The 115,711-nt window shown below is 44.5% G+C and overlaps 6 protein-coding genes across 10 annotated transcripts; 1 reads left to right on the top strand and 5 right to left on the bottom strand.

Moving 5' to 3' along the window:
• Window positions 1-403: 403 nt before the first annotated feature.
• Window positions 404-29,489, bottom strand: LOC308467077 (angiopoietin-related protein 2-like). Of its 2 annotated transcripts, none has more exons than XM_080988480.1 (6): window positions 29,007-29,489; window positions 15,997-16,593; window positions 13,601-13,766; window positions 11,016-11,206; window positions 9,382-9,652; window positions 404-4,213 (listed from the first exon to the last, which is right to left on the bottom strand). In XM_080988480.1, the coding sequence occupies exons 2-6, from the start codon at window positions 16,561-16,563 to the stop codon at window positions 4,020-4,022; spliced, it is 1,389 nt and encodes a 462-aa protein (XP_080844606.1). In that variant the 5' UTR covers window positions 16,564-16,593; window positions 29,007-29,489; the 3' UTR covers window positions 404-4,019. The 2 variants fall into 2 exon arrangements, with proteins under 2 accessions (XP_080844606.1, XP_080844605.1); XM_080988479.1 differs by having other exon boundaries at window positions 15,997-16,564; window positions 29,007-29,488.
• A 5,811-nt stretch (window positions 29,490-35,300) lies between these two features.
• Window positions 35,301-44,788, bottom strand: LOC308467118 (olfactory receptor 12D3-like; the record flags this gene model as incomplete). Its single annotated transcript, XM_080988539.1, has 3 exons — window positions 35,301-35,674; window positions 35,805-36,134; window positions 44,602-44,788. 3 exons carry the CDS (start codon window positions 44,786-44,788, stop codon window positions 35,301-35,303), a joined length of 891 nt encoding a protein of 296 aa, XP_080844665.1.
• A 2,584-nt stretch (window positions 44,789-47,372) lies between these two features.
• Window positions 47,373-48,308, bottom strand: LOC308467117 (olfactory receptor 5C1-like; the record flags this gene model as incomplete). Its single annotated transcript, XM_080988538.1, has 1 exon — window positions 47,373-48,308. The coding sequence occupies one exon, from the start codon at window positions 48,306-48,308 to the stop codon at window positions 47,373-47,375; it is 936 nt and encodes a 311-aa protein (XP_080844664.1).
• A 10,225-nt stretch (window positions 48,309-58,533) lies between these two features.
• On the bottom strand, window positions 58,534-61,429 carry LOC308466104 (olfactory receptor 1f45-like). 2 transcript variants are annotated; one of them, XM_080986638.1, is made up of 2 exons: window positions 60,419-61,429; window positions 58,534-58,790 (listed from the first exon to the last, which is right to left on the bottom strand). In XM_080986638.1, exon 1 carries the CDS (start codon window positions 61,365-61,367, stop codon window positions 60,432-60,434), a length of 936 nt encoding a protein of 311 aa, XP_080842764.1. In that variant the 5' UTR covers window positions 61,368-61,429; the 3' UTR covers window positions 58,534-58,790; window positions 60,419-60,431. The 2 variants fall into 2 exon arrangements, with proteins under 2 accessions (XP_080842764.1, XP_080842763.1); XM_080986637.1 differs by having other exon boundaries at window positions 58,534-58,768.
• Window positions 61,430-92,735: 31,306 nt separating this feature from the next.
• LOC308466540 (olfactory receptor 1K1-like) lies at window positions 92,736-93,674 on the top strand (the record flags this gene model as incomplete). The annotated part of the gene is made up of 1 exon (XM_080987365.1): window positions 92,736-93,674. One exon carries the CDS (start codon window positions 92,736-92,738, stop codon window positions 93,672-93,674), a length of 939 nt encoding a protein of 312 aa, XP_080843491.1.
• Window positions 93,675-102,319: 8,645 nt separating this feature from the next.
• Window positions 102,320-114,810, bottom strand: LOC308467087 (olfactory receptor 1B1-like). Of its 3 annotated transcripts, none has more exons than XM_080988507.1 (2): window positions 114,651-114,810; window positions 102,320-103,904 (listed from the first exon to the last, which is right to left on the bottom strand). In XM_080988507.1, exon 2 carries the CDS (start codon window positions 103,897-103,899, stop codon window positions 102,955-102,957), a length of 945 nt encoding a protein of 314 aa, XP_080844633.1. In that variant the 5' UTR covers window positions 103,900-103,904; window positions 114,651-114,810; the 3' UTR covers window positions 102,320-102,954. The 3 variants fall into 3 exon arrangements, with proteins under 3 accessions (XP_080844633.1, XP_080844634.1, XP_080844635.1); XM_080988508.1 differs by lacking the exon at window positions 114,651-114,810 and adding an exon at window positions 110,149-110,237; XM_080988509.1 differs by lacking the exon at window positions 114,651-114,810 and adding an exon at window positions 104,112-104,295.
• Window positions 114,811-115,711: the final 901 nt, after the last annotated feature.

The following is a 115,711-nucleotide window of genomic DNA, read 5'->3' as shown; positions in this document are numbered from 1 at the left end:
CATTTCCTCCAAACCCCTTTCTGAAAATGTGGTTGACATTTTAACCATATTTTACATGCATATGTGTGCTGCAGCTGAGGTTATCTGGTGGCAGCAGGGGTATGTATGTGCAGCCCCAGCAACTAGCTCAGGAGGGAGCTGCATCTGTAGCAGCTGCTTGTGCACATCATCCAGTTAGGAATAAGCTGCAGAAGCGAGGAGTCACACACAGATGGCTCATCCCTTGATGGAGTGAAGATCTACAAGTGGTTAAGAGTACAGTGGTACCTTGGTTCTCAAACTTAATCTGTTCCGGAAGTCAGTTCCAACACCAAAGCGTTCCAAAACCAAGGTGCGCTTTCCCATAGAAAGTAATGCAAAATGGATTAATCAATTCCAGACTTTTAAAAACAACCCCTAGAAGAGCAATTTAACGTGAATTTTACTATATAATGAGACCATTGATCCATCAAATGAAAGCAATAAACAATGTACTGCAGTCACACAATCAGTAGCTGAACTGGGTTCCACACAGTCACAAAAACAAAACAAAAAGCCACAAAAACGCATAGTAAGTACCAAAAACAGACAGACCTCAGCGTAGCACTCTGTAAGGAGACAATGAGACCACTTCAGAGCAATTATGGAATAACTGCATTCAGAAGAACTAAAGTCTCAGGTTGTTTGGAGTCTTAAATTCTTGTTTTTCATGTAGGGATACAACACACTGATAAAGGAAGCAGCATTGCAAAGGGGGTTGCTGTTGTTGTATTTAAAAAAATACACCACAAGAATCATTCAGACGCCTTGAAAAGGCAGCCTTAGTCTTCTGAAGGATCTATGGTATGCTTTACACTAAACAGCAAGCTCTACATTAAATTTAACATCAACGAAAGGCAAAATATACACGGAAAACAAAGCAACACAAACCCTTAAACCTCCTGCAGAATAAAACGACCCCTTTGTCTGGTAAGAAAAGGCTTTGGTGAAAGAGTCTCATTCTGTGCAAGGGGGAGGGGGAAGCAAAAAAAACGAGGGTGAGGAAGAGGAGAAAGTACGCAAACATTTTCAAGAGGGGAGGGAATCCATACATCGATCCACGGTCCCAGGGCCTTGGATGGGCAGGAGGCTGTGAAGATCTGGCTGGGGGTGGAGGGGAATCAGGCTGGGAGATTGGACAAGGAGATCAAGTGCGGGCGGAGACGCCAACAAAGAATCTGCCAGCGTGTTTGGGAGTTTGCAGGATGGATGGATGGATGGATGGATAAAAGCGGGTTACTGAACTCAATTGGAAGTCGTGCCAGACATTCGGCTTCCAAAAATCTTCAAAAACCGGAACATTCACTTCCGGTTTTCAATCGTTCAAGGGCCTGAACGTTCGAGTTTCAAGGCGTTCGGCTTCCAAGGTTCCACTGTGTCCAGGAGGCGGGGTTTGTGTGCCTTGTCAAAGGACATTCACAATCTGGAAGAACTCTGCTAGTAGTCAAAAAAAGTATACTCAACCAATCTGAAAGAACTAATAGACTTGCATACTTTATTTTTAGGGCAGATTGTGGACTTCCTTGCCAGAGAATTTTAAATTTAAGTCAACAAAATAGGTTTATGCAAAATAAATACATTTGGCTTCATTTATGGGATTTGTATAATATGAAAAAGGTAAAGGTAAAGGTACCTCTGCCCGTACGGGCCAGTCGTGTCCGACTCTGGGGTTGCGCGCCCATCTCGCTTAAGAGGCCGGGGGCCAGCGCTGTCCGAAGACACTTCCGGGTCACGTGGCCAGCGTGACAAGCTGCATCTGGCGAGCCAGCGCAGCACACGGAAACACTGTTTACCTTCCCACTAGTAAGCGGTCCCTATTTATCTACTTGCACCTGGGGGTGCTTTCGAACTGCTAGGTTGGCAGGCGCTGGGACCGAGCAGCGGGAGCGCACCCCGCCGCGGGGATTCGAACCGCTGACCTGATGATCGGCAAGTCCTAGGCGCTGAGGTTTTACCCACAGCACCACCCGCGTCTATATTGTATAATATAGTGTGAGTTCTAATTAATGCCTAATTATTGTTATGTTTTGCTGTTTCCTTTACATTGAAATGAATGTAAGTTATGTAGCTTACATAAACAGTTGTCAGTTACACAAGTTATGCACCTTAAGCTGAATAATGGACAGTAAGATAAATAACATAATATTTGGCAGAAACAGAACTGTAGTGGAACAGAAACAGTGCTGGTTGTGTCAAATCCAGATTGGAGTGGAAATCATGGCTTTCTTTCACCGCTAGCTCTACTGTGCCTCAGGTTTCCATCTCTGAAAAAAGGATGCGGAGGCCCTTTCCTTAAGCCTTTTCCAATCAGAATAGATCACCAGGAACTGTGTTAACTCTAGAGTTTATAGCATGAATGGGGAGCCTCTTGCCAGGACTTTACCATCAGGCCCAGCTCCTCACTTTCTCGCTCTGCCACCTTCACATAGCAATTGGGCATATAGTGGTACCTCAGGTTACATACGCTTCAGGTTATAGAGTCCGCTAACCCAGAAATAGTACCTTGGTTAAGAACTTTGCTTCAGGATGAGAACAGAAATCACGTAGCAGTGGCGCAGCGGCAGCAGGAGGCCCCATTAGTTAAAGTGGTGCTTCAGGTTAAGAACAGTTTCAGGCTAAGAACGGACCTCCAGAACAAATTAAGTTCTTAACCAGAGGTACCACTGTATACAAATGTCCGTTTTTTAACGCTGAATCAGAACAAATGGCAATTTGGGTTTTTTGGTGATTTCCGTTTGCACAGACTCTGCAGCAGAGCGTGGGTTTTTGCAGGGAAAGCATTAGGGCAACCAAAAACGAAAAAGTGCTTGGACACAGAGCTTTAAAGTACACACTTGTGCCAAGAAACACGGCACAGAAGTCTGGATGAGCCCAGAGTCTGCTACAGCAGTGCTAAGGACGCTTCTGTTAGGATTATGAAAGTGGCGATCCTTAAATCGCTGCAGTGTTGTTTTCTGCCACGGGTGTTTCAGCCTCTGCAAGAGTAACCAGTTCCACAATGTGGGGAGGGAGGAGTATACAGCAGCATGTAACAAACCACAGAATCCTGGATAGTTAAGAAACCATAGTTTGAACACACTGTAATTTGCAAAGTTTGCACACAGCAACAAACTCTGCTTCTAATTAGGGGAACTGAAGTTTTTTATTTCCTTTTTTGGCATGTGATGGGGAGAATGCAACCCCCAAGGCTTCACATGTCACAACAAACTGGGTTGTTACACCTGGATTGTAGAGAGTGAAGATGATGCAGTCCTATACACCTCCACTCATTGACTCATGTGTGGCTTACTCCCAGGTACGTAAGTATAAAGCTGCAGATTTAAAACATGTGTCGTCAGTAACCTGTGTTTCTAGACGAGTACTTGCAGGCCATTCAGGTACCAAAGGTTTCTGGCAACAAGCTGTTTTGTTTACAGTATTTGTTTGTTTTTAACTTCACTGGATTTCCTCCAAAATTGACAAATCCAAATTTAATGAGGTGGAAAGTTCAGGCTAGCATTTTGATGCCACTTATGTGGACACTGTGAAAAACTTGTAGGTGTAAGGAGGCCCCACCTAGAAGCACCCACTGAAAAGAACAAACACCTCCCCCCATATGCTAATTCTCTCTTCAATTTTGCTGAACATCCCCTTCATTTTAGGAATTTGATTTCCAAATTTTTTAAAGGTGCTGACTGTTAATTGTTTAAGGTGCTGCGTGTACATTTAAAACATCATTTCGCACCTTCATTAATTATTTTCAGTTATTTTTTAAAGGGAAAAATGTTCTTTTAAAATCTGGACAACTGCTCAGGGAATGCCACAAGCCTCCGCCCCCCCGTTAGCATAGTGCACCCACAGTTTCTACAGATCACTGGCACTAGAAGGAGCTTGCTTTGAGAAGGAGGCTGTACGTCTGACTGAGAACATGGCAAGTGAGCTTTCAGAGCTCAGTGACTCCTGTTTTTAAATATCTAGACCTGCCCTTGGTATGCGTCCTTTCTTACTCCCAGGTACAGAAATCATGTGCCTTGTGGAGACCGGATCATCATGACCACCTTGCGGAGCGAGTAGGCACCGCCACGAAACTCTGCCCAGTAGACCCCGTCCTGATAACGGCTTCGGTAGTGCCCTCCTTTGTACCAGACACCATTAAGGTTGGAGTGGGCACACATATTGTACCACCAACCACCTTTCTGGAAGTGGGCACAGTTGCCTGTGGAAAAAGAAGAGGGGTGGGGAATAGATAATTTATCATCAAACCATGGGCATGGCCAGGATTTTTTTTGGGGGGGAGGGCAGAACCTCAGCTATGTATTTCTATTGATTTTGGGGGGGGGGGCAGCTGTGCCCATGAATCAAATCCTGAAATCAGATGCTGTTAGAATAGAGATGGGGAATTTCCAGCTTCTGTCAGCTCCAGGCAGCATGGCTAGTGGAGAGGGAGGATGAGAGAGGTCACCCAGCAACATAGGGACGGCCACACGTTCCCCACCCCTGCAGAATTTGGCAACCAGGTTGCTCACTGGGACAAGATGGTTTGAGCATATTACACCAATCCTGTCCTGATTGCACTGTCTGCTAATTAGTTTCCAGGTCGAATTCAAAGTGCTGCTTTTGAACTAGAAAGTCTTAAATGGCTCAGAACCACAATACTTCCAGGACCACATCTCTCCATATGAACTGACTCAAACCATGCAATCATCATCTGAGGCTCTTCTTAGTGTGCCTCCGTGAGAGGTCTGGACTTCATAGATGGATTTCATACAGTGCTATTAAGGGGTCTGCCCTTTGTTAGCCAGGTGTCTGCTTAATACAGGAGCTAGCATAAGCAGACAAAGTTCTCTTGATGGCTGGGAATCTCTCTCCAGCCTTAGAATGCAGCATCCATCAGTCTAGAAAGGTGGCACCCTCCAGCTGGTGGGATCAGAAGAGAAACAGTTTATCAGCAGCATTCTGCTGGTTGAAAGAATGGCTGCTTCTTGAGAACACGGACATTTTGGATTTAGAAGGTTTTAATAATGTTTTTGGGTGGCATGCATATTTGTGGTATGACAAGGTTAAAGCACATAAAGCATTTAAAAACCACATTGTCAGGAAAGCATTGTTAAATGTCTGGATAAGATATAAGGACTTACTTGAAAATAAAACCCCAAGGTGGTTGTCACCGATGGAAGCAAAGGCTCAGAAAAAGCTCAATATGGAGGCCAAATGGCCGAAATATTGGGAAATTTTGGAACAAGAAGGAGACAAATTGTCCTGGAGGTTTTGCTAAATATGATTAGAAGGGACCGTCTAATTAAAGGTATACAGGTCGGAGCTAAACAGTACAAATTGAAAGCTTTTGCAGATGATTTGGTATTGACGTTACAGGAGCCAGAATCTAGTACTAAAAGAGTATTAGAATTGATTCAGGAATTTGGTCATGTGGCAGGATTTAAGTTGAACAAGTTAAAAACTAAGGTCCTTGAGAAAAATCTAACACCGATTGAGAAAAAGAGGTTTCAGAAGGAGACAGGTTTAGCAGTGGTTAAGAAAGTAAAATACTTGGGGGTCAATATGACTGCTAAGAATTTAAACCTATTTGTGATGGGACGATGAGCTGCTTGTGTGTAAAATCCTAGTCCCTCAGAGTTTGGTCAAGTTTGCAAACCTCTGTCTGTAACGGAGCCCCTTAAACATGGCTCCGTCAGTCGCTGGCAGATTCCGACAGTGGTTGCTTTCGGAATCGCTTCCAACATAAAAGCTCCTTAACGGAAACACGTCTTCTGGACTCTCTGCGTGACAGTTTCCGGCGAGGAGTGGGTGTCCCTACAGGAGGTCCTGAAACCTCCCCACTGTTTTCGCTGGAAGTGTCTCTGAGCCATCCCTCCAGCTCACTTTCCCTCAGCTCAGCTCCTCTCCCCCTACTGGTTCCCTCTTCAGCTGCTGAGTCTCTCCCAACCTGTGTGAGCCCTTTCACTTCCCTTCCTTCCGATGGCAGTTCCCTGACACTATTTAAAGACAATTATGAGAAATGTTGGCTAGAAGTGAAAAAAGATTTAGAGATATGGTCAAACTTGAAGCTTTCCTTGTTAGGCCGAATTGCTGTTATTAAGATGAATGTATTGCCAAGAATGTTATTTCTCTTTCAATCATTGCAAATTGTGGACAAAATGGATTGTTTCAAGAAGTGGCAGAGAGATATATCAAAATTTGTCTGGCAGGGCAAAAAGCCTAGAATAAAATTTAAAATACTAACTGACGCAAAGGATAGAGGTGGATTTGCCCTGCCAGACCTTAGACTCTATTATGAATCAGCAGCCTTCTGCTGGTTGAAAGAATGGCTGCTCCTTGAAAACACTGACATTTTGGATTTAGAAGGTTTCAACAACGTTTTTGGGTGGCATGCATATTTGTGGTATGACAAGGTTAAAGCACATAAAGCATTTAAAAACCATATTGTCAGAAAAACATTGTTAAATGTCTGGATAAGATACAAGGAGCTATTGGAAAACAAAACCCCTAGGTGGTTGTCACCGATGGAAGCAAAGGCCCAGAAAAGGCTCAATATGGAGGCCAAATGGCCGAAATATTGGGAAATTTTGGAACAGGAAGGAGACAAATTGAAATTGCAGAGTTTTGAGAAATTAAAAAACAAAGTGCGAGATTGGCTTCATTACTATCAGATAATGGAGGCATATAATTTGGATAAGAAAATTGGCTTCCAGGTGGAGAAATCAAAATTGGAAACAGAACTGTTAGAACCCACTACTAAGACTTTGTCGAGAATGTATAACTTGTTGCTGAAATGGAATACTCAGGATGAAACTGTGAAATCTGCTATGATTAAATGGGCACAAGATTTAGGACACAATATCATGTTTGCTGACTGGGAACAGTTGTGGACCACAGGTATGAAATTTATGGCATGTAATGCCTTAAGAGAGAATATTATGAAAATGATATACAGGTGGTACATGACCCCAGTCAAGCTTACAAAAATCTATCATTTGCCCGATAATAAATGCTGGAAATGTAAAGAAACTGAAGGTACATTCTTTCACCTTTGGTGGACATGCCCAAAGATCAAGGCTTTCTGGGAAATGATATATAATGAATTGAAAAAGGTATTTAAATATACCTTCTTGAAGAAACCAGAGGCCTTCCTCTTGGGCATAGTCGGCCAATTGGTGTTAAAGAGGGACAGAACTTTCTTTATGTATGCCACAACAGCAGCAAGAATTCTTATTGCAAAGTATTGGAAGACACAAGATCTACCCACCTTGGAAGAATGGCAGATGAAGCTGATGGACTATATGGAACTGGCGGAAATGACTGGCAGAATCCGAGACCAGGGAGAAGAGTCGATGGAAGAAGATTGGAAGAAATTCAAAGATTATTTGCAGAAGTATTGTAAAATTAATGAATGTTAGAATGATGTTCGATAAAAACTAAGTGGTTTTTAGCTGAAAAGTTATAAGGGAAGATGAAAAAAGGGCTTATTATGTAATATGTTAAATTCTAAAACTATAATATTCTTATGATTAATGATTAGGATATTAAAAGAGGGGAGGGAACTGCTGAACAAAATATTTGAACTGGAATACAAAAAAGGGAGGTGTGAAGAGGTCGGGAAAACAAGTAAATGAAAGATAAGACATTGAAAGACTAATCGGTTCTTTTTTTAACTATTTTTATTTTGTATTTTTATATTTTTTTTCTTTTATTTTATATATATCTGTTTTCCTTTTTCTTTTTTCGCTTATTTTTGTAACATGTTGAAACGCTAATAAATATCTTTTTTAAAAAAACAAATTGAAATTGCAGAGTTTTGAGAAATTAAAAGACAAAGTGCGAGACTGGCTTCACTATTATCAAATAAGGGAGGCTTATAATTTGGACAAAAAAATTGGCTTTCAGGTGGAAAAATCAAAATTGGAAACAGAACTGTTAGATCCCAAAACAAAGATACTTTCAAGAATGTATAACTTGCTGTTGAAATGGAATACTCAGGATGAAACGGTTAAATCGGCTATGATCAAATGGGCACAAGATGTTGGACATAACATTATGTTTGCTGACTGGGAACAGTTGTGAACTACAGGTATGAAATTTACGGCATGTAATGCCCTAAGAGAGAATATTATGAAAATGATATACAGGTGGTACATGACCCCAGTCAAGCTTGCAAAAATCTATCATTTGCCCGATAATAAATGTTGGAAATGTAAAGAAACCGAAAGTACATTCTTTCACCTTTGGTGGACGTGCCCAAAAATTAAGGCTTTCTGGGAGATGATCTATAATGAAATGAAAAAGGTATTTAAATATACCTTTCTAAAGAAACCAGAGGCCTTCCTGCTGGGCATTGTCGGCCAATTGGTGCTAAAGAAGGATAGAACTTTCTTTATGTATGCCACAACAGCAGCAAGAATACTTATTGCAAAGTATTGGAAGACACAAGATCTACCCACCTTGGAAGAATGGCAGATGAAGGTGATGGACTATATGGAATTGGCGGAAATGACTGGCAGAATCCGAGACCAGGGAGAAGAGTCGGTGGAAGAAGATTGGAAAAAGTTTAAAGACTATTTACAGAAATATTGCAAAATTAATGAATGTTAGAATGACGTTGGATAGAAACTAAGTGGTTTTTAGCTGTAATGTTATAAGGGAATATGAAAAAATGGATTATTAATAGGTAAAAATCTAATGTTACAATATTTTAAGATTAAAGACTAGGATAAACAAAGAGGGGAGGGATTTGCTGAACTAACAAACTGAATTGGAATACAAAAAAGGGAGGCGTGAGGAGGTCCGGGAAATAAGCAAATGAAAGATAAGTAATGGAAAGATTGAATTGTTTTTAACTATTTTTATTTTGTATTTTTCTTTTTTCTTTTTTTCTTTTGTAATATTTTGAAAATCTTAATAAATATCTTTTTTAAAAAAACAACAGAAGAGAAACAGTTTAGAGCCAGTTTTGCAGTTCTGAATACTGTGGGCGAATGAGACAGAGTTTGGAGCTGTGAGCTGTGAGGTAAAGCTCCTTGGAGTGCAGAATATCGTGCTCTCGGAATCTGATACAAGAGAAACAGGTCTAATAGCTACTATAGGAATAATGATTTGCTTCCACAACCGCTTTGCTTGGATACTATATTTTTTGTCTACCTCTTCTCTATACTTTCAGACACAGCGGCTGAGTGCCCAGGCGGGCACGTCTGGGGGTCGGGGCATGGAGGGTGACATGAGGAGGTTGCAGCAGGGCAGGCAGGCACCCTTCCAATCAGTCCAGATCGATGATAAAACAGGATAAAAATGATAAAAAGATAAGGAACAAACAACACCTTCCTCCCCAGCTCTTGGTGTCCTCTTTTAGCCATCTCCCTTCTCCATCCTTACCTGAGTAAGCATCATGGTCACGGTCGAGGGTGCTGAACTGTCGGCCATTATGCCAGGAGAGGGAATCACCAGCGTTGCCTTGATAGCGCCCCAGCTGCAACCGGTAGAAATCATTCTCAGGTTCTAGGGCAAAGGTGCTGTATTCTGCGTATGCCTGTCGCCCACTCCAGTCTTCCATGGTAACCCTCAGCACGTACGAGCCCTGGCGAGTCAGCCAGTGAATGAACTCGAGACCCAGCCAGTGTTCTCCTTCCAAGTTCCCAAAACCATTCTGAAGGTGGAGCAGGGCAGGGGGAAACACAGCAAGTAAGATGTTAGCAGGTGGGCCCTGGCTGTAGGGGAACAGTTGGTGCTAGCCATAGGGTAGAAGAGTGAGCTAATACTCCTACTTCCTTCCCAGGCCACTTTGGGGCCTGTGGAACACTTAGCTCTCTTGCAGAGATATGTGGGATCCTTTTGCAGCAGGAAATCAGCAAAGCACACATACACCATGCTAGCTCAATGCCCAAAGTCAGCTGCCATGTGTGGTGATGACCCGAGTCCAGCAGCAAGACGTGAGAGTCAGAGGCTGCAGAGTCTCCCGCTAAGGAATGAGATCCCGTGCAGGGCTCTGACTCTGCTACTGGAGACCAGGAGACAACTGAGGCTCCATGTTGGAGCCAGATTCAACCCATACCTCTGGAGTAATGGAAAAAGAGAGAAGGAAACCTGAGAAAAATCTAGGAAGCTTTCATCCCTTAATACAGAGGTCTCCTGATAAGAGCATTCTATGGTCCACTTTGCCAGCAGGTCCCCGAAAGATCACATATTTTTATCTTAAGACTAGACACACACACACTGCAAGAATGGGATTGCCATGTGACTGAACAAACATGGCTGCCCTCATTATCACATCTATTTGGGCCTTAGCTCGTGTTTTCAGTCCATTACTTAATGTGTTTTTGTCTCCATCTGACTAAGTAGGCATAGCACAGCAGGTGGCAGAGTAACCCTTGCTTTGTGTCAAGACCAGATTCATAGGTGTGCTGCTGCAAACCTTTTGCATATCAGGAATTCCTATCCCCAAGTATTTCCTACAAATTCAACGGGGCAACTAAACTGAAGGCTGAATACCCATGAAAGAGCAGTACAGTGGTGCCTCGCAAGACGAAATTAATCCGTTCCGCGAGTCTCTTCGTCTTGCGGTTTTTTCGTCTTGCGAAGCACGGCTATTAACGGCTTAGCGGCTTAGCGGCTATTAACGGCTTAGCGGCTTTAAGAAAAAGGAAACAAACTCGCAAGAACTCGTAAGACGTTTCGTCTTGCGAAGCAAGCCCATAGGGAAATTCGTCTTGCGGAACGACTCAAAAAACGCAAAACCCTTTCGTCTAGCGAGTTTTTCATCTTGCGAGGCATTCGTCTTGCGGGGCACCACTGTATATCTGAACCTGGCCTCTGGTATCACCTATCACCTGTGACTCTGATTTCAGCCTGTAAGTCCCAGATCCACCATGAGCCTCCAGATCTCTGACTCTAACCCCAAGTGACCCTCTGCATCCCATAGGTCCACCTTTTTCCCCTGCCCAGCTTTCCTCACAAGCTTGGACCCCTTCATCTCCTTTCATGTGGCACCTGGAGCCACATCCTCAACACACCTTGTAGTGCTGCCAGGTGATAAAGAAGTTGACCGATCCATCCTGCCGCCGCTGGATGACGGTCCAACCACCCCCATCATACTCCTGGTCACACCAGGTCTGGATGATTCCCCGGGCACCAGTTGGTTGTAGCATGGTGATGCCGCTGGTCTGCCCATTCTGCTGAGCTGCTTGACAGTCACGCCATGGCCCTGTGCCAGGAAGAGAAAAACTAATGAACAGGGGCCGAATAACACTGTGTGATGAACAAGGTAAAGGTAAAGGGACCGCTGACCATTAGGTCCAGTCGCAAATGACTCGGGGGTTGCGGCGCTCATCTCGCTTTATTGGCCAAGGGAGCCGGTGTACAGCTTCCAGGTCATGTGGCCAGCATGACTAAGCCGCTTCTGGCGAACCAGGGCAGTGCACAGAAACACCGTTTACCTTCCCGCCGGAGCGGCACCTATTTATTTACTTGCACTTTGATGTGCTTTTGAACTACTAGGTTGGCAGGAGCAGGGACCGAGCAACGGGAGCTCATCCCATTGCAGGGATTCGAACCGCCGTCCTTCTGATCGGCAAGCCCTAGGCTCAGTGGTTTAGACCACAGCACCACCTGCATGTTCACCCGTGATGAACAAAGTAGGGGCAGCTAATTACAGGGACTAGTTTGGAGGTTATCATTGAGTTCTGTAGCACAGATAGGGTGATGCCCTGTCTCACTTGGATGGCCTTTTTGGGTATTTCCAGATGGGATCTGTGCTTCTCATGCATCCAAGTTTTTTTTCCAGTGTCCACACAACAGTGTTGGCATAAAAATGCCACCCCATATGTAAAAAGGTAAAGGAAAAACCTATTGCCAGAAATCCATTTGTGATATCACAACATTGAGCTCCTATTTAGAAGCACTTTCTGTCAGAGCTAATCTACCTCACATGTTTATTGTAACATAAAACATTTCATAAAGGATAAGAGAAACAAAGCAGGGGAAATGCACATTTTATTGGCCAAATTTGGGTTGGTGAAGGGCTGTGCAAGCTTTTGAGTTTCATAGAATTCTTCATCAGGCAAATGCCTCAGGGGTCTTCCAAACACCAGTGGGAAAATAAAAGCTTTCTTCATGAGCTTACCTGAGGTATATTATTATATATTAGTAGAAGATATATTAGTAGAATCTCAGGCGCTTCATTTAGTAAGTGTACATGAGAGCATTGCAGGGCTCCTATGCAGGTCCCAGTTATTTAAAGGCACTCCACAAGTCCCAACAGATTTGTGCCTCCAGCATTAGTTGGCCACAGGCCATAGGAAGGTCAGACCTAGGGGCAGGCATACTGTGATATACATACCTTTTGTTTTTGCCCACCAGTAAGAGATACAACTGCCTCTATCTATCTGGCTTGCAGTAGCTAATGGTATGTGTAGGAATAACGGATGATGACAAGAGGCTGGATGCAGGTGACCTGTGCACAGGCAAGCTGCCAGCTAGCTCTGCCGAAGCTCCTTTTATTGGCACAATATGCAAAACCAGACAGATACATTTTGGACTGTGACCTTTACACAACTTCCAGTCCTGAGATCGAAGGGTGGTACAGGTAATTCTGGCACCTGTTTCCACCGCGCCACTTTCCCCTTGCACAATGTTTAATCAAAAGAGACAAAGGTCACAGACAGGGCATGGCAGACTACTAAGAGAGCAAAAGATTAGATAGAGGGCATGATGTTCAGACAGCTGTGGTTTGACTGCAGGCGGAAATGTGCTCCACACCCAGCGATCATTCCTTCAGTATGCAAATTTATGACAATAAATCAGTGGCCCTCCACTAGCAATTGCTCTTTGAAGTTCACTCAAATGTCAGTACTAGGCCAGGGGACTGGAGGATCCAAAATTAAGAAGGCGGTGGTTTTGCTTGTGTATGCCACACCAGTCCTTCTTGGCTCTTGGCTGCGGATGCCTCAGGGAAGGAGCAGGAGGTCCCCATGACATAAATAGGAGGAAAGCGGAGAAATGAGATACCATTCACAGGCTACCCTATCATGGAGTGTATAGCTTGTCACATTTCCCAAAGGAAAATAGGTACTTTGGATTTGTTTCAGATGTTAGACCATCCGAATAACCATCAACTGAGTAATTGTTAGGTTGATGGTTTGCTAAGAGCCCAGGATGATCCGTTAAATGTTTTATCAGGGACAGCAGATAGCAATGGAATAATCACAGTGGTAGCTGGTAGTCGCTTGCCTATTTTAAAAAGGTAATGCCAGCAAAATTTGGGATGCTAACACTCCAAAGATATTTGGGGGTCAGATAAACAGAAGCACTTGCCATTTGAGTTTTGGGGAGACATTAGAGCTATAGCCCCCGCAGGTACAAAAGTAGCATAATAGAGAGAAAGCTAGCAAAAACGTGTCTGCCTGACATGTTGGGTTCTCTGTGCAGGGAGCTCTTATAGAGAGGAACGTTAATCCACTATCCACAGGAGTGGTTTTACCATCTCATTGGTTCTTTGTGTGAACTAGGCTTCATGTTGGCAGAGGCTGGTGCTGATGGCATTTGCCCTGCACAGCCTCTGCGCTGCTGCTTCCTAATAGACTTGATCTCTCTTTCTGACCTGTGGATTTGGTGGGCACGACAGCAGGTGGCTGAAGAGTGCCGCCCTGTGGCACTGCCGCCTTGTGTGGCCGGTCTCTCTGGATGTCATTGACGGCATCAAAATGGACCCTGCTCTCATTGGCGATGCTTGCAGCGTTGTGAGGCACCACTGGCACCAGGGGGGGCTGTGGAGAGAAAGGAGAAATAACTCACCCTAAAAACATAGGAGAACTAAAAGAGTATAGTTCGAGTGCAGCATCATTGAGTTCAAGGGCAGCAGGGGATTTAGAGCACGTTCAAGTGGCTCTTAAAGGCACAGGAGCACAACCAGAAAATAAGGTGGCAGTTCTAGATCAAGGGAAGTAATAGTGCCACTGTATTCTGCTCTGGTCAGACCTCACCTGGAGTACTGTGTCCAGTTCTGGGCACCACAGTTCAAGAAGGACACTGACAAACTGGAACGTGTCCAGAGGAGGGCAACCAAAATGGTCAAAGGCCTGGAAACGATGCCTTATGAGGAACGGCTAAGGGAGCTGGGCATGTTTAGCCTGGAGAAGAGGAGGTTAAGGGGTGATATGATAGTCATGTTCAAATATATAAAAGGATGTCACATAGAGGAGGGAGAAAGGTTGTTTTCTGCTGCCCCAGAGAAGCCGACATGGAGCAATGGATCCAAACTACAAGAAAGAAGATTCCACCTAAACATTAGGAAGAACTTCCTGACAGTAAGAGCTGTTTGACAGTGGAATTTGCTGCCAAGGAGTGTGGTGGAGTCTCCTTCTTTGGAGGTCTTTAAGCAGAGGCTTGACAACCATATGTCAGGAGTGCTCTGATGGTGTTTCCTGCTTGGCAGGGGGTTGGACTCGATGGCCCTTGTGGTCTCTTCCAACTCTATGATTCTATGATTCTAAGTGTGATAAATATGCTTCCAGGAAACCCAAAAGCTAGACTAGGACCGACTGTTTTTGTCCTAACTCCACTGGAGCCATTTTTTAAAATTAACAACATTTATAGACCACTTAATCCTATTTTTTAATCAAGAAAATTTTGACAGCTGAGGTTAACTAAAATATTTATCAAAAATGCTGATGAAATCAGCAAACTTTAAAAACAAGTAGATATAACAAAATTATAAAAATACAGACGAAATCTAAAGAATTTTTAAAAACATACATAATAAAAGTACATAATAGAAGTGTTGGTAGGCCTACCAAAAGGAAAGGCATTTCTATCAGGCATTCAGAAGCATTGCAGTGGAGGTGCCTGCTTGTTGTTAACAGGCAGGGAGTTTTGCAGCAGGAGCAATGCTGCCACGTTAAAAGACGGATTCCTTGTAAGGGCAGAATGAAGATTCCATAGACTGAAGTGGTCGTGGGCAAGCGAAGGGGGAGATGGGCAAATAGCAGCGACACAAAAAGGGTTCTCCCAGTGCTCATTGCCCACGTTGGAAAAGATTGTAAAGAGGGAATTAGTAAAAAGGATTAACGTCCTTTTTCTATCCGGGCTCTTGTGCTGTCAACAGTTGCTGGACATGTAGAAATGGAGCAACCATTTGCAGACATAGAAAGAACCATTTGTTGAAAATCAGGTTGTGTGGGAGGATCACCATAGTGCTTTTCTATGCAGGGTTTAATTTGACCCAGGGCTCAGGCTCAGAAACCTTTTTGAACAGGGAGCAGTCATGGGGCAAAAAGAGATTGGCTCTGAGCATCAATCAAATACTTCCATTTTTCAGTAATTAGGGATGGGAACTTGTAGTACTGCAGGTGTTGGACTATAACTCCCATGACCACTGGCCATTCTGAGGTTCATGGGAGTTGGAGTCCAGCAACAACTGGAGAGTCAAAGGTTGCTTAGCGCTCTTTGCCTTCAGGCTGCAGATGGGGCTCACATGCCGGAATACTCCTCCATTCAAAAACAAACATGGAAAATTAGCATGTACGGGAAGAAGCTATGCTGGAAATCTTTTCCCTAACATGCTTGTTTTGTACACTGATTTGTTATTTTTTATTATTATTATTATTATTATTATTATTATTATTATGGCTACAGCAGCATTCTGCCATGTGAGTTTGAACATACAATTTGAAGCGGTACACTCAGCAAAAGTACTAGACCATGTACACCTGGGATTAGAGGACACAGCATTCCGGAGGGAGAGTGTAGCTTGGGGCCTAGCTATGGTTTAGAAAACATCAGCTCCTGTCTTCCTGGCATTGCTGTTGTCACATCCCTTCCCTTTTCCCAGGGTCAGCATCAGCACCAGGTATCAGGACTCCACCATCGCTGAAGTCTGCCCTAGCCCTTCCTTATTCATGTTTTCAGGCACAGCAGGCCAAGTAGCACTGGATGATTGGCTCTAGCGACCCTTTTAATTTCTCCCATTTCTGTCTCCCAGTTCAGTTTGAGCAGTACCTGTGGGCTCCCCCGGCCACTGGCTCCTTGCTGGCAGTCTCTCTCCAGTTGGCTGATGAGGGCACTCTGGTTGTTGACCAGGGCAGCCAGGGCATGGTACTTCCCTTCCAGCTGGCGATAACTGGCCGCCACGCGCAAGGCCTCGGCAGAGGCGTTGGCCACCCTCCCTTCAAGCTGTGAGGTCTGCACTGGCCGCTCTCGTCGCTGGAGGATCTCATGAAGCAGCTGAGTGTACAGCTGGGTGACACGAGCATTGATGTTGCGGCTTTCCTTGCGCAGGGCCTTGACTTCACTCACCACTGCCCCGTCCACCTCCACTAGTCGGCGCAGCTCCTCCATCTGGGCCTGCTGATGGTGCAGCTGATCACGCAGCGCGGCCACCTCAGAGCGATTGAGGCCCGGAGGCTCCGGGGGAAGGCGCACGCTGCTCCAGCACACGGCCCCCGTGAACTTCTGCTGCGGCAAGATGAAGGTGTAGGTGCACTTCGGCCCCGTCAGTGGTTCGACACCTGACAGGCCTGGCCTGGCCAGACTCAGCACCACCACCAGCAGGTACTGAGGCTCCATGCTGTTAGAAGAAAGGTGCTTGTAAGAATTCTAAGGTGTCATAAATAAAAGAAATGTTCAGAAGTGCACAAGGTAAACAGACCCATAAGTACATAAACCGCATGACTGAAATAGTACAGGGGAGCAATCCTGATCTTGACTCTTAATGATCCCAAATATTTTCTGTACAGAAGGAAATATTTGGGAAAAACCTACCCCAATAGTTATTTTCACTTGTGAGTCAAAAGGGCAGAGTTTGTTTATGAATAGGGGAGGTCTGGGACCATGGTTTCAGAAACTAGGGTAGCAACAATATGTTATTTAGCAGCAGCAACAACAACTTGTGCTTTTGGTGGTAGGGCAATATCCATTTCCATTTTTAAAATTATTTTTAATGGTCTTGTGAAAGAGGGATACTTAGCTATATCAATCTGGTCTTTGATTTGATGAGTGTGGGTGACCCTGGAGGTTTCTATAACTGCTGTGACAACCACACATTTCCCTGGCCAAAAAACCCCCACAGCAACAATGAAATACTGAGATTATGATAAAGTGCTCTTGTGCAAGACCTCTACATTGTTGTTTTAAATCAGATGAACATGTACACTCTGATTACAGACCTTGAGGTAATTTGTCTCATTTACTGAAATAATAGCTTCTTCAAATATGGTTATTGAAATTCAGTTATTCCCTCTGAGGTGTAGGTGGGTTCAGGCATGACCCAAGACCAAGATTCAGCTCAAAAAGGATTTATTGGAACATCAGGAACAAGAACAAGAATGACAAAAGGGGCACTTGGCAAAACACAAACACCACCTGTGATAGGTCGCCTTAATGCTGCAATTAGCAAATCACAACACTGGCTCCATCTCAGCAGCAGCCTGCCAGCTACTAACAATGTCATTGGAGGGTTTTAGAATCCTCTCCCTCTTTTGTTATGCAGATGAAGCTCCTGAGCTCCAGGAGGCCGGAAGGCCTAGGCCTGCATTGCATGCATACATAACACCCTCAGCATGTGACAGCTGGTGGAAAGAGGAATCTTTGGTTTGTCATTGGGACCCACCAGAAACAAAATGGTTGTGCTCAGGTGAGGAGAAGATGGTGTGTCATGTTGCAAGTTATGGGACTGTCTATTGTAAGGGCATTATGGTGCCATAGTACCACACTTTCCTTTCACGAAAGCACTTTAGCAATAATTAAAATATCAGCATAAATAAAGAGTGTCATAAAGTGGTAGGCATCCAGGAGTGTTCCCTGGGGAGTGAAGTCAAACTGTTGGAGAGTCACAGTGTCTGCTGTGGCTGTAGAGACATGGTTTACTGCAGTGGGTGCAGATGAAGGCATCCGGTCGTGCTGCTGCAGATGCACCTCTGTGTTTCTTTTCTCTGTGCTCCTCCCAGTGTTCATTCCTCCTCTGATCACTGCTATGGATGCATGACCAGACTGTCTCCAGGCACTGCAGTCCAGTCGTCTGCAAGGGATTCGCACACAGCAGGGTTGATGTTGCCAGCTGGGAATGTGGACTTGGAAGAGCACATCTTCTGCCATGTGATACCTGAAATCCTCCTGACACAACTCATGTGGGAGGAATTGAGGCATCTCTCCTGGGGAGTGTAAGTTGCCCACAACTCACTTTCATAAGGCAGCGTACTCAACATACAAGCCTGGTAGACCTTTGATATGGATTGGCATAAATGGCACCACATTCCCCCAAACCCTTTTGGATAGGTGAGCCATTGTCATAGCTGCCTTACCAATAGGCTTGTCCAGCTCAGCATCATTGCTGGCTATGGTTGAACCCAGGCAGAAAAAATTGTCCACCACTTCAAGTGTGTGGGCACCAATGCATGGAGTGCCAGCGATATCCTGACCAAAGATGTTGGTCTTTGTCAGGCTGATGGTAAGCTGAACTCCCTGCAGACTTGAGCAAAAGAGTTGATGAGTTTCTGCAGAGCTTCCTTTGAGTGTACTGTCAAGACTGAGTTATCTGCAAACAGCATTTCTCAGACCCAGCACACTTTTGTCTTGGCATGGAGACATGCCAGGTTGAACAGACCCCAGTTACACACCATCTTCAGATGCACTGAAGGCATAGGACAGCAACAGGAAGAAGGTGTCTGAGAATGAACTGTCATACTGGATATTCTTGTGCAAGAACATGATCAGATTGTGGAGATTATCTAGTTGAGCAGTGTGACCTCCTTTCCAGCTGACAATGTCAAAGGCCTTCATCAGGTCTATTAAGGCAATATACAAGGGTGTCTCATTTCTCCTGCAGCCAGCACAGTGAAAAAATCACATTGACTGTCGACCTCTAAGCTCTAAAGCCGCATTGTAACTCAAGATGGACCCAGTGAGCAAGTAACTGTAATCTGTTGAGAACTATGTGAGCAAAGACATTTCCCACAGTACTCAGCAACACGATTCCATGTTGTTACAGTCATGCCGGTCACCTTTGTTCATGTAGAGCAGGGGTCAGCAACCTTTTTCAGCCCTGGGCCGGTCCACCGTCCCTCAGACCATGTGGTGGGCCGGACTATATTTTGAAAAAAATATGAACAAATTCCTATGCCCCACAAATAACCCAGAGATGCATTTTAAATAAAAGGACACATTCTACTCATGTAAAAGCGCACTGATTCCCGGACCGTCCACGGGCCGGATTGAGAAGGCTATTGGGCTGCATCCGGCCCCCAGGCCTTAGATTGCCTACCCCTGCTGTAGAGTGTCATGATGCATGTTTTGTGGCAGGGAATCTTGTTCCCAACGCTGCAGGAGGAGCCTGTGGAGGTGTGTCATGAGGTGGAATTGAAACCGGCTCCCAGCACTTCTCTTTGGATTCCATCCTGTCCTGGGCCTGAGCATCAATGGCATTTTTCAGCTCATTGGGGGGAGAGACCTCTATTTCTTCCAAGACAGAGTCTGGATACTGTGGACTGCTGTGTCAGTTACCATGTTTCCCTGCAAGTACCATTCTTGATAGTGCTCTGCACATTGCTTCATCTTCTTGCTGAGGTCTGTGATGAAAAGTTTTTCAGCAGTGCAATTTTACCAACTGTTGGTCCAAAGGCTTTCTTCGTGCCTTCATACATTTTGTTTTGCTGGTGTCAGCAGCGAGTTGGGTGCTCTGACACAGCTTTAGTCAGTAGTCATGGGCACATTGTCTGGCAATCCACTGAGCATCACTCTTTGCCTTTCTGAGTGCAGCAAGTGTCTTCTTGCAGGGTGCAAACTTGTAGTTCACAGGAACCCACCACAAATATTACAATTAATGTATGCTAAGCTGTGATAGGTCCACTTTCCCAATATGTCAGGGCCCATCTAAAATGTTGGAACAGTAATACTAAAAGCATCTATGTCACTGGAGATTAAACTATTCTCCCACTATTAAAAAATAAAAAGCCTTTCTGCATGAGAAAAGACAGAACCAGCATAAGGAAAATACAGGATGCAATGGCTGGATGATACTCCGTAAAAGATGAACACCCCATTACTACTATTCCCCATCATTCATCCCTATTTGGTCTATCTGTGTCACCAGCTCAATTGCCTATCAGACACCACTCTTTGCCTTATTTGTTCTTTGTGTTTATTTCAATGGAGCCTAGTCATGTCAAATGGTCCTTGCAGCTTCCATTATTTTGGACAGGGACCCTGTTTTTGGATGGTTCCATTGTTTCAAAAGGGAATATATTGCAGTAGATGACAGCTTCATACACTGAAATGAATATTCCCACTGAAATGAAGAGAATCAGTCTACTTTCCTTCCCCAAAGCAAGTGAATATTGTCACTGTGGGTCTGGATCAGCCTTTCTCAACCTTGGGTTCCCAGATGGTGATGGACTACAGTTCCCATTATGTACAGCCATACAGCCAACAAGGGCAGCAATCAGGGATGATGGGAGTGGTAGTCCAACAACATATGGGATCTCAAGGTTGAGAAAGGCTGGTCTAGAGAGTAGCTTTTTCAAGTTTTGTTTTATTTCCATAATAGCATTCTTTCTTGGAAAAAGCTTCATCAGCTGACTTATCCCCCCCACTGGCGGAGGATGGCGGGTGCAGGGGGTGCGGTGCTCACTGGGTGTCAGCCATGAGCGCGGGTGACATCGCCGCACAGGTGGTGCCCCCAGATGCTCACGTGGGCAGTGGGCTGCTAGGGATGATGCTGCGGTGGGAGACTAGCACCCCCCCATGCTCACCGTGTGGGTGGCAGATGCCTAGGGAAGCTCACCACGCGGGCGGTTAGCAGTGCCTCCCCCCCATGCTCACCACGTGGGTGGCGGGCGGCTAGGGACTCTTGCTGTGCGGGCGGGTAGCCCCACTTCTGTGGGCTGGCTAACCCCGCCTCTCTGCTGCTCCAGGTGCCATGGCAGGTAGCTCTGCCCCTGATTCCCCCTCAGAGTGGGGCAAGCCAAATAGCAAAATGGGAGATTGAGAAGAACTTTCAGCTGTTGAAGAACCAGGTTTCCTTCCGGTCCTCCCTTTCCCCTCCTTTGTCTACAAACAAAGTAAAGAAAGTAGATAGAGATTTTAATGGGGGGGGGGGTGTGCTGCGTTGTTGCTCTGAATTTACAGGACTGGGTCTAAAGGCCTTGTGCTTCAATGCCAACAGCTGTTGCCAATATGCACTGGGAAATGGATCCAGTTTGGCTCAGGAAAGGCCATTAAAGTCACCACCACTGAGACAGGCAGTTATATACTTCCTCCTTCTTGGCTGCTGCCTTGCAGTTCCCATTAATGGATCTGGAATTCCACAGTAGGGATGGGATGTAGCACAAGACAGTTCAGTTGGAGGCACATGAAAGTTCTTTTTAAAGAGAGTTGAAAGTGGTTTGGAACAAGTTTTACTTCATACAGGGAACACACGCACTCCTTTCCCCCCCAAGCATGATGCAGCCACTAGTCAAACCTGCAAAATCTGTTTATTGGAGATGAAAGTTGGGCATGCAAAGCATCACAAGCAATGATCCCTCCATCAAACTGCCTTCAGCTCAGTGGAAACACTTGTGCCCAACCTTCCAGGAAAATGAGAGAATGGAGAAGAGCCTGCATCCTCAGAAACAGGCAAGTCTTGCCTCAGGAACCAAACTAACCCATGTCTGCTCCATAGGGCATGATTCTGAGAGGCTCCTCATCTTTCTTATAATCCACCCATCACCCAGACTGCTTTTGGTTCAAGTTCACCATCTTCCTTGTTAGGGTAGCTGGCTGAAAATAATCCTGAAAAGGATTATTTAAAAGTAGTATAGAAGGCAATGCCAGCAAATCTTCTATACAACAGCCAAAGGTTCACGAGCCTCCAGCCTCTTCTTTCTCCTGTCCACCCTATATCCTGTATATACCCAAAGCACTTCCACTCAGACCCTCCTCCTCCTTACTCCATAGCCTAGTCTATACTCCATAGGACAGAATTCTCCATCAAGCCTGAATGCCTACGGGTCAAGTCACATTCATCAGGGAACATTCAAGAAATCTAGCCAATTAGGTGAAATAAATTATTCAGAGGACAGTTGTTCAGTTCTGGAAGAGAAACAGGGAGTAGCTTGTGTCTTCCTTCACAACTGTCCCCCTTAGAATCATGGGCGTAGCCAGGACTTTTGTGAGGGAGGGCAGGACTTTGGTTTGGGGCAGGGGCAGAACCAACACGGTCAGTTAGTTAAGTATTTCTATTGTTTTACTTGATCTTAGGGAGGCAGCTGCTCCCCCCCCCCGCTATGCCCATGCTTGGAATGCACTAGATTCACAGGAAAGGAAGTCTGGATTCTCCACAACAACCAAAGGTGAAGGCCAAGATTGTTACACCTCCTCATGTTGCACCTCCCCATGTGTTTCAGAAAGCTCATCAACCTATTTACCGGTAAATAAATATTAAAGGGGCACATATAAATTTTGATGTGTGTATATGTGTGTGTGCGCATGCTCACACATGCATGCACACACTCCTTAATTAAAAAAAACTCCACAAAGAGGAAGAAAAGTATGTTGGGAGATCTTTTGGGGAGTCAGTAAGTGTCTTCTATGGCTGGCTTTCTCCTGGTTCAGAATTAAGCATGCTGATAACCTGACAGAACCAGTTTCTCATCCATTGCATTGAATGCATTCAAGGCTCTTAAACCAGGCCCACAGCTCTTAGACAGATATATCTGTCTCTGAAACTGAGTAGCTGAGCATTCCACAGAGACAATAAAAATACTGCATGTGAAGGTTCATGTTTTTACAAATACCAATGATTAAAAGATGCATTTCCTTGTGCTTTTGCACAATTCCCATGCATGGGTGCTATTAATCTGTAAGAGAATTCAGAAGGAAAATCAAACACATGCTACATGGCTCGGTCAACATTTGTGTTTGTAGCTGACAGCAAAGCTGACATAAACCTCATGTGTGATGATGCTACACTTTGCTAAAATGGTTTGCTGCCTGCCAGTGCTGTGAAATGCTCTGTGAACAAGCAAGGACAAACACAGAGTGAGGCTTCACTCTAACCAACTCCAGGCAGGGTCTAGGGAGGAATCAAGAGCACAGATTTAGTTAGAGCAGTGTCTCCCTGAGGCTTGAGGGGAGGGATGTTGAAGAGAACAAGCGCCTGCCTGCCTCGTTACAGATGGCGCCTCTTTCCTGTGTAAACACAGGGTCCATTCCCAGGCTCCCTGGGCAGCACCATATGGGGCTTATCACTGCTCTTTAACCTCCTCATCACCCCTGACCCTGTTCTCATGTCAGACGTCAAGAGAAGAAAGGGAGATTCAAATAGTAAAATACAAATGGTACCAATGGATGGTTCTCTGCAGAGGGGAAATTCCATTCTCTAGACGTGGCCTCCTTCAGGCAACTTGACTGAGGGGGATTACTTGCCATCTTGCCTTTGACCACATTTCTATATGCCACCACCTTTCTATGCCAGAAGAGTATCTGGCCGGCATAGAAATGTGATCAAAGGCAAGAAGGCAATCCCCAGCCAAGTTGCCTGAAAGAGGCTGCGTCTACACATAAGGGCTATTTCAGACTTCTGTTTGTGCTGCAATTTCTAGGCACCGGTTTGGGACTTTCAGGCAGGGGTCCAAGTAGTTTCCCTTTGTCCTGCCACTTTCCCTGGGAAACACTGTTTGTTCCGATCCAGCTGTAAAGAACAGGTTTTCCTGGAGAAAACAGAGGACAAAGGGGAAGCTTCTCGTTCCCATGCTGGGAAGTCCCAAACCCTTGCGTAGAAACTGTAGCACAAATGGAAGTCTCGAAGTTACTTCAACATAGGAATGGTGGGAAAATTCCATTTTGGTCACATTTAAGGTGGAACCTTTTAAATTTGTGCATTCTGAAACAACATGAGAACACAAACACAGCCATCCTTCAAAATTCCAATTTTTCTTGATTGTATAATGCAGTTCTCCAGCCATGTAATGTGTACAAAAATGCACACACTGGCTAGTGGGAATGTGATGCACGGTGGTCACACAACCGAGGAGGAGGAGGAGGAGGAGGAGGAGGTGGCCGACAAGTGCAGGAGGTGGATCCAGCTACCCAGAGTCTGACACCCTGAGGCAACTGCCTCACCTACCCTCGTCTGGTCTGAAGGGGCCCAAAATAGTTAGACTCTAAGAAGAAAGAGAACCCTAAAGTATGACCTTTTATAGTTGCTGCTTTCAGGTTTTCAAACTTAGTCACAAGAAACTTGAAAGCTGATATTCTCAGCCAGGGGTCAGCAACCTTTTTCAGCCGTTTGGTGGGCCGGACTATATTTTTTTTGGGGGGGGGGAATGAATGAACTCCTATGCCTGACAAATAACCCAGAGATGCATTTTAAATAAAAGCACACATTCTACTCATGTCAAAACACGCTGATTCCTGGACCATCCGCAGGCCGGATTGAGAAGGCGATTGGGCCGCATCTGGCCCCAGGGCCTTAGGTTGCCTACCCCTGTTCTCAGCAATCTGAATTCCAACAGTGACTTCAAAAGAAGAAAAGAGCATCTCCTCCAGCCCATTTACAATTTTAAAATTGTAAATGCAGAAATAAAAACAATTCCATAAAGCATGTGTTTCATGATCATGATTTACATATTAATAGAATTGCCTAGCATGTGATAGAAATCAAGGGATTACTGCTCCAAGGCTTTTCTGATTTGTTAAGGAGAACCTCCCAAGTCACCTTCTCTGCTCCACAAATAGTTCTCTGGACCCTGACCAGAGTGCTCCTGAGCATCTAGATTTTTTTAAATAAATATTTTTAAAGTCATATTATAGTGCAGGCTTCCTCAACCTTGGCCCTCCAGATGTTTTGAGACTACAGTTCCCATTATCCATGACCACTGGTCCTGCTAGCTAGGGATCATGGGAGTTGTAGGCCAAAAACATCTGGAGGGCCGAGGTTGAGGAAGCCTGTTATAGTGCTACTGAACATGCACATTGTGCTTTCCCAAGTGAAGTGAACCTGCTTCTTGATTGTTTTTAATGAAAATATGCAAAGTAGGAAAATATGTAATGCAAAGCACACTTCTCCCTTTGATGCAACTGTAACATTAAACTTTCTGGGTGGAAACTGTAGACATAATCCAGGACAGCAGGCTCTCTGAATTTTGGATTACTCATTTAAATATCTCCCATTTCAGTCCCCTTAAATATTTTATCCCCATAACGTGATCTTGGCCTTTGGAGTTGGCTCCTGTGTTCCATTTGTGGCATGAAGGATCTTTCAGATCTACTATATTCCCATTTCTAAACAGAGATTTCACCTTAGACATCAGTATGGCCTGACTCAGGGATGTATAACATAGTTGGGATACTGTCTTCATTATTCACAAGTATCACTCCTCTCCCTGCCTCCCCACACTCCAAAAAAAATTCAAGCCTTATTGAGATTGTGCTTACCAAACTGGGAGGGGTGGCTAACACCCCAGAGGACAGGATCACACTTCAAAATGACCTTGACAGATTAGAGAACTGGGCCAAAACAAACAAGATGAATTTTAACAGGGAGAAATGTAAAGTATTGCACTTGGGCAAAAAAAATGAGAGGCACAAATACAAGATGGGTGACACCTGGCTTGAGAGCAGTACATGTGAAAAGGATCTAGGAGTCTTGGTTGACCACAAACTTGACATGAGCCAACAGTGTGACGCGGCAGCTAAAAAAGCCAATGCAATTCTGGGCTGCATCAATAGGAGTATAGCATCTAGATCAAGGGAAGTAATAGTGCAACTGTATTCTGCTCTGGTCAGACCTCACCTGGAGTACTGTGTCCAGTTCTGGGCACCACAGTTCAAGAAGGACACTGACAAACTGGAACGTGTCCAGAGGAGGGCAACCAAAATGGTCAAAGGCCTGGAAAGGATGCCTTATGAGGAACGGCTAAGGGAGCTGGGCATGTTTAGCCTGGAGAAGAGGAGGTTAAGGGGTGATATGATAGCCATGTTCAAATATATAAAAGGATGTCACATAGAGGAGGGAGAAAGGTTGTTTTCTGCTGCTCCAGGGAAGCGGACACAGAGCAATGGATCCAAACTACAAGAAAGAAGATTCCACCTAAACATTAGGAAGAACTTCCTGACAGTAAGAGCTGTTTGACAGTGGAATTTGCTGCCAAGGAGTGTGGTGGAGTCTCCTTCTTTGGAGGTCTTTAAGCAGAGGCTTGACACCCATATGTCAGGAGTGCTCTGATGGTGTTTCCTGCTTGGCAGGGGGTTGGACTCGATGGCCCTTGTGGTCTCTTCCAACTCTATGATTCTATGATTCTATGAACAGAATCCAGGAATCCTAAAATACACATTTGCTCTCTTGCTCTCAGACACAGAACTGAGCTGAAGGGAAAGAAATAAAAATACATCCATTAATAAGTAACTTTGTTCTAAATATAGATGAGAACTGGAAACTTTTCTGGATTGCTTGGCTTCTGTGTAACTTGGAACTGTGCATTCTCCCAGTCCAATCAAATATATTATTGGCTTTACCTGGCTGCTTATTGCGTCTGGCTGCTTCAGACAGAACTCAAAGAGTCCAGTACCTTCTTTCAAATCAACCAATTTCGACTCACATTCTTTCCAGAGCCAGGAACTCCCAAAGTCCTGGCTCTCTGTCTTCCTTGCTCGCCCGGCCCTCATCCTGCCTTGCAAATCAGACATCATCCCAGTGCCAGAAAAAAGTGTTAAATTCTCTGAGCTGCACACTCCAGCCCATCAGAATATGACATCCAACTTCCTCTTTATGGCAGTTTTAGTTGTGTACTACTATTAATAAAGAATTAAATGCACGAGGTGTGATCTCCTCCATCCACCCCTTTGCCCTCTCATGGTACTACAATGATCCAGCAGGATGGCGAAGCACGGGCAGGGTGCAGCTTGCTGCATGACAGCACATGTGACAGCCTTGATGAGGGTGTGGGTGCTACTTCATAATGCATGGACAGCTCCTGCAGGGCAGCCACTTGGTTCACACCTTCCTCCTACATGAGACACTATAAATCAGTGGTGTAGTGGGTGGGGCACAGAGGCAGTTGCCCTAGGTGCAAAATTGTTAGGGGTGCAAAATGTCAACACTCGGTACAGCTGCGAGCTTCCATCACTGGGCTCAATTGAAAACAGCTTCTCCACAAAAACCTGAAAGTGACCTCTCCAAACAACGGAAAGACTCTTTTCTTATCTCTGCGGCTCCAATCTCCTAGGTGACAGAGACACTGTTAGGCAGTTGAATGCTGGGCATGGCCCCGGGCGCTGGAAACCCAAGCTACACCATTGCTACAAGCTAGGCACTTATGCACCAGTGGAGGCCTTCTTCTGGAGAAGAATGCTCCTGACCTGGCCTAAAACTGCAGCCTGCAGCCCAGGTATAGGGGACCCCCCTTGATGTTGAGTCCATCAATCCCAGGCACCACAACCACATCGTCAAGGACGATGGAGCAACAACATCTGTAGGGTCTTCAGAAGGTACTGTCCAAAGCATAAAAGGTGTGCAATGCTATCTAAAAAGTGTTAACTGCAGCATCAGGAAACTGAACATGCTGGAATGGGTAACTACTGACACACTTACACCCAGTGAATTGTCTATGTATGTGACTTCTGCAGTGAGTCTTACTGACTGCAGTTTTGTTCCTTCCACACAATTTGGAAGCATTTCCTGCTAACAGTATCATTGAACTGGCTTCTCCTGAGCTTATTTACTTGGGCAGTGGGAGCTTTCCCATGATCCAAGAAGCTTTTTCTTACTGGCTACTTGATGTTTGTACTGGCTGAGCAGAACAGCTAACACTTCTCCTACCAAAGGGGCCTCAGCAACAGAGGAGCTATCAAAGCTATCTTCATCACAAGTTGGTGGGTATATTAAAGCAAAAAGGAGAGAGCAGTTTAGTTCCCATTGCTTGCACAATAGACCCTCTCTCCTCCCGTTGAAATCTCTAAATAATTGTACTGTGTATAGCCATAATAATGTCAAAGAAGAGAGAATTTTGGTACCCTTTGCATACTAGAATTCATTCTTCCATGACAAAAGTAAAAGTTCTGTCTTCTCTGCTATCTGGTCACCCTAGCAAATTAAGACAAATTAAAACATGGCAGCAAGCTGTGGGAGCTGTTGTGGGACCTTGAGTGAACCCCAATATTTTTCTTCTGTTAACCATACGCTATACCAGGTTTAAAAACACAACACAACTTTGCTGTTTCTGTTTGTGTGCACCCAAGGGTTGTTTAAATACATCTCCATCAGCAGCAGTGGAGCAAGCCAATCCGGCGCCTGGGGCAGGACACTTCGCCTGCCTCCTCCCACTCAGCCACCCTACAGCTAAGGGGGAGGTGGCGGGCGGACCGTTTGGGGCAGCATGGAGCTTGAGGGCGCCTAAGCCACTGTGTCACTCCCAAGAGAGACGTGTGGCTCGGGCACGCTGCAGGCCCCGCAGTGAGTGCTGCTCTGCATTTTGTCACCCCCCTCAGTGTTGACACTCAGGGTAGACCGCCCCCCTGCCCCCTTCCTACGCCCGGTCCATCGTATCAACGCCTCTGTGTGTTCACACCTTGGCTGGAGAGGTGGCTAGAGAAGAATTAGGACTCCAGTTGGAATAAAGCTGCTTTGAGAAACAACACATCTAACAGTAGTTTCCTACAACAAAGTACAAGAAGGCATTCTGGGTAGGGGAACATGTGGATTCCAGCAACAGCTGCAGATTCTACTCCCATCAGTCCCAGCTAGCAGAACAAAGTGGTCAAGGGTTTGTAGTCCAGTATCATGTGGAAGGCCACAGGTTCCCCACTGCTGTTTTAAGGGTATAAAGACTACCAGGAAAGCAAACTGCATCTTGCCCACAGTGAATTGTGAGAACAGTTTCTGTATCTAGACACTTGGACATCTCATGCATGATTTTCCCCCACTTCAGATCTTACACCAGAATCACATAAAATGTTTCCCCCCTTTCTGGTGAACACTGAAAGCCACTTTCAAGAGCCAGACTAAACATTAGGGAAAAAATTGAGATTGTGCTTACCTGTAATTCATAGGGCTTCAGGTTTCCAAAGTTGAGCTTTTCTGTGAACCTCCTTAAGGGTGTGGAGGGTCTCTGTTAAGCTTGTCAGTTATCTAGCAGCAGATTACAAAAAGGGTGGGAATGCAGATCTCCTTTAAGAAGAAGAAAAGAGCAAATGGGGAAATCCCAGCCGCTCCATCTACTCAAATCAGCACATCCTTCCCACACTAGGCAGTGCCGAGCAAACCAAGTCTTTCCCTCCCCAGGAGGCTAAGCAGCCTCCTGGGATGGGAATATCATTCTTGACCTTATAATCAAGAGCTGTAAATATTTACTTCTTGCTCCTTCCAGATGCTTGTTCAGGCCCTGTCCCTGCTGAGAGGAGCTGCACGCATGCTCTTTCGCTGGCTCTCTGTGTACACATCTGTCTCTCTCTTTCACTCCGCTTCTTCAGTTGAGAAATTGGAGTTTGGCAGCCACAACTTTCCAGGTCTCGTGAGCAGCTTCCTCTCCCAGCTCCTGCCTGCGCAATGGAATAGTCCCTTCAAAAGAGGAGGTGTGGCACATCTTATGGGCAAGAGTTTTATTGGCACTTGGAGCATCTTGGCCTGGATCCATCAAATTTACCCACAACTTGTCTGCAAAGCAGTTCTCCAAAACAGTTGTTTTAGCTTAAGGATAGGAAGCTGTTTAAAAAAAACAAACTATCCTGGTCACATAGTTAAGAATGTGTGCTGTGCATCAGGAAGCCCCTGATCCAACAACCCCCAACTCACTAGGAGGCAGAACAGATAGTGTATGATCAGATCTCACTACACTTCATTTATCTTGAAAAATTAAGCTGGGAGGGAATGAATTAGGGGCCTCGGCACTGTCCCCATTCTCTCCCCCACAAGGTTTCCTTGATTTTTCTTTTTTATTAATAAAGATATTTATTAAAATTTTCAAGATATTACAAAATGAAAAAAGAAAAAAGAAAAATACAAAATAAAAATAGTTAAAAACAACTCAATCTTTCCATTACTTATTTTTCATTAGCTTGTTTCCCGGACCTCCTCACGCCTCCCTTTTTTGTATTCCAGTTCAGTTTGTTAGTTCAGCAAATCCTTCCCCTCTTTGTTTATCCTAGTCTTTAATCTTAAAATATTGTAACATTAAATTCTTACCTATTCGTAATCCATTTTTCATATTCCCTTATAGTATTACAGCTAAAAACCACTTAATTTCTATCCAACATCATTCTAACATTCATTAATTTTACAATATTTCTGTAAATAGTCTTTAAACTTTTTCCAATCTTCTTCCACCGACTCTTCTCCCTGGTCTCGGATTCTGCCAGTCATTTCCGCCAATTCCATATAGTCCATCACCTTCATCTGCCATTCTTCCAGGGTGGGTAGATCTTGTGTCTTCCAGTACTTTGCAATAAGTATTCTTGCTGCTGTTGTGGCATACATAAAGAAAGTTCTGTCCTTCTTTGACACCGATTGGCCGACTATGCCCAGGAGAAAGGCCTCTGGTTTCTTCAGGAAGGTATATTTAAATACCTTTTTCAATTCATTATAGATCATCTTCCAGAAAGCCTTAATCCTTGGGCACGTCCACCAAAGGTGAAAGAATGTACCTTCAGTTTCTTTACATTTCCAACATTTATTATCGGGCAAATGATAGATTTTTGCAAGCTTGACTGGTGTCATGTACCACCTGTATATCATTTTCATAATATTCTCTCTTAAGGCATTGCATGCCGTAAACTCATACCTGTGGTCCATAACTGTTCCCAGTCAGCCATCATTATGTTATGTCCAACGTCTTGTGCCCATTTAATCATAGCAGATTTCACCGTTTCATCCTGAGTATTCCATTTCAACAGCAAGTTATACATCTTTGATAAAGTCTTAGTTTTGGGTTCTAACAGTTCTGTTTCTAATTTTGATTTTTCCACCTGGAAGCCAATTTTCTTGTCCGAATTATATGCCTCCATTATCTGATAATAATGAAGCCAATTTCGCACTTTATTTTTTAGTTTCTCAAAACAATTTCCTTGATTTTTCTTGCCCCTCTAAAGCTGTCTCCATAACCTGTGGCCCTCCAGATAATGATCAACTCCTGTCATCCTAAATTGGCATCGTCAGGGATGAGGGAAATTGTAGTCCAGAAACACAGGGCCAAAGCGTTCCCCAAGTCTGCCGTACTCCACTGTTTATGCTCCACAAGAAATAGGAGGAGACACATATTGCAAGGTTCCTGTGGGGTTGCCTTGTTTTCCCCCTGTGGCAATGCTTTTAATCATAGACAGACAGACAGCAGAGGTGGAATTAGGGAGGCCACTGGTGGAGGAATGCAGGGGCAGGCGGGGGGAGCGCACTGCCCCCGGCCCCATTGGGGAGGGGGTACCATCACTGCCGCCCCCCGGACACGCGGCGTGCACCCCCACCACGCCAGGCGCCATGCCCCTGCGGGCGGCGCGCCACAACCCCAGAATGCATGCAGGCCCCACAGGCGACATGCCATGTCCCTGGGCACGTGTCATGCCCCCGGGACATGCGCCAGCCGTGCCCACGCCTGCTCTCTGCCCCCGGTGCCGGAGCATTCAGCTTCGCCACTGAGGGAGGCACGACTGGTTCTGTCACACTGTGCACTAAGCCTAGAGGGGCCACATGGCACCACAACTATGACTTAGTAAATTAGCACCATGGAGAGTGAGAGGCAGGGAGGCACTGAATTTTGGCTTTGCAGCTGAAATTTTAAAGACCAGATTCCACCCCTTCAAGTGCCTACTTGGTATACCCAGGGTAGCTAGGAATTTAGGAACTGACGTTTCTTGTAGTATTGAAAAAGTAGTGGGAGAAAATTAACATGCTAAATTTCTCTGGAACTGGATGCAGTTACAGAAACAGGAGCAGAGCCCAGCAACCCTTGGCTATTGAAGTGAACCATCTAAGAGTACAAAGCAGAGAAAGGCAACCTGTGGCCCTCCAGATGTTGTGGGGACTTGAACTCCCATCATCCCTTACCATTGGCTGTGTTGACTGGGCCTGGTGGGAACTGGGAATCCAGCAACATTTAGAGGGCCACAGGCTCCCCTTCTCAAATACTGTATAAATATGTTTTGCATATTACTAGTCCTATGTCTGTTACAGTTATTAATTCACAACTGCACCTGAGGATGCTTAATAAGACTGAAACAGCCCATTAGCAGATGTGTGTGTCAGTGTTATTCATAATACCCTGCCAATAATACAGTAATTTTAAAGTCTGGAAAATCAAAGGCATATTACTAGCACTGGGAGCTTTCCAGGAGACCCTGTGGTTAACTTTTCAAAACTGCCATCCCTAGAACATTTTAAGTGCCAAAAAGGAGCAAAAAATAGGCTTCTGGTGGAGTTGTAAATCAACCAATGATAGATTCCTCAGCTGTTTCCACTTAGATGAAACCTAATGAGAATGGCTCTACGTTTTATATGACAGTCATATATGCTGCAGGACATTGCTGTTTCTGTTGGGAAATAACCATGGAATACCAACTATTTCTGGAGTCCCACATGTGTGGGAAACTGCAAAAGAAAAATGGCTGACTGCCTGAATTGAAAACGTGTGGGCCTTGGCTCTAGTCAAAAGAATATACCATATTGGTCTGAATATAAGCCACCCCCCCATATTTCGACCGTGAAAAGTTAAAGTGCAGCTTAAAATTGTGACCTTACAAAAATTGACTTTTATGATATCGCTACTGAAACAGAATGTTATGGTAAAACAGAACGGGTGTGAGTGCCTGTGGAATTTTAAGGGAGCTGCTTATATTTGGGTATTGCCCTTTTTTCTCTTCTACCCCCCTTTAATTTTAAAGGTGTGGCTTATATTCAGGTGCAACTTATATTTGGGGCAATACGATATTTAGCGTTTGCAAAGCATGGGGGAAAATGGTTCTTAGGCTCCCACTCTCTGAGAAAGGCTCTACCACTCTCAGAGTCACTGGACCACAACCTTAAGCAAGTTTAAATGCTTTACTTAGTAATCAGAGGTCTCACTCGTGCTTTGTTAAATGCTACAGCAGAAACAACACAGGTAATGTAGTGTTGGTTGCAAAATAGCCAAGTGTTCAAGGGTGAGAAAGGAGTCATAATGTTAAGAAAAGAACCAAAACTCAGCAGTGGAACACACTCCTTATATGAGGGAAGCAGAAACATCAGCACATCAGGTGCTGTTGGAGTCCAGCTCCCATCAGGATCAAGGTGCACGGGGAGGAGAGCTTAACAGGTTCCGCACCAATGGGTCCTGCTAAAAATCCCTGCCACCTTCCCCAAAGCCCTTGGAGGGAAGCTTCCTTTGGCGCCTCCTCAGGTAACAGCAGCTTCTGTGAGGGGATTTTCAGTTTCCAGTATAGAAACACAAAAAGACATACCATAATAACAAAGAAAAACAATAACACCCCCCTACACCCACACACCACTTAAACGTCAAAATTTCAAGTTGAGTTCTGAAATGGGAGTCCCAGATGGGCGCTGAAGGGCCAAAGGTTCACTACATTTGCTTTAAAACAACCCTTTCCATTACTTGCTCCAGCTCCATCCAGCGACGACTTGTATGTGTGAGTGAACTGCCAATGTTCTCATACCAGAAACAGAACTAGGTATCTCCTCAGACACCATGCTTTTCATTGGAGTCAGAGGAACATATGAAGCTGCCTTATGCTGAGTCAGGCAGACGACTGGTCCACCTAGCTCAGTGTTGCTTACACTTATTGGCAGTGATCACTCCCAGCCCTACCTGGAGAAGCCAGGGATTGGTCCTGTATGCAAAATGCAGATGCTCTGCCGCTGAGTTGACTTTGCACCTTTCTTGCTCCAAGGCACTGGGCAATACATGCATATGTGTGAAGCAATCCTCACCATCTCTGCTATGCTTGTGTTCGCTTCCTTGTTTTTTACCTGCAGCAGATCCTGACTTGTGTCCTTGGTCCCACTCCTGATTCTGATTTTAGGACAAAGAAATAAATAAGGTATAGCAAACCTCTTACAGCATCCCCAAAGTTCTAGTATGGATGCTTTTCTATTATGAGATAATAGCCTTTAACTGAGGCAGGACTACAACTCCCACCATCCCTAGATGTTGACAATGCTGGCTAGGGTTGATGGGGACTGAGTGTAACAAGATATGGAGGGCATCATAGTGGCTCTCCCTACACTTTGGAAAATAGTTGTAAAATTGCCTTTTATAACCCCTTATTGTTTATCACTTACAACATTTGCTCTTGTGGGTTGAGCACATTGTCTATTGTTTTGTCTATATGATTGTCTATATGATTTGACCTGCTCTGAGACCTTCTGCTGAAGGGTGGGTGAGAAATCTAACGGATAATATAATGGTGAGTAAGAAAAATAGTGGGCAGACAGACGGTTGAAATTTGGCCAGCTGGCAAGATAAAACACACATAAAAATATATCACTAAGCTTGGGGCCTAGCCTAAGAGTTCTGTGTTGCTCTTCCATAACCATTTTTTTAAAAAATACCTATGAAAAGCAGCCTTGAAAGGCTCTTGATGGAGGTGGACAGAAAGAGTGGATGATCTCCCATTGTCCTTCTGCTGGTTGTCCTCTAAAAATCACTTCCCCCAGGTGCTTTCCCACCCATGCACATAACTTGTTATTAATTAGGATAACCCTAGCATAGATAACAGGATAGGATGCTGTTGCTTTTGAGAAAACTAATGGGCAATTTAGAGGGGGGGTTGGACTCGATGGCCCTTGTGGTCTCTTCCAACTCTATGATTCTATGATTCTATGAGATTACTATGAATAGTGTGATATGACTGGGAGGGGCACAGTTTTACTGAAAGTTATATTAGCTTCACATAGCCAATAAAGTGGGCACGCAGGGACAAATATGGTGGTGACAGAAAGAGCAGAGTCCTGGCAAAGCATTTCATTCATCTCTGAGCTTAGAATTCTGGCACACCATTGTTGAAGTTATGGTAAAGAAGATTTCATACTCATTTAATCCCCAAGTAGGGAATTTTTTGCATGGCACTATGTGAATCCTGGTAACTGTGTGGCATCATTTCCCATCACCCTGGGCATGTGTCATTGTTGCGGCATTGTGGTGGGACAGAAGCATGCTAATGTGGATTGTAGCATAATTGGTAGGAAAGCTTGGGAAACCTGGAATAATGTGTGCCTCTGTGTGTCAACATGAATCACCAAGGGTTCATCAAGAGTGGGATGGAGGACCTGGGATTCTATCAGATGAAAGGGAAACTGATTTGCTTCAGGGCCACCATATTTACAGTACATGGCGTTCTGGCACTTACACTCTCTACTGTCTTTGAGAACAGGATCTCCTGCATATAGCCCTTCTCAAAGCAGCCTTGACCTCCTTGTTGCGTAGGGTGTAGATCAACGGGTTCAAAACAGGTGTGACTGCTGTATACAACACAGTCACAGCCCTGTCTGTGTCCAGAGAACCCTCTGAGTGTGGCCGTAGATACATAGCTCCAGCACAGCAGTAATGGAGGGCCACTACAGTGAGGTGAGCTCCACAGGTGGAGAAGGCACGTTGGAGACCTTTTGCTGAGCGCATGGCCACCACTGCCCTTAGAATGAGAGCATAGGATGTCAGAGTTAAGGCAAAGCAACCCATGATGATGGAGCCAGTGACCCCAGCTAACAAGGCCTCGCTGAGCCAGGTGTCTGAGCAGGAGAGTGCCAGGAGTGGAGATATATCACAGAAGAAGTGCTCCACCTTGTTGTCTCGACAGAAGGAGAGCCGGGACATCATGATGGCATGGAGGAGTGAGTGGAAGAAGCCAGCTGTCCACACCAAGGCAGCTAGGGTCCAGTGCAACGGGATTCATCAGGACAGGGTAGTGGAGTGGATGGCAGATGGCCAAATAACGGTTGTAGCCCATGATGGACAACAGCATAGCTTCAGTGCTGCCTAGAAAATGGAAGAAGAACATCTGGGCAATGCACCCTGCATAGGGAATACGATTGCTATAGGAGGCTAGCCCCACAAACACCTTGGGGACGGTGGTGGAGAAGTAAAAGATGTCAATGAAGGCCAGATTGCCAATGAAGAAGTCCATGGGTGTCTGGAGCTGCAGGTCCCAGAAGGTGACTCCTGCCACCACCAGGTTTCCAGAGATGTTGTCTAAGTATAGGAGCAGAAAAAGACCAAAGAGGAAGCCATGAAAATTATGGGCATCTGCCACACCGATCAGGATGAATTCAGTGACTGATGTCCCGTTCTGCATCAGCCTGATGAATTTAGAAAGCAAGGATGAAAATTGCTGCAGGTGGAAAAAAAAGAAAATCACCAAGACATTCTGGAAAATGAGAGTTACCTTAGCTTCTGTGAGTTACCTAGAAATTGCTGTAAACCCGGACTTCCAGGGTGGCGCCATCGGCAATGGCAGACTCCCTCTGAACTGGAGGGACTAGCTCCGCGCGAAACGGGTCTTTTCCGCTACGGCGAAGCGGGGACCCTTTTAAAAATCACAGGCGGATGAAGCCTGTGACCATGGGACTCGGCGGGCACCCTTAGCGCCCCCCCAACCCGCAAAGGAACCCACTAACGGGCTCCGAAGCGAAGAGGGGGAAGCAGCGCGGTGCTGTGAGTCAACTGCTATTTCCTTGGAGCGAAGCCGCATAGCTGTTGCCGGAGAGCGCTGCCTTTTTCCTGGGACAATTTGGCTTCTAAAATAAGCACCTGTGAGTACTTAAACTTTGAACAATTGGACTTTAAATAAGGACTTGCGAGCAGAAAGGAATTGGACTTAAAAAGTTTACTTCAATTTGGTACTGAAACGGGACTAAACAGGAAGTCAGCCTTCCGTTTCTTTGTAGACAGAATAAAGCAAAGACAACGTAAACTAGAGCTCAGAAAATCGCCTCTAAAGGATTGGCTTTCATCATTTAAAATTGTTGAACCCCCCCTTCGGCAGCAGGAGAAGAAGGGGGATCTTTTTTGGACTGTTTAAACCTGCAGAAGTGAGTTTAAAGTAAAGTAACTTTCCACCGTCCTGATCTTGGAGCGGGGTGTCAGGACTGACGTTGAGATAAACGCTTTTGACAGATAACTAAAAGAAGAGGAACATAGTGATTCCATTGTTTCCTTTCGCACCTGAAAGGAACAAATATTGACAAAATATCTGAAAAAAGGAAACTCTGTTGCTAGACTTGTCTTTAAAAGAAAGATCAAATAGAAGTTTTCCCCCTAGAGGGAGACTGTGAAACTGTAACCAACTCCTGGGAGCCGGCATCTGTTACAGATTACAATCGTGGGAATAGACATCTGACCTTGCAGGACAATGTATTCAGAAGCTCTGTTGTGTGCTTTCTATAAAACAAATGCCCTACTGGAACAGCTACATGAGAAGACGAGTTTGATGGCTGATTCGATTAGAAATTTTGAACAGGCAGTGGGAAATTTTGAACAGGCAGTGGGAAAATATGTGGAGCCCACCCAGGAATTAAATCAGGAGTGTGTCTAGACAGAACAGGCCCTACAGGAATATGAGCTTTTGGATTTGACAAATGAACTTGGAAAAAACCAGATTTGGAAAGAAAAAGTTTGGTTTGGCTTGGAAATGGGGGGTTGGATAGACCCTCCTATGCAGGGATGTTTGGACTTTTCAAGTCTGGCAATGGGCCGTGAGATGTTTGGGATTGTGGGGGCTCTCAATTTTGGAGGGTTTTTGAAACATGTTTTTAAATACCACACGGAATTTAGTGTCGATTATGGAAATGGGGCTGATCTGTCGAGAAGGGTCAAAAATATTGCTAAGCTGGAGTTCCCACGAGTGAAACGAGCAGGAGACAAGGGAAAATACAGTTACAAATATGAAAAAGAGCTGCGGAAGGGACATGGAAGAGACTTAAGGGCCTCGGATATAAGGTCACCAGGTTAATGCGCCAGATCGATGGGATAATAAGGACTGACAAACCCGGGACCAGGAGGAAGGGACGCTGGATGAAGATTGGATTTGTTTTTATTTCTTTTTTTTATTACTAGGACTGTTTTATAAAATTGATGAATGTTAGAAAAATGTTGGAATGAAATTATTTGGCTTTAGTAAAAATGTTTAAAGAATTATGTAAGAATATTATGGTTATGAGAAGTTGGTAAAAATAAGATTTAAGTTTTAAGTTCCAAGGTTTTTTATAGTAAGATAATATTAAAATAGTTTAAGGTAATGTAATGACAGAATATTATGAAATATGGAAAGGATTTGCTGTGACAATTAACAACCAGGACACAAGGAAGGGGAGGAGGAGGTCAAGGAAAGAGGGCAATGACAGTTGAGGAGTTGAGAATAATGGATTTGTTTTTAAATGTTTTAAAATTTTTGTGGTGTATTTTTGTTTTTTCCCCTCTCTCTTATTTTGTGTATTTGTATGGTTGGAAGTGGCTTGTTTTTCTCTTTTTCTACTTTGTTTTCTTTTGTAACTTAAAAAAAAAAACTTTTTCAATAAATATCATTAAAAAAAAAAAAGAAATTGCTGTAAACCCAATCTTATAAGGCCATTTACATTACACCATGATCTGCTCTCTCAATGATACAATTTGGTTCTCATCACTCTGTCTTCTGCTTCCTGGCTATTAGCAATTATTATTATTTTATTCCTACCCTATTTACTCGATGCAGCTTAAATCCCTCCCCCCAATTATTATATTTTTTTTGCATGGGTTCTCCAAAGAATCAATTCAGCTGTTGGGTTTAAATGAATAAACAGACATGTCAAAAGTTCTACTAAGACTGTAATTCCAGCCCAGTGTGCAGAGAAGATCCTCTTACATCTCATCCGGGAGTCATGAGCCTTTGCATGAGTATTTTGTGCTTTCATGTTGATATTCTTCCCCTCAGATGGGGGCAATTTGGTGTACAAAGGAGAATTTCAGTGATGTATCTTTCCCTGATGCCCTATCTGCATCCATTGCTATCGCAGGAGGTTGTGAAGGGGCTCCCAGGGCAGTTCAAGCTTCAAGGCCCCCCAGATGTAGGTCCACCACTGGGTAGAGGTTGGGCTAGCTGGCTCTTGTGGACCCTTCCAACCCTACAATACCATGATGCTGTGATTCTGTGATTCTTTCAACAGTCCAGCCTCCCCTCCTGACTGGTCAACACCTTCCTCTACTGCTAGGGAATCTCACCACACCATGGATGAGGTGTGGCAGGGAGCTGTTGTGGGACTGTCTCCCTTTCCCATGGCTTCTCAAGGCCACAAAATGGAGCCCTGCCCTCCCTCTCAGGCCACTCCTTGCTGGCAGCACCCTCTACAGCCTTTTCCTCATTTGACAGCAACTGCAGCTGCAGCCTTGAGCCATTTGGGACCACAGGGCTCACAGCATCTGACCCCACTTCTTTCTCAGATGGGCGCAGGAGTGCTGACTCTCATTTCTGCTCACTATATGTACAGTAATTTCCTCTTTATAGCTTTGATTCAGGGCTCAGTGAAATGCCAAAGAACACCTGAGACAGGAACATTGCTGATGCTCTGCAGATGTGGACCTGATCAGTCCCTTGGGTGGGTGGGTCCCTGGTAGGATGTGGGTCTTCTTCTCCCCTAGATGAGAAAAGGTCTTTCCGATGCTGAAGGTGCTCTGCTTTCTTCGCAGTGGCAGAGCAGAAACTGGGAGCAGACACCAGCTCAGTGACTTGTAACTTGCTTACAGCTGAGGTGAAAGGGAACTATTTCTTAACTGGTTGGCTGTGGTGCCATAGGCCTTTGGAGAACAAATATACACACAAGAACCTTCTTCAGGAGAAGGAGGAGGTCACATCCTCCAATTGAATGGAAGAGCTAATAAGCCACAGGGTCAATAAACTGGTATTCAGCAGTGGAGTCAAACATGGCTGTTGTGGCCAGCAGACACGGATAGCCTTATGCTCTATGGATTTGTCTAATCTTCGTTTAAAGCCATCCAAGTTGGTGGCCTTTGCTGTCTCTTGCGGGAGCAAATTCCAAAGCTTAACTGTGTGAAGAAAGGTGCACAAAATTGCCAAAAAAGAGAACGAAAGAGGACAATAATTTACATAAAAATTACATGAAATGTGCATATGGTGATTAATGTATAGACACACATGTAACAATAATGGATTGGATCCCCCTGTACACCCAAAATTGTCTTTTGTAGGGGGCGGGTCATCCAGGATAACCCCCAGAACAGTGTGTGGGTTATTCTTCCATCTGTCAAGCTGCAATGCTTGTGCTGATGGAACATTAATTCCACCTAACTGCTATACAGTGGTACCTCGGGTTAAGTACTTAATTCTTTCCGGAGGTCCGTTCTTAACCTGAAACTGTTCTTAACCTGAAGCACCACTTTAGCTAATCGGGCCTCCTGCTGCCGCTGTGCCGCCAGAGCACGATTTCTGTTCTCATCCTGAAGCAAAGTTCTTAACCCGAGGTACTATTTCTGGGTTAGTGGAATCTGTAACCTAAAGCGTATGTAACCCAAGGTACCACTGTAATTTAAAAAGAAACCCAATTCTCCTCATCATAGTGGAGAAGGCATCAGATGACTTTTTTGCCAGCTCCATCAAGGCAACTTCTAGGCCTTCTTCCTGTTGTCCTGTTTTCTGGTTCCATATCTTTAAAGCAGACCTGGACTGAACAGTCCTCACAGAGAGGACAACTCCAAACAGAGGACTCTTCCTTATAAAGCTGGACATGGTCACCGTAGGCCACAGAGCCCTCTCTGTGGGCACACGCGCTGTCACCCCAGCACAGAGCTGGCAGAAGGCGAGGGTGGCGCATCAAGTCCTCAGCTCAACTTGGGCAGCCAGAGTGCCATGGGCACGGCGGGTCGGTGCAGGAAACTGCGTGGCAGGAGAGGGATGTGATGCCTGCCAGGGCACTGACTCTCCAAAATGGAGGGAACAGCTATTCTTTGGCCCAAATTCATTGTGCCCAATTGCTCGGAGGCTTCCGGAGCATATTGTGGTGGTTAGTATTTTGTGTGAGCCGGTTGCAAAATAGCACTGGCAATGATTATGGTGGGCCCTCAGTTTCAGATGCTGCTGCCAGGTTGAGGCCAGTTGGGGCTGGGCAAGGGAGAAGGACTAGCAGGTGGGGCAGCCCCCATGGCCATTTCAGGAAATGGTGGTAAGGGGGCACCACTCTGCACGCCCTCAGAGGGCCACGCCAAGAACGCTTGCTTGCTTGGGCTGGAGGTTAAAAGCGGGGAATCCTTAAAGTGTGGAATTCTCTGCCAAATAATTTTAAGTCAATGAAAGCACTTGGGATTGGTTTCCTTACTTGGTTTGGATCATCTTAATGCAAACTTCTACCTTTCAATAAAAAGTTGTTTGTATCATTGAAAGCTCCGTTGTTGTGTTTTTCTTTTGAGACAAAAGATGTTAATGTATGAGTTGTTTTTTCTAAACTAAAACCTCAGTATTCAGGTTAAATTGCCAGGTTGGCGCTTTGTGATAAATAAGTGGGTTTTGGGTTGCAGTTTGGGCACTCGGTCTCTAAAAGGTTTGCCATCACTGTCCTAGGTGCCTGGTCACAAGTGGAGGAAAGCCCAGGAGCAATTATGTCGTAAACTGCCCTGTGATCTCCGGATAAGGGCCGGTATGTAAAATCATCACAACAGCAGCTCATTTCTCCTTGAATGTGCTTTGTTTTTCCTATCCTAGGCCCCATTGTGCTCATTAGCACGCATTGCAGCTCAGGGCATTGTTACAAGTGACTGTCTCTGTGGATTATTTATTCCTGTTGCATCAGCTTCTTCTAGTTCTGGGGCTGCATTCTCCTGGTGCAGAAAGTGTGGTGGAGTAGTTTCAGATCTTGTCTAATTAATGGAAGGCCAAGGACGATAACTTTTAATTAGATCTTTTCCCAGCTGACCTTCTTTCATTTCTGTTCACTGCCATTGCTTCCCCTCTCTGCTGAAGTTCTGGTGCTGTGTTAAACAGACCCCTTGGTGGTGGGTGAGCTGGGTGGGCACCCAGGATGCTGAATTGAGGGATTCCTGAGCTCAGTGGCTGTGCTTCTTAATGTTCTGCCTAGAGTGAGTGAGGGTGTCAAAAGGCAGGTGTGTCCAGGAGCTTTTTCTTCAAGGTTCTACAAGTTGCTTGGGTGCTAACTACAAAAATGATCATCCTTCAACTAGCTTTAAAGTACGTCTCCACTTTGATGTCATTTGTTTTAGGCAAATGTTTTACTTTAAGGCAATGTTACCAAATACTTCAAATACAGTTCACACTGAACTAAAACAGCTGTTATGTTCCAGCGATAGCGCATAAAATAAAAATTGTGTATCATCAAAACACACTCTCCCTGCACCTCAAAACATCGTTCCAAAGTAAGTATAATGTCAGGTGGGACTGCCAATGTTTCCCCCCTACAATGCCAGCCCCCCATTATTATTATTAGCCAAGTGCATAAAGCTGAATTCACACAAGTTAAATGTGCATAAGTTGCAAGTTGACTCTACAGTAGACCCACAACTTCTGCACATTTAACTTGTGTGAATTCACCTTTTCACACTTGGCATTAAAAAAATGGAAAGGAGGTCTGGGGTTTTTGTGTGTGTGGCAGTTCTTCCTGCCATAGAAGCCAACTCCTAGGGGCGAAGGTCCCTTTACAACCCCCCTAAAATATTTGAGGAGGCTGAGCCCCCCCCCCCAAGTTGATAGGCATTGCCATTCAAACAGTGTGCATGCATGGCAACATTTGACTGATTATGTGGAGCAGGGCTTACCTGCCCCCCATATTTTATTCAAGTTGGCACCCCTGCCATTGCATCCAATGTTTTGACCAGGCATAGACAAAGTTGGTTCCCTCCAGGACCAGTGGTCAGGGATGATGGGAATTGTAGTCCCAAAACATCTGGAGGGCTGCATTTGCCTATGCCTGGTTTTGACTATATGCGATTCTGGCTTTGGGCACAATCCCCGGAGTGTAACCCCCTTGTAAATTTCAGGCTTACTGTACTATAAACACTATAAGTACTATATACATGATAATAAAATCAAGCTGCAAGCTGGAAGAGGTCAACTGGATACCTTTTTAAATTTATAACGTTTCTTTAGTATTTTTTAAGATAAAAAATGGGCATTATGAAAATAAAGATTGCTTACCAAAAGACAGGAATGGTGACAATTATTAAATGCGGAGGAAGGCATTTGCTAGGCTTGGTCACATTGTTACTACAGCTCTATATTCTGGGGGCAATGGCAGTTTTCAAAGTTATGAAAAAGCAGCAAGGGAAGAAGACTGAAGAAACAGCTACCGGAGCCGATGGATACTGTCTCTTTCTCCTGCCACCCTGGCAGTTCGAAAGCAGGGAGTGTTGATGGTCTGGGAAAAGAGCTTGCAGCAGAAGCCATTTCACCAGCATAATAAAGAATATAGGACAACTCCCTGAGCCTACAGTTTTGTGAGAGCCATCCAACCCACTTGACAGGGACTTCACGGGATCCTAGAATTGGAGCACTGAAATCAGAGGCTGCTCACTCTGGGCCCTTTTCATAGGCAGAAAACATGGAGGTTGCAGGCCGGCGGTCCTTTTGCAATGCCACACAAGCCATGCAACTTGGAAAAGTGTGAATTTCAAGGGGCAGCTGTCTGTTGGTTTGTGTGTTATTTCGGAAAGTGTGTATTTTGAAATTTTGTCTTTACATGCAAAGAAACAAATATCCTATTCTTTTTATTAACACCCCCCCCCCCCAGTATTTCAGATCTGGCATAGTGTTTACTTCCCAATGTTGAATACAATTAGTGATGACCAGTAAGTTTTTTTTAAAAATGTACCTTATCATTTTGTAAGTCAAATATGACCTTTGCTTCTTTTCTAATTCCATGATCTGATATTTCAAAAACTTGATTTGTTGTTGTTTAGTCGTATCCGACTCTTCGTGACCCCATGGACCAGAGCACGCCAGGCACTTCTGTCTTCCACTGCCTCCCGCAGTTTGGTCAAACTCATGCTGGTAGCTTTGAGAACACTGTCCCACCATCTCGTCCTCTGTCGTCCCCTTCTCCTTGTGCCCTCCATCTTTCCCAACATCAGGGTCTTTTACAGGGAGTCTTCTCTTCTCATGAGGTGGCCAAAGTCTTGGAGCCTCAGCTTCAGGATCTGTCCTTCCAGTGAGCACTCAGGGCTGATTTCCTTCAGAATGGATAGGTTTGATCTTCTTGCAGTCCATGGGACTCTCAAGAGTCTCCTCCAGCACCAGAATTCAAAAGCATCCATTCTTCGGCGATCAGCCTTCTTTATGGTCCAGCTCTCACTTCCATACATCACTACTGGGAAAACCATAGCTTTAACTATACGGACCTTTGTTGGCAAGGTGATGTCTCTGCTTTTTAAGATGCTGTCTAGGTTTGCCATTGCCTTTCTCCCAAAAACTTGATATAGACACCTTAAAGCAAGGATGGGGAGTCCTTGATCTGCCAAATGTTGTTGGACTGCCTCTCCCAGGGGATGATGGGAACTGAAGTCCAAGACCTTCTAGAGGGCAACTGGTTCCCTGCCTTAAGGCATTCCCACTACATATGCCAATATACACCTTTTGTTAATGTTCAGTGTTATAAATTGTTCACATCTGTCAAGAGACAAAGGAGGAGTGCACCTTAGGGGTGAGGTCAAGCCGTTGGAGAGTTACAGCGCTTGCTGTGGCCATAGAGACTGAGACAGGAGAAGCATGTTTTGTTGCAGGTGGGGCAGACAATGGCATCCGGTTTCACTGTTACAGATGCGCTATGGCGTTTCTTCTCTCTGTGCTCCTCCCAGCAGTCACTACTGGTCTTCTTCTGGTCAGTACTGAGGATATACAACCTGTCTCCAAGCATTGCGGTCATCTGCAAGGGAATCCCATACAACGGGGTTGATGTTGCCAGTCTTCATGTCACATTTGCAGACATCTTTGTTGCACAGAGTTGGTCTGTCAACAGGCTTGGTGTCTGAAGACAGCTCCTCGCAGAGCACATCGTTTGGGATCCTACCAACTTCCGTTCTGTGGGCATGACCAAGCCAGCATAGATGTCACTGGGACAGGAGTACAAACATGCTGGGAATGTAGTCTGGGGAGAAGACATCTTTCTTTGGGACTGTCCTGCCAGGTAATGTTACAAATAAATGAGTGGAATTCAACCTTGCACTATGTTGATTGTTCTGTCTGCATAAGTGCATCAACTTGGCAGGTGGAACAATCTGCCTCCCCTCCTCATGTGTGCTGTTTTATGGGTTCTCCTGACCCCCCAAGCCAATTTGGGGGTTGCGGGAGGAGAAGAGCTCCATTGCACAAGTGGAAGTCCTTGCACAGGGCTTCTGCTGATGGTGTTCATGAGGTGAATCCTGCCCATTAAGTGGTTGTTGTTATTTTAAAAACTTTCTACTGTTTGTGTACTGTTTTCCCTTCATGACTTTGCTCTGTTACCTGATTACATTGGTGTTTAAAATAATTCTCAGATAATAATAATAATAATAATAATAATAATAATAATAATAATTTATTATTTATACCCCGCCCATCTGGCTGAGTTTCCCCAGACACTCTGGGCAGCTTCCAATCGAGTTTTAAAAACAATACAGCATTAAATATTAAAAACTTCCCTAAACAGGGCTGCCTTCAGATGTCTTTTAAAGAGAAGATAGCTGCTTATTTCCTTCACATCTGAATGGAGGGGGTTTCACAGGGCGGGCACCACTACCGAGAAGGCCCTCTGTCTGGTTTCCTGTAACATCACTTCTCGCAATGAGGGAACCACCAGAAGGCCCTCAGCGCTGGATCTTAGTGTCCAGGCTGAATGATGGGGGTGGAGACACTCCTTCAGGTATACAGGACCGAGGCCGTTTAGGGCTTTAAAGGTCAGCATTAACACTTTTAATTGTGCTCCGAAACGTACTGGGAGCCAATGAAGATCTCTCAAGACCGGTGTTATGTGGTCCTGGCGGCCACTCCCAGTCAGCAGTCTAGCTGCCGCATTCTGGATTAGTTGCAGTTTCCGGCTCACTTTCAAAGGTAGCCCCACATAGAGCACATTGCAGTAGTCCAAGTGGGAGATAACCAGAACATGCACCACTCTGTCAAGACAGGGTGCAGGCAGGTAGGGTCTCAGCCTGCATGGAGCTGGTAGACAGCTGCCCTGGACACAGAATTAACCTGCACCTCCATGGACAGCTGTGAGTTCAAAATGACTCCCAGGCTGCGCACCTGATCCTTCAGGGGCACAGTTACCCCATTCAGGACCAGGGAGTCCCCCACACCCGCCCGCCCCCTGTCCCCCCAAAACAGTACTTCTGTCTTGTCAGGATTCAACCTCAATCTGTTAGCCACCACCCATCCTCCAACCGCCTCCAGGTACTCACACAGGACCTTCACCGCCTTCACTGGTTCTGATTTAAAAGAGAGGTAGAGCTGGGTATCATCTGCATACTGATGAACACCCAGCCCAACCCCCCTGATGATCTCTCCCAGCAGCTTCATATAGATATTAAAAAGCATGGGGGAGAGGATGGAACCCTGAGGCACCCCACAAGTGAGAACCCAAGGGTCTGAACACTCATCCCCCAAACCACTTTCTGTATAATAGTGCCCCCAGATCCCAGCCCCTCTAGACGGTCCAGAAGGATGTTATGGTTGATGGTGTCAAAGGCTGCTGAGAGATCCAGCAGAACTAGGAAACAGCTCTCACCTTCGTCCCTAGCCCGCCAGAGATCATTGACCAGCGCGACCAAGGCAGTTTCAGTCCCATGATGAGGCCTGAATCCCAATTGGAAGGGATCCAAATGGTCCGCATCCTCCAGGCGTGCTTGGAGTTGTTCAGCTCAATCACCTTGCCCAAGAATGGAAGGTTTGAGACTGGGCAATAGTTGGCCATAAAGGCCGGGTCTAAAGATGTTTTTTTAAGAAGCAGTTTAATGACCGCCTCTTTCAGTGGGTCTGGGAAGGCTCCCTCGCAGAGGGAAGCATTCACCACCCCACGGAGCCCATCGCCCAGACCTTCCCAGCTCACTTTTATCAGCCAGGATGGACAAGGATCAAGAAGACAGGTGGTTGGTTTCACTCCTCCAAGCAGCCTGTCCACATCCTTGGAGGTTTAGGATGATTCTAGTAAGATGTCATGCGTTTTGTCATCATCTATCTCTGCCCCTCTCTTGATTAAAAAACAAAAATGTTGCTGCTTCTGACAATTCTCTTTAAGTACTGACTTGACCAATTATCCCAAGTGTCTTACATGTAGATTCTAGAATATGATGGTGACAGACAGTGATGAATATTGAACAGGAAATAAGATGAGATTTAAAAGTAAGAGAAAACTTAGCAGGAGAAATCCAAGGATATCAACCAGAGGCTGTCTGAATATTTTTGGACTACGGCTCACATGATTGGACATGCCTGCAGGACTTTTTCCTAGATCTGACTTCCTCAGCTCAAGAACCCCAAGTCCAGCAGCCCCATCTGCCTAGCCTCCTCCTGGCAGCCCGCTTGACCTCAGCATTACGGAGACTGTAGATGCCAGGATTGAGGGTAGGGATCACCACCGTGTAAAAGACAGAAGCCATCTTGTCGGTCTGTGGTGCATACGTGCCACCAGGCCGTAGGTACATGAAAATAAGAGTTCCATACAGCACCCCCACAGCCGTCAGATGGGACCCACAGGTGGATATGGCTCTCCTTGACCCTGCTCGCCCCACACTGCAGAGGATCATGCCATAGGAAGCGAGGATGGCTGCAAGAGTGCTGCTCTGGATGGTTCCACAGACCACATAAAGCATCAGCTGGTTAAGGTCTGTATTTGCACAGGCCAAAGCCAGCACTGGAGGGATGTCACAAAAGAAGTGGTCCAAAGTATTAGCATTGCAGAAGGGCAGGCAGAATGCCATGCCGGAATGGATGGCTCCAGAGGTCACACCAGCTGTGCAGGACACTGCCACTAGGAGGCGACAAAGGCGCTGCGGCATGGCTGCTCCATAGTGCAGAGGGCGGCAGATGGCTGCATAGCGATCATAAGCCATAGCAGCCAAGAGGCAACACTCAGCATCAGAAGCAGCTGCGAAGAAGAACATCTGGAGGGCGCAGGCGGGGAGGGGGATGGTGTCGTGTCCTTTCAGAAGGCCCAGGAGCAACTTGGGGGCCACGGTGCAGCAGGAGCACAGGTCCGTCAGGGCCAGGTGGCTCAGGAAATAGTACATGGGAGAGTGCAAGGATTGCTCAGCCCTGATGAGGATGGCCAGAAACAGGTTCCCGGCCAGGCCAAGGAGATAGATGGGCAGGAAGAAGCTGAAGAGAAGGAGCTGAAGGTCACGCTGGGAAGTGAAGCCCAGGAGGACAAACTCTGTCACCACAGTGCCATTGTGATGTGCCATCGGATCTGTTGGAGGGAGAAACGACTTTGAATCCTTTCCTCCACACATTCCATCAAGAGAGCAGACCCAGCCCTCTATTTATTAATGATAAATAAATAACAATTAATTATTATTTTATTGCTCAACCCTACATGCTCAGACATTCCTCAAGGAGGATGCTGCATTCTCTTCCACTAAGAGTAAATAGAAGCTCATAGCCCTGGGCATGATTTACCACTGAGCTGTTCAGAACCACAGCCTTCATTCAGCCATGAAAGATAGAGATAAAGAGACCGGATCACCATTGTTTCAGCTCCAATATTCAGAGGAAGGGAGTGTATGGGGCGTTAGGTAGTATCTCTAGTGGAGGACACATGATGCTCCTTCTGGAGTAGTTTGTCCGCCTTTGGTCCCTACCCTGCACTCAGCTATCACCTGTGGCTCCTAGAAGCTTTCAGCATGCAACAGTGGCTGCCCCCCAGAAATGGTGTTGACTGGCTGGCTAAACCAGGTCAGGGGAGCCAATAGGTCTCAAACCCTCAGTGTGTTAGGGACTTCCCCTGCATATGAAGACAGGCTCCAGCAGATTGAGCGGACGATACTGAAAGTGGGTCCAATGGTTAAGAAGGCAGTTTCTGCACATGCTGTAGAGGGAAGTGAGGGACAGGTGGTGCTTGTCAACCTAAGAAGGTAGCCCATCTAGGAGAAGGAAAACTCTGATCCTAAACCTTTGCTGCCTTGCAGGACATCTTCAGAAGAAAGAAAGGCTAAGGAATAAACCCTGCACAAATCCGGAGTGGAGTCCCTGAGACTGTTGGGTGGTGCTTTGTACGCCTCTTTCCAACAACTCCTGCAGCCAAGCTGGTGCCAAATGTATTGCTCTGCTTTCCTTTGGACCACATCAGCAAGGCTGAGGGGTCTTGTCTGGGCAGCCCAGGACCTCCATGCACACTGCCAGGGATTTTTTTTTCCAGCTGGCACTCAGTTCTAGCACCTTTCAGGTGGGTGCCATTGGCATTATAAGAGAACAAGGGAGGTGTTCATGGTGAGTTCCAGCACCTCTTTCCCCAGAAAAACAGAACTGCACACCTCCCTTGTGTCCTAGGAGGTCACTTCAGAGTTGCTACCACAGTGGTTTGACGTCAAACCCAGAGGTGCACTCTGTTGTTTCTCAGGACAGACAGATACCACAGTTCAAGAAGGACACTGAAAAACTGAAACGTGTCCAGAGGAGGGCAACCAAAAAGGTCAAAGGCCTGGAAACAATGCCTTATGAGGAACGGCTAAGGGAGCTGGGCATGTTTAGCCTGGAGAAGAGGAGGTTAAGGGGTGATATGATAGCCATGTTCAAATATATAAAAGGATGTCACATAGAGGAGGGAGAAAGGTTGTTTTCTGCTGCTCCAGAGAAGCGGACACGGAGCAATGTATCCAAACTACAAGAAAGAAGATTCCACCTAAACATTAGGAAGAACTTCCTGACAGTAAGAGCTGTTTGACAGTGGAATTTGCTGCCAAGGAGTGTGGTGGAGTCTCCTTCTTTGGAGGTATTTAAGCAGAGGCTTGACAACCATATGTCAGGAGTGCTCTGATGGTGTTTCCTGCTTGGCAGGGGGTTGGACTCGATGGCCCTTGTGGTCTCTTCCAACTCTATGATTCTATGATTCTATGAATTCAGAGGAAAGCAGGAACTCCTCATGCCCACCAGATGGTGATGGAACACTTATCGTGGAGAGCATGGAGAGTGGAATTGTCATGGACATGGACACACAAACATACAGGATTGAATCCAGTGCTAGTCCTTCTCAGAGTAGACCCATTGAAATTACTAAACTTAAGGTAGTCATGCTTATTATTATTATTATTATTAGAATTTATATTCTCCCCAATATCCAGAGTGCTCAAGGTGGTTCACAGAACAAAATCAAAATATAAAACCATAAAATATATAATCAAAATAAAAACAACAACCCAATAATGCCCCCTCATTAACTGAATGGGTATTAAGCACAACCCACAATCACCATAGCTTTACTCAGCTCTACACGGTATCCATTGTCTACATAACCTTTTTAAAAAAGAAGCTCCCCAAGGAATTTACAGTCTAAAGGCAGGGATGAAAAGGGAAGGGAGGAATGGGAGATAAAAGAATAACAAGGGATGAATATGCCCAGATGTCGTTACAGGTATTTAAGGTTCATGCCAGTTGGGAATGTCAGGCAATAGGTTGACACTCTATGGGAAAGGCATGCTTTGAGGAGGTATTTAAAAGAGGAAGCAGAGATGGCAGCTCAGAGGTATCTGGCGCTATCAAGGGAGAAGGAGTGGAGAGACAGCAGGAGGCTTTGGGGTGGTGCAAGGCAGTAGAGCTGGAGGATGAAGATGTGGGGGGAGTAATTAAAGGTCAAAAGAGAAGGATGAGAGTAAATTCTTTGAAGAAAAGGACAAAGAATTTGTACTGGATGCAGGAAAGCTTGGGAGGTGAGAGGAGCAACTTGAGCAGAGGTCCCTGAGGGTGGAGAACCTGTGGCCTGACAGATTTTGATGAACTCCAACCCCTATTATCCCTTACCATTAACCCTTCTGTTGGGAGTTGGAGCTCAGCAACATCTGGAGAGTACCAGGTTGGTGAAGGCTGCCATAGATAATAAAAGTTTCCCTATCCAAGTGCCTGATACAAGTCCAAAAACATCTGGAGGGTCACACCCTTGGAGGAAAGCCAACCTTAGATGCAGAAGTGCTTTTAATAAGCTCTGGAATCTTATAAGGTAGAACTGGATGTGGTTAAGTTTAGGGTCAGGAACTGGTCACTACAAATGTTGATCTGATATCTCTGTTCCTACAACAAACCACATCCTACATGCCAGTTCATTCCCTTCAGCTGCCCCCACAGAGCTGTCTTCCTCAACCAGTGGATGTTGCTGGACTACAGCCCCCAGAATCCCTCACCATTGGCCATTCTGACTGGGTCTTCTGGGAGCCTGAGCCACAAAACAGCTGGAGAGACCCTTACCAAAGATCAGAACAGGCCTAGATTCCATTTTTTAGTTCCCAGTTCCCATCATACCTGTGCAGAAAGAGAACGTGTGCCTTTGTTAGTTCTTGTGTGATGCAGCCCAGGCTGCTTTTTTTAAAGCTTTCTTATGCTGCTCTGGAAGTCATGATTTGCCTCAATCTTTTTCCCGTGGGAGAGAGAAGATGATCTAATGCTCCTTTCCCTTGGTGCAACTCCCTGAAAAAGACCCCTTTGGGGACAATTGTAGTTTCTTTAGCTAGTTCTGGTGTCTCTGCACTCAGAGGGACTTGTTATCCAGCCCAGAAGCCTTTGCCTTTCCAGCTGATGATAATTCTCCCACTAATTAAAAAAAATGTACAGGATTGATTAATAAAAATAAAATAAAATTAGTTTGCAAGTTCTTGCAGGTTAACTCTGTGTCCAGGGTGGCTGTCTACCAGCTCCATCTGGTACGCAGGCTGAAACCCTACCTGCCTGTGCACTGTCTCACCAGAGTGGTTCTTGCTCTAGTTATCTCCCGCTTGGACCACTGCAATGAGCTCTACGTGGGGCTACCTTTGAAGGTGACTCAGAAACTACAACTAATCCAGAATGTGATAGCTGGGAGTGGCCACCGAGACCATATAACTCTGTTCCCGTAGGTGCCAGCTCCCTGGGGACCACAAAATGCCCCATAAAGGGGCTGGGCACCCACAAATTTTGGTGCCAGGGCCATGCACACTGCCTGGCACCCATGGTCCCAGGCATCCACGGTTACGGACCCAAGCTGGCACTCCTGACTGGTCCTAAAGGATCCACACTGGCTCCTGGTACGTTTCTGAGCACAATTCAAAGTGTTGGTACTGGCCTTTAAAGCCGTAAATGACCTCGGCCCAGTATACCTGAAGGAGCGTCTTTGCCCCCTCATCCAGCTCTGGTCCAGAGGTCCAGCTCTGAGGGCCTTCTGGCAGTTCCCTCGCTGCAGGAAGTGGAACAGGGAACCAGGCAGAGGGCCTTCTTGGCAGTGGCACCTGCCCTGTGGAATGCTCTCCCACCAGATGTCAAGGAGACAAACAATTATACAACTGTAATTCTATTACAAAAATGGGAGGAGTTGTGGAAAAGAAATCCTAAATTCACGGCATGTTATTTAAAGAAAAGTTCATGAAAATGCAATTTTGATGGTATTTAACCCCTTCAAAATTGGCTAAAATAAAAGTTACAACCCCCTTCATGGATCACTGCCTTGCCGTAGCGAAGGGGCTTGAATAACTCAGAGAAGCCATGAACTATGCCGTGCAGGGCCACCCAAGATGGACAGGTCATAGTGGAGAGTTTTGACCAAATGTGATCCACCTGGAGCAGGAACTGGCAAGCCACTCTGGTATCCCTGCCAAGAAAACTCCATGGACCAAGACAACAGGCATATAAAGCTTATGACACTGGAAGATGAGTCCCTCAGGTCCCAAGGCGTCCAACATGCTACTGAGGAAGAGCGGAGGACAAGTACAAGTAGATTCAGAGCTGATGAAGCGGCTGGGCCAAACCCGAAAGGTCACTCAGTTGCGGATATGCCTGGAAGCGAAAGAAAAGTCCAATGCTGTAATGAAAAATATTGCATAGGAACCTGGAATGTAAGAACTATGAATCTTGGTAAGTTGGATGTGGTAAAAAATGAGATGGCAAGAATAAATATTGACATCCTGGGCATCAGTGAATTAAAATGGATGGGAATGGGCGAATTCAGTTCGGATGACCATCTACTACTGTGGGCAAGAATCCCGTAAAAGAAATGGAGTGGCCCTCATAGTCAACAAAAGAGTGGCGAAAGCTGTACTGGGATGCAATCTCAAAAATGATAGAATGATCTCGATACGAATCCAAGGCAGACCTTTTAACATCACAGTAATCCAAGTTTATGCACCAACCACTGGTGCTGAAGAAACTGAAATTGACCAATTCTATGAAGACTTACAACACCTTATAGAAATGACACCAAAGAAGGATGTTCTTCTCATTATAGGGGATTGGAATGCTAAAGTAGGGAATCAAGAGATAAAAGGAACAACTGGCAATTTTGGCCTTGGAGTTCAAAACGAAGCAGGGCAAAGGCTAATAGAGTTCTGTCAAGAGAACAAGCTGGTCATCACAAACACGCTTTTCCAACAACACAAGAGACGACTCTACACGTGGACATCACCAGATGGGCAGCATCAAAATCAGATTGATTATATTCTCTGCAGCCAAAGATGGAGAAGCTCTATACAGTCAGCAAAAACAAGACCTGGAGCTGACTGTGGCTCAGATTATCAGCTTCTTATAGCAAAATTCCAGCTTAAACTGAAGAAAGTAGGAAAAACCACTGGGCCGATAAGATACAATCTAAACCAAATCCCTTATGAATACACAGTGGAAGTGAGGAACAGGTTTAAGGATTTAGATTTGGTGGACAGAGTGCCTGAAGAACTATGGATGGAGGCTCACAACATTATACAGGAGGCAGCAATGAAAACCATCCCAATGAACAGGAAATGCAAGAAAGCTAAGTGGCTGTTCAACGAGGCCTTACAAATAGTGGGGGAGAGAAGGCAAGCAAAATGCGAGGGAGATAGTGAAAAATACAGGAAATTGAATGCAGATTTCCAAAAAATAGCAAGGAGAGACAAGAAGGCCTTCTTAAACGAGCAATGCAAAGAAATAGAGGAAAACAATAGAATGGGAAAAACCAGAGATCTGTTCAAGAAAATTGGAGATGTGAAAGGAACATTTTGTACAAAGATTACCATAATAAAGGACAAAAGTGGTAAGGACCTAACAGAAGCAGAAGGCATCACGAAGAGGTGGCAAGAATACACAGAGGAACTATACTAGAAAGATATGGATGTCTCGTACACCCCAGGTAGTGTGGTTGCTGACCTTGAGCCAGACATCCTGGAGAGTGAAGTCAAATGGGCCTTAGGAAGCACTGCTAATAACAAGGCCAGTGGAAGTGATGGTATTCCAGCTGAACTATTTACAATTTTAAAAGATGATGCTGTTAAGGTGCTACACTCAATATGCCAGCAAGTTTGGAAAACTCAGCAGTGGCCAGAGAATTGGAGAAGATCAGTCTACATCCCAATCCCAAAGAAGGGCAGTGCCAAAGAATGCTCCAACTACCGCACAATTGCACTCATTTCACACGCTAGCAAGGTTATGCTTAAAATTCTACAAGGTAGGCTCAAGCAGTATGTGGACCGAGAACTCCCAGGAGTGCAAGCTGGATTTAGAAGAGGCAGAGGAACCAGAGACCAAATTGCAAACATGCGCTGGATTATGGAGAAAGCTAGAGAGTTCCAGAAAGACATCTACTTCTGCTTCATTGACTATGCAAAAGCCTTTGACTGTGTCGACCACAGCAAACTATGGCAAGTTCTTAAAGAAATGGGAGTGCCTGATCACCTCATCTGTCTCCTGAGAAATCTCTATGAGGGACAAGAAGCTACAGTTAGAACTGGATATGGAACAACTGATTGGTTCAAAATTGGAAAAGGAGTACGGCAAGGCTGTATATTGTCTCCCTGCTTATTTAACTTATATGCAGAATTCATCATGCGAAAGGCTGGGCTGGATGAATGCCAAACCGGAATTAAGATTGCCAGAAGAAATATCAACAACCTCAGATATGCAGATGACACAACCTTGACGGCAGAAAGTGAGGAGGAATTACAGAACCTTTTAATGAGGGTGAAAGAGGAGAGCGCAAAATATGGTCTGAAGCGCAACATCAAAAAAACGAAGATCATGGCCACTGGTCCCATCACCTTCTGGCAAATAGAAGGGGAAGAAATGGAGGCAGTGAGAGATTTTACTTTCTTGGGCTCCATGATCACTGCAGATGGTGACAGCAGCCACGCAATTAAAAGACGCCTGCTTCTTGGGAGAAAAGCAATGACAAACCTAGACAGCATCTTAAAAAGCAGAGACATTGCCTTGCCAACAAAGGTCCGTATAGTTAAAGCCATGGTTTTCCCAGTAGTGATGTATGGAAGTGAGAGCTGGACCATAAAGAAGGCTGATCGCCGAAAAATTGATGCTTTTCAATTATGGTGCTGGAGGAGACTCTTGAGAGTCTCTTGGACTGCAAGAAGATCAAACCTATCCATTCTGAAGGAAATCAGCCCTGAGTGCTCACTGGAAGGACAGATTCTGAAGCTGAGACTCCAATATTTTGGCCACCTCATGAGAAGAGAAGACTCCCTGGAAGAGACAGAGGACGAGATGGTTGGATAGTGTTCTCAAAGCTACCAGCATGAGTTTGACCAAACTGCGGGAGGCAGTGGAAGACAGAAGTGCCTTGTGTGCTCTGGTCCATGGGGTCATGAAGAGTCGGACACGACTAAACGACTAAACAACAACAAAAAGTTACAACAATAAATGTTGGAGATGCAAATCCCATAAAGGAACTTTCTTCTACATGTGGTGGACGTGCCCAGAAATTTAAAAAAATCTGGGACACGGTCTTCAAAGAGTTAAAAAAATTATTAAAATTAACCTTCAATAAAAACCTGGAAGCATTCCTAATAGGGATTCTATCAAATAACATTCCATATGAAAGAAGAAGAATATTTTTCTATGCAGCAACCGCAGGTAGAGTATTAGTGGCAAAGTATTGGAAGAGCAAGACTATCCTTTCAAGAGAGGAATGGCAACTAAAACTTTGTGAGTACTTGGAACTCGCAAAAATGACAGAATCAATAAGAAATAAGTCAGCAGATAATGTTAAAAAAGAGTGGGAATGCTTCAGTAATTTCTTAAGGAAACAAGGTTCCGCCTCTGAGATTTGGTTGTTTTTGGAATAACTTCGTAAATAGGGATACATCGCTCCCTCATACCAAGATGAAGAGAAAACATTAAATGCAAGGGGAAAATTAGTAAGATGAAAGTCCACCACATCACAATAATTAAAATAGGTAAAGAGATTCAATCCATATGGAAAGGTATCATATATGAGAAATGCTATGATAGGACTGAATCGTATTGAATTGTATCTAACAAAAGATACTTATTTAATCTTTTTTTAAAAATTGTTATTGTCTTTGTTTTTTCTCATTTCTTCTTTCTTTCTTTTTTATATATGTTGAGATGTAAGGTTTCAAAGTCTGATATTATTTGATTTATATAGAAGTTAGCAATATATGTATTTGTTATCTATGTATTTATTTGTATATTTTAAAAAGCTGAACAAAACAAAAAACAAAAAACAAAATTATACAACTTGACTTCCAGCTTGAGCCACCATGGTCAACAGCAGTTCCCACGATAGCAGAGGCTGGGCGTTCAGCCAATTAAGGATAATCTGAGAGTAATTATCCTTGCAAGCCCCCCCTCCCCGGGTTGGGGGGCTGAGCTCACACTCGCAGATCGTCCGATACCTGCTTTTCACTTCTACAATGTGGGGGCAGAGGATGCTGAATGCATAGCACTGCACGTATCGGGAACTCTCCAACGCAGTCACTATGAGCAGCAGTTCCTCTGTTTTTTAAAATAGATATGAATTTGGACTTAAGAAACAGACATGTTCTGGAAGGAGATAAGATAACCTGCTAAATGAATCAGCCACTGAGTGCCAAGGTCTCGATCTGGAGAGGACTACCATTGTACAGTGGTACCTCACGTTACAAACGCTTTGGGTTACAAACGCTTCAGGTTACAGACTCCGCTAACCCGGAAGTAGTACCTCAGGTTAAGAACTTTGCTTTAGGATGGGAACAGATATCGTGCAGCAACGGCGCAGCAGCAGCAGGAGGCCCCATTAGCTAAAGTGGTGCTTCAGGTTAAGAACAGTTTCAGGTTAAGAACGGACCTCCAGACTGAATTAAGTTCTTAACCCGAGGTACCACTGTAACTGGATTGGAAGGTGGGTGGAGGGAAGCCTTTGTTTCGTCTCTATATATGCACTATGTGTTTTTATGATTTGGTAACCCTTCACCGAAGAAAGGAAAATAATTTCTAATGGAATATAATTATCAATGGATTGCAACTATTAATGGTATGCGAGAGGGAATCAACAAAAACTTCATAATTTGTATGGACTAATTGAAAGAATGGAACTGTGTGGAATATGGGATGTTTTGTATACCTCCCTAATGAGGACCCTGACTTTGATTTATTACGGCTCGGGAGAGATACCAGCTTGTTAAAGGACGGTAAGAGATCAAAGAGAAATGCTGGAAATCTGCCCGGAGCCAAGGCTAGATGCCAAAGAAAGATGGCGGAGAAGATTGCACAGTAAGAAATAAGTTCTCGGAGTGGTGGTGGTGGTGGGATGCCAGCAAGAGGAAAGGAAAGACAAACATTAAAATGTATTCCACACAGAAAGTTACAAGATATAAACCCCTTTGGCAAACTAACAGATATGGAACAGTTAAACATGAATGAAAGTCATTATGTCAATGGCTGCTAAAATAAAGGATTAACATTGGAACTGTATTACTTCGATTAAATAAGAGTGGAAGCAGGAATAAGGAATAACAACAGCATCTCCCCAAAATCAGAGCACGGGAAGTCACCCAAAAATGTTTAATTTCATATGGAATAATTTGCTCTTTTAATTGTATTATGATTTGGTATTGTATTTGTGGCTCATATTGGATTATTATTAATGAAAAATTATTATAAAAACCAAAACAATTATACAATTGTCTGTAGACATCTGAAGTCAGCCCTGTATTCACGGGTGGAGGAAGGGGGGTGCAGTAGGTGCAAGCTGTCCTGGGTGTCACCACTGAGGGGGGTGACAAAATGCCGGGTGGCACTCACCACCTGCAGCCACGCATCTCTCCTGGAAGTGAGGCGGTGGCTTGGGCGCGTTCAGGCTCCATGCTCTCCCAAATGGTCCACCCACTGCCTCCCCCCCCCCAGCTGTAGGACGGCTGAGTGGGAGGAGGCAGGCAGACTCCGGAGGCCCCATGGTGTGCCCTGCCCCATGGATGGCTTGCCCTGCCCCACCCCCGCCCCAGGCGCTCAAGCGGCTTCCTCCACCACTGCCTGTATTGGGAAGCTTTCAATGTCTGATGTATTGTGTGTTCTTTAATTCTCTGCTGGAAGCCACCCAGAGCCAAGTACTATTAGTAGTAGTAGTAGTAGTAGTATTTTAGTACCCAGACAAACCTTTGGAGGAAGTAGTAGAGTGGTCACTTAAGGGTCGCCAAAAAAGAGGACACACACACAGAGATTTGCATAAAAAATTTATATTCTGTATATGCAAATTTAGAAAAGATTACCATAATTTAAACAGAAGTACAATGCACCTCACCCAAGTGGGGCAAATGTTGACAAATGAACTGCATGCCTTCCCAATCAGTTGTTCAGGTTCTCATTGCTGAAGGACAACTTCAATACCTCTGTGCTCTTTTCTCAGTCTTTGTCTTCAAAGCAGACTTAAGGAAGACAGGGCTTCAAACAGGGAACACCTTCAGACTGTGATGGCTGTTTTCTTATAGCCCTTCAAACTAGAAGACTGTCCTCTGTAAAGTAAGACGCATGGTCACCATAGGAGGAAGTTAAGTTTTGCAAAAACCTGGCTTGGCATTCAGACATGCATCTAGTTATATATATTTAGATGGCAATCCAGTCAGATGGGCAGGGATAATCATCATCATCATCATCATCATCTATGAATGACTGCTTGACTAGTTTCTCTGAATTGCCCAATGCCAGTTTCCACTCTGGCAAGGTGGAAGAAGCCTTTAATCACTGACAGCCTCTCATCTAAAGGGGAAAAAATAAAGTAATTGAAACAACCCCCATTCAATGGAAGGAGAACCCAGCATTAGGGTGATTTAGAGAATTACCTGAGGGGCAAATTGGAGGCTATCCCCCACTCCCTGTGCACACCAGAAGGAAACAACAGAACAGGCTTGCAAACTTGCAGACTTGCAAACAGAAGCCTTTCATTTGGTGTTAGAAACCTTTGCTGAATGAAATGTACTTGTGACTAGACCTTATTGAAGGATCCTGCCTATGGGGAAGCAGATCCCTTCATAATATTGCAGTTTAGTCTTGTGTGGAACCTATTTTGATTGTATGCAATGCTTCAGTGGTTCTGACCTTGAGTCAAATCTGTTTTATATGTAGGGTGGTTACTTAAACATTGCCAAAAATGAAGACGCGATACAGCCTAGATTTGCATAAAATTTGCTGGCACATATTAAATTTGCATAATTCTTACAATTCAAATAAAAATGCAATACATTTCACCATAGTGGGGAAGACAGTGTTTGTTTGTTTGTTTGTTTGTTTGTTATTATGGCAAAAACAGCCAGCATATTAGAGGGAAGACAGTGAGCAGATACCCAGTGTGCCTCTTCAGTCTGCTGTCCTGATGTCCTGATGTTACTAAGTGCAGATAGACAAAGCTCTCCATTATTATGGTTTTGTAACATTAATATGGACTTGGACAGGACACCCCTTCAAATAGAGGACTGTCCTCTGCAAAGTAGGAGACATGGCCAGCCTCCTGATAGAGAGCTTCATGTGTGAATGTGCCACTGCATTATTCTTACAATTATAATCAATATGCCATAGTTATGCACTGAATAGCTGGACAGTCAGCCATTCAGTATGTCAGCCTAAGAAGTGGCATCTCTTGGCATGGAAAATTCAAAAGACAACAAAGGGCTGACCCACAGAAGAGGGAGCAAGCTTGTTTTCTCCTGCTCCGGAGGGTAAGACATGAACCAATGGCTTCAAGTTGCAAGAAAGGAGATTCCAACTAAACATCAGGAAGATCTTTCTGACAGTAAGAGCTGTTTGACAGTGGAATGGTCTCCCTTGGGAGATGGTGGACTCTCCTTCCTTGGAGATTTCTAAGCAGAGGTTGGATGGTCTTCTGTCATGGATGCTTTAGTAGAGATTCCTGCATTGCAGGGGGTCAGACTAGATGACTCTTGGGGGCCCTTCCAACTCTACGATTCTGTGATTCTGTGACATAGAAACCCTTGGATCCACATGAAAACCATTATCTCTCTTTTCACCAGTTATTCTCATCAACACTTCCTGTGTGAAATGCTGACCATAAGGATTCTACATTGATACCACACAAAGGCAGAAACCATCCCCATTCATCAGAGGCATTCACAAAATACAGGCTTACATCCTTTAGGAGTTTAGTTGACTTTGCTTCCAAAAAGCTTCCTCAGGGCTTCCTTCATCTTGTCATTTCTCAGAGTGTAGATGAAGGGGTTCAGCATGGGTGTAACCACAGTGTACATGATGGCAGCCAGTGTATCCTTCTCAGCTGAGAAGCTGGATGAGGGCTGGAAGTAGACCCAGATGACAGTGCCATAAAATAGGGTCACCACAGCCAGGTGGGACCCACAGGTAGAGAAAGCCTTCCACTTTCCCTCCTTAGATGGAACCCTCAACACAGCTATCAGGATGCGTGTATATGACAGGACAATGAATGCTAGAGCTCCATTAACAATCAGAGCTCCTTCTGTGTGCACTACCAGAGTGTTCAGATAGGTGTTTGAGCAAGAGATTTTCAGCAATGGGAAGACATCACAAAAGAAGTGAGGCACTTGATTGGAGGCACAGAAAGAGAGGTGGGATGTTAGAAGGGTGTGCAGGAGAGCATGGAGGTGAGAGGTCAGCCAGGAGGCAGCCACCATTAGTAGGCAGGTCCTGTTGCTCATCACTGTGGCATAATGCAGAGGCCGACAGATGGCCACATAGCGGTCCAGTGCCATGGATGCCAAGAGAAAGCTGTCACTGATGCCAAAAGCAATGAAGAAGTACATCTGTGCCAGGCACCCACCATATGAGATCTTCCTCACTCCTGAGACTGTATTGGCCAACATCTTGGGCACGATGGTTGTTGTGAAGCAGATGTCCACAAAGGAGAGGTTGCTGAGGAAGAAGTACATGGGAGTATGGAGGAGGTGGCTATCCAACCTTATGGCCAGTACAATAGTCAGATTTCCCAGCACTGTGATGATGTATATAATCAGGAAGGTAGTGAAGAACAACATGTTCCAGTCTTGCTGGCTCGTGATGCCTAGGAGGATGAATTCAGAGACAGTGGTCCTGTTGTCTATCTCCATCCTGTTAGAAGACTCTATCCTGCATTGCAGAGGGTTGGACTAGATGACTCTTGGGGTCCTTTCCAACTGCAATTCTATGATCCTATGTAGGGAAGTAGAAGAGAGAGTGTAAGACAATGAACACAAGGCAAAGAATGCTGGAGATACACAGTCATTGCAGAAAAACCTATCAGAGATTAAAAAAAATATTGTGAGTACCATTATTCTGCAAGAGAAACAGGAGATACAACATCTTTTGAATCATGAATCTTTCCCATCCCTGCTATTTTTCAATCTCCCTTTGAAAAACAACCCAACCCCCCCATAACCACAAAGAAAGTTTGTGAGACAGCTTGTAATAAAGATCATGTTGGAGGAATTGCAAGCCCACATTAAAACAGTTAATTTAATTCAAAGAAGTATATAACTCTGGTAGGGGAACATCCCTCCAGCTACAGGTTGTGGCGCCCCAGCCAAGCATGGGGAGGAAATAACTCCCTCCTCTCTAGGTGAATCTCGCGTACGAGCCCAGCAAATGCACTCAGCCCCACAGTCAAATGTTTACCTAAAATGTGCATCCCACTCCCAAAGGGCCGACCTCTCAGGCCCACCAGGCATGAACATGAGGAAAGTCCTGAACCCAAAGTTGTCACATTTTCCCAGCTCTTTTCTCACTCACATTTTCTTTCTTACCTGCTAATACTCAATTCACGCTATGGGCTATGAGACCATGCCACTCCCAGAGGTCTGAAATCTATAAACCACTTGATTGTAAACAAACAAACAAGATCCCTGAGGCATGGTCGATAAAAATCTTTCAAAATATGCAAATGGTGCTTAAAATCAATGGTAGCAAAAAGGAAATCAAATACATTTACTGGTAACTTCTGAATAAAAATGTTTTAAGAAGTTACTGAAAAGAGCACAGTGTGGAACAAGGATTACATGGCGCCTGGAACTGTGTCCGTTGCACAGATTGAAGTAGTTGGGGGTGGGGATATAGGGGGTCAGGCCATCCTCCAAGTAAACTGGTCCCAAGCTCTGAAGGCTTTTGAATGACACGGTGTCTGGCTTTCTAATGATACTAGGTCTAACTAAATCCTCTCCACCCAAAGAAACTGAATGCCCACCCAGATGGGTGTTTTGCAAGTGCACTGATGCAAAACAAAGATAGTCCTTTGGTGGGTTTATACTGGGCCATCCACACATCCATCCACTTCATCAGGTGCTCCCCGTGTTTCTGCATTATTGCTGTCCGGAGGGGCACTCTTGCACTACAACACAACAACAGTAGAACAAAGCCCTTCAGAAGGTGACATTTGCCTGATCCAGCAGGCTCTTTTTACGTTCTTGTGTAAAAACCTACAGCTTTCCAAGAAACTGAGGAAGAGTGTGGGATCATCAACTCCTAACCAATAAATTAGCCCTGATCTGTTAATCCCCACATCCTTTTTCTTTCTATAAACCCAATGAGAATTGCAATGCATCTTGGATTCTAGTCTTCCATTCTCCCAAACCTCATTGGAATGATGCTGTGTATTTCTAAATACAATAGATCATAAATCTCATCTTTCCCACAGCACGAATTGAGTCTTACCTGTGGTAATTTTGGAGGAGGCTGTTCTTGCTCTAGCCTTGCAGTGAACCGCAGGTGAATGAAAGGAGGTAAAAGCACAGTCTGTTGACATTGGTCTGTAGTCTGTGGCTGGTTTTTCACCCTGTGCAACAGGCAGGACGCACACCAAGCTGGAAATAAAACATCCTAGATCCTTTCAGGGGTTTTTAAAGCACTTTCTCAAGTCTGCTGGGAAGAATTCCCAAGGGTGCAAAGAGACAGAACTATTTAGAATATTTCCTGTGATTGCAACTCCTATGTTTATATGCAGTTTTGCCAAATCTATCCCTTCGTGTAAAGCAATTTCCCCATATACAATGCATTTTAATGTTATTTTAACAAATATGTGTATTTTATGCCCACTTTACCCTAGTACATGTATTTGTGTACACATTATTTGGCTGAAGAACTGTGTTACAAATTTCAAAGGATGGCTGTGTTTCACTTCACATTATTGATTTGAAAAGTGCAAATTAAGTAGGTTTGCCTTCAAAAGTGAACTGATTCTCTCCCCCATCCGTTGCCTCCTGCAATAGATAGAGTGGAGAGATGATGCTTCTGAACCAACTTCAAATCAGGATACTTGTTTTTTTTTTGTGGTCCTGTGTTCCTGTAGGAGTTGGGTGAATTGTGAGAGAGCAAAAAAAAATTGTCTTTTGGTTTGGCACTCTGGCAAAATGATTTGCACCAGAGCACTGAACCACAAAATGGGGCATTCTGAAATCCATTCAGAAGCCAGTCTGTAATTCCAGGGTATCCTGCTCAAATCAGGACAGTTGATGGGTATGTGTTCTCAGGTCTGGCCTAAACGTAGAATCACAGAATTGTAGAACTAGAAGGGACTATGAGTGTCATCTAGTCCAGACCCCAATCTTTTGCCCAATGTGGGGCTTGAACCCATGACCCTGAGATTAAGTGTCTCATGTTCTATCAACTGGATGAACTCTAAATGGATTTTACTATGGAATGCTGAATGTATATTCAAGGTCCTGTAACAGAATTGTCCAGCTTCTCCTCTGGTACATGCCCTGTGTGGTTTAACCCCACTCAGTGTTGTTGTTGTTGTTGTTGATGATGAGGATGATGATTGAATTTATATACCACCCTATACCCAGAGGCCTTGTTGACTCCATCTCTCTGGAGGTGCATGCTGGAGTGAATTAAAGGCCACATGAGCTGCTCTGCCTGAATCAAAGATATCTGCATTTACATAGCCCTACCTTCGTGTGGGGAGGACTGTTTCCTATAGATGTTGGGGACTTTGCCCTTTATTGACTCCTCCAACATCACAACTCCACCATTTGACTGTTTCATTCCTCAAAACACCTATGTGATGAACTTTTCCATTTCACCCTCTGTTGTCTCCATTTCCCCCCACATAATAGGATGTCTTGTTGCTCAGTTTCAAAAAATAATTATTGGAATAGAGCACCATGAGATGAGTAGTGGCAATCTTCTGAGTAGCCCCCAGAAGATCAAAAGAGACTACGAGGCTCTGGGCAGGAAATTGAAGCAATTAAATGCACAAATTGTCATCTCATCTGTCCTCCCAGTTGAACGACGTGGCCCAGGGAGAGAGGGAAAAATAGTGGAAGTGAACAGCTGGCTTCGCAAATGGTGTAAACAGGAGCGGTTTGGATTCTTAGATCACAGACTGCAGTTTCTTGAAGATGGACTTCTGGCAAGCGATGGGCTGCACCTCACAACGGTTGGGAGGAATGTTTTTGCCAAAAATCTCAGAAACCTCATAGGGCTTTAAACTGACTAATGTGGGGGAGGGAGACAGTGCTCCTGAAGGTAGGAGTCTATCAATTGATGAAGATGATCATCCAAATGTCATAGACCAAATGGAATAAACAGCACGCAGACCTAGTGGTGGGAGGAAAAAATCATTAAATAAGAGACACGGGGGAATGATTAATGGACTTCAATGTCTGTACACTAATGCGCAAAGCATGGGAAATAAACAAGATGAGCTTGAGCTCTTGGTACAGCAAACTAAATATGACATAATAGGCATCACTGAAACCTGGTGGGATAAGTCCCACAATTGGAATGTAATAATGGGGGGATACAATCTATTTCAGAGAAACAGACCAGACAAGAAAGGAGGAGGAGTGGCGTTATATGTCAGGGATGTGTATACCTGTGAAGAGATCCAAGATTTAGAACCTCAAAGCCAAAGTGAGAGCATTTGGGTCAAAATTAAGGGAGAGAAGAATAACAGTGACCTCATTGTGGGAGTTTACTATAGATCCCCAAGCCAAATGGAGGACATAGATGATGCCTTCCTGGAACAGATGGCCAAGCATGCAAAAGGAAGGGAGATAGTAGTAATGGGGGACTTCAATTACCCGGATATTTGTTGGATGTCAAACTCAGCCAAGAGCATAAGGTCAAACAGATTCCTCACTGGCCTTGCAGACAACTTCATTGTCCAGAAAGTGGGAGAAGCAACAAGAGGAACAGCCATTTTAGATCTGGTCCTAACCAATGTTGATGACCTGGTTAGTGGGGTAGAAGTGGAAGGATCATTAGGCGCGAGTGATCGTGCTCTTCTGAAGTTTACTATACAGCGGAAAGGAGCAGCCAAGCATACTAGGACTCAATTTCTTGACTTTAAGAAAGCCGACTTCATAAAACTTAGGGAAGTGCTGGGTGAGATCCCATGGACAGTAATACTAAAAGGAAAGGGAGTTCATGATGGCTGGGAGTTTGTTAAGAGGGAGATACTAAAAGCACAACGTCAGGCAATACCAATGAGACGGAAACATGGAAGGTGCCTAAAGAAGCCAGGGTGGCTATCTAAAGAACTTTTAACTGAGTTAAGATTAAAAAAGGATGTGTACAAAAAATGGAAAAGGGGGGAAACCACCAAAGAGGAATTCAAACAAATAGCCAGCACGTGTAGACACAAAGTCAGAAAAGCTAAAGCACAGAATGAACTCAGGCTTGCTAGAGAGGTTAAAAGCAACAAAAAAGGCTTTTATGGGTATGTTCGTAGCAAAAGGAAGAACAAAGAAACAGTGGGGTCACTCAGAGGAGAAGATGGTGAAATGCAAACAGGGGACACAGAAAGGGCTGAACTCCTCAATGCCTTCTTTGCCTCAGTCTTCTCCGATAAAGAAAACAATGCCCGACCTGAAGAATTTGGAGCAAATGATTCAGCAGAGGAAGCACAGCCCAGAATAACTAAGGAGATAGTACAAGAATACTTGGCTAGTTTAGATGTATTCAAGTCTCCAGGGCCAGATGAACTGCATCCAAGAGTATTAAAAGAACTGGCAGATGTGATCTCAGAACCACTGGCAGTCATCTTTGAGAATTCCTGGAGAACAGGCGAAGTCCCGGCAGACTGGAGGAGGGCAAATGTTGTCCCTATTTTCAAAAAGGGGAAAAGAGAGGACCCAAATAATTACCGCCCAGTCAGTCTGACATCAATACCAGGGAAGATTCTGGAGCAGATCATTAAGCAAACAGTCTGTGAGCACCTAGAAAGGAATGCTGTGATCACCAATAGTCAGCATGGATTTCTGAAAAATAAGTCATGTCAGACTAACCTGATCTCGTTTTTTGACAGAATTACAAGTTTGGTAGATGAAGGGAACGCAGTGGATGTAGCCTACCTTGATTTCAGCAAGGCATTTGACAAGGTGCCTCACGATATCCTTGTAAAGAAGCTGGTAAAATGTGGTCTTGACTATGCTACCACTCAGTGGATTTGTAACTGGCTGACTGACCGAACCCAAAGGGTGCTCATCAATGGTTCCTCTTCATCCTGGAGAAGAGTGACTAGTGGGGTGCCACAGGGTTCTGTCTTGGGCCCGGTCTTATTCAACATCTTTATCAACGACTTGGATGATGGACTCAAGGGCATCCTGATCAAATTTGCAGATGACACCAAACTGGGAGGGGTGGCTAACACCCCAGAGGACAGGATCACACTTCAAAACGACCTTGACAGATTAGAGAACTGGGCCAAAACAAACAAGATGAATTTTAACAGGGAGAAATGTAAAGTATTGCACTTGGGCAAAAAGAATGAGAGGCACAAATACAAGATGGGTGACACCTGGCTTGAGAGCAGTACATGTGAAAAGGATCTAGGAGTCTTGGTTGACCACAAACTTGACATGAGCCAACAGTGTGACGCGGCAGCTAAAAAAGCCAATGCAATTCTGGGCTGCATCAATAGGAGTATAGCATCTAGATCAAGGGAAGTAATAGTGCCACTGTATTCTGCTCTGGTCAGACCTCACCTGGAGTACTGTGTCCAGTTCTGGGCACCACAGTTCAAGAAGGACACTGACAAACTGGAACGTGTCCAGAGGAGGGCAACCAAAATGGTCAAAGGCCTGGAAACGATGCCTTATGAGGAACGGCTAAGGGAGCTGGGCATGTTTAGCCTGGAGAAGAGGAGGTTAAGGGGTGATATGATAGCCATGTTCAAATATATAAAAGGATGTCACATAGAGGAGGGAGAAAGGTTGTTTTCTGCTGCTCCAGAGAAGCGGACACGGAGCAATGGATCCAGAAAGAAGATTCCACCTAAACATTAGGAAGAACTTCCTGACAGTAAGAGCTGTTCGACAGTGGAATTTGCTGCCAAGGAGTGTGGTGGAGTCTCCTTCTTTGGAGGTCTTTAAGCAGAGGCTTGACAACCATATGTCAGGAGTGCTCTGATGGTGTTTCCTGCTTGGCAGGGGATTGGACTCGATGGCCCTTGTGGTCTCTTCCAACTCTATGATTCTATGATTCTAAGTTTCAGATGTAGGGAGACCTTGGCTCAGGCATTGGGCGTTTATCCTTCCTAGTCCCCAGCCGGGGATCTGGGAGACTTCAGGGTTATCCAGAATGTGTGGTGATTGGGCTGGCTCTGGAGAACATATGTTCAAGCAGAGAGCCCCCCCTCCCCGTTTTGCTGCCGTTGGAGGGGAGAGCAATGACAACCTCTCAGCGTATGGCCAATGCTTCCCCTCAAGACCCCTTTAACGGGGAACCCTGGTATCACCACCGCAAGGGGGCCATGGATCACCACTTCACGCCCCCCCCCCCATTTAAGAAGATAGACTAAAGGATTCCGCCCAAGGCCTGAAACCGCCACCCAAGGCTGCAAAATCGCAGTCTCGGCGCCAAGACTATACCTATACCTGAACGGACGCTTCACCATCCACCATCCGTTCCAAAAGGCCATGCCTAATGTCGCTCAGCCAATAATCATTACTGATGGCTGATAGGTGCACACCATCGGCTCTGAAGAGTTCCTTCCTGTAGATTTTGATGCTGGGGTACTTCACAACGAGACCCCCAATGCGCAAGGTTGCCAAGCGCAATGCCCTATTTATTCATTTTTTGGTGTAGTTAAGTCTGTTAGTTTTGAGGTTGCCACGCCATTGTAAGCATGGGAGAAGTGCTGACCAGAATATAGTTATGTTAGGGTGCTTGGTATACAACCTTTCCAGGTCTGTGATTGCTGTTTTCATCAGCGCTATGCTCTTACGAACAACCAGGTCATTTTCACCAAGGTGGAACGCAACTGCATCCGGCGGGGGATGGAACAAAAGCTCTTGACGCAACCAAGGCAGCAGCGCATCCCAGCACACGAAATGTTGACCTTTGGCTGAAGGCCCAGATGTTCACCAGATGAACCCGTGGTGGCTTGGACAGCTGCCCAATGCACTATGCTGTGGCCGAAGATCCACACATGTTTGGGAGCCAAGTCTGAAAGAAAGGATTATATGGTATTGGTCAACAGTTATATTTTTTGTATTCAATATGAATGAAATGTGGGTGATTAGTAGTTATGTGTGGTATTTAATGTTAGTCCTACTAAGAGTAGATCCATTGAAGTTAATCAGTCTACCCAAAGTAGGACTTAGATGAATATCACCTTAAAGGTAAAGGGACCCCTGACCGTTAGGTCCAGTCATGAACGACTCTGGGGTTGCGGCGCTCATCTTGCTTTACCTTTTTTTTTTTATAAATAATATTTATTACTTTTCCAACAATTTAAACACTACAAAAAACATAAACAATACAATACAATACAATACAATACAATACAATACAAAAACAGTACATAACACTAACACATTAAACTAACAAAACAAAGCAAAAACAGTTTAAAACACATCAAACAGTTTCAATAACTTATCTTTCATTCACTTATTTCAATAACCTCCTCACACCTCCCTTTTTGTATTCCACTTCTGTTAATTGTTTCAGCAATTCCTTTCCATCTTCCTCTGCTTTCTATCCTTTAATTATCTTAACACATTCTAACCTTATTTTCCCCTTTAATACTCTATTAATCTATTTATACTTAATTCCTTATAACATTTCTACTAAAGCCATATAACTTCATTCCAACATTTTCCTAACATTCATTAATTTTACAGTATTTCTGTAAATAGTCTTTAAACTTTTTCCAGTCTTCTTCCACCGACTCTTCTCCCTGGTCTCGGATTCTGCCAGTCATTTCTGCTCCTTTCCGCTGTATAGTAAACTTCAGAAGAGCATGATCACTCGCGCCTAATGATCCTTCCACTTCTACCCCACTAACCAGGTCATCAACATTGGTTAGGACCAGATCTAAAATGGCTGTTCCTCTTGTTGCTTCTCCCACTTTCTGGACAATGAAGTTGTCTGCAAGACCAGTGAGGAATCTGTTTGACCTTATGCTCTTGGCTGAGTTTGACATCCAACAAATATCCGGGTAATTGAAGTCCCCCATTACTACTGTCTCCCTTCCTTTTGCATGCTTGGCCATCTGTTCCAGGAAGGCATCATCTATGCCCTCCGTTTGGCTTGGGGATCTATAGTAAAATCCCACAATGAGGTCACTGTTATTCTTCTCTCCCTTAATTTTGACCCAAATGCTCTCACTTTGGCTTTGAGGTTCTAAATCTTGGATCTCTTCACAGGTATACACATCCCTGACATATAACGCCACTCCTCCTCCTTTCTTGTCTGGTCTGTTTCTCTGAAATAGATTGTATCCCCCCATTATTACATTCCAATCGTGGGACTTATCCCACCAGGTTTCAGTGATGCCTATTATGTCATATTTAGTTTGCTGTACCAAGAGCTCAAGCTCATCTTGTTTATTTCCCATGCTTTGCGCATTAGTGTACAGACATTGAAGTCCATTAATCATTCCCCCGTGTCTCTTATTTAATGATTTTTTCCTCCCACCACTAGGTCTGTGTGCTGTTTGCTCCATTTGGTCTATGACATTTGGATGATCATCTTCATCAATTGATAGACTCCTACCTTCAGGAGCACTGTCTCCCTCCCCCACATTAGTCAGTTTAAAGCCCTCTTGATGAGGTTTCTGAGATTTTTGGCAAAAACATTTCTCCCAACCGTTGTGAGGTGCAGCCCATCGCTTGCCAGAAGTCCATCTTCAAGAAACTGCAGTCCGTGATCTAAGAATCCAAACCATTCCTGTTTACACCATTTGCGAAGCCAGCTGTTCACTTCCACTATTTTCCCCTCTCTCCCTGGGCCACGTCGTTCAACTGGGAGGACAGATGAGATGACAATTTGTGCATTTAATTGCTTCAATTTCCTGCCCAGAGCCTCGTAGTCTCTTTTGATCTTCTGGAGGCTATTGCTTGCAGTGTCATTGGTTCCCACATGAACCAAGAGGAAGGGGTATTTGTCAGTGGGTTTTATGATTCCTTGCAGTCGTTCAGTTACATCTTGGATCTTAGCCCCGGGGAGACAGCACACTTCCCGAGACATCTTGTCAGGCCCACAGATCACTGCTTCTGTTCCCCTCAGTAGGGAATCCCCTATCACCACTACACGCCTCCTCTTAGGTTTGGTCGGGGTTCTTCCGTGAGCTGCCCGTTCCAAGGTCGCCTGCACATTCCCTGAGGACTGACTTTGCTGCTCGTCTTCATATACCTGATCAACTGTAATGAGGGAGAGATTCTCAAATGGAGTCTGCTCATCGTCTTCCATGCTAGGGGAGAGGACCTCAAAGCGATTGTGTATTTCTAAACAATCAGAGCGAACCCTGGGCCTCCTACTTCTTTGAGTCACGTTTCTCCATATATCTGGCTCCTGTGTTGGTGAACTAGCCTCCTTCTCAGGGGAGTCCCCTGTCTCCTCCTTGGTGGAGACAGTGTGCTCTGTTGCTTCCAAGAAGAGCTCCAGCTCTCTAATTCTTTGGAGCATAGCTACACGTTCCTCCAGTTGCTGGACTTTGTCTTTTAAGAGGGCAATCAACATGCAATTGCTGCAGGTAAAGCTGCCTGCAACCTTTGGCAAGATGGCAAACATTGCGCAGGAACCGCAGGCGACTGCAGCTGTTCCCTCCCCCTCCATCTTGAGAACGTTGTAATAAAGTTGTGGCCAATTTTAATCCCATAGCACGTTGTCTTGAGTCATTATTCCACTCGGGGGTCGCCTGGGGTTGGGGGGACTCCGCCTGTCCACGCAGTGACCACTCCTCCCATCATCAAATGCTTGCGCACAGCCCCCCAGATCCCAGTGCGACTCCTGGTGGTTTGGGCTGGCTTCATCCTCCCCAGGCTGGATACCTGGAGGTCTCTGCCTACCTCAGCCAATCAGCCAATCCTCCGCTTGAGGTGCCACGGAAGATGGCTGACAATACCATCGCTCCAGAGTTTTATGAAGAAGAACCTACAGGGTATGGGGGTAGGCCAAGGCTTTGAAAACGGTATAAGTGCAATTTATTCAGAACAAAAGGCTAAATTAATTGTAAATAATGTGGTGACGGAAGAATTTAAGATAGAAAAAGGGACACGACAAGGTTGCCCAATTTCCCCACTGCTTTTTATTTCGGTCCTGGAGGTTTTGCTGAACATGATTAGAAGGGACCAGTTGGTTAAAGGTATACAGGTCGGAGCCAAACAGTACAAATTGAGAGCATTTGCAGATGACTTAGTACTGACGTTACAGGAGCCAGAATCTAGTACTAAAAGGGTTTTAGAATTGATTCAAGAATTTGGTCAAGTTGCAGGGTTTAAATTGAATAAGGTAAAAACTAAGGTTTTAGAGAAAAATTTAACACCAATAGAGAGAGAGAGGTTTCAGAATGAGACAGGTTTAACAGTGGTTAAGAAAGTTAAATACCTGGGGATCAACTTGACAGCAAAAAATGGGAATTTATTTAAAGATAACTATGAAAAATGTTGGGCTGAAGTGAAAAAAGATTTAGAAATTTGGTCAAATTTGAAGCTTTCACTGCTGGGCCATATTGCTGCGGTTAAAATGAATGTATTGCCTAGAATGTTGTTTTTGTTTCAAACATTGCAAATTGTGGACAAAATGGACTGTTTCAAGAGGTGGCAGAGAGATATTTCTAGATTTGTCTGGCAGGGCAAGAAGCCCAGAATAAAATTCAAAATATTAACCGATGCAAAGGAAAGAGGTGGATTTGCCCTGCCAGACCTCAAACTTTATTATGAATCAGCAGCTTTTTGCTGGTTGAAAGAATGGCTGCTCCTTGAAAACACTGACATTTTGGATTTAGAAGGTTTTAACAATGTATTTGGATGGCATGCATATCTGTGGTATGATAAGGTCAAAGCACATAAAGCATTTAAAAACCATATTGTTAGGAAAGCATTGTTAAATGTTTGGATAAGATATAAGGATTTATTGGAAAATAAAACCCCAAGGTGGCTGTCACCGATGGAAGCGAAAGCTCTGAAAAAGCTTAATATGGAGGTCAATTGGCCAAAATATTGGGAAATTTTGGAACAAGATGGAGATAGATTGAAACTGCAGAGTTTTGAAAAATTAAAAAATAAAGTGCGAGACTGGCTTCATTATTATCAGATAATGGAGGCATACAATTTGGACAAGAAAATTGGCTTCCAGGTGGAAAAATCAAAATTAGAAACAGAATTGTTAGAACCCAAAACTAAGATTTTGTCAAAGATGTATAACTTGCTGTTGAAATGGAATACTCAGGATGAAACGGTGAAATCTGCTATGATTAAATGGGCACAAGACGTTGGACATAATATTATGTTTGCTGACTGGGAACAGTTGTGGACCACAGGTATGAAATTTACGGCATGTAATGCCTTAAGAGAAAATATTATGAAAATGATATACAGGTGGTACATAACCCCAGTCAAGCTTGCAAAAATCTATCATGTGCCTGATAATAAATGTTGGAAATGTAAAGAAACTGAAGGTACATTTTTTCACCTTTGGTGGACGTGCCCAAGGATTAAGGCTTTCTGGGAGATGATTTATAATGAACTAAAAAAGGTATTTAAATATACCTTCTTGAAGAAACCAGAGGCCTTCCTCCTGGGCATAGTCGGCCAATCGGTGTTAAAAAAGGACAGAACTTTATTTATGTATGCTACAACAGCAGCAAGAATACTTATTGCAAAGCATTGGAAGACACAAGACTTACCCACACTGGAGGAATGGCAGATGAAATTGATGGACTACATGGAATTGGCGGAAATGACTGGCAGAATCCGTGACCAGGGAGAAGAGTCGGTGGAAGAAGATTGGAAGAAATTTAAAGACTATTTACAGAAATATTGCAAAATTAATGAATGTTAGAACGATGTTGGATTGAAGTTAAGTGGTTTCTAGCTGTACAGGTACAAAAGAATATGGAAAAATTGGTTTTTAATATGTAAAAATTTAATGTTATAATATATCAAGATTAAAGATTAGGATTAAAAAGGAGGGAAAGGAATTGTTGGATTAACAAATTGAATTGGAATACAAAAGAGGGAGGTATGAGGAGGTCCGGGAAACAAGTAAACGTAAAAGAGGTGATGAAAAGATGGAATTGTTTTTAACTGTTTTTTCTTTTTTGTACTTTGTATTTTTTTCTTTTTATTGTTAATTTTCTTATTAATGTGATTTTTCTTCTTTTGAAACTTTAATAAATATTATTAAAAAAAAAAAAAAGACAATACCATCGCTCCAGCTCCCACAGGGTAATTAGAGGCTGAGATGGGAGTCATCAGCCTCCCAAATTCTTCCTGGGGTATGGGAAGATGCAGTCTCATTCGCGGATGCCCAATAAACCACCCCCAAGTTCGTAAAGAAGGAGGGGGTGGGGGCACTGGATGGAAAGCCCCCGAGGGAGTTCGGATCTCCCGGACGCTGTCCCCGTGAGCGCACCAAGTTCCATTACTTAAGCTGAAAAATTGGATTTAAGTTTTGGACATGCTTCGAGTGAGGAGGGGGAAATTAATCTGCCAATTAAGCCAGCCACTGAGGTGCCAAAAGATACGGAGTGGAAGAAGGATAACATCTAAGTTGGTATGTTGGAACGGAATGGAAAAGGAGGGGGGGTAAAGCCTTTTTTAATATTGTACTCTGATTTATTTTAATACTTGGCAAAAAAACAACAACAGAAGAACTGTTTACATTATTTATAGCAAGCGAGATTGGAAAATATAAACTGTGTGGAAATAACAATATTATATACTTAAAGCTCCTGTTTTTTTGAATTGCCTGGAAGAAGATAAAAGACCTTCCAAATGCTGATTTTAGAAAGAAGCAGGATCCCGTTAGCCACTGGAGAGACTTCAAAAAACTTTGGATGGGTTCTTAGAATGTTGAGATGTGACGCACTTTTTAATCGGGAAATTCGCCATTATTGAATAAGACCGATCTGCAGAGTTAGAAATAGTTATGGGGGGGGGGGGTGAGCTCTTAATATGTCATTATGTCAATATGTCTGTATTTCAAGCCCAATTTGGTAAATCTCCTCTGGAAAGGCTAATGTTTGATGCAACCGGTCTGGGAAAATTAATGAGCAAACGCCTAGATTTGATTTCATTGGAACTGAAAGAAGATGGCGTCTGCCAGCAGCGAAATGACTTTTGGATTGATTCGGCATAAACACCAGCATGTGAGGAGATACTGCAACAACAGCAGAGTCATACACATAAAATCCATTTCAACTTGCTTGTGGAAAGAACTCAGAGGCCATGAATGAAGGAAGGTTAACAACAGGAAGATTTAAAGGAACCATTGGAAAGACTATTCAAGGCAGCAGAGATATGAGATGATCAGAGCCCCCCCCCAAACTTGAAGCATGGGAGGTCCCCCCCCAAAAATAAAAAAAATAATTTAGGCAGAATATTTGGACTATTTGATATGTACTTGTATAATTTGAAACATTCAGTGTGATTTGATTGGATTGTTAAAATGGGAAACTTAATAAAAATGATTATAAAACCAAAACAATCACCCACTCCCGCCTGGGGTGGCGTTGCCAGGGGATTGGCCAGGTAAGGGGAGGGACCGTCCTGCCCACACAACAGAAGGTGAATCTTACCTGCGAAGCGGCAGCTCTCACCCTCCCCTCCCTCAGTTAAGTCTTTTTTTGCAGGTTAACCTCTTCTCCACAGGTACGCAGGTGCTGCTACATCAGGGTCGCTGTTAAAGGGCCGGAAAGGAATTTTCCTGCATTGGCAGGTTATGCCTTTCCCGTAGCAAAATGTCACAACTTTGGCGGTTTCAGGCCTTGGGCGGAATCCTTTAGTCTATCTTCCTAAATGGGTGTGTGTGTGAAGCGGTGATCCATGCCCCCCCCGTTAAAGGGGTCTTGAAGGGAGGCATTGGCCATATGCCGAGAGGTTGTCATTGCTCTCCCCTCCAACGACGGCAAAACGGGGGGCGGGCCCTCTGCTTGAACATGTGTTCTCCAGAGCCAGCCCAATCTCCACACATTCTGGATAACCCTGAAGTCTCCCAGATCCCCGGCTGGGGACTAGGAAGGATAAACGCCCAATGCCTGAGCCAAGGTCTCCCTACATCTGAAACTTAATAAAGTTGTGGCCAATTTTTATCCCATAGCATGTTGTCTTGAGTCATTATTCCACTCGGGGGTCGCCTGGGGTTGGGGGGACTCCATTGCCTGTCCACACAAAAGATGAGTTCAATATTTAGTTATAAAACTGACACTTCAGTTCCAAGTTCTTTATGAAAACAATAAAAAATTATTTAGAGATTGTCAGTGTGGGATATCCCACACAATTTAGTTTGAGCTGGGGTGTCAGGGAACTCGGGCCTGAGAAGGAGGAAACGCTAGGGAAATATAGAGAGCAGCCTCTGATAATGAGCAGCTGCACCTCGTCAGAGAGGGAAGATGAGGAGGGGCTGTCAGGAAGCAATGAATCAGAGAGGGAGAAGCAACTTCCGGGGCTTCGCTCTTTACGTAAGGGAGGAAGGAAGAGGGGAGGCTTCAGGAAGTTGTTATGCTGGAGAGGACGAAGGGAGGGGCCAGTCTCGGCAACTGACACCGACGAAGAAGGACATGCTTTTACGAGCTCCGGATTGTAAATAGTATAATTTGTAAATGGAGTATAATCTTGTAAAGCTGGCTGGAGTCCCGGGCTGTTATCTCTTCTAGCGCCCACCAATCATCCTGACATGGGGTGGGGAGACACAGAACAAAAATAGATGTCCCACTGTCAGCAATATATATGAGAAGAGGGAGTGTGTGATAAGTTGCTGCAACTTTGAGACCAAGAGTCTTTTTGAGGGCAGCATGAACCTCCCGGTTTCAGAGACTGTAGACCATTGGGTTGAGAAGTGGAGTGACCACACAGTAGCTCACAGAGACAAGTCGGTCCCTGTCTGGCTGAAAGCTGGATTTGGGTCTGAGGTATATGAAGGAAGCACAGCCAAAGTGGATGACCACCACAGTAAGATGAGCCCCACAAGTGGAGAAGGCTCTCTGGCGGCCCCCAGGGGCAGAAACTCTCAACACAGCTCTCATGATAAATGTGTACGAGAGAAGAATCAGAAACAAGGGGAGGCCCAGAACAAACAGACCAAGGAGAAGCAAGGCTACCTCGCTAAAATGTGTATCTGCACAGGCCAGGTCCAGGAGAGGTGGAATATCGCAGAAGAAATGCTGGAGGCGGTTATGGCCTGGGCAGAAGGGAAGATGGAAGACAGTGGTGGTCATGCTAGCACCAACACAGAAACCAATGAAAGTGCAGAGTGAGATCAGCTTGGTACACATCTGTCCTCCCATTCGTGTCACATAGTGCAGTGGGTCACGAACTGCCACTGAGCAGTCGTACCCCATGGCTGCCAAGAGGAAGCAGTTAGTAGATGCCAATGAAGAGGCAAAGAACATTTGTGCCACGCAGCCAGGGAAAGAGATGGAAGAAACACCATCAGATGATGCCAAACCTGTTAATGCTTTGGGCACCAAAGCTATGCTTATAAAGGTCTCTGAGAGGGCCAGGGAGCAGAGGAAGATGTACATTGGTGTCTGAAGGTGGGTATCCTTCCATACAGCCAAGCCCAGCAGGACATTGCCAGACAAGGTGAGGAGGTAGAAGAAGAGGAAGACAGCCAGTACGATAAAGCGCAGCTGCGGCAAGTCGGACAGGCCAATCAGCAGGAATTCAGATGGCCTTGTTTGGTTCTCCTGCACATCTTTAGCTGTAAAAATTGGTGAGGAGATTTGTGGTTAATGACAGGGCACCATCCAAGGCACCCTGTTTCATTGCCTAAGACGAAATGTTAAGGTGTGCACCCTGCCCCCCAGCTGCTGCCCCTTAAAAAGCCTCGCAGCTGCAGCTTCTGGGTTTTAATAAGCTCTCGCAAGAGGTCCATGAGATCTTACCAGAACTCAGAAGCCACAACCACTTCTCCTTGCTTCTCTGGTGGTGAGGGAAGGTAGGGAAGCACCCACCACAGGAGAAGTAAGGAGCAGCAATGGCAGCGGTGAGATTGTGTGAGAGTTCTGTGAGGTCTTGCCAGAAGCTGCCACCAATTCTTTTTGCTGGTAGTGATGGAAGAGGCATAGCTCCCGCAAGGACACAACCCCTTGGAATTTCACTGCCCATTGTGTCTGGTTCAGGGACACGGAGATAATTGTTGTCCAGCCCCTGGCTATTGAGCAGTTTAGTCTTCAGTGCCAGAAGTACTCGCTGTAGTTCTATGCAGGGTCAACTCCCTCTTTGTTGATTCTTGCACAAGTAAAAACACCTTTTAGTGCCTGGTGAATGGATACATAGGGGTTGGCAAGGTTTACCCCGCCCAGGCTGGTTCACTCCAGCGGAGATCCCTCTGTGGGCCGGATTGTGTGCCCGCGCCCACGATTTCCGGCGTCTGTGCAGACATGATTTCCGGTGCCGCGGAAGTGAGTCCCTGTGCCGTGCTGCGCCGGTTTAGCTAAGCGCGCGGGGACTCACGAGCGGGCAGCCCAGTTTGGGGGTGCCCGTGGGCTGGTTAAACGACCCCCGTAGGCTGCTTGTGGCCCATGGGCCTTAGGTTTCCTACCCCTGGGATACATGCACCAAACCAAAGGCTGCATTCAATGATGCATACCATCCAACATTTCTCCGACTAAAATAGGGACGTCCCATTTCATAACGATAATTTTACTATTTATACCCCACACATCTTACTAGGCTACCCCCATCACTCTGAGCAGCTTCCAACATATATAAAACCATAATACAGTGGTGCCCCGCAAGACGAATGCCTCGCAAGACGGAAAACCCGCTAGACGAAAGGGTTTTCCGTTTTTGAGTTGCTTCGCAGGACGAATTTCCCTATGGGCTTGCTTCGCAAGACGAAAATGTCCTGCGAGTCTTGAGATTTTTTTTCACTCCCCCCCCTTTTTTCTAAGCCGCTAAGCCGCTAATAGCCTTTTAGCAGCTAATCCGCTAATCCGATAAGCCTTTAATAGCCGCTAAACCGCTAATAGCGCTAATCCGCTAAGCCGCTAATAGGGTTGCTTCGCAAGACGAAAAAACCGCTAGACGAAGACACTTGCGGAATGGATTAATTTCGTCTTGCGAGGCACCACTGTACAATATTAAACAATACAAAAAGCTTCCCTATACAGGATTGCCTTCAGATGGGTCAGGGGTTAGATAACTCCATACCCTCCAACATTTATCCAATGCAAATAGGGATGTCCTAAGGAAAAGCGGGTCATTTCAGGATCAAATCAGAAACCGGGACAGCTTCTCTAATTTAGGGATGTCCCTGGATAATAGGGACACTTGGAGGCTCCGTGATAAACTACGGAGAACATTCATCAACACAAGGATTTCTCCCTGGGTAATGGAACTTTCTCTTTCTCCTTCCCTGCACTCCCCTAAATCTGTTCTGGAGGTTCTGCCAACTCTATATCATAGTGTTAACAAACCAGAGTTCTCAGAATTCCTTGCAGGATGACATGACTCGTAAAGTGGTATAGGAATGCTTTGCCTGTATTATGTGGGTGTGAGCCTTGTTCCAAAAGGGGAAGTTGAGATTTGTGTGATGCAGCAGGGTAAGAGAGTTGCACCGTCTGTCCTTTTTTCCAGTTTGTGTAGCAAGGACTTGAGAGAGTTGTTCCCAAAGGGATGGAGATCAGAGCCCATGGCCCCATACCCACCCAGCCCCTCCCTGATCTTGTCTGTGATCCTAGTTTTTATGAGTCTTACCCTCCATGCACCTAGAACCTCCAAGGCCTCTCCAGCCCTCTCTCTTCATTGCTGCTGTGCATGGCCTGCAAGACAGAGAAGGAGGAATGTGTTTTCACATGTTATCCTACAAATGCCTCTTGCATTGCTTTAGTTCAAAACACAAAGGTACAGCCTCCACTGACTAAAGTGTTTCTTGGATTTAAAAATGACCCTGAGAGGCACAAGTAGCATTCAAAAGGTGCTTCTCAGGGCAACAGCTTCCAGGGGGTAACTATGTTTACCTATTTCAGCAAAAAAGGGAGGCAACAAAAGTTTTGTGATACCTTAAAGACAAAACAAAAATTGCATAGACTTTCATGATAAAAGTCCATTTCATCAGATAAAGTGGACTCCAGTGGTCCGTGAGCTTCATTCAGGTGATCTGCAACATGTTTCTAGATTTGTAATTGAAGATGGCAGACAGCACACACCCTTCATGTTAAATGCTCAAATTGATTTTAAATTTTTATTGTGTTTGTTTCTTACATTATATTTTATTGTATTACAGTTGGAATTCATTTACAATTACTGCATCACATGGCGGGGGGGGGGGGGGAATCATTAAGTGGTCTGCCAGGACCCTCAGCAATTTTCAAGTTGTTTGTGGTGGGAAAAAGTTTGGAAACCATTGCTCCAGTCCACAAATGTTTATGCTGTAATAAAATTGGTAGTCTTTAAAATAACGTAAGGCTCTTCTTTGCTTCCACAATGCTAACTGATGAGGAAAGAGCCATGTGTTGCCCACAAGCAACACCGCTGACTCATGGCCGGCCTGCTCATAAGGCCTGGTGAGGCGGTCGCCTAGGGCAGCAGACCCAGGCTCCTCCACCACAGCTCACTGCCGCTGCCTCCTTGCCTCCCTGCGCCCCTCCAGCTGTCGCCTATTATGGCCGCTGCCTCCATGCCTGACATGGCATCTGCTGCAGCTCGTTCTCAAGGCTGCTTCGACTCAAGGCTGACCCCGCTGCACTCCAATAGTGAGAGGTGCCACGTCCTCCATTTCTGACCCCTGAGGAATATCTTTCCATGCTTTGGGGTTCCGCTTTTGGTAAACAACAATAAAACAGTCCATTTGTCTGAATATGAGTGACAGTGATGCAGGGTAGGGTGATTGCCAGATGATATTGAACCACACAATGGGAATGGGTGTTTTTTTTAAATGAATGCATTATTAACAACCCATGACTCCTTCCCTCCAGGCCACTCTGAGTGGTATACCATATTAGTATTACTACTTTGTTAGTCAAAATGGGAAATTTTTTGTACCACCATCTATAGATGCCTGACATTCTAAGGTGTGGGAAATAACTTGTATGGTTAAGCTGGCAAGAATAAGAGGAGGCAAACCGAGTGAAGCTCTGGTCAGTTTCTTGGCCATGCTGGCAGAGGCTGATAGGAGCTGGAGTCTGCAGGGTCACAGGCTGCCCAGCTATTTTCTAAGTAGGGCTACAAGTAGGAATGGGGGATAAATTGGTTTGCATTTTGATGTGAATTAGAATAATAGAATCATAGAATTGTAGCGTTGTAGGGGACCCCAAGGGTCATCTAGTCCAACCCCCTGCAATGCAGGAAACTCAGCTAAAGTATCCATGACCGGTGGCTACCCAGCCTCTGTTTAAAAACCTCCAATAAAGGAGGGTCCACAAGCTCCCGAAGGAGACAGTTCCACCGCCAAACAGCTCTTCCTGTCTGAAAGTTCTTCTTGATGGTTAGTCCTCCCAGGACCCTCTTTCCCAGGCTAAACATACTCAGGTCCCTCAGCCATTCCCCATATGCAAACAAATTGCAGATAACCTTCAAAATATCCGCGTCTCATAATTTTGAGGGGCAGTTCTCCTATATACAGTATCTGAAAACTGCCAGCACAAATGAGCATACTATTCAAATTGGGCACAGATATGTGTGTGAATTTTCATAAGAGCTTAAAAAATAAATCACAGAGTGATGTGGGAATGGGGCAATTTGAACTGGAATAATCAGGAACTAAGATAAAGCAAAATGGACAGATTCACCAAACCCTAGTCACAGGTGGCTTGCCTCATGAAATGAAGGTGTTTGCCCTCAGTGGAGGAAGAAACTGAGTTTAAGACTGGGATTACTTCTGAGTGAAATAACAGAGAAATATCCACCAACTTTGAATCATTAGGAATGAGGGATTCCCAACTTGGATGAAGGTATTGAGGAGGTGCTCATCAAATTTGCAGATGACACCAAACTGGGGGGGTGGGTAGCTAATGCAGCAGACACAGAACCAGAATTCAAAATGACCTTAATAGATTGGAGAAGTTCTTGTGTCCAGTTCTGGGCATGGAAATTTAAGAAATATATTAACAAGCTGGAACATGTGCAGGGGAGGGCAACCAAGATGATCAAGGGTCTGGAAACCAAGTCTACTGTGGAACAGTTGAGGGAATTGGGTCTATTTAGCCTGGTAAAGAGGCAACTGAGAGGAGAATTGATAGCCTCGTCTAATATCTAAAGGGCTCTCACATGGAGGATGGAGCAAGTTTTTTTTCTCCTGCTTTAGAGGGGAGGACCCGAACCAATGGGTTCAAGTCACAAGAAAAGAGATTCCTACTAAACATCAGGAAGAACTTTATGACAGTAAGAGCTGTTGGACAGTAGAACAGAGTCCTTCTATGGGAGGCTTTAAAGCAGAAGTTGGAGGGCCACCTTTCACGGATGCTTGAGTTGAGATTCCTGCATTGCAGAGGGTTGGATGGGGTGGCCCTTGGGGTCCCTTCCTCCTCTACAGTTCTATCCTTCTATAATCAAATAACCAAGAGAAGTATCTCATCTATTTTAGGATAATGAGGAAGTGAAAGAAATTGAATCTCAAACTGAATTCAGGACTGGGATAAATAGGAACCCAAAATTGACTCCTCCATCCTTAGCCACAAGTGACTTACCTTATGGAACGAAGGTGTTTTTCCTCAGCTGAGGGTCTTACATGGAAGCTGGAAACAGCAGTATGTTTTAGCTCCAAAATTCCTGAGCGGTGGCAATATTAGTTTGTTATAACAACTATGTTGTTGTTGTTTAGTTGTTTAGTCGTCTCCGACTCTTCGTGACCCCATGGACCAGAGCACGCCAGGCACTTCTGTCTTCCACTGCCTCCCGCAGTTTGGTCAAAATAACAACTATATACACAGGCAAGTTAAAGCTTTCTGTAAATTTCTGGGTGGGGTGGACAGTCTCTCTATGGAGATGGTGCCTATGGAGTAAAACCATAAGTTAATAATATTCTTGTTGTATATAACTCCCAGAAGGTTTAACACAATTAACAATGTATCTTTATTTTTCCTGCTGGAAATGTAAATCTCTGCCAATCTTTATCAATATCAAAGCTTATTGACCTGTGCCCAAACTTTGCCTTGCAAACATTCTTCCTTTAACCACCAGGACAGTCCATTGGAAGTTTCTTTTTTTCTAATGTTGACACTGTCTTTGATTTTCCTGCATCAAATATTTTCCTTATCTTCTTTGTAATATGCTTTTATGCATTTCAAAAACTCAACAGATCCCTTTTTCCCCTTTTCCTCTCTTCTTCACATTGGATAAAAATATTGTTATGAATCTGTGGGTGCAAGACATCCTGAATTCTGGATTAAGTTAGAGTTAGTATTTAATTAAGGTTGGGATGCTAGAACTAAGAAATAGCAAGACCTGTGCATATTCAAGATGTGTGTTGCCAGTGTTAATCCAGGAGTTAGCAGGTAGGCTAATTCCAGTAGGTGAGCTCTTTAATGAGTTTTATTATTCATATTTTTAAAATAATTTTTTTAATTTATTTTTTAAAATTCCATGATACAGTAAAATTATAACTACAAAAATTAAAACTTGAATAAGCTGAATATGGAGTCCTCTCTTAAAAGTAAGGCTTAGCCCAGGGGTCAGCAAGCTTTTTCAGCAGGGGGCCAGTCCACTGTCCCTCAGACCTTGTGGGGGGCCAAACTATATTTTGAAAAAATAAAATGAACAAATTCCTGTGCCCCACAAATAACCCAGAGATGCATTTTAAATAAAAGCACACATTCTACTCATGTAAAAACACGCTGATTCCCAGACCATCCGTGGGCCAGATTGAGAAGGTGATTGGGCTGGATCCAGCCCCCGGGCCTTAGTTTGCCTACCCATGGCTTAGCTCTTTCCACCCACAGAGGACAGTAGCTCCTCCTCAGTCTCACCTGGGATCTTTCCTTTCTCCTCCCAGCCTATTACCCAGGGAGACTAACATTTCTCTGTCTCTCACCCAGGGCCCTCCATCAACCATCTACCACCCCCATCAGTATACAATCTCTGGACCTTAATAAAGGCCCCAGACAAAGGACTTCAAAGAAAGAAAGAAAAAAGAAAGAAAGAAGAGAAACAGAAAAAAGGGTTGAAAGAAAGAAAGAAAGAAAGAAAGAAAGAAAGAAGCTAAGATTTAAAACAAAAACTAGAGAAAGATACAAAAAAGAAAACTTCTGATTTTCTGTCTTCTGGCTACATTAAAAAAAATATTTAAAACATTCAGATTTTTTATTAAGCTAGCTGAGAAACCTTAATCTCTTTGTTTCTCAGGGGGTAGATGAAAGGGTTCTGTAGGGGTGTGACCACTGCGTACCCAACAGGTGGCCTTCCGGATCTTGTCACACTCCAGCTCCAATGATCAGAGATGATGGGAGCTGGAGTCACCAAAGTCTGGAGGACCCCAGGTTCCCCATCCCTGCTGTAAGTATTAGGCTGCAATTCTATACACAATTCTATAGACAAAGGGCAAACAATGTGGTACCCTAGTCTAGATGCTATTGAATTCCAAATCCAGCCCACATCACCAGTGGTCAAGCATGTTGGAAATTGTACTTCCAGCAATATTGACAGAGTGTACGCCTATACATACTTACCTGGGAGTCCCAATATACTCCCTGGGGCTTACTTCTGAATAGACAGACATATACAGGAAGGATTTAAAAACAGTTGTTCTTATGGGTATCTTTGAAGATGTCTGTCTGATAAACAGCTGTCTGTGCAGTTGAATTTGCATACTCTGAACAACTCTCCTTGAGGCAGCATCTTATCTATTTTGCCATTCTCCATCTATGCAGCCAACATGGTCTAGTGTGACCATTGTGCAAATCAATGAGTGAAAAACCCCCTGTTTTAATTAATTCTCATTTAGCAACCCACTGTTCAGCTGAAATACCTGTGGTCACCAGTCCAAGCTTACTGAAGAGCATTTTCATGGCTGCCTTCATCTCAGGTTGTATATGATAGGGTTCAGCATGGGGGTGACCACGTGTATGCAACAGTGGCTACCTGCCTCCTCTCACCTGAGGAGGTGGAGGATGGCTGGAAGCAGACTCCAATGATGCTGCCATAGAAGAGGGTCATGACAGTGACATGGAAAAAGTTGTCTTCTTTCCAGCTGCTGAAGGTACCTTAAGCACGGCACCTACAATCCAGATGTAGGACAGCAGGATGCAGAAAAATGGAGTCATCACCAGCATGCCGCCAAATGCGTAGACCAACATTTGGGTAGAATGAGTGTCAGAGCAGGAGAGATGCAATAGAGGATAAGTGTCACAGAAGTGGGAAACCTCCCAGGGACCACAGAAGGAGAGCTGGTCGGTCAAAAGAGTGTGGAACAAGCAGCAAACATTGAAGAGACCCCAGGAGCCTGGGACTAACAAGAGCCAGTGTTTATGACTCATTAGAGTGGCATAGTGCAATAGATGGCAGATGGCCACATACTGGTCATCTGCCATGGAAACCAGAAGGAAGCTATCAATATTGCCAAAGACAATGAAGAAATGCATCTGGGTTAGGCAGCCCCAGTAGGAGATGTCTGCACTTCCAGAGTCTCCAAGGGTCTCCAGCATCTTGGGAACAGTGACATCCACCAGAAGAAGTACATGGGAGCAGAAAGGAGAGGAGGATCAGAGCAGATGAGCAGGACAATAAGCACATTTCCCAGTATAGTCAGCAGATACATGGTTAGGAAAACGGGAAAGAGGATGCCTCAGTATTCTGCACTGGCGGAGAAACCTGAAAGGATAAATCCAGAAAAGACTGTTTGATTGCCCATTGTGACATTTTTCTGTTGAGAGAGAAGCAGAAACCAGCATGATATTACATGTTTGCAGATACTGGAATACATCTGTAAAGCAGAAGTGCTCTGATGGTGTTTCCTGCTTGGCAGGGGGTTGGACTCGATGGCCCTTGTGGTCTCTTCCAACTCTATGATTCTATGATTCTATTCTATAAGATGCACAGCAAAAAAATGGGCAGCTAGGCTCAAACTGCTAAGTTAAAATGCTGTGTGCTTTCTTCACACAATTTAGACAAAAATGGATCATGCGTTTTCCCAATTAGCTTCATTAATATCTATACCTATAGTTCCACATTGTCAGGGACTAGGTGGATGACAATGAGGGGTGAGATGCTTCAGAGGAAGAAGGCTCAGAGCCCAGGGATTGGTGGTGGGACACTGAGGAGAGATCAGAGGGAGAATGGGGGGTGGAATGGTTGGATGCTGAAGAGGCAACAGGCTTTAGTGAGCAAGGAAAGCCTCTTGCAGGGAGCAGTTCAGACTCAGACATTGAAGCAGAGGAGGCAGGACCAGAAGCTGCAGAATCATGGAATCATGGAGCTGTGGAGTTGCAAGGCACCCTCAGGATCATCTAGTCCAACCCCTGCAATGCAGAAATATGCAGCTGTCCCAGATGAGGATCAAACGTTTAACCTTGGCATTATCAGCCAACTCTAACCAGCTGCTCTGGTGTAGTGATCAGATGGGATTACTTTGAGGAATTATAAAATATGCATCAAGCCATTGTGTCCACAATGAAAGCATTGTGTTGACTGGGTTTGATTCATTGAAAATAATTTCTGATCAAATCCCACAAGGCTCTGCATCTCTGGCCATTTTCTCTACTGTCCTATTTCTCTGCCTGACAGGCACATGTCAGCATTCCAGAACACAGGCCAGTTGTGCATCAGGCATCCTCAGTACATAAAGAGAGTAGGTTACTTTGATGTAGTTTAATCTTTAGATAGATCTTTGGGCCAGGAAGAGAGTTCACAAAGAGATGGTAAATACTACCCATCCTTCCTTCCTTTACTGCTTGTTTCTGACCTCCGGGTTTGCTGGATGCATTCCTCCTTTCTAGTCCTGTTTTATTGCTTTGTAGTCTTTGTAGTTAACAGAATTTCTTCTGATCTGATCTGACTTTGTCCCATGTGGGGTTTTTGAAATGCTCAGAGGAAATCTGATTGGTTCTTACAAACACTGTGTAAAAAGTTCTTTTGTGAATAAAATGACCTGGGCCGAGGGCTGGACAGGAATTATTATTATTGGCACCCCTCCCAGAGTCTTGCTGGTCAAGCCTCGTGTGTATTCTATTAATCAGAGTCCAATCCTTCCTTGCTTTGGGAATGCTACATCTGGTGTGACCTTTTTATGATAGTTGGGCACTTTCCTGGAAGGTGCTTTGGCGATTGTTAAAAGGTCCTCCGGGAAGCAGTGGAGGAGGAGGAGAATGAAGCAGGGTGGGAAGTGCAATGGGGGAAGGAGTGGGTGGGTGGGTGAGTGAGCAACAGCAGCTGCGGGATGGTGGTGGGGAGAAAAAGAGGTGGCAGTATGGCATACCAGCGCAGGCCGTCTCAAAAAAAGCACTGCTCCTGCCTCTGTCACCTGTCTTAATAATATTTGGAAATGCTCCAACAGGCAAGAAGGGAAGATTCATTATATTGGCCCTAATGCAGATATTAGAAGAAATATGCCCAGGTTAGAGGCCCCAAACTCCTTTCCTGTTAACAATCTATTTTCCAGAAACCAAAGAGATTCTCCATTAACAAATGCTCAAGCTAACCCAGGGTCTAGGGGTAATTATACTAAAAGCAAATCATGATAACTTTAGCTCTCCTTTAAGATACAATACCTGACTAGAAAACATCTGGAAAGGTCTTCACTTTCTTTCCTGAAAGCTGGGATTTTGGGATAATAAGAAAGCAGATAAGGATTTTATTTGTATGTTCCAGCAAATTGTTATAGTAAATTTGCAAGCAGAGTTTCTTTGCTCAAGCTGCTATCACTTTGGATTTGGCACACAGAAAGAACTGTCAATTAATAGGCAATCAGGGGTAAGAAACATGCGGCCCTCCAGATGTTGCTAGACTACAACTTCCATCATTTTAAAAAATCACTTTATTTGGTGGAAATTCTCAGTAAGAATAATAATAATAATAATAATAATAATAATAGGAGAGCACAAATGGAGGCATGATAGACAGATATAAGCTGCAATATTCGCTAACTAACTTGGTTCCTGAACAAACTTCTAATGAGCTCCATTTCCTTCTATGATTAACCACACGGGGTTTTTCTTAAAGACAGTAGAAATCCTTAGAGAGTTGAGCCCCGAAGCATCTGGGGACGCAGATGAACACAGCATAGAAGGGAGGGAATTATCTAGGTATCTTGGGTGCAATTTCCTAGACAGGGTTATCTAGTCTGGTTCTACTGGAGCCATCAGGTCCAGATTTGCCAGCTGGTGTAAATCTGCATTGAGCAAAATGAACTGGATTTGCAGCTATTGTACCTTTGGATCAAAGGGGATGGCTAATTGGCTGGCCTTACTGCACCAAAGCAACTTGGCCAAATTCTCACCTAGCATAAATCAGACTTTGTCAAAAACTTTGGGGCAATAGCCCTTGCATCTGTTTAGAATGGCAACTTTTGAAATTATCTCCAGGAGAAAATGTAAATGTATGAATAACATTGGAAGAATAAACACAGAACATAGCATTGCCTTAGCAATTAAGCTCCAATCCTATAACATGTTTACCTGAAGTCCCCTTGAACTCAGTGGGGCATTTGCACTGTTAAGTTATCTAAATGCAGCAATAAAAACACTGCTTTGGGCAGATCCACTCCATACACTTTCATTCAACACTTGGCTACACCCAAAAAAGTCTGTGGTCTGTAGTTTGTTAAGGGTGCTGGAAATTGTAGCTGTGTGAGGGGTAAACTACAGTTCCCATGAGTCTTCAGGGGACATAATGTGCTTTAAATGTGATCACCTTACTCTGTGGCTCTTACCCTCAGGCCCACACATCAGGCAAGCAAGGAGAGGTGTTTGTGCCTGGAGAGAGGGGATGGAGAACTCCCACTAGCTGGCCCAGCTGCTGCAAATTCCCCCAGTCTACCAACTTTCCCTCTCCACATGGTATCATCTAGCAGTTTAAGGTGGCAATCCAAATCCCTAGCTGGCAGCACAGGGTTGAATGGGATGGTGTAGCTGCCACCACACCCACAGCTCATGCCAGACAAGGCAGAAAGGGGCAGGCAGAGGACAGCATGTCCCTTTGCTGAGCTGCAGCAGCAAAGAGACCCAGATTGGTCCTGCTACTGTCTTGGATGGATGGCAGCAGGGCTGACTCAGGATCCAGCCCGCCCTGTGTTGGCCCATTTCCCACTGCCAGTGCATATGGGAATACCACTGCAGTAGCTTCCCTCTGGCTGCTTCTTGGATGGCTGCACTGGGGCAGGGGCATAGCCAGCTGCTCCGGCACTTGGAGCGGTGGGGGCAGGGCGATCCATCCATGGGGGCGCTGTGGCGATCTGCACATGGGGGCACCGCATGGAGGTGCTGTGGTGATCTGCCCAGGGGAGCGGCGTGGCAATCCGCCCAGGGGGGCAGTGTGGCGAGCTGCCCACGGAGTCCGCCTGGTGGACGCAAGCCCCATGCTGCTGTTTCAGGCAGCACGGGGCCCAGAGCCACCGTGTCACCCCCAGGAGAGACGCGTGGCTTGGGCGCGCTGCAGGCCAGGCCCCACGGTAAGTGCCAACCCCCACAGTGTGCCATTTTGTCACCCCCCTCAAGGACGACACCCGGGGTGGACCGCACCCACCACACACCCCTTCCCACGCCCCTGCACTGGGGTGCTCCTTGATGGTGAGGCTCACACATCAGGCAAGAGAGGCTTTTCTGAACTATTGAGCTGGGTCTCTGCTTGGTGTCACCTCAGGGAACTTCCAAGTTTTTAAAGAAGACTAAATAAATGTTTGTTCTCTTTCTCCCCCATGTGTTGGCCCCCAAGTGATCCGTGTCTCTGTCTGCTACAGAATCATAGCTCATGGGGATGCTGCTTGAGTGAGCTTTATGGTAGCTATAAATATAACCCCCCTTAATTTGTGCTTCTCATTGCTGCATATTAGAACACAACTTTGTTATTTGGCTTTTTATCCAGGTCTTTGTTGCTTTCTGCTGCTCCCAACTCCCTCTATGATGAAGCCATCTTTGGACAGCTGAGCACAGCTGGGCAAGTAACCTCCATGGAACATGGTCAGGGGTTTAAATATCCAGCTTTTGAGTTACTATACTTAGAATTCCTGCTGTATCTTTGTGTGTGAGAAAGGGGATCTTTGGAAACAGGCTGAAGGATGGCAGCAGCGCCATTCTTTTTCCCTTGGCCAGCATGAGATCCTTCTCAATTTACAATGAAATAAACTTCCACAACTCCTATGAAGCTACCTCTTGCTGGCATGCAGCAGGAAAATTATGATTCAGACAGCCAGGAAGGGTTGGAGAAAGGATGGAGGGATTTCTTTCATTTTTCTCCCTCCCTACTCTGTTGTCTACTGATCAACCTTTCTGCAGGCTTATCCACCCTTACCTTTCTTCTGCTCTTTCCAGGCACAGTCTGTGCTTTAAAGCTCTGCATCTGAGCCCCTTTGTTTTGCTCCAGAAAGCCTAAATTAAGGTTTGCTCTGATTGAGCACTAAAGAGTGAGTTTTCAATGGGAAAACTCTGGAGCAAAAAAAAGCAGGGTGCTTGGACACAAGAGTTTTAAAGTGCAGGTCTGAGCCTGGGAAGAGCAGGCCAACAGCTAAGTGTGGATAAGCCCTACCTTTAGGGTCCAGGGAGAAGGGGGTGGATACACAGATATATAAGCACCATTGATGTACTTGGGGCTTTAAGGAATAATAGGTAAAAGAGCAAGGAAAAACAACAACAGGTGCCTGTTTCAAGGAAGAGAGGAGGCAGGGAAGTTAACATAGATGCAAATGTGGAAGAGGAAGAATATAGGTGATGGTTACATGTATCTGGGTTCAGGGTAGATCTGGGTAATATGACACCCTGAGCAAAGAACACATTTGGAGTGCCCCCCCCCCCATATTTCTCATTTTCACAATCATTCCTTTTGGTGCAGTTCTTCTTCTGGTTGCTGCTGCTGTTTTGTGCCTCCTCAGCTTGGCGCCTGCACCACCCTAAACCCGGCACTGCTGAGTTTAGTTCCTGTAGAGCAGGTGTGGCAAATCTTTCCAGGGGTTGTATGCCAGTGGTGGGTTGCCCACCCCACACCCTCACACACACACCCTTCCATGCACCAGCATGCAGGTCACACACAGGCACACACAGAGCCCAGCTCCTCCAGGTGAGCTGGACAGAGCCATAAGGAGGAGGCGTGATCATTCCTTGTCCAGTCCTCAAATGATCTTTTTTTCCTTTGCTGCTGCCAGCAGACTTGATGGGGGGAGCAGAAATATTTGCTTGGGTGGCCAGATTAGGCTCCCAAACTGAGGGCTAGCCACCACTGCTCTGCTTTAATGGTGTTCCCCAAACTTGGGTCTCCAGCTGTTTTTGGACTGCAACTCCCATCATTCCTAGCTAGCAGGACCAGTGGTCAGAGAAGATGGGAATTGTAGTTCAAAAACAGCTGGAGGCCCAAGTTTTGGAAACACTGCTCTTGAGGGTTACATCAACACCTTCCCTGAAACAGGAGAGATTTAAGAAGATCGGAAGGGAGAAAGAGAGGAAAGGTGTCAGAGTAAGTCTTCGTGGCTGGTGGGTCCTGATCTATGTTAACATCTCCAAATGTCACCTCTCCCTCCATTGAATAGTATTGAGCCTGAGCATGTCACACTCCATGTGGCCCTGTCACCAAACTTAGGAAATAAAAAGACCAGGTGAAGTGGAGGGAAAAGACAGAGGAGGGGATCTGTTCTTTAAGGCCAGAATAAAGCATGAAGCTATAAACAAGCTTGTATGTCCAGGGTGGCGCTGTGGGTTAAACCACAGAGCCTAGGACTTGCCGATCAGAAGGTTGGCAGTTCGAATCCCCGCAATGGGGTGAGCTCCCGTTGCTCGGTCCCTGCTCCTGCCAACCTAGCAGTTCAAAAGCACACCAGTGCAAGTAGATAAATAGGTACCGCTCCGGCAGGAAGTTAAACGGTGTTTCCGTGCACTGCTCTGGTTCACCAGAAGCGGCTTAGTCATGCTGGCCACATGACCCGGAAGCTGTATGGCGGCTCCCTCAGCCAATAAAGCGAGATGAGCGCCGCAACCCCAGAGTCATCCACGACTGGACCTAACGGTCAGGGGTCCCTTTACCTTTACCTATGTCCAGCTGAGGCCAGGCTGAACTTCCCTTACTGGCATAGGAGCCAGCTCCCAGAGGCCAAGGTCCTTCCCCCTCCATAAAATATTTGAGGGGTCCAAGCCCGTCTGCCCGCCATTGATGGGCATTGTCATTCAAATGGTGTGTGATTGATTAAGCTGGTTGGTGCTTAAGTCCCACCTCCCATATTTTATTCAAGTTGGCACCCCTGCTTACTGAGGTTGTTGCTTGAATAGTAATTGATGGTTTTCACTTCTTTGGCCAATGGATGTGGGACAGAGTGTCCTCCCCCCCCCCCCTGTAATTATGGTCCTAGGGAAAGTGAGAATTGAGGTATGTGAAATCATAGATATTGCAACATACTTTTAAAAAGCAAGATTCTACCCCTATATAATGCAGATATAGGAGGCAAAATTTACATGCCACAATTTGCAATAGTTTTATGAAATAATGAGCCTGCTCCTGCTTCCCGTTGCTCATAACCAATGCGATGGAATCACAGCTGTGATTTACATTTAGGGAAGCAGGGATATTCACAGACAGGGTTGGCACCAGCAGTTGGCATTCTGGGGTACCTGTCAAGGCCCACATCACAGCAGACGGCCTGCTGTCGATCTTCTGAGCCCCTTGACCCCACTGCTTTTTCTCCATGATGCAACTGCCTGCTCACCTGTCCTCTCTGATCCTGCAGGCTGTCAGCAGAGTGATGAGATGGAGTAGCCTCCTTTGCTTCCCTTGTGCTTTACGCTCTGGATAGTTGCACGGATTGAGCTGTGCAGGGAGAGGGCAGATTTGTTTTTCATGCTTTCAAAAGTATCCATGGCATAGGAAACGCTTTTTGTAGAGAATGTGCCTAATAAGGCTTTAAATACATCATATGCGCTGGGTGAACTGCTTGCAGAGACTTCATGAATTTTAATCTAGTTCCCTTTCAGGCTCCTCAGAGACATGGCCAGTGCAAACCATTCCACTCACTCTGACTTCATTCTCATCGGTCTGTCCTCCCATCCAGGACAGCAGAAGTTCCTCTTTGCCATCTTCCTGGTGATGTATATAGTGGGCATCCTAGGGAACCTCCTGATCATCCTGTTGATCCTTTGTGATGCTCATCTGCACACCCCCATGTACTTCTTTGTGGGGCACCTTTCCCTGGTGGATGCCTGTTTCACCTCCGTCACCGTGCCCAAGATGTTAGTCAACCTGGTGTCAGAAGCCAAAAGCATCTCTTATGTGGCCTGCCTGACTCAAATGTATTTCTTCTTTGCCTTTGGGGTCACCGACAGCTTTCTTCTGGCCTCCATGGCTTATGATCGCTATGTGGCCATCCGTAACCCCCTGCAGTACACCATCATGATGAGTCAAAGCCTGTGTGTGGGGTTTGTGGCCGGCTCCTGGATTGTCTCCCACCTCCATTCTTTGTTGCACATAATCCTGATGTCCCGCCTCTCGTTCTGTGCTTCCCATGAGATTCCCCACTTCTTCTGTGATCACCAGCCTGTGCTGGCTCTGTCCTGCACTGATACCAGCTTAATTGAGATGTTGATCTTCACTGAGGGGGCCTTAGTGGTGCTGAGCCCCTTTGTCTTCATTGTGATCTCCTATGCCCTTATCCTGGTCACAGTCCTGAGGCTGCCTGCGGGTTCTGGGTGGCGCAAGGCATTCTCTACCTGTGGAGCTCACCTGCTGGTGGTCACCCTCTTTTACGGCACAGTAATTGGGGTCTATTTCCAGCCCACTGCTCGCTACTCAGCAGAAAAGGGAAGGGTTGCCACAATCATGTATACCATTGTCATACCTATGCTCAACCCTTTTATATACAGCCTGAGGAATGACGATGTCAAAGGAGCATTTCGCAAAACTCTATGCAGGAAGGTGGGAACACACTGAGTGCCTTTCTTCCAAGACACCTTGCTGAACAACACCAATGTTTGAACCACACCATCCACTGTAACTGAGTTTTCTGGGATTCATGGAACAGTCTCCACAGTTTACAACCACATTTACATGATGTTAAAAGGTGAATTTCCCTCTGGATTCCAATAGCCATTTTACACAGGAAAATTGTTAGATAAATGCTTGTCAGTGTGCCAAAGGTAGCCATGTTGTCATGGAGTCTACCACAGGGTCACTTTCCAATCATTCCTTTTTGACTGTGGTTTGAGTGACCAGGAAAAAGGTTGGATATGGGAGTATGGTTGGGTGGTTCAGAGCAAGGGCACCATCTGGGGACCAGGGGGCCGAACACCCTCAAAAATTCAAGGGGGCCGGGCACTTCCGGGGGCGGCGCGAACGGCAATGGCGGTCCTCTTCTGAATGGGAGAGGAGGCTCCGCAGGCAACGGGTCGTCCGCTACGGCGAAGCGGAGACCCATTCTGGAAAACCCCAGGCGGCAAGAGCCTGGGGTCTTGAGGCTCGGTGGGCGCCTTGAGCGACCCTCCAAGCGCAAAAGGAACCCCGTAAGGGGCTCCGGAGCGCGGAGGGGGGTTGCGGCGCTGAGAGCTGCTTCACAGCCTGAGGAGCGAAGCCGCGCTGCTGCTGTCGGTGAGCGCTGATCCCTTTTCCTGCTAAATTACGGATTCGGACGAAAAGCAACTAACTTGTGAGTAAAAGACTGAGTCACTTGAAATTAGAGACTTTAAAGGGAAAATCTAAATTGGCTTGAACTTGGCTGAAAGCGGAGAGACGTGGAAGCAGGAAGTCCGTCTTCCGCAGCCATTGAACTTGAAAAAAGCAATCAGCTGGAGGAGTGGAGGCTGAAAGAAAGAGATTCTAAGCTTTACAGATCTAAGCATCTATTGAACTTGCATCTTAAAGTAAAGACTTTAAGCTAAAGATTTGGGATTATTACTTGCACTTGACTTTCCTCCTTTTATTGGATTACAAATTAGAAGGTGAAACCCAGAGTCAGGAGCTGCCTGAGCACTAAGGGAGCTGTCAGTACTGCAGATTTGGATACTGTATATTGGAACTTGAAACAATCTGAGGGTATTGAGACCTTTTAAATTTGAAACACTCTTTTTGGAGATAAATAAGCACTGTCTGTAACAAAGTGACTATTTATAAACTCTGCTAAACATTTGTATTTGAAGGTTCTTGGACATTAAATTAGACTCTGAAAGACATTTTAAGCTCCCTCTAGAGGATTGGATTAAAACAGTGACTTTACATGCACATTTTACTTTCGATTCCCTTGTTGTTTGCTTGCTCTGGACCTTTCCATTCCCATGGGAATAACTCAGTGTGACCTTGACTGACAGATAACGTTGGAATGAGTGGCACAAGAAAAAGAGGGAGAGCTAAACAAACAACTTTAACAACTCTAACCTCAGCCTCGCAGACACGTAGATCATCTGTACCTGCTTTGCCCTCAGAAGTGGAGGGAGAGGGCGAAGCAGAGCAGTTACAATTGGAAGATATGGCCTCAGGAGTATCTGTTTCTGTTCTAGACAAAATTTTTGAAAAATTGGAAGCTTTGGACAAGAAAGTAGATGCGCAATCAGCAAAGATTGACAAAAATACAGAATGTCTAAATAAATTAACTACACAAGTGGTACAGAATGCACAAGCAATTGGACAGTTAACGGAGGCCTCAGCAGAAAATCGGAAATTGGCTGAGGATACCAGACAAAAATTAGAAAATTTAGAGCAAGAGGTAAGACCACTCACTAAACAAGTTGGGGAACATCAGATTTATCTCTCCATGATAGAACTGCGAAATCGTGAGAATAACTTGAGGATTAGATTATTACAAGAGGCAGAAGAAGGACATCTAACTGAGTTTTTGACTAAAGAATTCTCCAAGTTCTGGAATTTGGAAGAAAAGGACTTTAAAATCGTGTCAGCTTTCAGACTTGGAAGATTCATAAAGAAGGAGAGGCCCAGAGACTGTTTGATAACATTGAGATCAAAGGAGGAAAGGGATAAGATCTTGGGCCTACATTTCGTAAAATCACTGGAGGTTTTGGATAGAAGAATTGAAATCTATAAAGATATCCCAAGACTACTGCTGGATCTTAGAGCCGCCTATTCTGAACTTGCTAAACTACTAAGGAGCAACGCAATTCCATTCAGGTGGGAATTTCCCCAAGGAATATCTTTTACCTTTAGAGGGAGAAAGGTTAAAGTAAGAACACTGGAAGAGAGAGACAAATTCCTGTCTACATACGGAGAGGACCTTCAAAAAGGAATTGAACTACCTTCTGGGCCTGAGGCAACGCCAGTACCAACACCAGCACCTGTGGAACCTGAAGATCCTGAGAACAAGATACCACCCCTTGAAAAATAACCAGATAATTCAGGATGTCTCTGCAACTGTTGAGCTGGAATATTAATGGTTGTAACATTCCGGAAAAAAGGAAGAAAATATTTCATATATTAAAAAAAGAACAATTGGACATTATTTGTTTACAAGAAACACATGTGACGAGGCTCCACAGAAAAGTGTTAATAAATAAAAGATTGGGCCAGGAATTTGTATCGTCGGACAAAGTTAAGAAGAGAGGCGTGGTGATATATGCGAAAGAGAGCCTGTCACCTAAATTCCTATTTAAAGATGAACATGGAAGAATTTTGGCTATTGAGATACAATATCAAGGAGAGAAATTGCTGATATTAGGAATCTATGCACCTAATGAAGGGAAATCGGAATTTTACAAGAAGCTGCAGGAGACAATGCTGGACTATCTAGACTACAACAACATCATAATGATGGGAGATATGAATGGGGTCGTATCAACTAACATGGACAAGTCACAAAGTCAAAATGTTACAAAAGACGGCAGACTACCTAAAACCTTTTTTGAAATGACTGACAATATGGATTTGATTGACATTTGGAGGACAAAGAACCCACTAGGAAGAGAGGGAACATTCTTTTCTGAAGCCCAACTGACCTGGACAAGAATCGACCAAATATGGATTTCTAGAGGCCTGGCACCTAAGGTCAGAAAAGTGGAAATCTGCCCAAAGACCTGCTCCGACCATAACGCAGTAAAGATGGATATGACACTATTACCAACTGGATCCTTTAGATGGAAGATGAATGACAATTTGTTTAGAGATCAGGAAATTACCAAGAAGGCCCAAAAAGCTTTGAAGGACTACTTTGAGATAAACATGAATAATATGGTGGAAAAAAGAATAATCTGGGACGCAAGCAAAGCTGTAATGAGGGGATTCTTGATACAACAGAATGCAGTAAAGAAAAGAACACAAAATGAGAAAAAAGATAAGATTTTGGATAAAATAAAAGAATTAGAGAAGAAATTAAGAGTGAATCCGAAGTCACAGCCAACTCTGAGAGAAATTAAACTTTATCAAACACAATATTCTAAATTGATAAATCAGGAAATTGAATGGAAGGTTAAATTAATGAAACAAAAAACGTTTGAGTCGGCGAATAAATGTGGAAAACTGCTGGCTTGGCAGTTGAAGAGAAGACAAAGATTAAATACTGTTACAAACTTAGAGGTTGATGGAAAAAACATCCAGAATCCAGTGGATATCAGAAAGTGTTTCCAGAGATACTTCAAAAAATTATACACCCAAGGGCCGCAAGACGATGTTGAGATTAAACAATTTTTGGCAAAAAACGGACTATCTAAATTGTCACAAGAAAATAGGACAATCCTGAATTCTAAAATAACACGACAGGAGATCGAACAAGCCATCCAGAACATGCAACTTGGCAAATCTCCAGGACCAGATGGGCTGACCTCCAAGTACTATAAGACATTAAAAGACTATTTGATACAACCTTTGATGGAGGTCAGCAATGAAATTATGGAGGGGAAGAGGGCACCGGAGTCGTGGAAGGAAGCGTTCATCACATTAATACCAAAGTCGGAAGCTGAAAAGACACAACTTAAGAACTACCGTCCCATCTCTCTTTTAAATGTGGATTACAAAATATTTGCAGACATTTTGGCAAATAGACTTAAAAAAGTTTTAAATGAAGTAATTCATAAGGACCAGGCCGGCTTTCTCCCAGGTAGACATCTGTTTGCTAATACAAGGAACATTATTGACATTTTGGAACTTTTGCAAACAGATATAAATACAAAAGCAGTTTTAATTTTTATAGACGCGGAGAAGGCCTTTGACAATATCTCCTGGAAATTTATGATGGGAAATTTAAAAGAGATGGGAGTGGGACGGGGTTTTGAGAATGGGATTGAGGCGATATATTCAGAACAGAAAGCTAAACTGATAGTTAATAATGTGGTTACAGAAGAGTTTAAAATTGAAAAAGGGACACGACAAGGTTGCCCTATTTCCCCTTTGTTATTCATTTCGGTTCTGGAAGTGCTATTGAATATGATTAGAGGGGATCGGTTGGTGGAAGGAATTCAGGTCGGTCAGAAACAATATAAATTAAAAGCTTTCGCAGATGACCTGGTTTTGACCTTGCAGAAGCCAGAGCCCAGTACGAAAAGAGTATTACAACTGATTAATGACTTTGGTCGGGTGGCTGGATTTAAACTAAATAAACAGAAAACTAAGGTTTTGGGGAAAAATTTGACTGATACAGAGTCAGAACGGTTTCAGAATGAGACGGAACTTAATGTGGTTAAAAAAGTAAAATACCTAGGGGTAAACATAACAGTAAAAAATCTAAGTCTATTTAAGGACAATTATGAAAAATGCTGGACAGAAATTAAGAGAGACTTAGATAGTTGGTCAAAATTGAAACTTTCTTTGTTAGGCCGAATTGCTGCTATCAAGATGAATGTATTGCCAAGGATGTTGTTTTTATTTCAAACACTTCAGGTTTTGGACAAAACGGGGTGCTTCCAGAAGTGGCAGAGAGACATTTCTAAGTTTGTCTGGCAGGGCAAAAAGCCCAGAATTAAGTTTGGGTCACTTAAGGGTCACTTTCCAATCATTCCTTTTTGACTGTGGTTTGAGTGACCAGGAAAAAGGTTGGATATGGGAGTATGGTTGGGTGGTTCAGAGCAAGGGCACCATCTGGGGACCAGGGGGCCGAACACCCTCAAAAATTCAAGGGGGCCCAGGCACCCCTCAATATTTCACACACGCCGCCTAACCCAGCACAAGTGGTTGAGAGCAAGCTAAAGACCTGGGGGAGGAGGAGCTGGCTGGAGCATAAAAAGCAGGGAGCTGGGAGGGAAATATATGGTATTTTGTTAAAGAATAAAATATTGTATAATAAAAAGGAGAATTCCCTGGATGTCAAGATCCAGGTTTGGGGCAAGTACTCTTTGGTGAGAGAGCCCCAGCAGAGATCTAAAATCACAAAACATGCAGGGAAGTAAAGCGTGGAAATATATAGTCTTCTAGACCTTTATTGGAAGCTGCCCCTCCCTGCACTGAATATTGTTACCTGCCTGTTTGAGGTGGGAAATATATGTAGGAGCCACAATAAAATGAAAATGTTACCTCACCATTGCCTAGATTTTCCTATTTTCTTTTGCCCTGGGCTAGACAGGCACATCAAACACATACAAAAACAAGGGAGTGAAGGAGCAGATCTAGTCCATCTTCAAAAAGCAGTAATTTCACATTTGGAGCTACAGGTGGTCCTTAATGAAGGGGTTGTTTATGTGTGAGCCCCCATATTTTAAATAAGCATAAGAGACACACACAAAAAGGTGATCCATTGGGGGTCCTTCATACTGGTGGCTTTTAGTGGGCATATTCTGCAGAATGCCATCGACACAATAGGATATGCAGGTCCCACTTACCAAACACAATGCATTCTCTGGAAATCATTTGTTGGGCAAACTCCAGCTGTTTTGTTTTGTTTTTGAACATATTTATTGGTTTTTCAATTGATTTACAGCCATCCTTTTCATACACGACAACATTTACAATAAATATTTGAGATCTCTCGACATTACACCATTGAATATGTATGCATAAACAAAAAAATGTTTCAGCAGGAAGTTAAGGACCTGCACCGACTGAAAACACAGTAGCCTGTCTGTCCCTGAACATCTGCAAGTGCAACCAGTTACCATCATGATCACAAATCATCATGAATGCTCAATTCAAAAAACATCTGGAAGGGCCCTATAAAAGGGGGAAACAATTCATGTTGATATTTATTATCCTATACATTTATTTATCTCCAAGGCACCTGATGTTGCCTCAGGCACCATACAAACACCTCTGGGATCATAACCAGGTCACAAAAGGAACAAGTAATGTGAAAAGAAAGCTTAAAGAAAAACGCTAGATATATTACGAACAATACAGATGTAGATACATTTGCCAGATGAAAAAGGAGTTGTCAAGAGGGGAAAGGGAGAGCAAAGAGCTTCAAGCAGATTTAGAGACTACCATAGTAGACAGTAGCAAATTGACTATTATGTAGCTTTCTATATTATAATTATGAGATCATGCATTTGGATATCTGGCCCCAGAACCAAGCTGGATGCAACAGTGGAAGACTCTCAGTGTTTGTTCTCAGGGAAATTCCTCAGAGAAAAAGGATTCTTTCCCTGGAAAATGGTATATAGAGAGATCTATATATAGATCTCTAATGGTATAGAGAGAGATGATCCTGTTCCAATTTGAAGCCCCCCCCCATCCCACATCTGCTATCCATTTTTTAAAAAAAAACCAACAACTGTGAGAGATCTTATTCACTGAACTCCTACCATCTAGTTGTACCATTTGTCACCATTAGGGATGAGAGAGAAATTCAGGGACTTCAAATCCAAAATTTCTGAAACAGTATGAGAACCAATACATGGCCATCTTTTGAAATTTCTACTTATCTGACTTTTGCAATGTAATTCTCCAACAAAACAGCATTTACAAAAATGCATATATTAGTGGAAAGTATTAAAAAAAGATATTTAAAGAAATAACATTATTATATTTGGAGAAGTGGTTTGCAAAAATGTATGACTTGTTCAAAACTGCATGTGAAAATGTGCTTTCTTAAAAAAAGAACACACAAAAATGCTGACAAATCTTCATTAAGACTCTTTTTAAAATGTCACACATTGTTGCAGAACATTGTGGAGAACTGAATTCAAGACTGGAAAAATGAGAAATGGAGAGAACCCCAACTGACAGATCCTTCCACCCATGAGTCTTCACCATGAGTCTTGGGGCCCCTTTTCCAAAAGGGGAAGCAAGAAATAATGGCCAAGTGGAAGAGAAATCATTGGCTTCACTTAGGGCTGGAGACCCTGTGGCCCTCCAGATGCTGCTGGACTTCAGTTCGCTCCATCCCAACCACACCTGAAGGGCCACAATATGGAATCTGACTAGAGTGGGTTATTGGGGAAACAGTAAAGAAAGACAGATAGAGGTGAAATGATTTTCAAAGAGAGAAAAGGCATCATATTACCAGTTGGTACTTCAATCACCTATGTCAGAGGTTTTCAACCTTTTTGAGCCCATGGCTCCCTTGACCAACTACACTCTTTCTGTGGCACACCTGTGGGGCTCAGGAGCCCAGTTATGTCACCCCTTGCCTACAGAGGCAGCAGCCCCTCAACACTTTTTGAACACCCTCCCATGTGGAGTGTTCCCTCAGCCTCCTCTCCTTGAGAGTCCTCCGGGCAGCTGCAGCTGCTGCCTCTGGTCTCTGAGCTGCCCATCCTGCCCCAAAGAGAGATGTCTCCTCACACTGCCCCATAGGGGCTTGGGACTTGTCTGTCTATTCCCAATAGCAAGGGCTGGCAGACTGGCTGGCTGGCTGGCCTAACCTCGCCTGCCTGCCTGCCTGCCTGCCTGCTTGCTTACTTTGAGGCCAGCCTGAGAGGCACCATTTGCTTGTAGCCAGGGCTGCTGCAACAAACAGCTGTGCAAGCTTTTGGGAGGCAGAGACAAGAGAGGGCATCAGAGGAGGGAGGGAAGGAAAGAGGGACAGAGGCCAGTGTTCCCCACGGCACCCCTGACCATCATTCAAGGCACCCCAGGGTGCCACAGCACACTGGTTGAAAACCACTGATCTAGTGGAAGTTCATTGCATGGCTTGTTGAAAACCATTGACTTATGTGATTGAAAGGGGTGGTGTTGATGTGCCCAGATACACAGCTGCCTTCATTTTCATGGTGAGTTGAATACAGATGACCCCTGTGGCAAATTACCAGAGTACCCAAATCACAACACCATGGAGAGCCAGTGCGCCAAGTAATGAGTAATTTTACCATCACCATCCTTTTCATTTGGGAAGCAAAGAGCTGCTCTTTCATCTAAGGCAACAGTTTGGGGTGAAACTGAAGGTTTCCAGCTTGGGCAAAATGCCAGAGGAATCCTGAGGTTAGTAAATTCCCCTTCCTCTGAAGTAAATACAGTACTCCATTGGACTATTTCAAGGTTATCTAACCCAAGAGGAAAGGCAATAGCTTACTTCTTTAAGCTATCTACTTCGGAATCAGATGCAGTATCTTATGGTTAAGGAAGGCAACATTTTCCATTCCACCCTGTCAGCATTTCTCTCGCTGTGCTGAAATTACAAAACATATAATTTTGTCACAATGGACAGCGAGCCAAATTATGAAGCTTACATAATTTGCACAATTCATTATGTAAAATGTGTATGTATTGTTGTCATCACATTATACCATTCCATTCATTTAAATGTGAATGAAATGAAATGCAAATGGGGGGGGGGGGACGACGCGCAACATCACCAGTTATCTATTATCTGAGGACTGAAAGCAACAACAATAGCAAATACCTACTGAATTTGCTGCACTGATTTCCATTCCAGACAGGAGAAGAATAGGGAAATACCAGGAATTTCTGCTCCTGTTTCTGTTTTTGTTGGAGTTTTCCAACATCCCTATTCATAGTGCACTTAGGCTGAGGACAGGTTCCAACAAGGCATGCAAAGCCATTTTCCCTCAAACCATGCCCACCTGTACCACAGCTGAAGTCATGTATGATGTCATACATGATGGGGCAGTTAAGGATGCAGCTCCAAAAGAAAAAATGGGGTCATAAAGTGATCTCCCACCTGTTCATTTGCAAGTGGGGCTCACTGTCAGCACCCATCAGTTGACTGGTCTTGACAGTGAGTTCCACTAGGATCAGCTGCGATAGGGACAGTGCACCTTCAAAAGGGCCTGCAGACTGGTGGTGACAGAATGTCATATGACTGCATAATCTGTAGGGGGTGAGGGGGATCCACTTTCCCACCTCCATAGTAGTGGACACAGTGGAAATGGAAGGAACATGTTAACTCTCACCGTTGCTGTTGAGAAAAGACTCTCTTTCCCAGGAGGTGTCTAAGGGCCCCTTTCACATCTTTATTCCTTAGGCTGTAGACGTAAGGGTTGGACATTGGGGTGATTACAGTGTACATGATAGCAAAGACTGCTCCTCTTTGAGCTGAGTAACTGGAGGCAGGTTGGAAGTAGACACCAATGATGGCCCCATAGAGGAGCACCACCATAGTGAGATGGGAGCCACAGGTGGAGAAAGCTTTGCGCCTCCCTGAGGAAGACAACCTCATGACAGCCACCACAATGCGGACATAAGTGAGGATAATGAAGACAAAGGGTCCAAGGATGATAAGTCCACCTTCAAAGAAGATGGCTGTTTCATTGATGCTGGTGTCTGAGCAGGACAGCTGCAGCAAAGGGTCGTGGTCACAGAAGAAGTGGGCCAAGTGGTTGTCTCCACGGTAACTGAGACGCAGGAGGAGGGCAGCATGGAGCATGGAGTGGAGGGTAGAAATAATCCAGCAGCCGGCTACCAAGTGTCCACAGACCTTCTGGTTCATCACCGTAGTGTAGTGCAGTGGATTGCAAATTGCAACATAGCGATCCAGAGCCATGACACTCACCATTAGAAGGTCAGTCACACCAAAAACATAGAAGAAGAAGAACTGAGCCATACAGGAATAGAAAGGGATAGTCTTGGACGTGGAGATGATGTGAGCCAGCATCTGGGGCACTGTGACTGAGATGAAGCCCATGTCCACCATGGAGAGGCTACGCAGCAGGAAGTACATGGGAGTCTGGAGTCGGGCATCCAGAGAGATGAGAATGATCATCATGACGTTGCCCAGAAGCCCTGCCCCATACATCAGCAGAAAGAGTAGGAAGTAGAAGGGCTGCTCTTCAGGCTGGGAGGAAAAACCCAGAAGGACAAACTCAGCAACATCTGTGCCATTCTCACAGTCCATGGGATCTGCAGAGAGAACCAATCATCAAGTCAGAATGAACAAGAAGATCTCAAAACCAGTGGTGGCTGATACCCATTGGGACTGATGAAGAGAGAGGAAAGCAGGGAGGCCAACAGGTGGATCAAGAGCTAATGAATCCAGCTTTTGTCCCCACCTTCCTCTCTGCGATGTTTTTCAAGGGCAAAACTGAGATTGAGAAGAAGGAAGCTGACCATCAGGGCCACCCCTGGACTGGTTGTAGGTGGAAATGGGGGTTGTCTGGGGGTAGGCTGAGGCTCGCAGGGCAGTGACTTATTTGCCCTAATGGGCCAGATTCCACTTCTCATCATAACATCACCTATGACCACAAGGCAAGGCCATCTAGAGGTGGAAGAAAATGCTGAATTAGTTGACATAGAAAATTTCAAGGTTTGGATTTTGAATTTGAAAGCTGACCACAACAGCTGAAATTTTAATGCTTTCTAAAGTGCTGTAGTGTTGTTTAATCTTAAAAACTAACAGCTCACAGATGCTGTCAGATACTACGTACCATTGCGCTAGCTGTGAAATATAGTCCATCACTGAATACTGTTGTGTAACAATTATCAGTGGAGGAGGACAATGAACGGCTTTAGGGTGATACCCTTACATGACTTCCTTTTGCAGAAATGGAACTGCCCCTTCCTCTTTCTTTTCTTTTCTTTTTTTAATAATTTTTTATTAAGGTTTTAAACAAACAAAAAAGAAAAACAACACACACAAAAAACAATACAAAACTTAACAATAAAAACACAAAACAACAATTAAAAACAAACTCTCTTTTCCATTTCCAATTTTAAATTACTTATTTTCTGGACTTCCTCATACCTCCCTCTTTTGTATTCCAATCCACATTATTTGTCCAGCAGTTTCATTTCCACTTTTTTAATCCCAATCTTTAATTTAATAAAACGTTAAAATATATAACTTCAACTTTTTTAAACCTAATCCTTGATCTTAATGTCATATAGCTTTAAATTTTTCCCTTTTATTATCAAATTTCCATTTCTTTAAACATCTTTAATCTTGATCTTTAATCTTAATCTATCCTTAACTTTAACCTGTACAGCTGGAAACCACTTGTTTTCAGTCCAACATCACTCTAACATTCCTTAATTTTGCAGTGTTTCTGAAGATAGTCTTTAAATTTCTTCCAGTCTTCCTCCATCGACTCTTCTCCCTGGTCACGGATTCTACCAGTCATTTCCGCCAATTCCATATAGTCCATAAATTTCATCTGCCATTCCTCCAGCGTGGGAAGTTCTTGTGTCTTCCAATACTTTGCGATGAGTATTCTTGCTGCTGTTGTTGCATACATAAAGAAAGTTCTATCCTTCTTTAACACCATTTGGCCCACTATGCCCAGGAGAAAGGCCTCTGGTTTCTTGGGGAAGGTATACTTAAATACCTTTTTTAATTCATTATATATCATTTCCCAGAACGCCTTAATCTTTGGGCACGTCCACCAAAGGTGAAAAAAAGTACCTTCAATTTCTTTACATTTCCAACATTTGTTATCGGGCAAGTGATAGATTTTCGCAAGCTTAACTGGGGTTATGTACCACCTGTATATCATTTTCATAATATTCTCTCTTAAGGCATTACATGCCGTAAATTTCATACCTGTGGTCCATAACTGTTCCCAGTCAGCAAACATGATATTATGTCCAATGTCCTGTGCCCATTTAATCATAACCGATTTTACCGTTTCATCCTGAGTATTCCATTTCAGCAGCAAGTTATACATTCTTGACAAGTTCTTAGTCTTGGGTTCTAACAATTCTGTTTCTAATTTGGATCTTTCCACCTGGAAGCCAATTTTCCTGTCCAATTTAAATACCTCCATTATTTGATAATAATGAAGCCAGTCTCTCACTTTGTTTCTTAATTTTTCAAAACTCTGCAATTTCAGTCTATCTCCGTCTTGTTCCAAAATTTCCCAATATTTCGGCCATTTGACCTCCATATTAACCTTTTTCAAGGCTTTCGCTTCCATTGGTGACAGCCACCTTGGGGTTTTATTTTCTAGCAAATCCTTATATCTTATCCAAACATTAAACAGCGCTTTCCTGACAATGTGGTTTTTAAATGCTTTATGTGCTTTGACCTTATCATACCATAAATATGCATGCCATCCAAATACATTATTAAAACCTTCTAGATCCAAAATGTCAGTGTTTTCAAGAAGTAGCCATTCTTTCAACCAGCAAAAGGCTGCTGATTCATAGTACAGTTTAAGGTCTGGCAGGGCAAATCCACCTCTTTCCTTTGCATCCGTTAGTATTTTAAATTTTATTCTGGGTTTCTTGCCCTGCCAGACAAATTTAGAAATATCTTTCTGCCACCTCTTGAAACAATCCATTTTGTCCACGATCTGCAAAGTTTGAAACAAAAATAACATTCTAGGCAATACATTCATCTTTATCGCAGCAATACGGCCTAGCAGTGAAAGCTTCAAATTTGACCAAATTTCTAAATCTTTTTTCACTTCTGACCAACATTTTTCATAATTATCTTTAAATAAATTCCCATTTTTTGCTGTCATGTTAATCCCCAGGTATTTAACTTTCTTAACCACTGTTAAACCTGTCTCATTCTGAAACCTCTCTCTTTCAAACGATGTTAAATTTTTCTCTAGAACCTTGGTTTTTGACTTGTTCAATTTAAATCCTGCCACTTGACCAAATTCTTGAATCAGTTCTAAAACCCTTTTTGTACTAGATTCTGGCTCCTGTAACGTCAATACTAAGTCATCTGCAAATGCTCTCAATTTATAATGTTTAATTCCGACCTGTATACCTTTAACCGTCTGGTCCCTTCTAATCATATTCAGCAACACCTCCAGGACCTGCCCCTTCCTCTTTCTCCTCTGTGCATTGCCTGCATCCCCTCTAAATCTGCAGTGGAGGTTGGAGAACAATTGCTTAGCTGAACAGCTACTATTAATATTCCCCTGAAGAAAGCCTGTATCTCCAAATATTGGGATTTGGATATTAGTCATTTCAAATGCAATAAACTGTAAGTGCATTTATTATACAGTGGTACCTCGGGTTAAGTACTTAATTCATTCTGGAGGTCCGTTCTTAACCTGAAACTGTTCTTAACCTGAAGCACCACTTTAGCTAATGGGGCCTCCCACTGCTGCCGCTGGAGCCCGATTTCTGTTCTCATCCTGAAGCAAAGTTCTTAACCAGAAGCACTATTTCTGGGTTAGCGGAGTATGTAACCTGAAGCGTATGTAACCTGAAGCGTATGTAACCTGAGGTACCACTGTATTCTTATTATTTTGCATGGCAACAGTCAAATAATCCCAGATACTAAGTATTGTTACTTATCAACTGTCAAATATGAACAGCCAAGCATCAAATACTTGGCTATTTTTCCATGTATAACACGCCCCCGTGTATAAGATGCCCCCTATTTTGGGCAACTCCAAATTAAGAAAATGGGGGAGATTGCCCAGTGTATAAGACGAGCCCCAATTTTTAACCTAATTTTTAAATAAAAAACCTAGACTTATAGACGGAAAAGTACAGTAAAATATTTTCTATAGATTTATATATATAATGAATGTATATGCTGCTGTTATATGCTACTATCTTCTCTCAATAGCTTAAAACATGTAACAACAATTTAAAACCATATTAAATATGAAACAATGCACTAGGCAGAATAGTAGCAGTGTGGCTGTAATAATAATGATTTTATTATTCATACCCTGCCCAGCCACTCTGTGCAGTTCTAACAGAAGCCATTCTGCATATTATACTTCATATATTCCAGAGCTCATGTTTCTAACATGGATTTAGGTTCTGGATTTTGTACTTGGCTGAGAATACTTCCTGCTTCCAGGGAAGGTTGTTACATGAATAAGAAGGGTAAGAGGTATCTGTGGATATTATTATTATTATTATTATTATTATTATTATTATTATTATTATCAACAATTATATCTCAGCTCCCCTCAAAGGACCTCAAGATAGTGTACATGATTTTCAACCCCTCAGCCTCCATTTGACCTTCACACCAACCCTTTGAGGTAGTCAAAATAAAAAAAATCCTTCCAGTAGCACCTTTAAGACCAACTAAGTTAGTTCTTGGTATGAGCTTTCGTGTGCAAGCACACTTCTTCAGATACCCAGTGTGCTTGCACACGAAAGCTCATACCAAGAACTAACTTAGTTGGTCTTAAAGGTGCTACTGGAAGGATTTTTTTTATTTTGACTATGGCAGACCAACACGGCTACCTATCTGTAACTGGAACCTTTGAGGTAGGTTAGACTGAGAGATGAGTTCAAGATCATTCACTAAGCCTCATGGCTAAATTGAAATTTGAACCTTGATCTCCCCAATCCTAGTCCAACATTCTAATCTCTAATCTCTGCATTTTAACAGCAGTGTTTGAAATTCCCATTGTTCTAGGCACATTTTGCGACAGGGAATTTCATTAGCACAAGCAGTTTCTGAGCTCTGGGTGCAGTACTGCGCCTAAGATTACAGATTAAAACTGCAGAGTGGAAGGAAAGGAGGACCTTTTTCTGCCTCCCCCCCTTCCAGCTACTCTCTGAAGACTGGAGAAGAGACCCTCTTAAGAATATTAGGGGGGTGGGCAGGGGAAGGACTAAACCATATGAAAAATGAACATAGTATTTTAGCTTCAGTTGATTCATTTTCAGCTTTGTCTTCTTGTTATAAAAAAGCGTGCCTAGACATTCCATTGTTGGGCCATAACCAAGGTTTAAGGTGCTGTTTAGCTTCTACTTTTCAAATCTCAGTTTCTAACATGGCTCTCTGTAAACCCCAAGCAGAACTGATTATTATTACTTAAAATACTTAATAGAGGACAATGAACCAGAGATTACCTTAAAAGTGGCTAAATTCTGTGCTGCTGCTATAAAATTAAGGAGACAAGCTTTGAATGACTCTAAAGGCCCAATGTCTTAATATATTTTAAATTAGTAATTAAGGTTTTAACATATGTTTTAGCTGTTTTATATCTGAATTCTTTATTGTGTATTCACTCATAGAGCTTAATTTTAATCTATTTATTTTTGTATGCTCTCTGTTGTTGTACATGTTGCACACTGATCAGTGACCGAAATAAATCAATTCATTCATTCATTCAACATGGCTCTGCAGAAGGAAGATGAATACACTGGAAGATGCGGAGGCAGGGACTGTGGAGAAGAAAATGTTGAGTTCAAAAGGAAAAGAAAAGAAAAGCTAGAGGTTGGGATCTAAGAAAGCTGTGTAAAAGATGGAGAAACCCTGGGAAGGGAGAGAGAGGGAGGAGGAAGCAGCCAGGTCCCTCCCTGCCTCTGCTGCCAACGCATCTCTAGTCTCCACTCTGGCACGGGGAACAAGGCTGTCCAAGGTAGAATAGCAAGCCTCTCTTCTCTCCGTCAGAGTGCACAGCTTCCAAGGAGATGTCAAGTTATTTTGGCACCTGAGGTAGCCTGGGATTGAACCTGGAACCCACTGATCTGTGGCCCTTCCCCTGTGGTCTACTGCCAACTGCTGTTAAAAACAATATAAAAATATTTATTCCCCCTAGCCATATAGCCTTTTTGTACTCCTACTGGTCGTGTTCCCATATAAAGTGTGGAAGAAGACACTAACAGGCTGTGTGGATGAGGAAAAGCTGACCCGCCCAGGACCCCACCATCTGTGGTCCCAACTCCCAAGCGGTTTTCTTCCAGTCTCACTTTCATAGTGACAGTGAGCCTGGCTGGTGAAAAAAATGCTCAGGGAGATGCAGAATGAGGAGACAAGAGAGAGTAAAGCTCAGATGTCAGGTCCTCTCACCTGCATGTGTGTGTGTTAGATCTCTACAACTTAGCTGTTTGATCCAGTGATTTTCATGCATAACACTGTGATACACAACACTGTGTGTCTGAGAAACCCCACATGCTTAACTTGCCAAACAAATGGTTGTTGGTGGCATTGGGGCATCCCCAAAAGTAGAATCAGTTTTAAAGTGGGGAATGAGGCAACTAATTCCTTTCCCACTGACCTGCACACATACATTGCTCACGGGTACACAATAGCATTTCTGCCCCCCAGCATCAGAGGATTTCCATGCTTCTTTTGGACCTGGGCTAAGAAATTCAACTTCTTACCTCGCATCCACCTGGACAGACAATGCTTCCCAGAGCTTGTTGTTGCTACTGTCTGAATGTTAAACAGCAGTAAAGGAGGCACCACAGAAACATCTTGGCACTCCCTGCTTACCTGTATCCTGATGCTCCTAACTTCACACCAAAAATCAATCTTCTGGCACAAAATCAAAGCACCAAGCACAATGGAACAATGTCAAAGTCAGATACAGCTGATCTGTTTGGAAGAGCCAACAAGAAGCCAGGAGGCATCCATTTAAAAATCAGCACTGAAGGTCCCTGGGGATGTTTCACATGACGTATGAATAGCTCTTGGGATGCTGCTGTCTAACTCCAGAACAAACTCAAACTTAAAGGGTCCGTCACATGGACGGTCTCCTGCCACTGTAGTAAATAGTTTTAATGCAGGTCATCCAAGTTCCACTCTTTATAATCTTGTTAGAGATCTGTGGGTGCTGGATGCTTGGGTTTAATTAGAACTGGGATGTGAAAATGGGTCTTAGTAACCACAGCATCCTTTTCTAAGTACTCACAGACTGACTGTTGAATCACTGGGTAACAATTTTTTACTTTGTGAATGTTGTCTAGATTTCTACAACTGATTTAGGGTATTTTTGCACTGCTGAATCAGGAAATGGCATCTGTTTCTCTCTATCAGGTCAGGTTTTTGTGTTATGTTGATTTGAAAAAAAATCAGATCTTGTGACAAAATTGATTACATTTTTGTGGCATTATCAGCTGACATATCATCAACACATATCATATCATCAAGACATATCGTCAACACATATCATCCTAAATATGTTTTTAAGAGGTACTGCATTTTTCAAACTTCAGGGCTTGAACTTCCGTTTCTTGGAACTCCTGGAATGCTCAGCGGCAGGGAGGTCTCTCTTCGGAGTCCAACAGTAGTCAGTCATCATGACTGCGTCCCAGCGACCCTGATACCTGGTCTCCATCTCTTTCATGTCCTGATGGAATCTCTCCCCCTGCTCGTCACTCATTGAACCCAGGTTCTCAGGAAACTGGTCCAGATGTGAAAATAGGTAGTGCATCTTGATGCTCATGTTGCAGCCCAGGTTTCTGAAAGCAGTCAGCATGTTGTTGACAAGTTCTGCGTAGTTTCTGGCCTTATTGTTGCCCAGAAAGTTCTTCACTACCAGAACAAATGCCTTCCACGCTTCCAGTTCCACTTCATTCATTGAGTTTCCGAACTCTGGATCTCTGATGAGCTGACGGATCTGAGGACTGTCAAAGATGCCAGCTTTCAACTTCTCCATGGTCAATCCTGGAAAAGCCTGGCACAAGTAAGTGAAGCAGTCACCATCCTTGTCCAGAGCCTTGGTGAACTGCTTGATTAAGCCGAGCTTGATGTGCAGCGGTGGGAAGAGTATTCTGTCTCTGTCCACCAGAGGGTCGTTGATGACGTTCCTTTTTCTGCAAGGCACCAATTCCTCCCGCACAGGCCAGTCCTTCTTCGTGTAATGCTGAGCACGGTCCCTACTATCCCACATGCACAGAAAACATGGGTACTTGGTGAAGCCAGACTGTTGTCCCAACAAAAAGTTCACCATCTTCAGGTCAACACAAATAAACCACTTATGCTGATCATAACCAATTTTATCCAGCACATACTTCACCGCTTCATAGTTCTCCTTCAGTGTAGTCGAGTGAACCAGGGGTATAGAGGCAAACTGGTTGCCGTTGTGTAGCAGAACACATTTCAGTGATCACTTGCTGCTGTCAATGAACAGTCTCCAATCTTTGGGTTCGTACTGTGGCACTCCAAGCTTGAGCAGAAGCTGTGCAATATCTGCACAGTACACCAAGTCCTTCTCTTCCGAGAAAAAACGGAGGTACTCTTGATGCCTGTTGCGGAAGAAGCTGATGCGAGCACTGTCAGAGAGGAGGTTTTTTTCCTTCAATCTGGATGCCAACAGTTCGGCAGAGTCCTTTGACAAGCTGAGGTTGCGAACTAGATCATTCAACTCCTTTTGGGAAAATGGATGTGGAGCATCATCTTCAAGAACCACTTCTTCTTCATGTCCTTCAACACTGGAGGCATCTTCGTCACTAATGTCAGGAAGTTCTCCGAAGATAGGCACTAGAATTCCATCACAATGAGCTACAGGACGACGTGCTGATTGAAGATCAGGATACTTGAGGCTGCTCCGGTTCTTTCTGATGATCCCAGTCACATAAACAGCGCAGAAGTAGCAGTCAGTGACATGGTTTGTCGGCTCCCTCCAAACCATGGGAATTCCAAAGTTCAGACTCCTCTTGTCATTGGTCCACCCACGTAGAGTCTCGGTGCATGCCTTGCACACCATGCTTTATCCTGGTCACCAAGTTTAATACCAAAATAACTTTATGCTTTGCCGCACCAATTTATGGAAGATTTTGAGGTTTTATGACTTCAGACTGATCCCTTTTCGACATAACCACCCAGAACTATCGAACCTGAATAATTAAAATAATCATTTCCAGTCAAAACAATTATTCAACATGGCATTTTAACCCCCACCAACTTCTTCTAAAATGCTCCACACAAGCGTACATGTGAACAAAAACGTAAAAAAACGACATGTGGCCATAGCTCAAAAACTTGACCTGATTGAGCAAAACCAATGTGATTTTTGGATTCAGCGCATCAGATTCGTCCTAAATCAACTGAAAAAACGCAGACAACAAATTTGTTGTTGACCAGTGATCTGTTCTAGGACCTTTCCTGGTATCAATGTCAAGCTCATCGGTCGGTAGTTACGTCAGTCCTCCCCCCCCCCCCTTTTAAGATGGGGACATTTACCTGTCTCCGGTCTGCAGGGACCTCACCTGTTCTCCAAGAATTCTCAAAGATCATAGACAAGGGCTCTGAGATTACATCCGCAAGCTCCTTTAGAACCCTAGGATGCAGCTCATCAGGCCCTGGATGTCAGAGAACTGGACCTTCTGACAAGCAGCGAAACCGAGCTGAGCAGAAGCAGATTGGTCATCCCTAGAGGAGCAGGAGGAGAAGTGAAGGCCTTCATTTTTGGACTCATCTATCCATCCTCCTGCCCAACCCAGTGGGGAACCTTCCCTAGGGAGAAAGGCCCTGGGGTAGGAAACGTCCCCGTGAGCAGGGTCTCCAGATGGGACCAAACAGGAGGAAGAGCTGGGCCATGGGGTGGGGAGTGGGCTTCATTCTGCAGATGCCCATGCTGTTGCGAAGGGTGGACCACATGTAAGCAGGATCACAGGTGGGCCCAGGGAGCCTGACCACTCGGAGAGTCTGGAAGACCCTTCTGCAGGAAACCGGGGCAGAGGGGGATGCATGTGTGAATATTGTGGCATGGGAGGGAGGGAGGAACAGTGTTGCACCCACAAATGCATCTCCTTGAGAAAGCATGCCTGGTGCCCCTCCAGAGGAAGGAGGAGAAGGATTCCCACAGGAGGGGGGAGAAGCAGTTAGTCAAAGGAATTCAACCCTTGTACACACAGAGAGAGACAGAGAGTCACAGAGAGCAGGAATTCAGCACCAAGGCTCAGATTGTGACACAGAAACAGAAATAGAGAGAGGGGAATCACCCCGATCGCATAGACTCACGAGATTAGCCGAGAAGCGCGAAAAGTACAGGAAGAGAAGGTGGGGGTTTTCCTGTTGGGGGAGAAGGGGGCGGATATGTGGTTTATGCACTTATGTGTGTGCACTCTATTATTACAATGCTTTCATTCTACAAATCACTTCACCGGTGCACTCTACAAGCCTTCTGAGTTTCCTTCCATGGGACTTTTCACATCACGAAGTTCAGGCAGCCAAGGGAGCCTGTACAGCGCTAGAGAAACATCATCATAATCATCATTAAACTTTATATACCACCCTTCATCCCACAATCTCAGGGTGGTTCACAGTTAATGGAAAGAAACACGGGCCAATGATAAGATGTGCTCAAAGCACTGCACCCACCAAAATTCTGAAGTGCTCTGAGAATGACACAGAAAAATGGGAGGCTCTTTCACAGAGGAATAACATTTCCAGAAATTGGAGGACAGAATGTGGCCCAGCACCAGCTTGAAAGCCATTCACATTCATGAAACACATCTATGAGCTCAGCGAAACCTCACTCCTGTTTCAGGAAAACATTTAAATAAATACACATTTAAAATTCACCCACCCAGTGGAGCCTCATAATCAGATGCTTTCTGTTTTTGCCATCAAAATGAGCTGTTTTATTTAAGTCTCTCAATACCATTTTATCAGCAGCTGGATTTATTATGGTCTACTCATCTGTGGTTTAAACCACTGAGCCTTGGGCTTGCCGATCGGAGGGTTGGCGGTTCGAATCCCCGCAACAGGGTGAGCTCCCATTGTTCGGTCCCAGCTCCTGCCAACCTAGCAGTTCGAAATCACGTCAAAGTGCAAGTAGATAAATAGGTACCACTCCAGTGGGAAGGTAAACAGCGTTTCCGTGCACTGCTCTGGTTTCATCGGAAGTGGCTTAGTCATGCTGGCCACATGACCCGGAAAAACCGTTTGTGGACAAACGTCTGCTGCCTCAGCCAGTAAAGGAAGATGAGCGCTGCAACCCCAGAGTGGTTCGCAACTGGACTTAACTGTCAGGGGTCCTTTACCCTTACCTTTTACTCATCTGATATTGTGTCCCTCGTAATGGGCCATCATGGGCCATTCAGGAAGAAATGTTGGCAGCTTCCAAGTGCTCAGTAATAATAATCTTGCATTGGTTGAACAGGATCAAACACCATTCACGCTCACTGTATTGTTGCTACTAGTAAAAAAATTGTTGCTACTAGTAAAAAAATAAATAAGGGAAATGATATTGGTTATGAAAGCACCTGGATCCGGATTATGACAGGTTCATTAGTTTTAGAGCCAGATGTAGCCAGTATCGGTGTGCAAAACATGTCCCTTCATTTCTGTAGTTTCTCATTTTCCACTCCATGGTGCACAGACTGAGTCTGCTCACACTATGACTTAAATTGCACATCTGAAGCACCTTCCCTCCTGAAAGAATTTCGGGTACTGTGGTTTGTTAAGAGAGGTGGGGAATTGTAACTCTGTAAACTATAATTCCAGAATTCTTTGGGGGGGGGGGGAGACTAGTGACAGGACATCCTCCATGACACCTGAGGGCAGCAGGCTAGTTTAGGGGATGCAGGCCAGGTTGCAAGGAGTGCGTAGCTCTGTCCACCAACAGAGGGCAGAAAGTCCTTGGCTGCTGCCACTTCCATGCCACAAAATATCTGCCACCTGAGGCAGCTGCCTCACTCTGCCAGATGGTAGGGTGGCCCTGAGCCCAATATATTTTGCTGCTTGAGGCAAGCCAACATACATAGCAGAATATTCAAGGATGGCCAAATTATAATTAGGTGGTTTGCAATTTAACAGAACCACCTGCGCCATCGGGGCCTTATAAGGCCCCCCAGATCTCCTGCAATGATTTTGCAAAGTTTTTTGCAGGTAAAGTTGCTCAGATTCGGAAAGAGGTAGACTCCACCGTGGGAGCAGGGCCAGGGCAGGAGAGTGCAAGAGTCTTGTCTTGTCTAGTTGCATGGGATCAATTCCAATCTGTTACCATCGAGGATGTGAACAGGCTTCTTGGACAAGTGAAACCAACCACCTGTCTCCTTGATCCTTGCCCATCCTGGCTCATAAAAGTAAGCCGGGAAGGACTGGGTGA

Source organism: Podarcis pityusensis (assembly GCF_964106645.2).
Source record: "Podarcis pityusensis genome assembly, chromosome: 17".
Classification (NCBI taxonomy): Eukaryota; Metazoa; Chordata; class Lepidosauria; order Squamata; family Lacertidae; genus Podarcis; species Podarcis pityusensis.
Note: the sequence above shows the minus strand (reverse complement) of the source record. Positions and strands in the feature narration are given on the sequence as shown.

Excerpts from the sequence above, each read along its gene's own strand:
- LOC308467087 (XM_080988507.1), bottom strand. The coding sequence starts at position 103,899 with ATGGACTGTGAGAATGGCACAGATGTTGCTGAGTTTGTCCTTCTGGGT.
- LOC308466104 (XM_080986638.1), bottom strand. The coding sequence starts at position 61,367 with ATGGAGATAGACAACAGGACCACTGTCTCTGAATTCATCCTCCTAGGC.
- LOC308467077 (XM_080988479.1), bottom strand. Across the intron at positions 13,767-15,996 it reads GTGGCCGGGGGAGCCCACAG|CCCCCCCTGGTGCCAGTGGT; the intron begins GTACTGCTCAAA and ends TTCTCTCCACAG. Across the intron at positions 11,207-13,600 it reads CGTGCCCACCAAATCCACAG|GGCCATGGCGTGACTGTCAA; the intron begins GTCAGAAAGAGA and ends TTCCTGGCACAG.